Source organism: Somniosus microcephalus, chromosome 7 (genome assembly GCF_052327205.1).
Source record: "Somniosus microcephalus isolate GS21.2 chromosome 7, FLI_Smic_1.0, whole genome shotgun sequence".
In the NCBI taxonomy this organism is placed as follows: domain Eukaryota; kingdom Metazoa; phylum Chordata; class Chondrichthyes; order Squaliformes; family Somniosidae; genus Somniosus; species Somniosus microcephalus.
Window position 1 is genome coordinate 24597319 of NC_140993.1, and position 144179 is coordinate 24741497.

Consider the following 144179-nt stretch of genomic DNA (forward strand, 5'->3'; position numbering starts at 1 on the left):
GGTGACCAAAACTGCACACAATACTCAAGATGTGGTCTCACCAAGGCTCTGTACAACTGCAGCAAGACATCCTTGTTCCTGTACTCAAACCCTCTCGCTACGAAGGCCAATGTACCATTTGCCTTCTTAACCGCCTGCTGCACCTGCATGCTTACCTTCAGCGACTGGTGCACAAGGGCACCCAGGTCTCGTTGCACTTCCCCTTCTCCCAATCTATTGCCATTTAGATAATAATCTGCCTTCTTGTTTTTGCCACCAAAGTGGATAACCTCACATTTATACACGTTATATTGCATCTGCCATGTTTCTGCCCAATCACCCAACATGTCCAAATCATCCTGGTTTGGACTCATTTAAGGTTAAGTTGCGACGACGGAGAATGTCAAAAAATTTCTGGAGGTTGGCATCATGCTCCTTTTGGTCATGACCAGCAATGGTGATATTATCCAGATATGGAAAAGTGTCCGTTAAGTTCTCCTGTTTGACTAGGCTATCCATTGCCCGTTGAAAGACAGCCAACCCATTGGTGACCCCAAATGGAAGGCGACAAAACTGGTAAAGCCGACCATTGGCCTCAAAGGCCATATACTTTTTGTCAGAGTTCTTTAACGGTACTTGATTATATGCGCTCTTTTAATCAAAAGTTGAAAATACCTTGTAGTTGGTAAGGTTATTGACCATGTCATTGATGCGTGGTAGTGGATAGGCATCCAGGTCGGTATACTGGTTAATAGTTTGCGAGTAATCGATGCAAAGACATTTCTTGTGTTGCTTCAGAGGATTTTTTATCAACGACGACTTGAGCCCACCAGGAAGATGAACATGGCTCAATGATACCATCAGCTAGAAGGCGAGAGATTTCTGCCTCGATAAAGGATCGATCATCATGGCTGAAACGTCGTGATTTATAGGCTATGGGCTTACACCGGGGGGGAAAGATTGGCAAACAAGGAGGGCTCGTCGAGTGAAGCTGCCGAAAGCGCACAAAACGGTACTTTGGAAATAGTCAGCTCCGGCTTTGACCCTCCAAACTCGAAAGTGAGTCTTTTGTGTTGTTTGTGGAGCACATCACTGCATAGGTTTTTGAGCACCCCGAGCCGGGTGGAGAAAAAAGTGCGGCCATTGAGAATAAGGTCGACAAGACAAAAGCCAGAAGAATTGGTGGTCAGTGTCATTAGAGCCATTGCAATTTCCCTGTTCGAGGGATAAATACGCAGTTTTAACTTACTGACAGCCCGCTCACTAATGAAGCTGTCAGTGCTGCATGAGTCAATTAGTGCACTCAGAATGTGTCCATTTACCGAAACCTTCGTGACTGCATGGGACAGACGTTGGGGAAAAGCAGCTGTGATGGGAGGAGGGGCAATTTTACCCTTGACAGCTGTAACCTTAGTAGTGGTTCTTGGGGGAAGAGCAGTTTCATAGATAGCAGCTGTAAAACTAACAGGAGCTCTCGACCGGTATATCTTAGAAAAGTGGCCTTTCTTACTAACAGAGGCTCTTGCCTCGCATACCTTAGAAAAGTGGCCTTTCTTGCTGCAATGATTGCAGGTTGCGTTACGAGCAGGACAAAATTTCCTATAATGGAATGCACCTCCACAGAAGAAACACTTCCTTCCAGATTGTCAAGATGCCACTAGGGCAGGGTTGCCATCAGTGAAGGCTTCTAGGGTAGGGTTATCATCAGCCAGGTTGTAGTCATCATCCGTGAGGGCTTCTGCCCGAGGCCTATCGAAGGAGTCACTAAAAGTGATAGCGGCAGCCCGTTCACGTGGTGAAAGATAGGTATCTGCATTCCTCTTTGCTAAGTCCAGAGAACATGCCTGGTCATAGGCAGCCTGTACCTTGAGGGTTTTATTCTCCAACAGACGCTGACGTATGAAGGGAGATGCAATCCCACTAATAAAGGAATCACGAATGAACTCCTCCTGGTACTGCTCAGCTGTAACAGTTTTAAGATTACAATCCTTGCTGAGCCTGCGAAGTTTCTGAAGGAATTCATCAAGTGATTCCCCGAGTTGTTGTCGAGTTGTGGCCAGTAGATGCCGAGCAAAAATTTCATTTGGGGACTTGACATATAGTTGCTGTAGTATTTGGATAGCGGCATCGTAATCTACACAGTCTTCGATATAATCAAACACATGAAGGGATACATAATTAGCAAGCATTCGTAACTTATGAGGAACATTCTCCCCACACTCCTCAAGGAAGTTGCTAAAGGTACGATACCAGTGTTTCCATACCTTAGCAGCTGTAAGTGAATTTGGGTCCAGGTCGAGACGGGCGGGTCTGAGTAGTTTCTCCATGATGGATCGATTACTTGTCTGAGTTCCCTTCTATGGTCCGAGTCATAGCTGGCTGTTCCCGAAATCACCCAGAACGTGGAGTCGAAAACAAGTTGATTAAATTGATGTAATAAAACTCACTACGCATTTGGTTTGAGTATAAAGCAAGGCTTTAATCAACTTGTTTCAAAACATGGAGGTCTAGTTATCTTTCACTAGTTCCTGTTTACACAATGTCCTGGGGAAGCTGGACCCACACCCGAGTATTTATACTCCTTGGACGGCGCCACCAGCTGGCCATCCAGTGTTATTTCATGAGTCTTTCTTCATGGATCATAAGATTCATAACACTCTCCACTTGCCTGGATGAGTGCAGCTCCAACAACACACAAGAAGCTCGACAGCATACAAGACAAAGTAGCCCATTTGATTGGCTCCCCATCCACCACCTTAAACATTCACTCCCTCCACCACCGGCATACCGTGGCTGCAGTGTGTACCATCTACAAGATGCACTGCAGTAACTTGCCAAGGCTTCTTCGACAGCACCTCCCAAACCCGCGACCTCTACCACCTAGAAGGACAAGGGCAGCAGGCGCATGGGAACACCACCACCTCCAAGTTCCTCGCCAAGTCACACACCATCCTGACTTGGAAATATATCGCCGATCCTTCATCGTCACTGGGTCAAAATCCTGGAACTCCCTCCCCAACAGCTCTGTGGGAGTATCTTCATCACACGGACTGCAGCTGTTCAAGAAGGCGGCTCACCACCACCTTCTCAAGGGCAACTAGGGATGGGCAACAAATGCTGGCCTTGCCAACGACGCCCACCTCCCAGGAACGAATTTAAATTCCACGAACCGCCTATAAATCTGCCTTTGATTTACCTGATTATACTGAGAACTCAAAAATAATGTTTATTCATATAAATAGATGGAAGGACTGTACTGGGAGGTTCTGAATAAAAGTCTCAAATTTAAAGGCTAGAATTTTCTGCTGCTAGCTTTCCATTTATGCCATTAGTAGAAATAGGCATGGGTTTATGTGCAATCACTACTGAGAACCGAACACAGACTGAACTGCCATGTACAGTACATCAGGCTGGTGCCCCACTGCACAGCTTCAAGAGAAAAATCATCCTTTTATTTATTGCGTTTGGCTACTATAAAAAGAAATGCACTCCACAGATAAGAACAAAGAAATAGGAGCAGGAGTAGGCCATTCGGCCCCTCGAGCCTGCTCCGCCATTCAATAAGATCATGGCTGATCTTCTACCTCAACTCCACCTTCCCGCACTATCCGCATATCCCTTGATTCCCTTAATAACCAAAAATCTATCGACCTCAGCCTTGAAAATACTCAACGACTGAGCCTCCATAGCCCTCTGGGGTAGAGAATTCCAAAAGTTCACCACCCTCTGAGTGAAGAAAGTTTTCCTCATCTCAGTCCTAAATGGCCGACCCCTTATCCTGAGATTGTGACCCCTGTTTATAGACTCCTCAGTAGGGGAAGCATCCTCCCAGCATCTCTAACTTTTTCCAGTTCTGACGAAGGGTCATCGACCTGAAACGTTAACTCTGTTTCTCTCTCCACTGATGCTGCCTGATCTGCTGAGTATTTCCAGCATTTTCTGTTTTTATATTTAATAGATTTTTCTTAGGCAAGGACATCAAGGGTTACCGAACCAAGGTAGGCAGATGAAGTTAAGATTCAGATTAACCATGATCTAATTGAATGGCGGAACAGGCTCGAGGAGCTGAATGGCCTCCTCCTGTTCCTATGTTCATAACTCGATGTGCTCTACATTCCTGGCAAAGAAAACATCCACTTTTCAAGTCAGTCAATAGACACAAAATAAATACAAACTGCCTAATCCAACACGCATTGAATTGACTTCTTCTCCACATTGAACTTGTCATCAGGTTATTTACCGCACTTTGACTTTCAGTAGTGGGACTGTGCACAGAGAGGAATCTGGAGGATCGGCGCGTTCTACCTAAAATAGCACTTACAGACAAGCTGGGGGGCTGACTGCTCCGATTAACAGCTTGATTCTGTAAAAGCACAATCCTTGTCTCAGGTGTCGGATTGTCTTTTCTTCTGCAAACTCAACTCAAGCATTTTTCTCCCCTGAAACTAAATAGTGAAGGCTTCATCAAGCATTGAACTTTACTTGCCTTTTCATAATTTGCAGAATTTTATATTGGTGGATTTTATTTGAACATATGTTGCGCTTAATTTTTTTTCCCCAGATGCCAAAAACACATGTTTCCGTGTCAGCCGTGGCTCAGTGGGGAGCACTCACTCTCACCTCGGAGTCAGAAGGTCGTGGGTTCAAGTCCCACTCCAGAGACTTGAGCACAAAAATCTAGGCTGACACTCCAGTGCAGTGCTGAGGGAGCGCTGCACTGTCGGAGGTGCCGTCTTTCGGATGAGACGTTAAACCGAGGCCCCGTCTGCCCACTCAGGTGGATGTAAAAGATCCCATGGCACTATTTTGAAGAAGAGCAGGGCAGTTATCCCCAGTGTCCTGGCCAATATTTATCCCTCAATCAACATAACAAAAAAAGGTTATCTGGTCATTATCACATTGCTGTTTGTGGGAGCTTGTTGTGCACAAATTGGCTGCTGCGTTTCCTACATTGCAACAGTGACTACACTTTAAAAAGTATTTCAATGGCCGCAAAGCGCTTTGGGACGTCCTGAGGTCGTGAAAGGCGCTATAGAGATGCGTGTTTTCTCTGGGCAATTATTGAAATGAAAGATGACAATGTCAAACACAGGAATGATTTCTTCCTTTAAACCAAGTCGCAGGTTTCAAGTGCTTATTATGACAGGGGTGAGATAGAGTTTGCTAAATTACTGCAGAACGGGCCTAAAACTGGCTTCAGAGCAGTTATATTCCACTCTCCATGAACACAGATAACCACCCCATGATCTCACTCTTGCTCTCGTCCAATGGTGTTTCTGTTTGAGTAAGTATTTAAACAGTGTAACCTTTCAAATATAGGCTTGTCGTACTCAGCCATTGCCACAGAGAAAGAAAGACTTGCATTTCTATAGCGCCTTTCACGACCTCAGGACATCCCAAAGTGCTTTACAGCCAATGAAGTGCATTTTGAAGTGTAGTCACTGTTGTAATGTCGGAAACGCGGCAGCCAATTTGCGCACAGCAAGCTCCCACAAACAGCAATGTGATAATGACCAGATGACCTGTTTTAGTGATGTTGATTGAGGGATAAATGTTGGCCAGGACACCAGGATGAACTCCCCTGCTCTTCTTCGAAATAGTGCCATGGGATGTTTCACGTCTGGCTGAGAGAGCAGACGGGGCCTCGGTTTAATGTCTCATCCGAAAGACTGCACGAATCAGACGGGGAGGCAGCTGGGATGTTACAGCCTTAGTGTCCCCGGAGCTCGGGAGGAAGATGGAACCAGACGAGCTTCCCACTGCCAATTGCTAGTCAGTAACCCCCCTGGGAGCAGAGGGGGGGTGGGGGGCGGGGGGAGGAAGTATGTTGTTTGTGGATGTTGAGCGAGGGCAGCATTAGACTTGGCTATGATGTCCTCCATGAATCAGTAGCCTCCCAACATTCACTGATTAGGTTCCCACGTGAAGATTGACAACCAGGACCAAAGAGCTGCCAAGTACCCGTGCAATCATGCTCCAGCCTGGACCAGTGCCTTCAGGACAGGAGGGAAGAAAATGCTTGAAGAAAATTAGAGATGGGCCATTCAGGGGTGATGTCAGGAAGCACTTCTTCACACAAAGGGTGGTGGAAATCTGGAACACTCTCCCCCAAAAAGCTATTGAGGCTGGGGGGTCAATTGGAAATTTCAAAACTGAGATTGATAGATTTTTGTTAGAAATTTTGTTATGAGATAAATAGGACCCCAGTTGCCATTTTAGAAACATAGAAACATAGAAAAATAGGAGCAGGAGTAGGCCATTCGGCCCTTCAAAAAATCAAATCAACTTTTATTGTCATTGTTAGTGCACAAGTGCAGTACAACGAAATGTAGGCTTGCGGCTCCCGAGAGTGTATATTTAGATTAAGGCATTTAAACATTCAACATACATTTGGCTTGTAATACATTAACATAAACATAACCATAATAAAGTGCATTGGCAGATGTGCAGGCTTTAGAGTTTATTTGTGGAGTTCAGTAGGATGACAGCCCTGGGAAAGAAGCTGTTCCTAAATCTGGTCGTTCGGGTGCGAATGCATCTGTAGCGTCTCCCAGATGGCAGGAGGGTGAACAGACTGTGGCTGGGGTGAGTAGGGTCTTTGATGATGGACCGTGACCTCCGTAGACAGCGTTTCTGGTATATGTGCTCTATGGTCGGAGCCTGCTCCGCCATTCAATATGATTATGGCTGATCCTCTATCTCAATACCATATTCCCGCTCTCTCCCCATACCCTTGATGCCTTTTGTGTCTAGAAATCTATCTTCTTAAATATATTCAGTGACTTGGCCTCCACAGCCTTCTGTGGTAGAGAATTCCACAGGTTCACCACCCTCTGAGTGAAGAAATTTCTCCTCATCTCAGTCCTAAACCTCCTACCCCGTATCCTGAGACTGTGAACCCTGGTTCTAGACTCCTCAGCCAGGGGAAGCTTCCTCCCAGCATCTACCCTGTCAAGCCCTGTAAGAATTTTATATGTTTCAATGTGATTACCTCTCATTCTTCTAAACTCTAGAGAATATAGGCTGAGTCTACTCAATCTCTCCTCATAGGACAATCCCCCTCATCGCATGAATCTGTCTTCATTGCACTCCCTCTTAGGCAAGTATATCCTTCCTTCGGTAAGGAGACCAGAATTATACACAGTAAGTGCCACTCCCCTATATTACATGCAGAGATTTAGTTATGCAACTGTAGTAATTATTTATCTACCTGCAGTGTGTACAAAAAAATTCCATGGGACCAAATTTCTGATGGCACCTATCCTGCTGGTGGAAGTGTGGTGGAGTAAGTCCTAAGTGTGCTAATTCCAAGGACACCAATTTTGTGGGGTCAGGGATCATGAGCTTGTTTGAGGCGGGTGCATCATGTTTGTAAGGGCACCTCAGCAACAGCTGCTCCAGCGGAGGCCTGGAATGTCAGAGCAGTGCCAAGCTACTCCGATGGAGCAGAGACAGCCCAGAAAAGGACCTAACAGGTAAAGTCTTCAGCTCTCAAAGGGAGATATCGGACCATCTCTGCAAGGTAACCCAGGATCAATGAACCTTTCCCTCAGGCGTTGTGGGGCCTTCGGAAGGCGCATAAAGAAACTCTTGCAGGAGGAAGATCCACCTACTCCTCCCCACCAGAATTTTTCCTGCCTTCTCTTCATGGGGCGGAACCTCAGTGGAACCAAGTTCCATCCCATTTTTCAGCCTACCCTCAGCCCTTATGCTAGAGATGTGCCCAGGGCAGAGTGGAATTTATATATATTACTCCAACTAATGGAAAAGAAAACATTTACTTCCCTGTTCCTGGGGAGAACTCTTAACAAGCTTCTTTCTAAAGTATTTTATTGTTGGTTATTCCATCCAACAGTGTAATCTCTGATCTTCTGCGAGCAATGCCGTGGGAGATCTGCAAGTATTTTCTGTCTACAGCAACAAAAACCTCTTCAAAAAGGCTAGCTTTAGACCTGTGTCAGCCTCATTCTAATCAATGTTTTTTTTTGCTTTCAATATGATGTGTCACGACTGATGAAGAACATAGAAAACATAGAAACATAGAAGATAGGAGCAGGAGTAGGCCATTCAGCCCCTTGAGCCTGCTCCGCCATTCAATGCGATCATGGCTGATCATCCAAATTCAGTACCCTGTTCCTGCCTTCTCTCCATATCCCTTGATCCCACTAGCCTTAAGAAATATATCCAACTCCTTCTTGAATATATTTAATGAATTGGCCTCTACTGCCTTCATTGGTAGAGAAATCCACATATTCACCACCCTCTGGGTGAAGAAATTCCTCCTCATCTCTGTCCTAAATGGCTTACCCCTTATCCTTAGACTGTGACCCCTGGTTCTGGACTCCCCAACCATCGGGAACATCGTTCCAGCACCTAGTCTGTCTAGTCCTGTTAGAATTTTATAAGTTTCGATGAGATCCCCTCTCATTCTTCTAAACTCCAGCGTGTACAAGCCCAATCGACCCAATCTCTCCTCATATGTCATTTTTGCCATCCCAGGTATCAGCCTGTTGAATCTTCGCTGCACTCCTTCCATGGCAAGAACATCCTTCCTCAGATAAGGCGACCAAAACTGCACACAATACTCAAGATGTGGTCTCACCAAGGCCTTGTACAACTGCAGCAAGACATCCTTGCTCCTGTACTCAAACCCTCTCGCTACGAAGGCTAACATACCATTTGCCTTCTTAACCGTCTGCTGCACCTGCATGCTTACTTTCAGCGACTGGTGCACAAGGACGCCCAGGTCTCGTTGCACTTCCCCTTCTCCCAATCTATTGCCATTCAGATAATAATCTGCCTTCCTGTTTTTGACACCAAAGTGGATAACCTCGCATTTATCCACGTTATATTGCATCTGCCATGCTTCTGCCCAATCACCCAACCTGTCAAAATCATACTGGAGTTTCTCGGTATCCTCCTCACAGCACACACGCCCACCCAACTTTGTGTCGTCTGCAAACTTGGAGATATTACATCTAGTTCCCTCATCCAGATCATTAATATATATTGCGAATAGCTGGGTCCAAAGATCGATTCCTGCGGTACCCCACTAGTCACTGCCTGCCACTCGGAAAAAGAGCCGTTTATTCCAACTCTTTGCTTTCTGTCTGCCAACCAGTTCTCTATCCAAGTCAATACCTTGCCCCCAATCCCATGTGCCTTAATTTTACATGCTAATCTCTTATGCGGGACCTTATCAAAAGCCTTTTGAAAATCCAAATACACCACATGCACTGGTTCTCCCTTATCTATTTTACCAGTTACATCCTCAAAAAATTCCAGAGCGATAGATGTAACTCTACCATATCTGAAGATCATTAAATGTGAACTCGTGGACTTGTAACAAGATTGCTGGTGGGACCATTGAAAGAGACAATGAGACAAAAATGGGATTTTCTCTGAAGGGTGGGGATATATTCCGGGCAACAAGTAGTGCCGCTGTGAAAAGGCAAAATCAATGCTTTATTCTACGTAGGCTGAATCAAACAGCCTTAAAGACATTGACTAAGAACACAAGCCAGATTTTTAATAATGATGCATCTGCAGAGGTTTCAATCCACGATCACTCAAGTCAACTTTCAAAATGATCAGTGGCATCAATAACTCTTAAAAGGGAACGGCCTTCATGAAAAATATTTGGCAAGCTTTCCTCATTTCTTTACAACAGCAATAACTTCTTTTTCTATAGTGCCTTTAACATAGTAAAACATCTCAAGGAGCATCACAGGAGCGTTATTGGGCAAAAATTTGACACCGAGCCAAAGAAGGAAATATTAGGACACAAGTGACCAAAAGCTTGGTCAAAGAGGTAGGTTTTAAGGAGCTCCTTACAGGACAAAAGAGAGGTAGAGAGACGGAGAGGTTTAGGGCGGGAATTCCAGAGCTTAGGGCATCGGCAGCTGAAGTCACAGTCGGCAATGGTGGAGCGATGAAAATCGGGGATACGCTAGAGGCCAGAATTGGAGGAGTGCAGAGATCTCGGAGGGTTGTGGGGCTGGAGGAGGAGGTGACAGAGATAGGGACGGGGTGAGGCCGTGAAGGGATTCAAAAAAAAGGATGAGAATTTTTTTAATCGAGGCATTGTCGAACAGGAGCTAATGTAGGTCAGCGAGCACAGGGGTGATGGGAGAGCGGAGCTCGGTGCAAGTTAGGGCACGGACAGCAGAGTTTTGGATGAGCCCAAGTTTACGGCGGGTGCAAGGCGGGAGGTCGCCCAGGAGAGCATTGGAAAATTCAAGGCTATTGCATTTCCATGAGATAATCGTAACACAAATGTTGCAAGCCTTCTCCTTTTCTTCTCCCTTCCAAGCCAGAAATGTTTGGCAAACAGATTGAATGAACAGGATGCCCCTTTGAAGCAACTCTCCAGACTAAGCAATATATTTTACTCTGGATAAAAGGAAGGATGGAAAAGTAGACTTGAGTAAACATGTGAGTAAGACCAGCAGTGTGCAAAATATGCTGGAAAGTCAGTTTTCCAATGCTACGCCCATACATTGCTTCCACCATAAAAAGATTGAAAAACAACTTAAGTTAAAAAATATGACATTAAATCCTTGGTAAGAACTTGTTAAGGAGTGGAAATGCCCTGTTAAAGGACAATATAGAGAGAAACCCAGGATTAGAATTGTAAAATGAGCCCTGAACTCCCATAGGAACACAGGAGCAGGATGAGGCCATTCAGCCCCTGGAGCCTGTTCCACCATTCAATTAGATCATGGCTGATCTGTATCTTAAACTGCCTTGGTTCCATAACCCTTGCCTAACAAAAACCTATCAATCCTAGTTTTGACCTTTTCAATTGACCCCACCCAGCCTCAGCAGCCTTTTGGGGGAGAGAATTCCTGATCTCCACCACCCTTTGTGTGAAGAAGTGCTTCCGGACATCACCCCGGAACGACCTAGCTCTAATGTTACGGTTATGCCCCCTTGTTCTGGGCTCCTTCACCAGACAAAATAGTTGCTCTCTATCTACCCTGTCAACTCCTTCAATCGTCTTAAACACTCGGTGCAACCAAAGAGGAAGAAGGGCAAACATAGAAACATAGAAGATAGGAGCAGGAGTAGGCCATTCGGCCCCTCGAGCCTGCTCCGCCATTTAATGAGATCATGGCCGATCATCCAAATTCAGTATCCTGTCCCTGCTTTCTCCCCATATCCCTTGATCCCTTTAGCCTCAAGAAATATATCCAACTCCTTCTTGAATATATTTAATAAATTGGCCTCAACTGCCCGGTGTGGCAGAGAATTCCATAGGTTCACCACTCTCTGGGTGAAGAAATTCCTCCTCATCTCAGTCCTAAATGGCTTACCCCTTATTCTTAGACTGTGACCCCTGGTTCTGGACTCTCCCACCATCAGGAACATCCTTCCTGCATCTAGTCTGTCTAGTCCTGTTAGAATTTTATAAGTTTCAATGAGATCCCCTCTCATTCTTCTAAAGTCTAGTGAATATAAGCCTAATCGACCCAATTTCTCCTCATACATCATTCCTGCCATTCCAGGTATCAGCCTGGTGAATCTTTGCTGCACTCTCTCCATGGCAAGAACATCCTTCCTCAGATAAGGTGACCAAAACTGCACACAATACTCAAAGTGTGGTCTCACCAAGGCCCTGTACAACTGCAGCAAGACATCCTTGCTCCTGCACTCAAACCCTCTCGTTATGAAGGCCAGCATACCATTTGCCTTCTTAACCACCTGCTGCACCTGCATGCTTACCTTCAGCGACTGGTGCACAAGGACACCCAGGTCTCGTTGCACTTCCCCTTTTCCCAATCTATTGCCATTCAGATAATAATCTGCCTTCCTGTTTTTGCCACCAAAGTGGATAACCTCGCATTTATCCACATTACACTGCATCTGCCCAATCACCCAACCTGTCCAAATCATGCTGGAGTTTCTCTGCATCCTCCTCACAGCACACACGCCCACCCAGCTTTGTGTCGTCTGCAAACTTGGAGATATTACATCTAGTTCCCTCATCTAGATCATTTATATATATATTGTGAATAGCTGGGGTCCTAACACCGATCCCTGCGGTACCCCACTAGTCACTGCCTGCCACTCGGAAAAAGACCCATTTATTGTAATTGTCCCCGTTGCAACGATGGATATAATTAGCACAGCAGGGTTTTCACCCACAGGGTGTGGGAGCAGTGAGCAGCGCAGGTTATTACATAGTGCAGCGGCAGATGGATGATAAAGGGGTAACCAGGTAACTGTAGACCAGCCAACCCAAAGTTATTTATGGCTGAGCTTCGACAGGATATAATTAATACTCACTTATAAAAACATGGGTTAATTAAGGTCAGCCGCACGGACTTCTAAAATGCAAGTCATGCCTTGACAAATGCGATCGAGTACTTTGAGGAAACAAGGTGCGGTATCGATACAGGAAGAGCAGTGGATGCTGTGGGTCTGCATTTTCAAAAGGCATTGGATGTGTGGGTCTCTATGAGGTCTTGAACTCCCTCCAGCATGATGGCCTGCAACCAGTTTCTAAGAGAGTCAGAGATGGCCATGAGCGCATCTTGGTTTTGTGACCCCTGCCCCAAGGCGACATTGTGAGCCTTCATGATCAATGGACCTCAGGACAGGTCCATGCTCTGTATTACTGCTGTATCACTGCAGTTGCTGTTGGTGTTGGTCCCTGCTTAATGACAGGATGCAGTGCAGGAAACTGCTCCTCTATTCCTTGCTCCATCACTGGGTATAAAGCTCACTGAGTGCTCAATATGATCCATGTGTTCTAGCGTTCTCTATATAAGTGACATAGACATGTTAAGTGAGTGGGCAAGAATCCTAGAATGGTTACAGCACAGAAGGAGGCCCTTTGGCCTGTCGAGCCCGTGCCGGCTCTCTGCAAGAGCACTTCAGCTGGTCCCTTTCCCCGTAGCCCCGCAAATTTTTTTCCTTCAGGTACTTATCCAATTCCCTTTTGAAAGCCATGATTAAGTCTGCCTCCACCACCCTCTCAAGCAGTGCATTCCAGGTCTTAACCACTCGCTGCGTAAAAAAGTTTTTCCTCATGTCACCTTTGGTTCTTCTGCCAATCACCTTAAATCTGTGTCCTCTGGTTCTCGACCCTTCTGCCAATGGGAACAGTTTCTCCCTATCTACTCTGTCGAGACCTCTCATGATTTTTAACACTTCTATCAAATCTCCTCTCAAACTTCTCTGCTCCAAGGAGAAAAACCCCAGCTTCTCCAGTCTATCCACGTAACTAAAGTCCCTCATCCCTAGATCCATTCTTGTAAATATTTTCTACACCCTCTCTAAGGCCTTCACATCCTTCCTAAAGTGCGGTGCCCAAAATTGGATACAATACTCCAGTTGAGGCCGAACCAGTGTTTTATAAAGGTTCATCATAACTTCCTTGCTTTTGTACTCTATGCCTCTATTTATGAAGCCCAGGACACCGTGTGCTTTTTTAGCCGATTTCTCAACCTGCCCTGTCAACTTCAAGGATTTGTGTACATATACTCCCAGGTCTCTCTGTTCATGCACCCCACTTTAGGATTGTACCCTTTAGTTTATATTGCCTCTCCTCGTTCTTCCTACCAAAATGTATCACTTCGCACTTTTCTGCATTAAATTTCATCTGCCACGTGTCTGCCCATTCCCCCAGTCTGTCTATGTCCTCTTGAAGTCTATCACTATCTGCCTCACTGTTCACTATACTTCCAAGTTTTGTGTCATCTTAAACTAAAGAAGGTGGCAGATGGAATATAATTTGGGGAAGTGTGAAATTATCCACTTTGTTCGGAAGAATGGAAAAGCAGAATATTTTTTAGAAAGTGAGAGACTAGTAAATGTTGCTATTCAGAGGTATTTGGGTGTCTTGTACACGAATCACAGAAAGTTAACATGCAGGTACAGCAAGCAATTAGGAAAGCAAATGGTATATTCACCTTTATTGCAAGAAAATTGGAGTATAAGGGTAAGGACGTCTTGTTGCAATTATACAGGGCTTTGGTGAGACCACACCTGGAGTATCGTACAGAGTTTTGGTCTCCTTACCTAAGGAAGGATATACTTGCCTTAGAAGGAGTGCAACGAAGGTTCACCAAACTGATTCCTGGGATGGGGCGATTGTCCTATGAGGAGAGATTGAGTAGAATGAAGTTTATTAGAATGAGAGGTGATCTCATTGAAATGTATAACATCGTACGCCCTGTCTTAACCTCATACAGCTGAACACAGCATTAAACGGCATGAAGGGCCCCTGCCCCCCACCAGTGCTACATAAAAGAATCATGAATTACTTACAGGTTAGTTGCTGGATTAATTATTCTGGCAGCTGGTGCAATTCTATGCATTTTTGGTGCTTTCCTACACTTGTCTGAAGTTTCAATAGTCTACAGGGAGTGGTCTGGCTGGTGCTGAAGTACTTTTTTGGTGGTTTAAAAGCTTGTGTTGAAACAAGTTGCTTCCAGATATGGGTGGCCTGGTAGGGCTTCCTCTTGAAATTGAGCATGACTGGGAGAATGAAGAGAGGCCACGCAGAGCAGGACAAGCTGCTGGTCGAGGGAGGAGGAGAAGGGAGAGAAGGGCTCTCAGCAGGAGGCCATATCCGCCCACGGTCTTTAGGGACCAATTCTCTTACCTCAACTTCAGCGAGGACCAATGCTTGAGACATCTTCGCTTCACTAAAGAGGTCGTGACTGAAATCTACCACCTGCTGCAGTCACAACAACTACCTCAGAGCAGGGCAAGGACCGCGCTGCCAGTGGCTGTCAAGGCGACCGTGGCTCTTAACTTTAATGCGTCTGGCTCCTTCCAGGCTGGTGCTGGAGATATTAGCAACATCTCGCAGTTTGCAGTGCCCTGCTGCATAAGGGAGGTCACTGAGGCTCTCTATACACAGAGAGACAGCTTCACCTCATTCCCTCTTGCCAGAAGCTAGCAGGTGGAGCGAACACAAGGGTTTGCACGGATTGCAGGCTTCCCCATGGTCAGGGTGCCATTGACTACATGCCTCATGTGAACTCTGCCATTTTTCCTGATCTGAAAGGGATTCCGCTCCTTCAATGTGCAGCTGATGTGTGACCACAGGCAGCGCATCATGCAGGTGAATGCCCATTATATATACTGACATGAATCAGTCATTCATGAAAGAAAGACTTATGAAATAATACTGAGCGGCCTGCGGGTGGCGCTGTCCAGGGAGAGTATAAATACTCGGGCACGGGCCCAGCTTGCGCAGGACATTTTTAACAGGAACTAGTGAAGGACACAACTAGACCTCCATGTTGTAAAACAGTTGATTAAAGCTTTGTTTAATGCTTAGACCAAGTGCCTAGTAGTTTTCTTATGTCATACACACCTGGAGTACTGCATACAGTTTTGGTCTCCTTACTTAAGGAGGGATATACAGGAAACTTCGCGATATCCGGCACCAACGGGACCGAGCTGCTGCCAATCTATCAAAACTTCCGGATAGACCAGCGCTAACGTTGAAGGATACGGAGGTTTTCATCTCCGTATCTGACAACAAACACTGTTGCTTAGCAACAGCTTGTAAACACTCGGCCCGTACCTTGGAAGCGTCTCTGAAGCTGTTGCTAAGCTACAGAGATGCTTTCCAGAGCCTGACTGTTAAAAAAATGCCAGGAGAAGAAAAAAAACCTAACCAAAACGGCTGCTGATTTCTGCCGTTAGATCGAGGTTTCCGGACATACAACCTCCGGATAAACCAAAGTTTCCTGTACTTGCATTGGAGGTAGTTCAGAGAAGGTTCACTAGGTTGATTCCTGGGAGGAAGGGGTTGACGTATGATGAAAGGTTGAGCAGGTTGGGCCTATACTCATTGGAGTTTAGAAGAATGAAAGTTGATCTTATTGAAACATATAAGATTCTGAGAGGACTGGACAGGGTGGATGCTGAGAGGATGTTTCCCCTCGTGGGGGAATCTAGAACTAGGGGGGCATAGTTTCAGAATAAGGGGTCGATCATTTAAAACGGAGATGAGGAGGAATTTCTTCTCTCAGAGGGTTGTGAATCTTTGGAATTCTCTTCCCCAGAGAGCTGTGGAGGCGGAGTCATTGAATATATTCAAGGCGGAGATAGACAGATATTTGAAAAACAGGGGAGTCGAGGGTTATAGGGAGAGAGCGGGAAAGTGGAGTTAAGTCCAAGATCAGATCAGCCATGATCTTATTGAATGGCGGAGCAGGCTCGAGGAGCCGGATGGCCTACTCCTGCTCCTATTTCGTATGTTCTTATGTTCTTAACCTGGCAGTAGTCATGATTCCTTCATTCTGCAGCAGTCCTCTGTGCCAGCTGCATGCGGCCCACCACAGCAAGTCATTGGCTGGCTACTGAGCGACAAGGGTTATCCACTCATAACTCCTGTCTGGAACCCACGCTCACGTGCACAGCAGGAAACAATGAGAGCCATGCTGCCAGAAGGAGAATTAAAGACCACACCATCGGCATCCACAAACAACACCTGGACCACTCTGGAGGAGCCCGGCAGTACTCAGCTGAGCCGGTATCAGGATTTGTGGTAGTGGGCTGCATGCTGCGCAACCTGGCGATTATGAGGGAACAGCCCTTGCCACCAGCTAACAGGCGAGAAGCTGAGGAGCAGGAGCACGAGGAAGAGGAGGAGGAGGAGGAAGTGGAGGAGGAGGAAGTGCAACAGGAAGTGGAGAAACAGGAATAGGAGGCTACAACATAGACAGCCCTTTTCAGCCCGGGCTCTACATGATCAAATAATTCATGAGCAACACCAGTAACCTCAACCACGTCTCCCCATTCACCAACAGTCCCACACTCCTTACCTTTCCTCTATCACTGACCATCACATCATCCTCTTTCCGAAAATACGAAAATAAAAGCCAACAGAAGATGCACATTCCAATCCAAATTTATAAATTAAACCATGACATAATGAATACAAAAATAAACTAATCACCCTTATGAATTCCCTTGGTGCCTCTTCCGTGTGCATTTGCCTATCCTAGTGCTCCTACGAGGTGCTTCCCCAGTGGTTGCAGCATGGGTGGTGGAAGACTGCTGATCTTCAATTGAGGAGACTGCAGATGGCCTTTGTAACCAGTTTCTGCGGTGGCCAATTTCCTATAGGCCCTGCCGCAATCGCCAATTATTGTAAGTGGTTTCGCCCCACCCGTCGCGAGCACGCAAACCCCCTTACTACAAGTTCTGGATGATAGGGATTACTGAGGACAGATTGGAACATGGATAACGTTTTCAGGCTCACCCGTAGTGTTTATTAAGGTTGACAAAAACCACTCCACTCGCATACAGTTCGAGCGGTGTGAACACAACAGTACAGTTTAAAACAGTACAACCCTGACTTGTCCAACAAGCCCCTGCCATGCTGACTTACCACGGCCTAAAAACACCCTCCCATGAATTAAACTATCACAGGACCCTTCCAGTACTAAACCCCCTCTGGTTTGGTACGAACATACAGCTAAGTGATCTTGTGGGTGAGCAGGCTTGGCAATGCTCACCTAGAGTGCCCTTGATCTTGCTTGTAGCTTCCTCCCGTATGTCTCGGCTACCTGGTTCCATACCGGCCTTGTGGCATGCGAGTCCCAGTCTGAGTCGAAGTCCGTCTCGGTTGGAAGAGCAAGGCTCAGCTCCTCTTTACGTTCTGTTGTGGGGAGGGCAGAGAGAGAGAGAGAGCTATCCAAAACAGCTCTCTGATATACCCCTCCAATACACAGACCACTGTCTGTGGTTTTAATGGATACATGGCCTCAGGGAAATGGTTTCCAGGCCTCTTCCCAGGTTTGGATGGTTTAGATCTCATTTCAATCTCCCAGCCGATTTAACTTAACGAGCTCATCTTCTTCAGAAACAATGGGGGGGAAACTCAGTTGTTTGTGCCTCCCGTTAGCGCCTTAAGAGGGCGCTAATGGGGCGCAAAGCAACTAGCGCCCGGGTGCGGCGATGTTTGCGCCGCTCGCAAAATTAACTCGACATTTTGCGGTGGCGCTAAACACTACCGCCACGATCTCCTGCGTCGGCAGATCGTGACGTCAGTCAAGTGCGCAATGCCCCGGTAATGCCCCGGACCGGATAATCAGTGGTGCCCCCTGCCTTACCGCCTGCCTCTCGCAACGACAGGTTGAGGGGAACGTTTTGCAGTCAGGAAGGGACTGGGGGAGCGCTATTTAAAGGTGACCGCTTCCTGCCTTTTTTTGTTGGTGACATTTTTGCACCACGCATTCTGAGAGCGAGAGAGAGAGACTTCTGGAGAGATTCAACGCTGTGTGAAGGAGTTTTGGGTACTGAGCAGCACTTTGCAGGTTCATTTTGATTTGCCCTTCCTTGTATCGATTTAGAAGAGACTGTGGGGCCTTCACTCTGAGCTCTTTCCCTGGGCCTCTCCATTGCTCTTTCCAGCAGATTTGATGTACAGGTCTCTCCAGGCCAAGATTCAGGCCAAGATTCAAGGCTGCAATGAGCAGGATGTGGATGGAGTGCAAAATCAACCCTCCCCTTTAAGAAAAAAATAGAAAATTGCTGGAGAAACTCAGCAGGTCAAGCAGCATCTGTGAAGAGAGAAACAGAGTTAACGTTTCAGGTCGATGACCTTTCGTCAGAACTCCCCTTTAAGAACTGGCCGGAGCCAGTGTGTCTGTGTTCCATTGCTGACTGACATCACATGAGCTTCACCAGCGCTCTAAGGTAGCGCCTCGCTCCTCGGCCTTTGCGCCTTAAGACAGGCGTGAAGCGTCTGATTTAGCGCTCCAATCACCTCCAGGGGCGATAAAAGCCAAGTTTGCCGCCGGAGGCGATAATTAGCGGCAGGCGCTAAACTTTGCGCCCGGCCGCTAATGGTGCCCCAAACGGGGCGATACCGAATTTTTCCCCCAATGAGTCGCCAGCCTCGTTATTCATGACTTGGGAGTGGGCCTCTCAGGCCGTTGTTCCCAAGGACAGTCCGTTCCCATACGAATGCAACCTGGTTACGTCAGCCACCTACAGCTTGAGTGTTTTTCCACAGCTTCCCCCCCAAACAGCCTGTCCAGTTTTTAATTAATGTTCATAATCTATAAATCCATGGAGTCTGCGCCGACTGCTATACCTTGCAGGACAACCTGGAGAAGCTCTGGAAGGCCCTGCTATGGACTGCACCATCTCATCCTGGGCTGCAGCAGTCTGGGCTGGTTGGCTAACCGGCAACAGCAAGGGCAATGGCGGAGTGGCAGAGATGGGAGCATGAAAGCTGTCATCCTGAGAGAGGACAGCAAGTTTGTACTCCACGGAGCCACTGCCACTCTCCTGGGGCGACGCCTCAGCAATCCTAGTAATCTGTTGGAGCACAGGTTGATAGGCTGCTGTGATGCCCTGGAAGCCTCTTTGAACGCTGGTATCTAGAGCCATGATGGCAGCAGTCTGAACTTCCACGGCAGCACTCAGACCTTTGGTAGGAGCTGCTTGTGCTACAATGGAAGTTGAGATATCGGCCATCAGACATTAGGGTTGAGTCCTGATTGATAGAGATTGTTGGTAGGTGAGTGATGTGGGTGTAGTGAATTGAGCAGTGGATGAGGCTAGTGGTGAAGTTGGTCGGATATCCCACTTGAAGATGAATTCACTCACCTTGACAACTCATGTGAGATCATTAAACATCTTCCTGCACTGCCTCCATGTTCGAGGAGTAACATTCCTGGCATTGACATCCAGCGCTATTTCTTCCCACTGCCTTCGGAGCATGTGTCTGGAGGGCCTCCTGCCTCCCCCTATGGATACAAGACATCTCTCCTCCATTCCACCTGTTCCACCAAGGCCTCCAGCACATTATCGGAAAACCTTGGTGCATGCTCTCGACCATGTTCAGCCATTCTTCAGTCTTTGACAGCACAAATTCAATGCACCTCTCCCTTAAGGCTGCCTTTAAGTAACGCCAGGCACTCGCGATATTGGGCTCCCTGCTGATGCGTACAGCCAGTGGACAGCGCGGTTAGCGCAGGCGACACACAGCAATCATTTGAAACAGCAGGCAGCACGAATTTAACATGCTGCGTGCATCGGGTGTTAGCCAATTTCTCCCTCAATAGAATCTTACAGCACAGAAGGAGGCCATTCGGCCCATCGTACCTGTGCCGGCTCTTTCAAAGAGCTGTCCAATTAATCCCGCTGCCCTGCTCTTTCCCCACAGCCCTGCAAATTTTTCACCCCTTCAAATCTATATCCAATTCCCTTTTGAAAGTTACTGTAGAATCTGCTTCCACTGCCCTTTCAGGCAGCGCGTTCCAAATCACAACAACTCGCTGCTTAAAAACAATTCTCCTCCTCTGGCCTCTGGCTGTGGCATTCTTGCTTCACCTCAATGACTCTTCTTCAAGTCGTGGAACTTTTTGCAGCTCTCCTTCAGGGAGTAGTCGATGCAGAGTTGATTAGTCATTCATGTGTTGCTGTGCTGTATGCCCTCTGGTAATACCTGTGGACCTGTCAGCTGTCAGCTGTGGCTCAGTTGGTAGACACACTTGCCTCTGACGGTTGTGGGTTCAAGTCCCACTCCAGAGATTTAAGCACAAAAATCTAGGCTGACACTCCAGTGCACTGCTGAGGGAGTGCTGCACTGTCAGAGGTGCCATCTTTCAGATAAGATGTTAAACCGAGGCCCCGTCTGCCCCCTCAGGTGGACGTAAAGGATCCCGTCGCCCTATTTTGAAGAAGAGTAGGGGAGTTCTCCCCGGTGTCCTGGGCCAATATTTATCTGCCATTCAATTAGATCGGGACTGATCTGTATTTTAACTCCATTTACCTGCCTTGGTTCCATAATGCTTAATACCCTTGCCTAACAAAAATCTATCAATCCCAGTTTTGAAATTTTCAATTGACCTCCCCACCCCAGGCTCAACAGCCTTTTGGGGGAGAGCGTTTGAGATTTCCACTACCCTTTGTGTGACGAAGTGCTTCCTGACATCACTCCTAAATGGCCTCGCTCTAAGGTTATGCCCCAAAATAGCACTCGTCAGAATCAGTCAAATTTTTAGTTACACAGATAGAATTTTGCCACATGACTTTTTACTTACTGGCAATCACAGAATCACAGAATCACAGAATCCCCACAGTGCAGATAGAGGCCATTTCGGCCCATCGAGCCTGCACCGACACATATCCCACCCGATCCCCGTAACCCCACGTATTCAATCCCCTAACACTAAGGGTCAATTTATCATAGCCAAATCAACCTAACCCGCACATCTTTGGATTGTGGGAGGAAACCGGAGCACCCGGAGGAAACCCACGCAGACACAGGGAGAATGTGCAAACTCCACACAGACAGTCGCCCGAGGCCGGATTTGAACCCGGGTCCCTGGCGCTGTGAGGCAACAGTGCTAACCACTATTTATTTACTTCGGATCATTTTCTATAATGCAACATTATGATCCTTAGGTTGAATTAGAATCATACAATCTTACTGCACAGAAGGAGGCCATTCGGCCTGTTTTTGAAGGAGCCGCCCAATTTAGTCCCACACCCCAGCTTTCCCCACAACCCTGCAAATTAGGCCCCTTTGAGTACATGTCCACTGGCCCTTTCAAAAGTTCCTGTGGAATCTGATTCCACCACCCTTTCAGGTGGCACGTTCCAGACCATAACAACCCTCAGTGCAAAATAATTTCCCCTCATTTCCCTCTATTCTTTTGCCAATTATATTAAACCCAAGGCCTGTGGTTACCGACCCACTTGCCATCATCCCAAAGAGCTTCACAGCCAATGAAGTACTTCTTGAAGTGTAGTCACTGTGGTGATGTGGGAAACGCGGCAGCCAGTTTGCGCACAGCAAGCTCCCAGAAACAGCAAATGACCAGATCGTTTGTTTTTCGTGATGTCGATAGAGGGATAAATATTGGCCAGGGCACCAGGGAAATCTCCCGACGACATCAATCTTTTTTCTCAGTTTAATTTCCCATACATCTTGACTTCATCAAGATTGAGAGCACTTGTTCCGTAATCCCTTCAGGGAGTGATCATCTTCCCTGCTCCCGTGCGAGGCTCCTAACACCCAGCCAGGCAGCTCTTGTCTAAAGCCTGGGCGAGGCGAGAAAGATGTTTATTTGACGTTTAGATCTCGACATAACAAAGTGCTCCCAGCTGCATACGACAGTGCCTCTGTACCTGTTGCGTGTTATTATTCTAACGGAATTATTTCACTTCTGCTCATGTGCATTTGTCACTGTCACCACTTCCCCCACAGTGTAATCCATAATCCAATTTAGTTAGGTAGAAAAAAAAAATGAAGAATATGCTAAATAGCGGGACGGTGCATTTATTTACGATAAACACATATACACATCATCCAGCTGGGAAAAAAATGACATTGAAAGTAAATTCTGAATTCTGTGGGTTGGCTATTCTTTGCAAATAGCAAAGGAACGCAGATAAGGCAAGTTTTAAATGTAGTCAAACAGACAGCTCCATCCACTTAAATGAATGTCTGAGAAGTGAGTATTTCTGTCAAGTGAACACATCATTGAAAATGTCAACTATTTGCTGCCTTCATCTTATTGCATTCAGACCTGTCAGCTTAATGATGTGAGCTGTTTACTCCTGTTGGGCAAATATTTTGCCTTTATCTTTCTTTCAAGTTAAATTCAATCTGTTGCCGTAATTGTCTCTGGCAATGATCTCGGCCGCCTGCTGCAAGAGTTCCCATTATTGCAGCAATCGATCAATTGACAGCAAGTTCAAAATTACAGCGCAGGTGTGATGTCCACTTGTGTCCAACAGTACCAGCTTGGTCTTAGATTCACAGAATGGTTACAGCACAGAAGAAGGCCATTCGGCCCGTCGAGCCCGTGCCGACTCTCAGCTGGTCCCACTCCCCCAGCTGGTCCCACTCTCAGCTGGTCCCACTCCCCCCGTAGCCCTGCAAAAAAATTTTCTCCCTTCTGGTACTTATCCTTTTGAATAGAGAAGATTGAGCCTGCCTCCACCTGTATCTGAAACATATAAGATACTGAGGGGGCTCGACAAGGTACATGCATAGAAGTTGTTTCCCCCTCATGGGGGTATCTAGAATAAGGGGGCATTGTTTCAGAATAAGGGGTCGCCAATTTAAAACTGAGGTGAGGAGGAATTTCTTCTCTCAGAGGGTCGTAAATCTGTGAAATTCTCTGCCCCAGAGAGCTGCGGAGGCTGGGTCATTGAATATATTTAAGGTGGAGATAGACAGATTTTTGAACAATAAGGGAGTGAAGGGTGTCTTGTTTTGCACACTTTGTACAAAAATAATAAATTGCAGGACAACGGAGTATTACAGTTTAAACTCTTTTAATGAAGCATCAGGTCTGTGATTTTAACATAGCAGCACAATCCAGACAAGATGGAGTCAGGACCCCCTGGGGCTTCTAAACAATAGCAGTCCTTACAGATGCCTGCAGGCCAATGACAACTCAGCATGTGAACACGTGAATATAATAGGTATTCCTTACAGATGCCTGTGGGCCAATGATAAATCAATATGCAAATGTTACATCCCCTTTCTTTTAAAAGAAAAATGTTATGCATTACTTTCAAACCTTTCTTCTACATAATGTTCTCAGTAGCATAAACATATAAGTAAACTCAACATTTAACTAGCACTGAAAACATCTCAATGTTTCAATAACAATGTACAGTTTTTTTTTAGGGCAACGATCCGCCTACACCCTTTGACAGTTCACAAGTCAAGGGTAGCTCTAGGCTTGACCTCTCGTCGGAATGACGGTGTTGTTCTTTGGTGTTCAGGAGGTGCGTGTGATTGCGGCGGTACACCTGTCCTTCTGGGGTGCGGACGTGATACGATCGCTCAGTGTCAGCTGGCTGGATGATGACTGCTGGCTTCCAGTAGTCATGCTCCTGGATTCTGATGGATTCTCCATTGTGCAGCGGCGGCAGTAGTCTAGCTGACCTGTCATAGTGTCTCTTTTGGTGTTGCTGTCTCTGTACACGTTTTGCATGCACTTGCTTGCAGCCGACGACCTGCCAGGGCCTGTCTGGGATACGGTGATGTATCATGGGCTCTTTGACATTTGATGGGCGGTGTTCAAGACAAATGGAACATTTTCCAACAATGTCCTCAATGTTTGCACATTCTGGGCTCTTTGTTTGCATTTTTCCATGCCCATATGTCCAGCATGAATTTTTGTCAACATCTCTTCTCTGAAACTGGTAGGAATTATGATTTTCTCCCCTTTGAAGATGATTCTGTTGATTTGTGACAGTTCGTCTCTGTGGTTCCAGAATTCAGATATGCTCTGAGGGCATTTCTTCCTTTCCTCAGGCCATCCTTCATGTATGACTTTGCTCAGCAGTGTGAGTTGTGCATCTTTCTCTGTTCCTGCTTGGATCTCCTTCAGTTTTGAGTCACTCACAGGTAAGCTGTTGTACACCATGTGCACCTGCACATCCATGCCTTCACTGAGGCTGCTGTCCTGGTAGCTAAGAGACTTTCTGGAGAGCGTGTCTGCGACAGGAATGTCTTTGCCTGGACGGTGAATGATTGTGAAGTCGTACTTCTGTAGCTGAAGGATCATTCTCTGTAGCCTTGGTGGGGATGTGGCTAGTGGTTTCCTCATGATTAACTCGAGGGACTTGTGGTCAGATTCCACAAAGACTTGTCGGCCATAGACGTATTGGTGGAAACGCTTACATCCAAACAGAATTGCATATAGCTCTTTATCGATTTGAGCACAGTTGGTTTCACTGTCTGAGAGAGATCTGGAAGCGTAGCCGATGAGCTTTCCTTCTTGCAGTAATACTGCGCCTAGTCCGTACTTTGACGCGTCCACTTGTAGTCTGAGCTCTTTGTTGGGGTCGAAGTAGGCAAGAACTGGTCCTGGTTCTCTGGTGATTAGATCTTTCATTTTCTGAAATGCTGTGTCATGTTGTTTGTCCCACAGGAACTCATTGGATTGTTTGAGCAACTGACGCATGGGTGTGTTGATTTCGGAGAGGCTCGGGGCAAACTTGGCTAAGTAGTTAACCATGCCTAGTACTGTCTCTAGCTCTGCGCGGTTCTTCGGCGGCTCCATCTTCTTGATGGCGGAAATTTTCTCTGGATCTGGTTTAATGCCATCAGTTGAGAGGCGATGCCTGAAATAATTGATCTCAGTGAATCCGATTATGCTTTTCTCGGGGTTGAGCCGGATACCTTTCTCCCGTGATCTTTGTAGCATCGCACGGAGGTTCCTGTCATGTTCCTCTCTATTCCTGCCATAGATGAGGATGTCGTCTACGATTGTGACTACTCCGTCGAGGCCTTTATAGGTTTCGTCGATCTTCCGCTGGAATTCATCCTGAGCTGAGATAAGACCAAATGGTAAATGCAGAAATCGGTAACGTCCAAATGGTGTGCTGAACGTTGTTAGCTTAGATGACTCTTCCGTGAGCTTGATAGTCCAGTATCCTGATCGTGCATCCATTACACTGAAGTAACGTGCGCCCACTAGCTTGGGTGTGATGTCATCTAGTGTTGGTAGAGGGTAGTGAGGGCGTTTGATAGCCTTGTTCAAATCTCTGGGGTCGAGACAGACTCTGAGCTTGCCTGTACGTGGTTTCTCAACCACTACTAACGCGTTGACCCACTCTGTCGGCTCTGTTTCCCGGACGATGATTTCTGTATTCTCCATGCTCTGCAGCTCCTCCTTCAGGCGACTATGTAGAGCAAGGGATATCCTTCTTGGTGGGCAAACCACAGGGATTGCTGCTGGGTCAAGGTGAATAGTGCATTCACCTGGGAATAGTCCGATTCCTTTGAAAACGTCAGCAAACTCCTCCATGACTGTCTGCTTCTCAACTGGTGCTGTCAATGATAGCACTAGCTTGATGAAGTCCATGTCTAAACATGCCTTTAGACCTAGCACTGGAGGTGCTTGAGTGTCAATAATGTAAAAGTTCACCATCATGTTGCTTTCTTTGTACTTGCATTTCATCATGCATGTGCCTTTTACAATGAGCTGCTCACCCCCATAGCCGGTCAGTCTGCATGAGGTGGGCTGTAGCTCACACTCATCCTTCAAGCTGTGATACTCACTCAGAGGAATTACATTAACCTGAGCTCCAGTGTCTAGTTTAAACCTAAGCTCTGTGCCCTGTTTTCCTATCTCAATATCGGCAAAGGCTTGCTCAGTCTCTAAAATCTGTTTTTTCTGTGACACAGAATCAATAAACAGTTCCTCTGTATTTGGCTCTCTGGCATTTGGCTGTCACTCACTGTGTGTACTGCTTTCTGAAAACAGTCCTGCAAACTTTAGCAAAGTGGTTCCATTTACCACATTTAGCACATTGCCTTCCTTTGGCAGGGCAGTACTCCTTATCTCCATGCCAGTTGTTTCCACAATATCCACAGTTTGTGAAGCGTTTTATGTCTGTGTCGTCCATTTTTAGAACTCTCTCTGTTCTTTCTGTTCTGAAACATGCTCTCTGGGTGGTGTTCTTTGGTGTGTGTCTATTAACTGCGTGCACTGTCTGTTCACGCAAACTGCTCGTGGCGCCGGTTATGGTTTTCAACTGTGCTTGGGCTATCTCGTGCGATCTAGCTATGTCCATAGCTTTGTCCAGCGTTAGCCCGGACCCAACATTCAAAAGTTTCTCTCTCACTTTAGCTGAATGTATTCCAAACACAATGCGGCCTCTGACCATCTCATCTTTATCTTCTGCATATTCACAGTCTTTTACCAGCAGTTTTAACTCAGTCGAACTGTTCAAATGACTCACTAGCTCCTTGTACTTTCTCCTGAAACTTGTACCTAGCGAATATCGTATTTGTCTTGGGCATCACATATGATTCAAAACGGTCAAAATAACTTTTCAGTACCTTTGCTTCATCCGCGGTGAGAGACCATGGGCTAGAAATTCAGTTTGGGCCCACCAGCTCGCTTGCGCCCAGAAGTTACCGCTGCGCGCGGAGCCACTTGCGCCCGCCGGAAATTCAGTTTGCGCGCCCCAAGTCGAAGGCGGCCGCTATTCAAGGGTGTGGCCGCCCCCGCTTGGGGCGCTGAAACTGAATTTCGGCACGCTAGGTGCCGCAGCGCCACCCGCTGCGGAGCGGCAGGCTGCAGTACTGCAGGCCTTCCTCCCTCTCTTAAGGGGGAGGTGCCTGCAACAGCGAGATCGCCGCTCGCTAGTGCCGGCAAATGAGCCCGGCACCACGGAGAAGTGCCGGGCTCCCGGAAAACAGCCGGCAATGCCGCGGGGGGGGGGGCGGTGGAGGAGGCCGGGGAAGGAGGTGCGGGCAGGCGGCCGCCGAAAAAGCGGCCGGCCGCACCTCCACCTTAACTCGCCCCACTAACGCTACAGTACGGCCCCGTTCTCTGAATGTTGTTTGCGGCCGCTGCGGAAGAGGCGGCCGCTACTCAATATGGCGGTCGGGCTGGTATCGGGGCGATAGCCGGGCACTGCGCACGCCGATGACATCATCGGTGGTGGCGCAGCGCTACTGGCTAACGCCGCCATTACCGTAGCGCTGAATATCGGCGAAATCTCAGCAACTGGCACAAAAGCCCTCTTTGGGCGAAAAGTGGGCGCAAAGCCTACTGAATTTCTAGCCCCATGTGTTAAAAATGTCTCTCCCTTTTTCTTCGATCCACAAGAGTAGGTAGCTGCATCTTTCTTCCTCCCCTTTGCTTTTCAGTGGACCCGAGAACATCAATTCCACGTGTTGCTTGAACTTGCACCATTCTCTATGTAAGTTCAAAGATTCCCAATTCATTCAGGGTAAGGGAGCTCCAACGATGTCCATTTCAAATCCCTGTTCTGACACCATGTCTTGTTTTGCACACTTTGTACAAAAATAATAAATTGCAGGACAACGGAGTGTTACATTTTAAACTCTTTTAATGAAGCATCAGGTCTGTGATTTTAAACATAGCAGCACAGTCCAGACAAGATGGAGTCAGGACCCCCTGGGGCTTCGAAACAATAGCAGTCCTTACAGATGCCTGCAGGCCAATGACAACTCAGCATGTGAACACATGTGAATATAATAGGTATTCCTTACAGATGCCTGCGGGCCAGTGATAAATCAATATGCAAATGTTACAAAGGGTTATGGGGAGCGGGCAGGGAAATGGAGCTGAGCCCAAGATCAGATCAGCCATGATCTCATTGAATGGCGGAGCAGGCTCAAGGGGCCCAATGGCCTACACCTACTATGATAGCAAAATACTGCGGATGCTGGAAATCCAAAATAACAACAGAAAATGCTGGAAAAATTCAGCAGGCCAGGCAACATTCGTGGAGAGAGAAACAGAGTCATCGTTTCAGGTCGAAACCCTTCTACAGAGCTGAGAAAAAAAAGCAGGAAATGAAACAGATTAAAAGGCAGTTTGGGGGCTGGGAAATGGGGGAGGGGATGAAAGTAGGCCTACTCCTACTCCTGCTTCTATTTCTTATGTTCTTATGTTCACCAGCCTTTCAGGCAGTGCATTCCAGATCCTAACCACTCGCTGTGTAAAATAAATTTTTCTTACGTCACCTTTGGTTCTTCTGCAATCACCTTAAATCTGTGTCCTCTGGTTCTCGATCCTTCTGCTAATGGGAACAGTTTCTCTCTATCTACTCTATCTAGACCCCTCATGATTTTGAAAACCTCTATCAAATCTCCTCTCAACCTTCTCTGCTCTAAGGAGAACAACCCCAGCTCCTCCAGTCTATCCATGTAACTGAAGTCCCTCATCCCTGGAATTATTTTCTTCCAAGTTTTGTGTCATCTGCAAATTTTGAAATAGTGTCCTGTACACCCACATCCAAGTCATTAGTATATATCAAGAAAAGCAGTGGTCCTAGAACCGACCCCTGGGGAACACCACTGTATACCTTCCTCCAGTCCGAAAAACAACCGTTCACCACTACTCTCTGTTCCCTGTCACTTAGCCAATTTTGTATCCATGCTGCACTGTCCCTTTTTATTCCATGGGCTTCAACTTTGCTGGCAAGCCTATTATGTGGCACTTTGTCAAATGCCTTTTGGAAATCCATGTTTCCTTTAACAAATCCATACTGGCTTTCCTTAATTAATCCACACTTGTCCAAGTGACTGTTAATTTTGTCCCTGATTATAAGAACATAAGAACATAAGAAATAGGAGCAGCAGTAGGCCAATCGGCCCCTCGAGCCTGCTCCGCCATTTAATAAGATCATGGCTGATCTGATCCTAACCGCCAATCTAAACTGCCATGTTTCTAAAAGCTTCCCCAATATTGAGGTTAAACTGACCGGCCTGTAGTTGCTGGGTTTATCTTTACACATCTTTTTTGAACAAGGGTGTAACATTTACAATTCTCCAGTCCTCTGGCACCACCCCTGTTTCTAAGGAGGATTGGAATATTATGGCCAGTATCTCCATGATTTCTTCCTTCACTTCCCTCAGCATCCTAGGATGCATCCCATCTGCTCCTGGTGACTTATCTACTTTAAGTACAGCCAGCCTTTCTAGAACCTGCTCTTTATCAATTTTTATCCCATCCAGTATCTCCACTACCTCCCCCTTCACTATGTCTATGGCAGCATCTTCTTCCTTGGTGAAGACAGATGCAAAGTACTCATTTAGTACCTCAGCCATACCCTCAGCCTCCATGCGTAGGTCTCATTTTTGGTCCCTAATCGGCCCCACCCCTCCTCTTACTACCCGTTTACTATTTATATCCCTATAAGACCTTTGAATTCCATTTTATGTTGGCTGCCATTCTATTCTCATACCCTCTCTTTGCCCCTCTTATTTTCTTTTTCACTTCTCCTCTGAACTTTCTATATTTAGCCTGATTCTCAGATGTATTTGTGTAGTGTATGTGCCTTTAAGAGCCCCATGTGTACTGTAATGCCGGTAATGGCCACTCGGGCTATATAAGCCTGTATATTGTGTTGTATCAGTTAGTTCCCCTCCAGACTTTGTTTAGTAAACATCTATGAAACCAACTCCTGTCTTCAGTGTCTCTATCAACACACAGACACAACAGTGGCGACGAATTGGAAATGGACTTACCTGCAATTCGGCAGCACCTCAAGGACATCGATTCCGCTGGCGTCCAAAGTTGAAGAAAAATCAAGAAAAGAAAAAGCTGCGGTTTCACCAGCTAGCCAAGCTGGTGGCAGGTACTGCAATAATCCTTCCTGGGCATTGGGCTGGGGCTCCAGCGGCTGTCGCTACAGCTGGGCCAAGCAGCGAAATCGGAGGCAAGCAGTAACAGACGGGGAGGGAGCACTCGGGAGACGGCCGGCGCTGCAAGCAGGTCGGCGTTCAGACCTAGAGAGAGAGTCCGGCAGGAACGAGTCTCCAACTGTAAATAAATAAATAAAAAGAACAGAAACCGCGGGAAACAGCGTTGTCATCGGCAGCAGCGGCGGGGAAGCGCGGGAAGCGCCATATCTTTTCTGCAGAAAAGAAAGAAAAGCGCGGGAAGCGCCATTTTATTTCTAGGATGCCTAAGTCTGGCAATATTGATGCTTTTGATAACGAGATAGAGGATTGGACCACATATGTGGAAAGAGTGGAGGTATATTGCACCGCAAATGGAATAGGAGATGAAAATAAAGCTTCAGTACTGCTAAATCTAATGGGCGCAAAGACATACGGGCTGTTATGAAATTTAATCACTCCAGCCAAACCAAAGGACAAGAATTTGAAAGAAATTGTTGATACCCTACAGGAGCACTTAAACCCAACACCGCTGCTGAATACGGAACGATTCAAATTCTTCAAGAGAAATCAACACAAGAATGAAAGTAATGCTGATTACCTCACCGAATTAAGAAAGCTATCAAAACACTGCCAATTCGGGGCAGGACTAACAGATTATCTTCGAGACAAATTTGTCTGCGGTCTCTTAAGTGAAGGAACACAGAAAAGGCTGCTATCTGAAAAAGATTTTCACTGGATAAAAGATAACACTGGACAAGGCTTTCAGTATCGCTGTATCGTACGAAGCAGCCACAAGAGGAGCTGCAGAGATACAACAAAAGACACAGGACTTCGGCACCCATGAAATGACACAGGGTTTCGAGAGATGTTATCGCTGTGGCAGATCCACCCATGACCAGAGGGACTGCTGATTCAAGGACAAAGCATGCAGGCAATGCGGAAAGATTGGACACATTGCACGGGTATGCCGATCTGGACAAAAAAAACCCACAGGCAGGAAAAAAAAAATCAATAAAGAAAATTGCAGAAAGGTACAAATGATGACGGACAGTAGCTCCGAAGACCAGAAGAGCGATAGCGACTCCGAAAACAAGAGACTAAGCTGTCTCAAATTACATAATGTAATTGCCAAAGATGATTACCAGGCCATTTGGGTTACCCTCACGATAGCAGGGTCCCCAGTTAAAATGGAGCTAGATACAGGATCAGCTCCGACCATCATAAATCGACGGGATTACGAGCGGCTATTTCCGCATATACCTTTAAAAGACACATCCATTATCTTGAAAACATATACGGGGCAGAAAGTATACCCCAAAGGAAAAATAAGGGTGCCTGTTGTATACAACGGCAAGGAAATACAAAAGTTGTATTTATACATTCTACAAGATGGTGGTCCACCGCTGTTGGGACGTGAATGGATCAGGAAAATACGTTTAGACTGGCACTCCATTCAGGCACTGACGGTGACCAGTAAGAAAAAAACCGATGATGACGTCATACCTGAACGATTAAAAGGCATCTTAGCCAACGCCAAAGAAGTGTTTCAAGAGAAACTAGGAACCTTGAAAGGCATCACCGCCTCAATAAAAGTGGAAGATGCAGCAATTCCCAAGTTTTTTAAGGCAAGACCGGTGCCATACGCAATTCGTCCAGCAGTCGAGGCAGAGCTGGAGAATTTGGAAAAGGCAGGCGTATTATCCAAAATAGATTGGAGCGAGTGGGCAACACCCATCGTTCCAGTCATGAAGAAAGCATTGAATAATGATAAATCTGAAGAACAGAGAAAAATTCGCATCTGTGGAGACTTCAAGGTGACTGTAAACCCGGTCCTTCACACGATACAGTATCCTCTTCTGAGGATAGAAGATATTTTCGCCTCACTATCCGGAGGGAAACGTTTCACCAAAATTGACTTGGCACAGGCATATCTACAGATGGAGGTTGAAGAGGCCTCTAAAAAATATCTCACGATAAATACACACAAAGGTCTGTACCAGTACAATCGACTGGTTTTCGGAGTAGCATCCGCTCCAGCTATCTGGCAAAGAGCTATGGAGCAAGTCCTCCAAGGGGTTCCGGGGACTCAATGCTACCTAGACGACATCCTTGTAACAGGAGAAAACGACAACGAGCACCTTGCCAATTTGGAGCAGGTGCTCACTAGGCTAAGAGAACGGGGCCTACGAGCAAATCGCCCCAAGTGCAAATTTATCCAAAATCAAATATCATATTGTGGCCACATAATTAATAAGGAAGGGTTGCATAAGTCACCTGAAAAAATTGAAGCGGTCATAAAAGCCCCAGCACCTGAAAATGTTTCACAATTAAAGTCGTTCCTGGGATTAATAAATTACTATCATAAATTTTTACCGAACTTATCAACTCTTCTACACCCTCTTAATGAACTGCTACAAACAGGAGTAATTTGGAAATGGAGCGAAGACTGTAAATGTGCCTTCCATAAATGCAAAGACTTAATCACGTCCAAAGAAGTTTTGGCTCATTACAACCCATCACTGCCAATCAGACTGGCGTGCGATGCATCCCCTTACGGCGTAGGAGCAGTATTATCGCATAAATTCCCTGATGGCTCGGAACGGCCGATAGCTTTTGCGTCACGCTCATTGAACTCAGCTGAGCGTAACTATGCCCAAATCGACAGGGAAGCACTCAGCCTGGTATGGGGAGTGAAGAAATTCAACCATTACCTACACGGACAAAAATTTACCTTGTTGACTGACCATCAACCCCTCATCTCCATATTCAACCCTAAAAAGGGTGTTCCCATTAGGACAGCGCAAAGGCCACAGAGGTGGTCCCTTTTTCTAGGGGCACACCAATACAACATAGAATACAAAGGATCAAAACAGCATGGGAATGCTGACGGGTTATCGCGCCTACCATTGCCAACGGTAGAAGAAGCACCTACCGTAGACCCAATGGAGATTTTCCACTCTACCATAGTCGAATGTCTACCAGTAACAAATTCTGCCATTGAAAGGGAAACTAGAAATGACCCGACTCTCTCACGAGTCTACGATTTAACAGTGAAGGGATGGCCAGCACATGGCGAACCACTGTTGCCAGCATTCTCGCAAAGAAGAGAACAGCTGTCAGTGTGCCGAGGAACCTTGATGTGTGGATCCAGAGTGGTGATTCCACCCAAACTCCAAGATAAAGTTCTAAAGGAGCTTCACGAGGGGCATCTGGGTGGAGTGAAAATGAAGAACCTAGCCAGGGCGTTTGTATGGTGGCCAGGTATCGATGGAGACATCGAAGAAATGACCAAGAGCTGCCTAGGATGCCAGAAGGTCCAAAACGCTCCACCCCAATCCCCTCTACATCCATGGGAGTGGCCCTCATCTCCCTGGCAAAGGGTACACATCGACTTTGCTGGTCCATTTATGGACTCAATGTTCTTAATCACGGTTGATGCACATTCCAAGTGGCCGGAGGTAATAAAGATGTCCTCCACCACCACGGAAAAAACCATCACAGTATTAAGGACCATATTTGCCAGGAATGGGCTGCCGGAACAGATCTGTTCTGATAATGGACCGCAATTTGTGTCCGAAGAATTCAGGAAGTTCTTAAAAAACAATGGGGTTAAGCACTACACGTCCGCCCCATACCATCCCGCCACCAATTGATTGGCTGAAAGGTTTGTCCAGACCTTCAAGAAGGCCATAAAGGCCATGGGTAATGAAGACATAAAACTTCAGCACAAGGTGGATAACTTCTTGTTCGCATACAGGAATGCAACACATATGGTTACAAACCAAACTCCCGCCATGATGTTCTTCAATAGAAGCCTAAGATGCCGGCTGGATTTGATCAAGCCCAACATCAGAAGGGACGTGGAGAACTGGCAATTTCAAGGCATGAATGAAAGGCCAACTAGAACCTTCCAGATAGGTCAACAAGATTTCGCCCGGGACTACCGTACCGAGAAATGGCAGCCTGGAACTATCTGCACACGACTAGGACCGCTGATGTATACCGTGGACATCGGAGAAAGCATAATAAGGCGCCATGCTGACCAAATCATAGAGTCATCCGAAAAGGGACAACCTACACCACAACTCTATATGCCTAACGATGAAGTAGAGATACCCATATCTACCTCTGATCTGGTGATACTGGAACCCGATGAACCCGACACTGGCATTCAAGCTGAATCAGCCTTGCCAAAAGAACCTGCTACACCACCAGAATCTACTACACCACCGAGGCGTTATCTGGACTGAGTCAGGAAGCCTCCAGAGAGACTGACTTATAATTAATTAACTGCAGCAATGTGTAGATTATTTTTCTTGTAACATGTAATTAATAATTATTTAAAATATTATGTACTGGTTGGCTAAAAGGGGAGGAATTGTAGTGTATGTGCCTTTAAGAGCCCCATGTGTACTGTAATGCCGGTAATGGCCACTCGGGCTATATAAGCCTGTATATTGTGTTGTATCAGTTGGTTCCCCTCCAGACTTTGTTTAGTAAACACCTATGAAACCAACTCCTGTCTTCAGTGACTCTATCAACACACAGACACAACAATTTGCAAACTAACATCTGTCATACATACCCTTTTTATGCTTCATCTTACTCTCTATCTCTTCCATTACAGTTTTACCTGCCAATCTTTGATTCCAATTTACCTGGGCCAGATTCGTTCTCATCCCATTGAAATTGGCCTTCCTCCAATTATGTATTTTTACTCTAGATTGCTCCCCGTCCTTTTCCATAGCTAATCTAAACCTTATGAAACTATGATCACTGTTTCCTAAATGTTCACCTACTGACACTTGCTCCACTTGATCTACCTTATTCCCCAGAACCAGATCCAGCAATGCCTCCTTCCTCGTTGGGCTGGAAACATACTGATCAAGAAAGTTTTCCTGCACACACTTCTGAAATTCTTCCCCCTCTCTCCTCTTTACACTATTACTTCTGTTGCCTTCTGTTGCCTGGGGCCTAAGCTCTGGAATTCCCTGCCTAAACCTCTCCACCTCGCTACCTCTCTTTCCTCCTTTAAGATGCTCCTTAAAACCTACCTCTTTGACCAAGCTTTTGGTTACCTGCCCTAATTTCTCCTTCTGTGGATTGGTGTCAATTTTATTGTCTCATAGTACTCCTGTGAAGCACCTTGAGACGTTTTACTACATTAAAGGTGCTATATAAATACAAGTTGTTGTTGTTACTATCTCAGTCTATGTTAGGATAGTTAAGATAGTTGAAGGCAGCACGGTGGCATTGTGGTTAGCACTGTTGCCTCACAGCACCAGAGACCCGGGTTCGAATCCGGCCTCGGGCAACTGTCTGTGTGGAGTTTGCACATTCTCCCCGTGTTTGCGTGGGTTTTCTCCGGGTGCTCCGGTTTCCTCCCACAGTCCAAAGATGTGCGGGTTAGGTTGATTGGCTATGATAAATTGACCCTTAGTGTTAGGGGGATTAAATACGTGGGGTTACAGGGATAGGGTGGGATATGTGTTGGTGTAGGGGTTACGGGGATCGGGTGGGATATGTGTCGGTGCAGGCTCGATGGGCCGAAATGGCCTCTATCTGCACTGTGGGGTTTCTGTGATTCTGTGATTATCACTACTCTATAATTCTTGCTCCTCTCTGTAATTTCTCTGCAAATTTGCTCCTCCATATTTTTCCCACTATTTGATGGTCTATAGAATACACCTAGTAGTGTAATGGCACCTCTATTATTTCTTAACTCTAGCCATATAGATTCTGTCCTTGACCCCTCCAGGACATCCTCTCTCTCCAGCACTGTAACCTTCTCCTTGACCAATACTGCCACTCCACCTCCTACCTTTCCTTCCCTATCTTTCCTGAACACCTTATATCCAGGAATATTTAATATCCAATCCTGCCCTTTTTTGAGCCAGGTCTCCGTTATTGCCATGACATCATATTCCCATGTGATTATTTGCGCCTGCAACTCACCAACCTTGTTTACCACGCTTCGTTCGTTCACATATGTAATGTATACAACATTGAAGGGACTACTTTGTTTTGCGGATGTACATCCTTAGTTGCGAGCGTATATAACAGACACACATCTGCCCCGTACCATCCAGCTACAAATGGCTTGACAGAAAGATTCGTACAGACTTTTAAGAAGGCCATGAAAGCAATGTACAGCGAGAATCTACCACTGCAACACAAGATAGACTATTTCCTCTTTGCTTATTGGAATGCAGTACACGCAGCCACTAATCAGACTCCAGTGATGATGTTTCTGAACAGGAACCTGAGGTCTCGCATGGACCTTCTTAAACCGAATGTATGTCATGATGTAGAGAACAAACAGTTCAAACATTTGAATGCTAAGTCAACAAGAAGCTTCAGTGTGGGACAGTCAGTTCTTGCTCGTGATTTCCGGATGGAAAAGTGGCAACCAGCGACAATGTCCACAAGAGAGGGACCACTGATGTATACTGTGGATATGGGAGAGAACGTTTTGAGACATCATGTGGACCAAATTCTGGATGTTCAGGTGGAAAACACCCCTATACCTCGCCCAGACTCACCTGACATGGAAACAGACACTCCTGATTCATCAGCATCAGCACCAGCCTCATCCACAGCTGAGAGCTCTACCTGTGCTGATAGCTCACCTGATGCATCTGTACCTGTACAGTCTCATTCCCCAAAGCAAAAGAGTCTGGAGAGACGTTACCCAGAGAGGCAGAGGAGGCCTCCCCAGAGACTTGACTTGTAAAAGGGCTGTTGACAAAATAAAATGTTATGTTGGAATTTGAATTTTGTTACTTTTAAGAAAACAAAAAGTTTACTGTAAAGACAGGCTCTGTATGTTAATTGTAGAAATTTTGCCTTAATACACTATTAAACTAAAGGGGGAGGAAGTGTAATGTATACAACATTGAAGGGACTACTTTGTTTTGCGGATGTACATCCTTAGTTGCGAGCGTATATAACAGACACGTATCGATTTGTATAGTCAGTGCCGAAGTTCCAGTTACCCAGTAAAGATCACTTGAAGTTACTCTCAGTCTCTGCTGCTTTATTATTTTATGTAGTTGTGTATAGCGGTACAAACACAACAACATACATGCACTGTAAACCTATGTTAGACCATCCTGTGTTCTCTCTTAGTCTGACCCCACCTAATACCTTACCAGTTCTTACTCTTGTGCTCTCTGTCTCTCACCATCCTTTGTGCCCTTTGTTTCTCCTTTCTAATGCTAATCCTGGTGCCCATCCCTCTGCCAACTTAGTTTAAACTCTCCCCAACAGCACGAGCAAACCTCCCCGCGAGGATATTGGTACCGACTCTGTTGAGGTGCAACCCATCCGGCCTGTACAGGTCCCATCTCCACCGGAACCGGCCCCAATGCCCCAGGAATCTGAAGCCCTTCCTCCTGCACCATCTCTCCAGCCACACATTCATCTGCTCTATCCTCCTATTTCTATACTTCACTCACGCATGGCACTGGGAGTAATCCAGATATTGCTACCTTTGAGGTCCTGCTTTTTAATCTCTTTCCTAGCTCACTGAAATCTGCCTGCAGGACCTCATCCCTCTTTCTACCTATGTCGTTGGTACCGATATGGACCACGACCTCTGACTGTTCACTCTCCCACCTCAGAATGTTCTGCAGCCACTCAGTTACATCCTTAACCCTCGCACCAAGGAGGCAACATATCATCCTGGAATCATGACTACGGCCACAGAAATGCCTGTCTGTTCTCCTAACTATCGAATCCCCTACCACCTATTGCTTTCCCTATCTTCCCCCCCACCCCCTGTACAGCTGAGCCACCCGTGGTGCCATGGACTTGTCTCTGGCTGTACTCCCCAGAGGAACCATCGCCCTCATCAGTACTCAGAACAGAATACCGGTTGAAGAGCGAGATGCACTCAGGGGATTCCTGCACTACCTGCCTGGTCCTCCACTTCTGTCTGACGGTCACCCATACCTTCTCTGCCTGCGCACTCCTTAGCTGCAGGGTGACCACTGTAAGATTCGAAAATTTTCATCAAAAATCACGCAAGAAAACTGGATAAAATAAGACTGTTTATTGACCAAAGTAAGCTTGCACAGAAAAACCTTTGATAAAAGGGCATACAAAATGGCCGCCAGGCCCCGTGATCAGTTTCTGAACCAGTTTATTTCTGTTACTGCAAGCTAGACAGGCTTGTGGATTGAAGACAGTAAACCCGCGAAAGCCAGTATCTGGGAACCGAAACTCAGAGCAACAGCATACATATTCAATGGATTATAAGTACAGGATGGGGCCCATCAAGATATGGGCGGACAATGTAAAAACACTTATACCCATTTATTGTACAAAGGAAAAACCGTTTAGCAGCCATCAAGGAAAATGTCCGGACCGATCAATATGCGAACCGAGCCGCGGTGACAATGCAAAGGACATTAACAGACATTATCGGCCAGGAAGGCCAGGAAGGCCAGTTCAAGTTATCACCGGCTCCGTTACAAGACAAAGCGCCCCTGCAGAGATCTCTGCCCGCCAAAATTAATACAAAGACAGGACTATGATTTGGCAGGAGATAAGACTGTCCCAAAAGAGTATAACTATGGATTGAAAGTCCATCTAAGTTACTTCTTCACTGCTACGGCTTCTTGTTGGGCGACTTCAGGCTTCCATTTCTTCAAGAACTTTCTTCTACGAGGAACGAACGAAGGGCGGACGGTGCCCGGATCGGCGCCTCTTCCACTTCAGCAGATCGATGAAAACGTTTTCGTCTTTTTAAAGACGGACGGTTTCGGAAAAAGGACAACGTGGCCGGTGTTCAGCCAAACAAGGCTCGGCCACGACGAGAAGACGACGAGGGTGGCCCGGGTACTGGGGTCGGGAGATCATCGACGACCCAGGCCGACGGAGAAGAAACCCTCTGGAGAACCGGCGATCGATGCCACAAGATTCTCCCATGTGCATAACCTGCATCTAGGTCTACTCCACGAACAAAAATCCACGACAGGCCTAGTGGATCTCAACCTTGACGAGCGCTCATCGAGGCTGGGTCTACCCCACCGCCTCGAGGGAGGAGAGAATATCGACTGCGCCAGAAGCTTCCAATCCACGTGACGACGGGAAGCGGTGTCAAAAAGGCTGCGAACCCCTTTTCGCGATTTCGAGAGTGGTGAGCATGATCCCAAGTTCCCCAGGTCGAAACTTAGTTTAGGTATAGGGGAGGGAGTTAAGGGAAATCGTAATGTGTTTCCCCTTTTACGATGTGCCGTGTGTTCCCCATTTCCATAGAGTCAAGTTCATAAATTTGTGCATGGTTGTAGTTACTTTAATCTGTGCCTATGACATGTATTTTGTAATGCTTCAAACTGTTCAAAAATAAAAGCATCCATTTCGTGCTATTCAGCCTGGTCTATTGAGTCCTCTTCTCTGCACTACTGTTCTCTGCATCTAAGTCCAAGGTCTAGAACCGTAGGGGGGGTGGGTCGAACCACTCAAGGGTAATTCTTGCACGAAGCCTGGCAGGGGGCCAGAACGGGCAAGAGAGCAGGAAAAAAACCCCTACACCACCTCCTGAAACGTGCTATCCACGTAGCTCTCAGCCTTGCGGATGCACCGCAGTGACGCCAGCTGCTGCTCAAGCTCCGAAACCCAGAGCTCAAGCTCCTCCAGCTGATGATACTTCCTGCACATGTGGTTGTCCAGGACAGGGGAAGTGTCCTGTATTTCCCACATGGCACAGGATGTGCATTCCGCAGGACTGAGCTGCCCTGCCATGCCTTTATTTATTGAACTATTAACTAACTTTACAGAAACTTAAGACTAAGATGTATTGAATTCAAGTTATTAATATATAATATATTAACAGTTAGTAATTTAATGTAGTATTAACTGTTACAAATTTAATGTAGCTTTAACAGTTGCTAAGCTCCAAGCTCCTGCTTTATCCCGAACCAGCTCTGTAACCCCGGCCTCGCTCCGACTACGATCTTTAGAAGAACTTAGCAGAAAAAAACTTAAAACTTGAAAGGGGAAAAATTCGGTTGGTTAGCGCCTTCCATTTGCGCCTCCGGAGGGCGCTAACGAGGCACGAGGAACTTAGCGCCCGAACGCGGTGATTTTAGCGCCACTCGCAAAATTGACAAGTCATTTTACGCTGGCGCTAAGCACTACTGCCATGATCTCCTGCGCCCGCAGATTGTGACGTCAGTCAAGCGTGCAACGCCCCAGTAGCGCCCCAGACCGGATATTGAGTTGCGTCCCCTGCCTTAGCACCTGCCGTTAGGAACGACAGGTAGAGGGGAACATTTTCAAGTCGGGAATGGGCTGGTGGAGCACTATTTAAAGGCGGGCGCTTCCAGCCTTTTCTTGTCGGCAAAATTTTTGGTACACGCAAGTTGAGAGGGAGAGAGACGTCTGGAGAAATTTAATGCTGTCCTAAGGAGTTTTGACCCTCAGCACCACTTTTGAGGTTCCTAAGTGCCGAGCTCTTTCCCTGGGCCTATCCATTAGTGCTTCCAACACAATTGTTTTCGAGGTCTCTCCAGGCCGAGATTCAAGGCTGCAATGAGCAGGGAGTGGCTGGCCAGCAAGATGGCCCCTCCCCTTTAAGAACTGGATGGCGCCAGTCTGTCTGGCTTCCATGGTAACTGACATCACCTGAGCTTCGATAGCGCTCTGAGGTAGCGCCTCGCTCCCCGACGTTAGCGCCTTAAGAGAGGTGTGTAGCGCCTGATTTAGCGCTCAAATCAACTCCAGGGGCGATAGAGGTGAATTTTGCAGTCGGAGGTGATAATTAGTGGCGGGCACTAAACTTTGCACCCAGCCGATATTAGTGCCCCAAAATGGGCGATACACAATTTTTCCCCCAAAGAGTTAAAAAGTTAAAAACTTAAAGCTTGTGGGGTAAGTGTGGGCGGCAATGGCAGTGAGAATAGGAGGTGCAGGGTGTGTGAGCAGGAGGAGAAGGAGGTGGGGTGAAGTGATTGCAGGAGAGTGAAGGGAAGCAAAGGCGGGGAGTAGCGAGGCCTCAAGGGGAGCAAACGCAAGGACAGCGTATTTGAGGTGAGAGGTTGGAATCTTACCTTGACAACTCTGGTGCGGCCAATTGAACTGTTTGCTGCATTGCAGCCTTGTCCTGGGAGCTAGGCTCCGAGCATTGATCTCCTGAACAGTGTCTTCCTACTGGTGATGGAGGCGTTGCCTGGAGGGGCTTCCTGCCCCTTGGAGGGGGTGGGGAGAGGTTACAGGGTCTCGCTCTTCCTGTCGACAGTCTGTACATCATGTAACATTCATAAGACACTGACATCAGCATGGCCCTCAATTCTTATGCATTGGTTATCTTTCACGCTACCACTAGGGACATCTGCAGCATCAGCCACAAATGAATCACAGGGTCACAGATGTATTATTCAGCAGGCCCATTAACTTCATCACTTTCACTATTGACCAACAGTAGGGTCGTGAGGGCGCTGTGTAATTCTTCAGAACTGGTGAGCTTTCCCAGGATCCTGAGGGTCACTGACTTTATTTTTATTCATTTATGGGATGTGGGCGTCACCGGCAGGGCCAGCATTTATTGCCCATCCCTAGTTGCCCTTGAGAAGGTGGTGGTGAGCCGCCTTCTTGAAACGCTGCAGTCCGTGTGGTGAAGGTACTCCCACAGTGCTGTTAGGGAGGGAGTTCCAGGATTTTGAACCCAGCGACGATGAAGGATCGGCGATATACTTCCAACTCAGGATGGTGTGTGATGTGGAGGGGAACTTGGTGATGGTGGGGTTTCTATGTGCCTGCTGCCCTTGTCCTTCTAGGTGGTAGAGGTCGTGGGTTTGGGAGGTGCTGCCGAAGAAGCCTTGGCGAGTGGCTACAGTGCATCTTGTAGATGGTCCACACTGCAGCCACGGTACGCCGGTGGTGGAGGGAGTGAATGTTTAAGGTGGTGGCTGGGTTGTCAATCAAGTGGGCTGCTTTGTCCTGGATGGTGTCGAGCTTCTTGAGTGTTGTTGGAGCTGTACTCATCCGGCAAGTGGAAAGTATTCCATCACTCTCCTGACTTGTGCCTTGTAAGTGGTGGAAAGGCTTTGGGGAGTCAGGAGTCAGGAGGTGAGACACTCGCTGCAGAATACCCAGCCTCTGGCCTGCTCTTGTAGCCACAGTATTTACGTGGCTGGACCAGTTAAGTTCTGACTGCAATGATGTTGTTAATCAGACCCCTGTGTACGAGATGTGTGCTCTATGCGTTAAAGGGTTGTGGCATTATGACCACTAACACAGAATCATCAAGGACAACCTCTGCTTTCCCAGAAACTCTCAATATTTTCATTTTAAGGTATTCATTGGTATCACCCATATTTGAAGGGAGTAATATTACATGGAATGACATCGGATGTCCAGCACAGAATCAGGCTGTTCGACCTTACAGATCCATGCCGCTGTTTATGCTCCACACGAGTCTCCTCCCACCCCTCTTCAGCTAACCCTATCAGCATAACCTTCCCTTTCCTTTCTCCCTCGTGCTTATCCAGCTTCCCCTTAAATGCGTCTAGACTATTCTCTTCAACTGCTCCTTGTGGTAGCAAATTCCACATCGCTGTCTGGGTAAAGAAGTTTCTCCTGAATTACCTACTGGATTTATCAGTGACTATATTATATTTATGACCCCCTAGCTATGGATTCCCCCACAAGTGGAAACACCTTCCCTACGTCCACCCTATTCAGTTTTGTGCGTCAGCTGTGGCTCAGTGGGCAGCACTCTCTAGGTGGGAGGGGCTAGGAGTGAGCCAGGTGTGACTGGTTGCCGAATTGCAGCTGGGTGTTGGAGGAAGTTTTGTAAAAAGTTGGTGGAGGGTTTTTAGGTGTTGTTTTCAGGTTTTAGGGCCTTTTTGGCCCACAAAAAACAGCCAGATGGCTGCTGAGGGGTTCGGAGTGCCGGGCCCCTCAGAGGACAATATTCCCGAGAGGAATTTTATTAGGGAAGAAACTGTGGTGGGAAGGGGAAAAAAAGGCCCAACGATTTGGGCCGGGACCTCAGGAGGTTTGGTAAAGAAAATACGGTGGTGGTGCAATGTGAAGATAAGAAGATTCGAGCCTGGGATATAATCCAGGCGGTTCATGAGGACTGTGGTGAGGGAAGCTGTTTTGCCTGCCGACCAAAACCAAATGTGGGATTTGAGGTGACGGTCAGTGGCCGTGAGGAGGTGAAAAACTGCTGCTCAGTCTGAAAGTTGGGGAGAAATTTTTGGAGGTGACTCTGCTATATTCAGAGGAGGTGGTGGTTTCATTTTTGAACTTGCCTGTATATCGAGGACGAAGTGCTGAGCAAAAAGTTGGAGTCGTGGGACATTAAAATCTGTTCCGAAATAAAGAGGAGGTACTATCCGGGAACACGGGTAGCAGACGGAACCCGGTATGTAAAGGTGCGGTTCCCAGAGGGGGTGAGGTCTTTGCCGTACAGCATGAAGTTCGAGACACTGGAAGGAGTGCAGTACTTTCGGGTGCTGCACGACAACCAAGTAAAGGTGTGTTACTATTGTCTGGGACATGCCCATCTCGTGAGAAACTGTCCTGATTTGTATTGTTACAATTGCGGTGAGTCGGGACATATCACGTGGAGCTGCAAGGCGGAGAGCTGTGGGGTGTGTCGTAAAGGCCCCGCCCGCTGTGAGTGTGTGGCAGAAGGGAGCGAAATGAGTGATGAGATGGGAGAAGGAGCAGGAGAGGAGTGTGGAACGGCCGGAGGTGCGGTGCAGTCGGAGGACACAGCCGGTAAAATGAAGGAAAAAGGAGCACAGGAAGAGGCAGAGGTTGGCGGAGCGGAGATCGAGATGGAGATGGCGGAAAACACGGTGAGTGCTATGGAGGGGAATGAAGACAGCAGCGGGCAGCAAGGGTCGAGTGCAGACTCGAGCCTTAGTGCAGTTCGGCTCCCCCTGGGGAGTCTGGTGTCTGCGGGGGGAGAGGAGGCGGGAGCGGGGTGTGTGGTGGAAGTGAGTGCTCCGGGGAGAGGCGGGGAGTCGGATATTTTGGTGAGCGGGAGGGGGCAGGGCGGGGAGAGGGTGCAAGAGGCCTTAAAGGGACAGCAGAATGGGATCGGCGAGATAGAGACGTCAGAAGGGAACAATTTAGATGCGCCATTGTCCCATGGAGTGAGGGAACAAGGTGCAAAGGTCAGAGGTAGAGATGTGGTCGAAGGGGGCGGCACAGTGGGAGAAACTGCGATAGCAGGAAGACTCTCTATAGGAGATGATGTATCTGACGGGGAGCAGGATTATGTATCTGATGGGGAGCAGGCACAGGGGGTTGCAGAAGAGCTTGAGTGTGAGGAATTAGAGGGGGACAGAGACATGGAAGTCGGGGATGGGGTGGCATCTTGTGGAAAGGGAAAGGTTAGTGAGGGAGAAAGGGCAGCTCCTGGGTCCAAAGTTAAGGCAAGGAAGAGGCTGAAACAGCAGGGAGGGGTCAAACAGGAGGGGAAAAAGAGCCGGAGGCTGCAGGAAAAAGCAACAGCTGGCCGAAAAGTTGAGAAGGAGCATGAGAGGAGGGAAGAGCCAGAGATTAAATGATGGGGAGGTTATTGGGCATACTTCCCTTCTTTGGAGCCATGATTACATTGGTCTCGATCAATGTGAACGGACTGAGGGGTGAGAAGAAATTGCAGCAGTTGTTGCAGGGTTTTAAAGGCACAGACTTGTTGTGTCTGCAAGAAACCTTTTGGGATGAGGATATTCTAGAAAGAGTTCAGAAGGTTTGGAAGGGAGAGGTGTTTGCAAGTTGTGCAAACAATAACTGTAGAGGGGTGGCTGTTTTGGTGAGTCCGTCCTTAGAAGAGAATGTTGCCTTGGTGGACAAGGACACTGAGGGGAGATTTTTACGGCTAAGGGTAAAATTGGAGGGATTTAATTGTGATCTTTTTAATATCTATGCATCGAATGACCATTGCAAGCGTCGCGAGTTTTTTCGGGGGTTATTCACTGAAGCGGCAGAGGTGGAAAATCCTTGTATAGTGGGGGATTTTAATGTATTTTTATCTCAGATGGACATTTCAGCCCAGATGACCTTTAAAGAGGATCGGCCTAGAAATTGGGTTTTGGCGCAGCAACGGCTTTAGCGCCGGAAGTTAGTGCCGGAGCTAAGTCGCGCTGGTCGGGCCAAAAATTCACTACTTCTGCGCCCAAACGGCTGCCGGCGCTGCTGAAAGCTGTTAGCGCCTGAAAACTGGCGCTATGCGCTGAATTTCGGCGCTATTCCGGCGCTGCGGCGCCCGCTGTGGTGCGGCAGGTTCGGGAAGTGCAGGCCTCCTCCTTCCCTTAAGGAGGACCTGCCTGCACCCGGCCGCGGCCCGCGATAATCTTATTAAAAATGAGCCCGGCACCTCGGACAAGTGCCGGGCTTGCTTCTGTTCCCGGGGGGGGGGGGGGGAAGTCCGGGGAGGGAGCTGCGGCCAGGCGGCCGGCGGGAAAGCGGCTGGCCGCCGCGGGGCCTTTAATGCGCCGGCGCAAACTTGTGCAAGGCACCTCTGCCAGAACGTTGCTTGCGGCTGCCACGGGCGAGGCGGCCGCAAGTCAATTTCCCAGTTCGGGCGGGTTACCATGGCAACCGGGACGCTGCGCACACCGATGACGTCATCGGTGCCGGCGCAGCGCTACCGGTCTACCGCGGCGGAAGGGCCCCAGGCAATTTAGGCGCCGGCGCCAATTGCAGCGCTAGGCCCTCTAGCGCCGCAAAATCGGCGCTAAGGGCACTGAATTTCTAGGCCGATAACTCCAGAGGGATGATTATAAAAATGATGGCAAATTTAAATTTGAGAGACTTATGGAGGGACCGGAACCCCATAAAAAGGGAGTTCTCCAGAGCAGGTTGGGTGGGTGATGTTTTAAAACAGAGCCGAATAGATTTTGTGTTAATGCAGGAAGGGTTAAGTTCGGAGGTGATGGAGATTTTTTATAAAAAAGTATTTTTTAGTGATCACTCGGCTTTGGTTCTTAGAATTAGGAACAGCAGAGTTAAGATCGGTTCAGGGGTGTGGATTTTAAACAATCAATACCTGAAGGAAAGTGCTTATAAAGAAGGGATTATAAATATAATAAAGAGTGCTCGGAAGGAACCTTTGTTCTTGAAAGAAAGAAGAGTTTGGTGGGACAATTTCAAATATGAGGTAAAAGTTTTTTCGGTACGTTATGGGAAAAAGAGGGCGGCAGCTAACCGGCATCGAGAAGAGAATATAAACAAAAGGTTTATGGATGTCTGTAAAGCAGTTGACGGAGGGGATAAGGGAGCTGAGACTAAGTTCCGGGTGCTAAAGGAAGAGTGGGAATTATTGCAAGCTGAAAAATGCAAGGGGGCCATTCTCCGTGCAAAGGCTAGAGATGCATTGGAGGGCGAAAGATGCACTAGATATTTTCTAGAGCAAGAGAAGCTGCGACAGAGATTATCGTTAATTGAGGAGTTGAAGGTTGGGGAGAAGATCATTCATGAAAGTGAGGAGATTTTGGAGGCAGCTAGCAGCTTTTATCAAGAGCTATATACAAAAGAAGACATTTCCAATTTGGAGATGGAGAAGGTTACTGCTTTTATTGAAAAGGGTTTAAAGGAGGATGAGAGAAGCATGTGTGATAAAGAAGTAGGATTAGCGGAAATAAAAATAGCAATAAGTGCTATAAGTCCGATGGACTAAGTGCAGAATTTTATAAGGAATTTTTCGAGATTTTAAGTCCATTGCTCTTAGAAGTTTTTAAGGAAATTAAAATTGAGGGAAGCCTGGCCCCATCTATGAGGAGAGGTATCATAAGCTTAGCTTATAAAAATAAAGGGTATAGATGGGATCTGAAGAATTGGAGGCCCATCACACTATTAAATGTGGATTATAAGATCTTGGCGAGGGTTATGGCAAATCGTTTGAAGGAGGTGTTACCGGAGATAGTTTGGCCCTCTCAGTCCTATGGAGTCATAGGCCGGGACATCGCAGACTCTGTGGTCTCAATCCGAGATGCGATAGAACTCATGGAAGAGAGTGGGAGGGAGGCTTATGTATTAAAGATAGATCAAGAGAAAGCCTTTGATAGGGTCTCTCATGAGTTTTTATTGAAGGATTTGGAAGCATTTGGTTTCAAGGAAAATTTCATTCAGTGGATAAGGATTTTTTATTCAAACATATTTAGCTGTGTTAAATGTAATGGTTTTTTATCTAAGTATTTTCCGATACAGAGATCAGTGAGACAGGGTTGTCCCCTGTCCCCACTGCTGTACACATTGGTAGCAGAACCATTAGGTTACATGATGCGAAAGAAACAAGGCGTAGTTGGGATTGTGGTACCCAGTTCTGGGCTGGTTTCGGTGATACACCAATATGCAGATGACACAACCTTAACATTGAGAAATGGGGAGTCAGTGAGGAAAGCTATGGAGGTAGTGGAGGAATATTGTAGAGCTTCAGGAGCCAGAGTGAATTATAGTAAGTCCCAATGCCTGGTTGCAGGGAGGGGTAGAAGGGAATGGTTGGGGGAATGTCCCTTTAAGGTGGTGGAGGTTTTGGAAGTTCAGGGGGTGCATATGGGGTGCAAGAAAGACAGGGAAGAAGTGGATCGATTTAAATTGGGAACCGAAGGTTATGAAAATTAAAAAGATTTTGGGAAGATGGGAAAGAAGGTGGTTGAAAGTGCAAGGAAGAGTGACAGTGGTGTCTGCTCTCCTGCTATCTAAGCTATGGTACTTATTGACGGTGGAGGATATTCCTGAGTGGGCGGAAAAGTCCATCCGAGAGGCTTGTGTGAGGTTTTTATGGGAAGGGGAACCAGCCTTGGTGGCTTACAATACCATCATTGGACGGAGAAATCAGGGAGGACTCAACTTCCCAGATATTGATTTGAAGAAAAAATCCTTTAGAATCAAATGGGTGAAGAGATTTCTTCAGAAGTCAAATTCAAGTTTTTGGAAGAGTTGTTTTGAGCATTTTTTAAAACAAAGTGGGATAGGAGGGCAGGGGATATTGTATATGGAATACAATAATATGTTTTTGAAATCAATTAAGCTTCTCCCTAGGTTTTATAAGGGGGTTGTAGAGACTTGGGCTCAATTTTTAAAAAGTGTGCAGTTTATGCCCAAGGGGGCTGAGGAATTTTTAGAACAGCCCTTATTTTTGAACAGGTGGGTCAACATCGAAGGAGAGGTTTTATTTAATCAAGCTTTTATAAAAGCTGGGATTATATCGTTGAAAGATGTATTATACGAGGTGATTCCAGGTTGGTTGCCGGAAGCGATAGTGAGGGACATGGTGTGGGAGGAGGATCAGGAGGTAGAAGGAAAAGCAATAGGAATCATGTATGAGAAGATTGTGAGGGCATTGCCACAGGATTGGATGGAAGAAATAAATGCGGAAATCTCCAAAGGAAGTAAAATGCGTCCTGCTTTTCCAAGCTTTGTACTGGAGAAAGGGGGAGAGTTAGTCCAATTTGACAACTGTAATACTCGAGATTTCTATGAGGTGTTCAGAGAATGGAGATTCAAGACACCTGCTGGTCAGGAGTTTTGGCAAAGTATATACCCACAGCTGGACTTCAACAGGATTTGGAAGGGAGTGTGGGCGAATTTTAAATGCCCAGAATGGATTGAACTGGATTTCAAATTGGCTCATAACCGGATTTTTACCATGACGGTCTTGTGCAAGATTGGGCGAGTGGAGGCGGCAACTTGCCCAATGTGTGGGACACAGGATGAGACTCTGTCCCATTTACTGGTGTTATGTCCGCAGTTAAATGACTTTAAGAACTATGTTCGACAGTTGTGTGAAGCTTTTTTGCTGGGTGGGGACCGAACAGTGAGAATGGGAATCCCGTGGGACTCAATTTTGAGATGGGGATTGCAGGAGAGTCTGCCCGAGTCTAGCGGAGCGGCAATTAATTTAATGTTCAGTTTGGCTAGATTCGTGATTGTGCAAAGAAGGAATGCTCTGTTTTTTAAGGGGAGGAGAATCAATCTAAAAGAGTATTTTAAATATAAGCTAAAAGATCATTATAAGGCTCTGTGGATGTTTTATTCAGAAAGGAATTTAAGGACAGTATTTTGCAACCAATTTTTAAAGTACAATCGATTATTATATGTTACAGGTGACAAATTAAACTTCAGGTTTTGATGTTAAAATGTGGTGGCGGAATGGCTGTACAGGGCGGTGGAATTGATTTGTATCATACAATGTAATGATCACGATGTTGTAAATGTTCTTAATGTTCAATAAAGTATAAGAAAAAAAAGAAAAAAAAAGTGGGCAGCACACTTGCTTCTAAGTTAGAAGGTTGTGGGTTCAAGTCCAACTCCAGGGACTTGATACATGTAAATCTAGGCTGACGCTCCAGTGCAGTGCTGAGGGAGTGCTGCACTGTCGGAGGTGCTGTGTTTCAGCTGAAGCATTAAACAGAGGATCCATCTGCTTTCTCAGGTGGATGTAAAAGGTCCCATGCCACTATTTTGCAGAAGAGCAGGGGAGTTATCCCTGGAGTCAATATTTATCCCTAAAACAGATTATCTGGTCATTATCACATTGCTGTTTGTGGGAGCTTGCTGTGTGCAAATTGGCTGCTGCGTTTCCCACATTACAACAGTGACTACACTCCTAAAGTACTTCATTGGCTGTAAAGTGCTTTGAGATGTCCAGTGGTTGTGAAAGGCGCTATATAAATGTAAGCCTGCCTTTTTTGCCTAATCTTAAATACATCTATCGGTCTTCTCCTTTCTAAAGAAAATAGCCCCAGCCTGTTCAGTCTTTCTTGATTGGTATAATCTCTCAGTTCTGGTGTCATCCTGGTAAATCTTTTTGCACCTTATCTAGTGCCTCTATGTCCTTGTCATAATACGGAGAGCAGAACTCTCCAGGGTACTCTGAGTGCGGCCTAACACATTCTGTGGAGGAATGACACCAGTAAAACCAAGACTAATCTATCCGCTCATGTCTTTTGCAACAACCATTTACAGAAGCAGAGCGCAGGTACAAAAATAAATAATATCAAGCACATCATTAGTATCTTGAAGCAGTGCTTCACATGTCTGAGCCAATCAGGAGTAACCCTACAGTACCACACTGCTCCCCACAGGTTGTTCAGAATAAATTGTCTTCTGCTGCATGCTCCATATCCTTGCCCGGCATAGGGGCCTCTGCAGGCATCTCAATGATAAGGATAACAAAGCCTAGGTTGGATAGAAGGTGAAGGTGATAATGAAGAATTGGCACCAATACCAACAATGAGGCAAGGAAGACTGTCAATCCCTACTCAACATTGAGTTCAACAATTTCAGACCACAACCTCTGCCCCCATTATTTCTGACGGCAGCTGTTGATGTTTCTGCTATTCCCATTTACACCTCTTCTATACCCAGCTTTTGTTTCTTTACTTGCCCCATTACCATCTCCTTTTGCCTTGCACCATCATCCCTTTTGTCATTTAATCTCTCCTGCCTTCCACCCTATCACAGGCCTTCCCTTTTGTCCTTCCCTCCCCTCCCCCACCGTTCCCTGCCACTGCACTTCCTGCTACATCTCCAACTTTTTCCAGTTCTGACAGAAGGCCATCGACCTGGAACGTTAACTGTTTCTCTCTCTCTCCACAGATGCTGCCTGACTTGCTGAGCATTCGCCGCAGTTTCTGTTTTTATTGTCAATCCTGAACTCATTCCACATGCCTCCCGAGGAGATGCACAGTCTCACCATTCCGTAAAGAGACACGTCACATCTGTCAAATAACTGAGCCCAAAGCAGCTCGTTCTACACTTTCATACTCGATTCTCAAAAATAACTTCTATTGCTACTTTTTATTAGTAATATTAAAGGTTATGGTCAGTGAGAAGGAGATTGGGATTAGATGTGGAGAAAAACAATGGCAAATAGGGATACACAAAATGACCTGTAACAATCTCGTTAACATTCAGTGATTGTGATTATCGGCTCCTGCTACACTGTAAGCACTGACAAATAAATATTCAGGCTAGTAAATTATGTAGCAGTAGAAAGGAGAAACAAAGTGCACGAAGGATTGGGAGAGACAGAGAGCACTCAAGTAAGAAATAGTGAGGTTATTAGGTGGGGTCAGACTAAGAGAACACAAGAAGGTCTAAGACAGGTTTACAGTGCATGTGTGTAAACACACAAAGCGTGGTAAATAAGGTTGGTGAGCTGCAGGTGCAAATAGGCACATGGGAATATGATGTTGTGATAATGGAGACCTGGCTCAAAAAAGGCAGGATTGGGTTTTAAATATTCCTAGGTATAAGGTGTTCAGGAAAGATAGGGTAGGAAAGAGAGGAGGTGGAGTGGCAGTATTGATTAAGGAGAATGTTACAGTGCTGGAGAGAGAGGATGTCCTGGAGTTAAGAAACAATAGAGGTGCCATTACACTACTGGGTGTATTTAATAGGCCACCAACTAGTGGGAAAGATATAGAGGAGCAAATTTGCAGGGAAATTACAGAGAGGTGGAAGAACTATAGAGTAGTGATAATTAGGACTTCAATTATCCTAATATAGACTGGGATAGTAATAGCGTAAAGGGGAGAGAGGGCGAAGAATTTCTGAAGTGAGTTCAGGAGAACTTTCTTGATCAGTAAATTTCTGGCCCAATGAGGAAGGAGGCATTGCTGGATCTTGTTCTGGGGAATGAGGTGGGTCAAGTGGAGCAAGTGTCAGCAGGGGAACATTTAGGGAACAGGGATCATAGTATCTTAAGGTTTAGATTAGCTATGGAAAAGGACAGGGAGCAATCTAGAGTAAAAAAATACTTAATTGGAGGAAGGCCAATTTCAATGGGTTGAGAATGGATCTGGCCCGGATAAATTGGAATCAAAGATTGGCAGGCAAAACTGTAATCGAACAATGCCTTTAAAGGAGATGGTTTGGGTACAGTCGAGGTACTTTCCCACGAGGGGGAAATGTAGGGCAAACAATGTCAGAGCTCAGATGATGAAAGAGATAGAGAGTAAGATGAAGCTGAAAAAGAGCGAGTATGACAGATGTCAGGGTGAGAATACAAGTGAGAATCAGGCTGAATATAGAAAGTTCAGAGGGAAGTGAAAAAGAAAGTAAGAGGGGCAAAGAGAATATGAGAATAGATTGGCAGCTAACATAAAAGGGAATTCAAAAGTCTTCTACAGGCATATAAATAGTAAACGGGTAGTAAGAGGAGGGGTGGGGCCGATTAGGGACCTAAAAGGAGATCTACGCACGGAGGCAGAAAGCATGGCTGAGGTACTAAATGAGTACTTTGCATCTGTCTTCACCAAGGAAGAGGATGCTGCCAAAGTCATAGTGAAACAGGAGGTAGTTGAGATACTGGATGAGATAAAAATTGATAAGGAGTAGGTACTAGAAAGGCTGTTTAAACTTAAAGTTGATAAGTCACCAGGACCAGATGGGATGCATCCTAGGATACTGAGGGAGGTTAAGGAGGAAATCGTGGAGGTACTGGCCATAATCTTTCGATCATCCTTAGATACAGGGGTGGTGGCAGAGGACTGGAGAATTACAAATGTTACACCCTTGTTCAAAAAAGAGTGTAAGGATAAACCCAGCAACTATGGGCCAGTCAGTTTAACCTCGGTAGTGGGCAAGCTTTTAGAAACGATAATCAGGGACAAAGTTAACAGTCACTTGGACAAGTGTGGATTAATTAAGGAAAGCCAGCACGGATTTGTTAAAGGCAAATCATGTTTAACTAACTTGATCGATTTTTTTGATGAGGTACCAGAGAGGGTTGATGAGGGTAATGTGGTTGACATGGTATATTTGGACTTCCAAAAGGTGTTTGATAAAGTGCCACATAATAGGCTTGCCAGCAAATTTGAAGCCCATGGAATAAAAGGGACAGTGGCAGCATGGATACAAATTTGGCTAAGTGATTATGGAAGGGCACAGTGTTCAACCTTCGAGTGCAAGAGTTTCAGGTGAATTTGTGACACTTAAACTGAATTTTTGCGATGTTTTACTGTTAATGCTGACGCAGAATTGCCTGTGCTTCGCCTTTGCGTGTATATATACACAGCAACAGCGCCGCTGATTCTCACAGGTACACAGGGAGCGGCTTAGTCACAAATTTGCTCGAATTCTTTGAGGATGTAACATATAGGGTGGATAAAGGGGAACCAGTGGATGTAGTGTATTTGGACTTCCAAAAGGCATTTGACAAGGTTCCACACAAAAGATTACTGATCAAGATAAGAAATCACGGAATTGGGGGTAATATACTGGCATGGGTGGAAGGTTGGCTATCTAACAGAAAACAAAGAGTTGGGATAAATGGTTCATTCTCGGGCTGGCAATCAGTAACTAGTGGGGTTCCGCAGGGGTCAGTGCTGGGACCCCAACTCTTTACAATCTATATTAACGATTTGGAGGAAGGGACCGAGTGCAACATATCCAAGTTTGCTGACGATACAAAGATGGGAGGGAAAGCACTGAGTGAGGAGGACATAAAAAACCTGCAAAAGGACATAGACAGGCTAAGTGAGTGTGCAGAGATTTGGCAGATGCAATATAATGTTGGAAAGTGTGAGGTTATGCACTTTGGCAGAAAAAATCAAAGAGCAAATTATTATCTAAATGGAGAGAAACTGCAAAGTGCTACAGTACAAAGGGATCTGGGGGTCCTGGTGCATGAAACACAAAAAGTTAGTATGCAGGTGCAGCAGGTGATCAGGAAGGCCAATGGAATCTTGGCTTTTATTGCGAGGGGGATGGAGTATAAAAACAGGGAAGTCTTGCTGCAGTTATACAGGGTATTGGTGAGGCCACACCTGGAATACTGCGTGCAGTTTTGGTTTCCATATTTAAGAAAAGATATACTTGCTCTCGAGGCGGCTCAGAGAAGGTTCACTTGGTTGATTCTGGAGATGAGGGGATTGACGTATGAGGAAAGGTTGAGTAGGTTGGGACTCTACTCATTGGAGTTCAGAAGAATGAGAGGCGATCTTATCGAAACATATAAGATTGTGAGGGGGCTTGATCGGGTGGATGCGGTGAGGATGTTTCCACTGATGGGTGAGACTAGAACTAGCGGGCATAATCTAAGAATAAGGGGCTGCCCTTTCAAAACTGAGATGAGGAGAAACTTCTTCACTCAGAGGGTAGTAAATCTATGGAATTTGCTACCCCAGAGAGCTGCGGAAGCTGCAACATTAAATAAATTTAAAATGGAGATAGACAGTTTCCTAGCAGATAAGGGAATTAGGGGTTACGGGGAGAGGGCAGGGAAGTGGACGTGAGTCTAGATTCGGATCAGCCATAATCCTATTGAATGGCGGAGCAGGCCCGAGGGGCCGTATGGCCTACTCCTGCTCCTACTTCTTATGTTCTTATGTTCGACGGGACCGGGATAATCATGGCTATGCCTACGGGATTCATCGGAAGTCTCGGCATGTATGACCGAGCTCGCGAACCATTCAGTTTTTACATTGAGCGGATGGAGATGTTTTTAAGGCCAATAACATTATTGAGACCGAAGGTGCAGATGAGAAAGTTCAAGCTCAAAATAAAGTAATTTGTGAACGGAAAATCGTAAAAGGGGTAACACATTACAACTACCCTTAACCTCCTCCCCTAGACCTAACTAAGTTTCGATTTGAGGAACTCGGGATCATGCTCACCACTTTAAGAATCGCGAAACAGGGGTTTTGCAGCCTTTTGACACAGCTTTCCGTCGTCACGTGGGTTTGAGAAGTTCTGGCGCAGCTTGTTTTCCTCTTGGTTCTCCTGCGATGTAGGCAGCTGGTACAGCCTTGGTGAGCGCTCGCCACGGATGAATCCGTTACCTACGTGACTTTAAGAACTGGATGCACATGGGTGAATCCATTACCGATATGATGTTGAGACACTGGAGTGCCGGGCCCTGAGTGTCCTCTTATACAGTCATAATGATTGTCCTTCTGAGGGTGTCTTCTTCTTCGGCCTGGGTCGTCGATGATCTCCCGACCAAAGTACCCGGGCCACCCTCGTCGTCTTCTCGTCGTTGCCGGGCCTTGCCTGCCCGAACACCGAACACGGTCCGAACCGAAATGCTGCTTGGTTCCGATGGAGTCTGTCCCGAAGCGTTTTTGAAGCGTCCAAGAAGTGAAGCCGAAGTGAAGCTTGAAGTGAAATGTAGTGAATCGTGAAGTGAAGCGTCAAGTGAAGCGTACTGATGGACTTTTTCAATCCACAGTTATACCTTTTTGGAACATTCTTATCTCCCGCCAAATCATAGTCCTGCCTTTGTAATAATTTTGGTGGGCAGAACTCTCTGCAGGGGTGTTTTGTCTTCATAACGGGAGTTGCTGATAGCTGAACTGGCCTTCCTGGGCCGATAATGTCTTTGCTTTGTCACCGTAACTCGGCTTGTATATTGATCGGTCTGGAGATGGCCCTTGATGGCTGTTAAACGGCTTTTCCTTTGTACAGTAAATGGGTTAAAGTGTTCATTCAATTGTCCGCCCATTTCTTGATGGGCCTCATCCTGCTACCCAAATCTGTCCTGTACTTATAATCTAATCAATATGTATACTCAGTTCCATGAGTTTCGGTTTCCTGAAACTGGTTTTCGCGGGCTTTAATGTCCTTAATCCACAAGCCTGTCTGGCTTGCAGTAACAGAAATTCAAATGTTCCCAGAAGCTGGCCACGAGGTCTGGCGGCCATTTTGTGTGCCCTTTTATCAAAGGTTTCTCTGTACAAGCTTCTTTTTGGTCAATAAAGCTGTCTTATTAACCCTAACTTCTTGCGTGATTACTCATGAAAATTTCACGAATTCTACAGTCCCTCCTGTGATACTGATAGCTTGCTTAAAGTATCAATAACCCTTGGTGAGCAAATTTTTCCTGATTCCCCACATCCAAACATTCCTGGTAATTAACTACCTATAACCCCCACGACACATGCAGTTCCCATTTCAGAAAATTACATTGTGTACAGTTGGACAACCATAGGCAGTACTACCTTAAACTATAATACATTCTTCTTTCAGATGTGAAAGGGGCCGATACCCTTTCCACCACCTGCATACACATTTTGTTAATCAAAAATTAGAAAACCAATCAACGGTTACATCACAACAGTATCCATACACTTAAATCATATAGTAACCAAAACCAAGAGTGGAGGGATGCTTTATCCTTTAATACATAGCAGTCTAAGCGGGGGTCCCTTCACCCACTCGTACATAGCGTTCTCTCCATTCCCCTGTGTTCTCGTGCCTCTGGAGGCGTTTGCCTCTCTTGCAAAGCACGAACAGTAAATATATTACAATCAAAACCTGACACACTACTAGGATGTGGGATGCTATTCTAAACCAGGGCGGGATCTCTATATTAGTGAACAGGTCCCACCATGGTGGGGTGACTATGTCCAATATGTCTTTCCCTATCTCCAATGTCTTCTGCTCTAGTGTGTAAAAATGCTTCTGTGAAACTATTACGGCTTTTAAAATCTTGGTGAGGTGTTCGGGAAGAGGGGGAATGACATAACCAAAGTGCGCGACGAATCGCTACAAATCCGTAAAATTCTCTTTTACAGTGAGGTGAACATTGGAAGGTACAGGAATGGGGACAATTCGCTGTTGTGCCACTTGAACTTCAGCCCTGGGTTTGAAACAGAAACTGCTGTCACTGACCGGACACCACCCGTGCTGTCCGTGTTGGTAGTGAGGCGCTGCAGTGGTAACACAGTATGTCCCACCTCCGATGAATGCCACCTGCGGGGGCACATGGTCTTTTGCCATTGCCTCCATGGTGCACTTTACCGGCTTCGCGCTAGCAGCTCTGAACCCGCACTGTGGTTTTAAAAAGGCATTCAAGTGCTGGGGACACAGGATGATGTGTGCTCCCCGGCTTCGACACCCCGAGAGGTCAGTGCCTGTCATCGTACGCTCCCATCTGATGACATAAGGCGGGACCACTGTGTAATGAATGTGCGCACCCCCCTGAATGACTCCAATGCTCTCCACCCTGTATACCGGGGCGGGCTTTGCTGTGGGACCCAACACCGGCATCCTCACCACTATTCCCATGATAGTGTGATTTGAGCATCCACAGTCCACTGGGACTGGGTACGCCTCTGCAGCTAGTCTGAGCTGGCACGGACTTAATGTGTTCTCAAAAGGGTGGAGCGCTTGCAAGTGCTTATTGCTGATCCAGGATGGGACCAAACCTTGTTTTAAATCCTCCAGATTACTGCGGCCCTCGTCCAGTAACCACGCCCCGTATAGCACACAAGCCTCGCTCTGTGCTGCCTGATCGGACGCATTCCGATCCTCTCTAATGAGTGCATTTACCATTCTAGCGTGCTTCTCCAGCTCAGCGATAATCTCTTTTAATGTAGTGTCATGGCTTGGTCCTCATGTAGCCCAGAGCCCACTACCTTATTTTCATTTGTCAGTATGTTCTTTAACTGGGCCTTTAGACCATTAACCTGTGCCTGCAGCTCCATGTTGTCTAGAGCGTTGACAACAGATGTCCCGGTACTAAAAGCAGTGAAAATGTCATTTACAGTACCCCTTCTTTGCCTTCCTACCCGATCCAAAACTTCCTGTGGTGTGGTGTACAATTTGGCTTTGTCGATGTCAGCAAAGTCAAATTCCTAAAATTGTCTGAACATCCTGGTTAACAGAACCTGGTACAATTGCTCCATTTCCTTGGGACACCACTCCGGCAATCGTACCTCAGTGAGGTTTAAAATCACTGAGGCCACCGCGTAGTGTACCCCTTGGTACAGCATCTGACCGGTGGGTACCAATACTAAACCGTTCCCGGGTCCCTTTGTGGTGGTGGGGCACCCTTCCTTCTGGGCTAGTGCTACCGGAATCGTGGGCAGGGGCTTGCATGTGCAGGTGATGAATTCAGTGGTGTTTACCGGAATCGGGGAGAATGGGGCTCCGCACGCCCGGGTGCTGACGTCCCACCTCATCCCTTTCCCTTCATCTTGCCACTGCCTCTGGAAAAAGATGGATATGCCTTTGGGGCAAGCGCACTTCGAACCCCACATGCAGACATATATCCCTTCATCTGGTTCCCACCATTTGTCCCAACACACACGTAATTGTCCGTGAGTCCCTGTAATTATCCGATGGGTATTATTACCCAGTCGCTCCCACTCGATTGTAGAGTCCTTCATATTCTTTCCCAGCTTTCGGAGCCACCACCATCAACTTAGTGGTACGTTTCCATTACATACCAAACAGATCCTCTTTCCCACGGTAACGCTGACTCTGGGTGCAATGATCCTCACTTGAGGGCACATTAATGAAGTCTCTTGGTAGGCAAACCCGGACTTGCTGGAGTATTCTGTAGAATTCGACCCCAGCCATCCTGGCCATCTCCCTTGGTGGAAGTAGGTAGCGGTTTCCTCAACCTCTCGCTTCCCCGTCCCATCCGTCGCGATGGGGGCTGTGTCCCCGGAGCACCCGAACACGATGACGTCCTTGGTGTGGCCTCGGTAGGCCAACCCGCACCCGATCGCCGCGAGCACCACGAGAATCCTCTCCATTGTATTCCTGGTTTCTGTAACCGATAAGATGATGTAGCCAGGCTCCCAATAGGTGCTGGCCTAATTAAACGGATGCCTGGGTCCCCTGACCCTGCTTCCAAACACACACACATACTGGGCAGACTTCGAGAACTACCTTCTAGAACATCCCATCATCTTAAACTTTACATTCCTTAAATCAACATTAAAAATTACTTAGCTTAACTTATCATTACCTAAACTTATGTACAGCGCCGCCCTCCTTCGGGTGGCCTACCTAATTCCTGTGAGCGCTGCAGTGTTCCGCCCCCTGTGGCGGGGCTGCACTGACCTTCGGCTTTGATCCCCCGCAGCCTGTCGCTGCTGCTGAACGGGAATCGTGTCTTTCCTGGGCTTTCTGAAGTCGGCGTCTACTGGGAGTGGGTGACTCGGGCCAAGACTTTACAGGCTGGGGCGTTCGGGTCGACCTACGAGGGAGCGCCTTGGGCGAGGCTCCCAGGGCTAATGGACCGGGGATCGGGACCTTCACCGTCGCAGCCTGTGGTCCCACCACAGCTGCCGGCTCCGGCTCCCCTCCCTCAGGCTATGCCCCCCCCGGGGCCGGGATCTGTGGCATCCGACTCACCTCCACCTGTCCCCACAGGTGGTGAGTCTCCGCCTCCAATCCCTACCTCCCCTAAGCTCGAGTCGGGGTCGGGACCTTCGGCCTCCGACTCCTCCTCCTCCTCCGTGATTGGGTCCGGGGCGGGGTCAGCTGTTCGGGCTCTTACTCGTCCGAATCCCAGATCAACGGGGCGACCTCCCACTCCAATGGGATGACTTCTCCCCTCACGCAAGCTACGGTTCCAGCCTGTGTGGTCTGTGACCCTGTCTCAGGCTGAGGATTTTTGTCCTCAGACCTGGCCCCGGTTGTTGGCCCTTGTGCACCCGGCTTAAACAGTTTACACTGGTTAATGTGAAACCATTTAGTACGTCGGGGCACCTTCACTGCGTAGACCATGGGGCTGGCCTTGTCTACAATGCTGTAGGGCCCCATGTACAGTGGTTCTAGACTCCCTACTCGGGCATAGTTCCTAACCATGACCTGGTCTCCGACTTCCCACTCTTGCTTCTTACGGGGTTCCAGCAACAGTCGATTGCCCTGATGCTGTCTCCCCATGTTCCCAGCCGCTTGCTCATAAACCTGTTTCAGGCGCTCCAAAAGGGTTTGGACGAACTTGTCCAGATTCACCTCTTGGAGCTGGCCCTCAGTGAGCACCGGGGCTAGTACATGGGTGGGTGTTCGCATGATCCTCCCAGTCATTAACTCGTGCGGGGAGTACCCTGTACTTTTGGACTGGCTGGCCCGGATCCCCATGAGGACGAGAGGCAGGATCTCCGCCCATTTCTTGGGCGAGCCCATTGCCTCTTTCCTCAGCTTTTCCTTGAGGGTCCGGTTCATGCGTTCAACAATCCCGGATGACTGGGGATTGTGCGCTACGTGCCACTTCCCTTCAATGCCCAAGAGCATGAAGGTGTTCTGCATCACTTGGCCGGTGAAATGACTCCCTTGGTCGGACTCCACAAACCGGGCGAGCCCCCACCGTGAGAACACTTCCCGGACCAAGATCTTGGCAGTACCCAGCGCCGTAGCTGTTCTACACGGGAAGGCTTCTACCCACTTGGTAAACACATCCACCAGGACAAGGCAGTATTATAGCCTCCCTGGGCGGTGGGCAGTGGCCCTATGTAGTCGACCTGGATCGACTGCCATGGTCCCGCTACCCTCCTGATGTGCCCCATGGGCACCTTCCTTTTCTGGGGGTCTGGGTTGTTTGCAGCGCACACAAGACAGCTTGCACAGAACTCGCGGACATCGTCCCGAAGTCCCGGCCACCATCCCGCCTGCTCTACCCATTGCCAGGTAACCTCAGGCCCGGGGTGTCCTGCCCCTGGACCCTCATGGGCCAGTTGAAGGAATTCCCTCCAGTGCTGCTGCGGCACAACCCACTGTTCCTCTCGGAACAACATGCCTTCCTTGACTGAGAGGGCTGCTGTACTGTATGGACCCTCTACCTGCTTGCCCTCAGTGATAGCATTGAGGACTGTTTTCAGGGCGGGATCCCGGGTTTGGACGGTCTTTAGGTCTAGGGGCGGTGTCACCCCTGTGTTCCCTGGAGTCCCCTCCCTGCCTCGGATCGCTGCCACGGGTCCGGGTCCATAGGGGTCCCAGAAAATGCCGTTGCGGGCACCCTCCCTGGCTAGCGCATCCGCCTGCTGGTTGCCCTGACTGCGGGGTTCTGTGGTGGAATGAGCCTTCAACTTGTGGATGAACACTTCCCCTTCCTCCCCCACTGCTGCCAGGATCTTTTCCAGCAAGGGCTTAACTGTTAAAGGTCGCCCGTCCGCGGAGATGTATCCGCGACGAGACCAAATGGCCAGGTATTCCGTACACGAATTGCATGTGAACATGCTGTCCGAGCAAATCGTGTATGGGGTTGGGAAGATCTCGGGGTGGGTAACCACGTACGCCACCGCGGACAGTTCAGCCTGCTGTGCGCTCATAGTGCTGGGGAGCTTAATCGCCAGGGCAATGTTTGCCGCAGGGTCATAAACTCCACACCCTGTGAGTCGTTCGCCAGCAGATACCGTGCTGGAACCGTCTACGTAGATCTCGCGGCCTGTGGGGTGTATCCCGGCCCGTAAACCTATGTTGACCTCCCATGCCCCTTCGACGGAACACCGATGGGCTGTTCTGGAATATACCAGATTGGCCGCGAGCTTCGGCTCGCAAAGACCTTTAACTTTGAGATCCATCTGAGAAAGGAGGAGGGTCCAGCGCGCAATCCGAGCGCTGCTTACAGTCCCATCCTTAATCCTTCCATCCAGAAGCATCTTTGTGGGTGTGTGGTGGGTGAGGAGAGTGATGGGAGAGGTTCCTGTGAAGATCGCTGATCTGTTCACAGCCCAATGCGTGGCCAGGAGATGCCGTTCGCAATTGGAAAAACTCCTCTCCACATCCGTAAGCACCCTGGAGGAGTAGACCACCGGTCTCAGCTTGCCGTGTCGCTCCTGGAGCAGCACAGCACTCAGGCTGTCTCCACTAGCGGCTACTTCCAGGAAAAACTCCTCCCCCCCATCTATGGCACCTAGGGCTGGCGCGGTCTGCAGGTCCCCCTTCAACTTCTCGAATGCTGACTGACAACCCTCGTCCCAAGACCACTCGACTCCCTTGTGTAAGAGTCGGAGTAGCGGGGCTGCTGTGGCTGCATAGTCCTCGATGAAGTCTCTGCAGTATCCTGTGTTAGGAATTGGCAAATCTTGCACCAATTCCCGTCTAGCCTTGTCTATGGCTCTTTCCCCAGCGCGGATGGCCAGACCCAGGAATTTCACCTCCTGCTGGCCGATCTGTGCTTTCTTTGGGTTTACTTTAAAACCCTTCCTTTCCAGTAGCTCCAATAATTCGGCTAATAGTGGGCCGTGCTCCTCCCTTGAATCCGTGAACAGGAGCAAGTCGTCCACATACTGCACTATCTGATTGGGCTGGCTAAATTCCTTTAAACTTCCTGCCATGCACTGATGGAAAATGCTGGGGCTGTTGTGGAAACCCTGTGGCAAGCAGTTCCAAGTGTACTGTTGCCCTTTAAAAGTAAAGGCAAACTTGTACTGATCCTCCCGCCGCAACGGAATGGACCAAAAACCGTTCGAGATATCCAGCACCGTGAACGTGGTCGCGGATGCTAGAATACTCCCTATTAAGTTGGCAACTGCTGCTACCGTGGGCGCTGTAAGATTCGAAATTTTCCGTAATTTAATCACGCAACAAAACAGGGTTAATAAGACAGTTTATTGACCAAGAGAAAGCTTGTACAGAAAAACCTTTGATAAAAAGGGGCATACAAAATGGCCGCCGGACCTCGTGATCAGTTTCTGGGACCATTTGATTTCTGTTACTGCAAGCCAGACAGGCTTGTGGATTGAGGACAGTAAGCCCGCGAGAGCCAGTATCGGGAAATCGAAACTCAGGGAACTGAGCATACATATTAATTGGATTCTAAGTACAAGACAGTTTCGGGTAACAGGATGGGGCCCATCAAGAAATGGGCGCACAATTGAATGAACACTTAAACCCATTTACTGTACAAAGGAAAGACCGTTTAACAGCCATCAAGGGCAATCTCCAGACCGATCAATATGCGAACCGAGTTACGGTGACAAAGTAAAAGACATTATCGGCCAGGAAGGCCAGTTAAGCTATCACCGGCTCCCGTTACAAGACAAAGCGCCCCTGCAGAGATTTCTGCCCGCCAAAAATATTACAAAGACTGGACTATGATTTGGCGGGAGATAAGACTGTCCCAAAAAGGTATAACTATGGATTGAAAAGTCCATCAGTAGCTTAACGCTTCAGAACTTCGCCAGGAGCTTCGGAACTCAAACGGTTCTTCTACGGTACGCTTCTTCTGGAATTCAAGCTTCACCTCGGGTTTTCATTTCTTCAACGCACCGGGACAGACTTTCCGGTTAAGACAGCACTTCGGTTTCGGGACGTGGTCGATGTTCGGCCAGGCAAGGCTCGGCCACGACGAGAAGACGACAAGGGTGGCCTGGATACTTTTGTAGGGAGATCATCGACGACCCAGGCCGAAGAAGAAGACACCCTCAGGAAAACCGACGATCCAGGCCGGAGAAAAAGGACACTCCGGGCCTAGCACTCCCGTGCCTCAACATCCCATTCTCAGCTTTCCAGGAATGGACTTTCCCAAGTGTATCCAGTTCTTCAACAACTTTTAACGGATTCAGTCACGACGAGCGCTCATCGAGGCTGTGTCCGCTGCCTCATCGCCTGAGAGAGAAAAACAAGCTGCGCCAGAAGTCTCCAAATCCACGTGACGACGGAAAGCTGTGCCAAAAGGGCTGCGAACCCCCTCTTTTGCGAATCTGAAAGTGGTGAGCATGATTCCGAGTTCCTCAAGTTGAAACTTAGTCTAGGTCTAGGGGAGGGGGTAAGGGTAATCGTAATGTGTTTCCCCTTTTACGATCTGCCGTGTGTTCCCCATTTCCATAGAGTTAAGTTTATAGATATGTGCATGCTTGTAGTTACATTAATCTGTGCTTATGACATGTATTTTTTAATGCTGCAAACTGTTTAATAAATAAAAGCATCCATTTCGTGCTATTCAACCTGGTCTATTGAGTCTTTCTCTGCACTACAGTTCCCTGCACCTAAGTCCAAGGTCTAGAACCGTAGGGAAGAGTGGGTCGAACCACTCAAGGGTAATTATTGCACGAAGCCTGGTAGGAGGCCAGAACGAGCAAGAGAAACCCCCTACAGAGATGGCGACTGCGGCAGGACCTTGGCAGCAGGAATGTAGCGTGTTAGATCAAGGTTTGAATAAGCAAAATGTGATGGATGAGAGAATAGCGGATTATGTTTTTGGGAAGGTAAACCTTACAAAACAGTGGATATCTGACCTATTGAGAGATAGGCGCCCGCTAGACGCAGCCATCAAGTGGACAGAAAGTAAAGAGCATAAGAAATCGGTAGAAAAGGTGGTCTGGCTGATGTGTTACAAGAAGCAAGTCCAGCTTTTGGACCAGGTCGTTGTGGCACAGAAAGCCCAGATCAAAGGGCTGCTTACAGAAGTAGAGGAAAAGGTTGCGGGAGGTCAGAAACTGATTCAATCGCTTAACGCGCTGAATCAGGAACGCCAATCCGCAACTCACCGCCATGAGACCCGGATAGAGTATTTGGAATGTCAGGTTATTGAGGCCAAGGCCAGTGAAGGTAGAATGAAAGAGAGGTGTTTCCGCCTAGCTAAGCAGATAGCGACACAGGAGGAAAGAATTTTGGGGGCTAGGGCAGCTTATAAGATGGCCATGGAGGATAGGTCTGAGAACACCGATCATAGCGCTTGCCACAGGGAGCTAGAGGACCTGAGAACGGCCCTAGCAAAGGCAACCGGCTTGGTGTGTCTCATAAACCCGCCAGCGAGCCAGTTACTGTTAGCCAAGGAATCAAAAAGACTAATTCCACAGGAGGCAGTTAGGGTACCAACCCCCGAGCCCTCAGCACCTCCCACCTATACCGAGTCTTGGACTCAAGGGGAGGAAACGGAGAAGTCAGACACAGGGGTTCTTGAGGTAGAGCAACACCAGGTAGTAGGGTCGGGACCGGCGCCGATGTGTCCAACTCGACACCGGAGGCTCGGTCCGAACGAAGACAATGGCGATGATGGACCCCTCGTGAATCAGATCGTAATGCCCCACAGCGCACAACAGCTAAGGGCAATGATAAGTCACATCCCAAAACTCTCCGAGTCAGGAGATCCCTCCGTCCATTTTAGGGACGTGGAGCAAACCGCAGCAGTTAATGACTGCGACGGGGCCGAACAGTCCAAAATGCTGCTGTTCTCCCTGGACAGCTCGCTCCTCCAGTGTCTCCCTGACGAGAGCAAGAGAGGGCACAAGGCGTATGAGGAGTTACGGGACGAGATCCTGGAGATTACAGGGGAGGGTGACGGAACTCCGTTCCTCCGATTGGAAAGGACGGTACAGCTAGAGGGAGAACCCCCATGGGTTTTCGCCGGAAGGTTGTGGCCAGTGTACCGGCGCAGCTGCCCGGGAGGACCGGACCGGAACGCGCTAAATGATGACCAAAGGGCTCATTGGCTCTGGTGTCTGGTCGCCAATTGCTTGCCGCCGGTGAGAGAGCAGGCCAAAGCTTGGTTTGACCCCACTAACCCCCGCTCCACGGAGGACGTAATACTTGATCAGCTCACGATAAGTTACAGGAACAACAAGAGTAGGGATGTGCCTTCCTCAAAAGGAAAGGTGCATGAGGCGAGGCCTGCAGCTCCTGCTAAAAAGGAATGGCATCAGGAGGGGAATCGCACCCCCCAAGCCAAGAGCAGTTGTTACGGGTGTGGAAAGGAGGGTCATTGGCGCCGAGACTGTAAAAATCCCTGGAAGGATTTAAAGGGAAAACTTCCCCAGCCCCAGCCCAAGCGCCCGTCCGGGAGAGGGGAGCCGATGTGTCGATCCATCCCGATACGATCGAGTCGGTTTTAGAGGCAATGCGGTCTCTAATGACCTCGCAGGGGAAAGTGGCAGTCGTCAACAGTCCTGTTGCTTCCCCAACCCCAACCGAAGCGCCCAAATGACTGAAGCCCGCGCAGCCCGTCTACCTGTGTCCGCTCCGCTATGACGCGTGGAGAAGACCCGTTGTGGAGATGGAGGTGGAGAAGGAAAAGGGTAGTTACCTGTTGGATACGGGAGCATCATGCACCGTGATCCACACAGCTAAGCCTTTTACCTCACCTCTATCTACCCAGGCTCCATTCTCAGTAGCGGGTTTCACAGGCAGAGAACAGGCTGGCGCGTACTCCATCCCGCTCTCCATTCATTTGGGAGTACTCCACACCACATGGACGTGCATCCTATTGAAGTGGAATGAGGGGGGTGGGAAAGGCATCCTCGGGGCTGATTTCTTGGTGGAACACGGGATCCTCGTGGACCTTAGAAATCACTGTCTCTGGGGAGCCGAGAATGGGTTGGGCAAGGTAGTTGTAATCCCAGGAAGAGGAGAAAAGGGGACCCTGTGCACCGTGAAGCCGTCAGGGGGTTACGACCTCGAGCTTCTGGTTGCGGACGTCCCAACAGACTTGCAAGCGTGTGTGTCGGAAAACCTGACCGCGTTTGCCACCCACAAGCACGACTGTGGGAGGGTCACCGGGTTTGAGGTCAGCGTAGACGGGGACCCCATGATCCGACCCCAAAAACAGTATAACTTCCCCAAGGAGGCAGAACCCGACATGGAGACAGCAATATCTTCCTTGGTGCAGCAGGGCATGTTGAGACCAATAGCCAGTCACGTGAACTCCCCATTATGGCCGGTAAAGAAGCCAGACAATTCGTGGAGGGCCACGGTGGACTATAGAGTCCTCAACAGTAACATCCCAGCCTGCGCGCCCACGGTAGCAGCAGTTGCCGACCTGATAGGGAGTATTCCAGCCTCCGCGACCACGTTCACAGTGCTGGATATCTCGAACGGTTTCTGGTCCATTTCACTGCGGCGGGAGGATCAGTACAAGTTTGCCTTTACTTTTAAAGGACAACAGTACACCTGGAACTGCTTGCCACAGGGTTTTCACAACAGCCCCAGCATTTTCCATCAATGCATGGCGGGAAGTTTAAAAGAATTTAGCCAGCCCAATCAGATAGTGCAGTATGTGGACGACTTACTCCTGTTCACGGATTCAAGGGAAGAGCAAGGCCCACTATTAGCCGAATTATTGGAGCTACTGGAAAGGAAGGGTTTTAAAGTAAACCCAAAGAAAGCACAGATCGGCCAGCAGGAGGTGAAATTCCTGGGTCTGGCCATCCGCGCTGGAGAAAGAGCCATAGATAAGGCTAGACGGGAATCGGTGCAAGATCTACCGATCCCTAACACAGTAACGGGTGTAAGGTCCTTTTTGGGGTTGACCGGGTACTGCAGGGATTTCATCGAGGACTATGCAGCCACAGCAGCCCCGCTACTCCGATTCTTACACAAGGGAGTCGAGTGGTCTTGGGATGAGGGGTGTCAGGCAGCATTCGAGAAGTCGAAAAGGGATCTGCAGGCCGCGCCAGCCCTAGGGGCCATAGATGGGGGGGAGGAGTTTTTCCTGGAGGTAGCCGCTAGTGGGGACAGCCTGAGTGCCGTGCTACTCCAGGAGCGACACGGCAAGCTGAGACCAGTAGTCTATTCCTCCAGAGTACTCACGGATGTGGAGAGGAGTTTTTCCAATTGCGAACGGCACCTCCTGGCCACACATTGGGCTGTGAACAGATCAGTGATCTTCACAGGAACCTCTCCCATCACTCTCCTCACCCATCACACCCCCACAAAGATGCTTCTGGATGGAAGGATTAAGGATGGGACCGTAAGCAGCGCTCGGATTGCGCGCTGGACCCTCCTCCTTTCCCAGATGGATCTCAAGGTTAAAGGTCTCTGCGAGCCAAAGCTCGCAGCCAACATGGTATATCCCGGAACAGCCCATCGGTGTTCCGTCGAAGGGGTATGGGAGGTTAACATAGGTTTACGATCTGGGATACACCCCACAGGCCGCGAGATCTATGTAGACGGTTCCAGCACGGTATCTGCTGGCGAACGACTCACAGGATGTGGAGTTTATGACCCTACGGCAAACATTGCCTTGGCAATTAAGCTCCCCAGCACTATGAGCGCACAGCAAGCTGAACTGTCTGTGGTGGCGTACGTGGTTACCCACCCCGAGATCTTCCCAACCCCATACACGATTTGCTCGGACAGCATGTTCACGTGTAATTCGCGTACGGAATACCTCGCCATCTGGTCCCGCCGCGGATATACCTCCGCGGACGGACGGCCTTTAACAGTTAAGCCCTTGCTGGAAAAGATCCTGGCAGCTGTGGGGAAGGAAGGGGAGGTGTTCATCCACAAGGTGAAGGCTCATTCCACCACAGAACCCCGCAGTCAGGGCAACCAGCAGGCGGATGCGCTAGCCAGAGAGGGTGCCCGCAACGGCATTTTCTGGGACCCCTATGGACCCGGACCCGTGGCGGCGATCCAGGGTGGGGAGGGGACTCCAGGGAACACAGGGGTGACACTACCCCTAGAACTAAAAACCGTCCAGACCCTGGATCCCGCCCTAAAAACAGTCCTCAAAGCCATTGCTGAGGGCAAGCAGGTAGAGGGTCCGTACAGTACGGCAGCCCTCTCAGTAAAGGAAGGCATGCTGTTCCGAGAGGAACAGTGGGTTGTGCCGCAGCAGCACCGGAGGGAATTCCTTCAACTGGCCCATGAGGGTCCAGGGGCAGGACACCCCGGGCCTGAGGTTACCTGGCAACGGGTAGAGCAGGCGGGATGGTGGCCGGGACTTAGAGACGATGTCCGCTAGTTCTGTGCAAGCTGTCTTGTGTGCGCTGCAAACAACCCAGACCCCCAGAAAAGGAAGGTGCCCATGGGGCACATCAGGAGGGTAGAGGGACCATGGCAGTCGATTCAGGTCAACTACATCGGGCCCCTGCCCGTCGCCCAAGGCGGCTATAAGTATTGCCTTGTCCTGGTGGATGTGTTCACCAAATGGGTAGAAGTTTTCCCATGCAGAACAGCTACGGCGCTGGGTACTGCCAAGATCTTGATCCGGGAAGTGTTCTCACGGTGGGGGCTCCCCCATTTTGTTGAGTCCGACCAAGGGAGTCAGTTCACCGGTCAAGTGATGCAGAACACCCTCATGCTCTTGGGCATTGAAGGAAAGTGGCACGTAGTGTACAATCCCCAGTCATCCGGGATTGTTGAACGCATGAACCGGACCCTCAAGGAAAAGCTGAGGAAAGAGACAATGGGCACGCCCCAGAAATGGGCGGAGGTCCTGCCTTTAGTTCTCATGGGGATCCGGGCCAGCCAGTCCAAAAGTACGGGATACTCCCCGCACGAATTAATGACTGGGAGGATCATGTGAACACCCACCCATGTACTAGCCCCGGTGCTCACTGAGGGCCAGCTCCAAGAGGTGAAGCGAGACAAGTTCGTCCAAACCCTTTTGGAGCGCCTGAAACAGATTTATGGGCAGGCGGCTGGGAACATGGGGAGACAGCATCAGGGAAATTGACTGTTGCTGGAACCTCGTAAGCAACAAGAGTGGGAAGTCAGAAACCAGGTCATGGTTAGGAACTATGCCCGGGTGGGGAGTTTTGAACCACTGTACATGGGGCCTTACAGCATTGTAGACAAGGCCAGCCCCATGGTTTATGCAGTGAAGGTGCCCCGACGTACTAAATGGTTTCACATTAACCAGTGTAAACTGTTTAAGTCGGGTGCACAAGGGCCAACAACAGTGGCCAGGTCTGAGGACAAAAATCCTCAGCCTGCGACAGAGTCACAGACCACACAGGCTGGAACAGTGGCCTGCGTGAAGGGAGGAGTCATCCCATTGGAGTGGGAGGTCTCCCCTCTGATTTGGGATTCGGACGAGGAGGAGCCCGAACGGCTCGGCCCCGCCCTTGACCCGATCACGGAGGAGGATGTGTCAGTGGACGAAGATCCCGCCCTTGACTCAAGCTTAGGGGAGGTAGGGATTGGGGGCAGAGACTCACTACCTGTAGGGACAGGTGAGGTGGAGTCGGACGCCACAGATTCCGGCCCCGGGGGCCAGAGGGAGGGGAGCCGGAGCCGGCAACTGTGGTGGAACCACAGGCTGTGACCGTGAAGGTCCCGGTCCCCGGTCCGTCAGCCCTGGGAGCCTCGCCCAAGGCAGCCCCTCGTAGGTCGACTCGAACGCCTCAGCCCAGAAAGCAGTGGCCAAGTTCTCCCTATCTTCCCCAACCTCGGTACAGAGCAGCCCGAGAAAGGCACGGTTCCCGTTCAGCAGCGACAGGCTGCGGGGGATCAAAGCCGAAGGTCAGTGCAGCCCAGCCACAGGGAGCGGCACGCTGCAGCCCTCACAGGAATTAGGTAGGCCGCCCGAAGGAGGGCGGCGCTGTACATAGGTTTAGGTAATGATGAGTTAAGTTAGGTAATTGTAAAGATAGTTTAAGGTGTGTAAAGTTTAAGATGATGGGGATGTTTAAAAGGTAGTTTTCGGAGTCTGCCCAGAATGTGTGGTTGTTTGGAAGCGGGGTCAGGGGACCCCAGCGTCCGTTTAATTAAGCCAGCACCTATTGGGAGCCTGGCTACATCATCTTATCGATTACAGAAACCAGAGATATGATGGAGAGGATTCTCGTGATACTCGCGGCGATCGGGTGCGGGCTGGCCTACCGGGGCCGCACCAAGGACGTCATCGTGTTCGGATGTTCCGGGGACACAGCCCCCATCGCGACGGATGGGACGGGGAAGCGAGAGGTTGAGGAAACCGCCACATACTTCCACCAAGGGAGATGGCCAGGTTGGCTGGGAACGAATTCTACGGAATACTCCAGCAATTTCGGTTTCGCCTACCAAGAGACTTCGTTAATGTGCCCTCGGGTGAGGATCCTTGCACCCAGAGTCAGCGTTACCGTGGGAAAGAGGATCTGTTTGGTGTGTAATGGGAATGTACCGTTAAGTAGATGGTGGTGGTTACGAAAGCTGGGGAAGGACATGAAGAACTCTACCATCAAGTGGGAACGACTGGGTAACAATACCCATCGGACAATTACGGGGACTCACGGACAATTACGTGTGTGTTGGGACAAATGGTGGGAACCAGATGAAGGGATATATGTCTGTATGTGGGGTTCAAAATGCGTTTGCCCCAAGGGCGTATCCATCTTTTTCCAGAGGCAGTGGCAAGATGAAGGAAAGGGGATGAGATGGGATGTCAGCACTCGGGCGTGCGGAGCCCCATACTCCCCGATTCCAGTAAACGCCACTGAACTCATCACCCGCCCACGCAAGCCCCTGCCCACGATTCTGGTAGCACTAGCCCAGAAGGAAGGGTGCCCCACCACCACAAAGGGACCCGGGAACGGTCCAGTATTGGTACCCACCGGTCAGGTGCTGTACCAAGGGGTACACTACGCGGTGGCCTCAGTGATTTTAAACCTCACTGAGGTACAATTGCCGGAGTGGTGTCCCAGGGAAACGGAACTATTGTACCAGGTCCTGTTAACCCGAATGTTCAGACAATTTTACGAGTTTGATTTTGCCGACGTCAACAAGTCCGAATTGTACACCACACCACAGGAAGTCTTGGATCGGGTAGGAAGGCAAAGAAGTGGTACTGTAAATGACATTTTCACTGCTTTTAACACCGGAACATCTGTTGTCAACGCTCTAGACAACGTGGAGCTGCAGACACAGATCAATGGTTTAAAGGCCCAGTTAAGGAACATACTGACAAGTGAGAATAAGGTAGTGGGTTCTGAGCTACATGAGGACCAAGCCATGACACTACACTTAAAGGAAATAATTGCTGAGCTGGAGAAACACGCTAGAACGGTAAATGCGCTCATTAAGGAGAATCGGAATGCGTCCGATCAGGCTGCGCAGAACAAGGCCTGTGTGCTATACGGGGCGTGGTTACTGGGCAAGGGCCGCAGTAATCTGGAGGATTTAAAACAAGGTTTGGTCCCGTCCTGGATCAGCAACAAGCACTTGCAAGCGCTCCACCCTTTTGAGAACGCATTAAGCCCATGCCAGCTCAGACTAGCTGCAGAGGCATACCCAGTCCCAGTGGACTGCGGACACTCAAACCACACTATCATGGGAATAGTGGTAAGGATGCCGGTGTTGGGTCCCGCAGCAAAGCCCGCCCCGGTATACAGGGTGGAGAACATTGGAGTCATTCAGGGGGGTGCGCACATTCGTTACGCAGTGGTCCCGCCTTATGTCATCAGATGGGAGCGTACGATGACAGGCACCAACCTCTCGGGGTGTCATAGCCAGGGAGCACACATCATCCTGTGTCCCCAGCACATGAACGCCTTTTTGAAACCACAGTGCGGGTTCAGAGCCGCTAGCGCGAAGCCGATAAATTGCACCATGGAGGCAATGGCAAAAGACCATGTGCCCCCGCAGGTGGCATATATCGGAGGTGGGACATACTGTGTCACCACTGCAGCGCCTCACTACCGCCACGGACAGCACGAGTGGTGTCCGGTCAGTGACAGCAGTTTCTGTTTCAAACCCAGGGCTGAAGTTCAAGTGGCACAACAACGGATTGTCCCCACTCCTGCACCCTCCACCGTTCACCTCACTGTAAAGGAGAATTTCACGGACTTTTAGCGATTCGTCGCGCATTTTGGTTATGTCATTCCCCCTCTCCCCGAGCACCTCACCAAGATTTTAAAAGCCGTTATAGTTTCACAGAAGCATTTCTACATACTGGAGCAGACGACATTTGAGATAGGGAAAGACATATTGGACATAGTCACCCCACCATGGTGGGACCTGTTCACCAATACAGAGATCCCGGCCTGGATTAGAATAGCATCCCACATCCTAGTAGTGTGTCAGGTTTTAATTGTAATATTTTTATTGTTCGTGCATTGCAAGAGAGGCAAACGCCTCCAGAGGCACGAGAACACAGGAGAATGGAGAGAACGCTATGTACGAGTGGGGGAAGAGGACACCCAGGTTTAAGCTGCTAGGTATTAAAAGTTAAAGCAGCCCTCCACTCTTGATATTAGCCACTGCATGATTTAAGGGTGTGAATACTGTTATGTTATAGCTGTTGGCGAAGTTTTGTTTTGTTTGATTAATAAAAGGTGTATGCAGGTGGTGCAAGGGGCATTGGCCCCTTCACATCTGAAAAATGAATGTGTTATAGTATAAGATAATACTGCCTATGATTGTCCAACTGTACACAAGGTAATTTTTCTGAAATGGGAACTGCATGTGTCGTGAGGGTCATAGGTAGTTAATTACCAGGAATGTTTGGACGTGAGGAATCAGGGAAAATTTGATCACCAAGGGTTATTGATACTTTAAGCAAGCTATCAGTATCACAGGAAGGACTGTAAGATTCGAAACTTTCCGTAATTTAATCACGCAACAAAACAGGGTTAATAAGACAGTTTATTGACCAAGAGAAAGCTTGTACAGAAAAACCTTTGATAAAAAGGGGCATACAAAATGGCCGCCGGACCTCGTGATCAGTTTCTGGGACCATTTGATTTCTGTTACTGCAAGCCAGACAGGCTTGTGGATTGAAGACAGTAAGCCCGCGAAAGCCAGTATCGGGAAACCGAAACTCAGGGAACTGAGCATACATATTAATTGGATTCTAAGTACAAGACAGTTTCAGGTAACAGGATGGGGCCCATCAAGAAATGGGCGGACAATTGAATGAACACTTAAACCCATTTACTGTACAAAGGAAAGACCGTTTAACAGCCATCAAGGGCAATCTCCAGACCGATCAATATGCGAACCGAGTTACGGTGACAAAGTAAAAGACATTATCGGCCAGGAAGGCCAGTTAAGCTATCACCGGCTCCGTTACAAGACAAAGCGCCCCTGCAGAGATTTCTGCCCGCCAAAAATATTACAAAGACTGGACTATGATTTGGCGGGAGATAAGACTGTCCCAAAAAGGTATAACTATGGATTGAAAAGTCCATCAGTAGCTTAACGCTTCAGAACTTCGTCAGGAGCTTCGGAACTCAAACGGTTCTTCTACGGTACGCTTCTTCTGGAATTCAAGCTTCACCTCGGGTTTTCATTTCTTCAACGCACCGGGACAGACTTTCCGGTTAAGACAGCACTTCGGTTTCGGGACGTGGTCGATGTTCGGCCAGGCAAGGCTCGGCCACGACGAGAAGACGACAAGGGTGGCCCGGGTACTTTTGTCGGGAGATCATCGACGACCCAGGCCGAAGAAGAAGACACCCTCAGGAAAACGGACGATCCAGGCCGGAGAAAAAGGACACTCCGGGCCTAGCACTCCCGTGCCTCAACATACCATTCTCAGCTTTCCAGGAATGGACTTTCCCATGTGTATCCAGTTCTTCAACAACTTTTAACGGATTCAGTCACGACGAGCGCTCATCGAGGCTGTGTCCGCTGCCTCATCGCCTGAGAGAGAAAAACAAGCTGCGCCAGAAGTTTCCAAATCCACGTGACGACGGAAAGCTGTGCCAAAAGGGCTGCGAACCCCCTCTTTTGCGAATCTGAAAGTGGTGAGCATGATTCCGAGTTCCTCAAGTTGAAACTTAGTCTAGGTCTAGGGGAGGGGGTAAGGGTAATCGTAATGTGTTTCCCCTTTTACGATCTGCCGTGTGTTCCCCATTTCCATAGAGTTAAGTTTATAGATATGTGTATGCTTGTAGTTACATTAATCTGTGCTTATGACATGTATTTTATAATGCTGCAAACTGTTTAATAAATAAAAGCATCCATTTCGTGCTATTCAACCTGGTCTATTGAGTCTTTCTCTGCACTACAGTTCCCTGCACCTAAGTCCAAGGTCTAGAACCGTAGGGGAGAGTGGGTCGAACCACTCAAGGGTAATTATTGCACGAAGCCTGGTAGGAGACCAGAACGAGCAAGAGAAACCCCCTACAGCGCGCAGGCTGGGATGTTACTGTTGAGGACGCTGTAGTCCACCGTGGCCCTCCATGAATTTTCCGGCTTCTTTACCGGCCATAAAGGGGAGTTCACGTGAGTGGCTATCGGCCTCAACACGCCCTGCTGCACCAATGAAGATATTGCTGTCGCCATGTCGGGTTCTGCTTCCTTGGGGAAGTTATACTGCTTTTGGGGTCGGATCATGGGGTCCCCGTCTACGCTGACCTCAAACCCGGTGACCCTCCCACAGTCGTGCTTGTGGGTGGCAAACGCGGTCAGATTGTCCGACACACACGCTTGCAAGTCCGTTGGGACGTCCGCGACCATAAGCTCGAGGTCGTAACCCCCTGGCGGCTTCATGGTGCACAGGGCCCCTTTTTCTCCCTTCCCTGGGATCACGACTACCTTGCCTAACCCATTCTCGGCTCCCCAGAGACAGTGATTTCTAAGGTCCACGAGGATCCCGTGTTCCACCAAGAAATCAGACCCGAGGATGCCTTTTCCCCCCCCTCGCTCCACTTCAGCAGGATACATGTCCATGTGGTTTGGAGTGCTCCCAAATGAATGGAGAGCGGGATGGAGAACGAGCCAGCCTGTTCTTTGCCTGTGAAACCCGCTACTGAGAACAGAGCCTGGGTAGACAGAGGTGAGGCAAAATGTTTAGCTGTTTGGATCACGGTACATGATGCCCCCGTATCCAACAGGTAACTACCCTTCTCCTTCTCTACCTCCATCTCCACAAGGGGTCTTCTCCAAGCGTCATAACGGAGCAGACACAGGTAGACGGGCTGCGCTTGCTTTAGTCATTTGGGCTCTGCGGTTTGGGCTGGGGGAGCAACAGGGCCGTTGGCGACTGCCACCTTCCCCTGCGAGGTCATTAGAGACCGCATTGCCTCTAAAACTGACTCGATCGCATCGGGATGGATCGACACATCGGCTCCCTTCTCCCGGACGGGCGTTTGGGCTGGGGCTGAGGGAGCTTTTCCCTTTGAATCCTTCCAAGGATTTTTACAGTCCCGGCACCAGTGACCTTCCTTCCCACACCCGTAACAACTACTTTTGGCTTTGGGAGGGCGATTCCCCTCCTGATGCCATTCCTTTTTAACAGGAGCTGCAGGCCTCGCTTCATGCACCTTTCCCTTCTGGGGAGGCACTTCCTTACTCCTGCTGTTCCTGTAACCTATCGTGAACTGATCTAGTACTAACTCTTCCGTGGAGCGGGGGTTATTGGGGTCAAACCATGTTTTGGCCTGCTCCCTCACCTGGGGCAAGCAATTGGTGACCAGGCACCGGAGCCAATGAGCCCTTTGGCCATCGTCCAGCCCGTTCCGGGCCGGCCCGCCCGGGCAGCTGCGCCGATACACTGACCACAACCTTCCGGCGAAAACCCGTGGGGGCTCTCTCTGTAACTGTACCGTCCTACCCAATCGGAGGAACGGATTTCCGTCATCTTCCCCCATAACCTGCAGGACCTCGTCCTGTAAGTCCTCATACACCCCGTGTCCTCTCTTGCTCTCGTCAGAGAGACACTGGAGTACTGAGCTGTCCAGGGAGAACAGCAGCATTTTACACTGTTCTCTCCCGTCGCAGTCATTAACTGCTGCGGTCTGCTCCACGTCCCTAAAATGGACGAAGGGATCTCCTGACTCGGAGAGTTTTGGGATGTGGCTTATCATTGCCCTTAGCTGTTGTGCGCTGTGGGGCATTATGATCTGATTGACGAGGGGTCCGTCCTCGCCATTGTCGTTGTCCGGACCGAGCCTCCGGTGTTGAACGGGACACAGCGGTACCAGCTTCGACTCTACTACCTGGGGTTGCTCTACCTCCGGAATCTCTTCGACTAACTTCACCGTTTCCTTCCCCTCATCCCAAGACTCACTATAGCTGGGAGGTGCCGATGGCATGGTGGTTGGTACCACAACTGCCTCTTGCGGAATCGATCTTTTGGATTCCTTGGCTAACAGTAGCTGGCTCGCTGGTGGGTTTATGAGACACACCAAGCCATTTGCCTTCGCTAGGGCCGTTCTTAGGTCCTCTAGCTCCCTCTGGCAAGCGCTATGGTCGGCGTTCTCAGACCTATCCTCGATGGCCATCTTGTACGCTGCTCTAGCTCCCAGAATACTTTCCTCCTGTGCCTCTACCTGCTGAGCTAGGCGGAAACACCTGTCCCTTAATCTACCTTCACTGGCCTTGGCCTCAATGACCTGACACTCCAAGTAATCTATCTTGGTCTCATGGCGATGGGTTACGGATTGGCGTTCCTGATTCAGCACGTTGAGCGACTCAATCAGTTTCTTTCCTCCCGCAACCTTTTCCTCTACTTCTGCTAGTAACCCTTTTATCTGGGCCGTCTGCGCTACAACGACTTGGTCCAAAAGCTGGACTTGCTTCTTGTAGCACATTAGCCAGACCGCTTTTTCTACAGATCTTTTGTGCTCTTTGCTTTCTGTCCACTTGATGGCTGCGTCTAGCGGGCGCCTATCTCTTAATAGGTCAGATATCCACTGTTTTGTAAGGTTTACCTTCCCAAAAACATAATCCGCTATTCTCTCATCCATCACATTTCGTTTATTCAGACCTTGATCTAACACACTATATTCCTGCTGCCAAGGTCCTGCCGCGGTCGCCATCTCTGTAGGGGGTTTCTCTTGCTTGCTCTGGTCTCCTGCCAGGCTTCTTGCAATAATTACCCGTGAGTGGTTCGACCCACTCGCCCCTACGGTTCTCAACCTTGGACTTAGGTGCAGGGAGCTGTAGTGCAGAAAAACTCAATAGACCAGGTCGAATAGCACAAAATGGATGCCTTTATTGAACAGTTTGCAACATTATAAAATACATGTCATATGCACAGATTAAAGAAACTACAAGCATGCACACATCTATGAACTTAACTCTATGGAAATGGGGAACACACGGCACATCGTAAAAGGGGTAACACATTACAACTACCCTTAACCCCCTCCCCTAGACCTAACTAAGTTTCAATTTGAGGAACTCGGGATCATGCTCACCACTTTAAGAATCGCGAAACAGGGGTTTTGCAGCCTTTTGACACAGCTTTCCGTCGTCACGTGGGTTTGGGAAGTTCTGGCGCAGCTTGTTTTCCTCTTGGTTCTCCTGCAATGTAGGCAGCCGGTACAGCCTTGGTGAGCGCTCGCCACGGATGAATCCATTACTGACGTGACTTTAAGAACTGGATGCACATGGGTGAATCCATTACCGATGTGATGTTGAGACACTGGAGTGCCGGGCCCTGAGCGTCCTCTTATACAGTCATTATGATTGTCCTTCTGAGGGTGTCTTCTTCTTCGGCCTGGGTCGTCGATGATCTCCCGACCAACGTACCCGGGCCACCCTCGTCGTCTTCTCGTCGTTGCCGGGCCTTGCCTGCCCGAACTCCGAACACGGTCCGAACCGAAATGCTGCTTGGTTCCGATGGAGTCTGTCCCGAAGCGCTTTTGAAGCGTCCAAGAAGTGAAGCCGAAGTGAAGCTCGAAGTGAAACGTAGTGAATCGTGAAGTGAAGCGTCAAGTGAAGCGTACTGATGGACTTTTTCAATCCACAGTTATACCTTTTTGGAACATTCTTATCCCCCGCCAAATCATAGTCCTGTCTTTGTAATAATTTTGGCGGGCAGAACTCTCTGCAGGGGTGTTTTGTCTTCATAACGGGAGTTGCTGATAGCTGAACTGGCCTTCCTGGGCCGATAATGTCTTTGCTTTGTCACCGTAACTCAGTTTGTATATTGATCGGTCTGGAGATGGCCCTTGATGGCTGTTAAACGGCTTTTCCTTTGTACAGTAAATGGGTTAAAGTGTTCATTCAATTGTCCGCCCATTTCTTGATGGGCCTCATCCTGCTACCCAAATCTGTCCTGTACTTATAATCTAATCAATATGTATACTCAGTTCCATGAGTTTCGGTTTCCTGAAACTGGTTTTCGCGGGCTTTAATGTCCTTAATCCACAAGCCTGTCTGGCTTGCAGTAACAGAAATTCAAATGTTCCCAGAAGCTGGTCACAAGGTCTGGTGGCCATTTTGTGTGCCCTTTTATCAAAGGTTTCTCTGTACAAGCTTCTTTTTGGTCAATAAAGCTGTTTTATTAACCCTAACTTCTTGCGTGATTACTCATGAAAATTTCGCAAATTCTACATTACAGTGAGCACCTCCCTTACCCCTTCACACGTCAGTGGGTGGCACTCTCGCCTCTGAGTCAGAAGATTGTGGGTTCAAGTCCCACTCCAGGGACTTGAGCACAAATTCTAAGCTGACACTCCAGTGCAGTGCTGAGGGAGTGCTGCACTGTCGGAGGTGCCGTCTTTCGGATGAGACGTTAAACTGAGGCCCCATCTGCTCTCTCAGGCGGACGTAAAGAATCCCAGGGCACTATTTCGAAGAAGAGCAGGGGAGTTATCCCCGGTGTCCTGGCCATTATTTATCCCTCAATCAACATCACAAAAACAGATTGTCCAGTCATTATTGCATTGCTGTTTGTGGTAGCTTGCTGTGCTCAAATTGGCTGCCGCGTATCCCACATTACAACCGTAACAATGCATCAAACGTACCTCATTTGCTGTAAAGCGCTTTGGGACATCCTGACATTTTGAAAGGCTATAGAAATGCAAGCTTTTCTTTTTTTTTCTCATATAGCAGCACAAACAGTAAAATCTAGACCAATACCTTCCCACTCATTTTCTTCCCCAGCCCTCTTCTCCCGAGTGTTGCCGGGGTGCAGTCCCCCCAGATATCAGGAACCGTCAGGCATTTCAGGCCTCCGCTGTTTTCTTCACCGGTGTCTCCTACGCTGCAATTCATCATTCATTCTCACTGTACGAGTGCCTGTTCGATACACCGCGACTACACACAGTGACGGAACAGATGTTTTCATTGCAGAAGTTTCCACTGGTAATGATGTAGCCTGGCCCTTCTTCACACGGAAGAAGCTGACTTCATTTTTTTTTATAAACTGCACTGAAGTGGCATGATTAATTTACTGCAAATATCTCCTGACAGAAATCTTTGAAAATTAATATTGCCTTTTAAGCTAATTTTCAGCAAAATAACCGCTGCTAAATCCTCCTGCGCTGTAATCGTCTGAGATGTGCAAACAGACATGTAGGCTCATGACACCCAGGGTACATTCTGTTCAAAGAAAGAACTTGCATTTGTATGGCGCCTTTCACGTCCTGAGGATGTCCCAAAGCGCTTTACAGCCAACGAAGTACTTTTGGAAGTGTAGTCACTGTTGTGATGTAGGAAACGCGGCAGCCAATTTGCGCATAGCAAGGTCCCACCAACACCAATGTGGATAATGACCGTTTTAGTGATGTTGGTTGAGGGATAAATATTGGCCCGGACACTGGGGAGAACTCCCCCCCTGCTCTTTTTCAAAATAATGCCTTGAGGATCTATTCACACCCACATGAGAGGTCATCTGACAGTGCAGCATTCCCTCGGCACTGCACCGGGAGTGTCAGCCTAGATTTTGTGCTCAAGTCTCTGGAGCGGGACTTGATCCCACAACCATCTGAGGCTGAGAGTGCTACCAACTGAGACACACCTGACACACATCCAGGACAAAGCAGCCTGCTTGATTGGCACCCCATCCACCACCTTAAACATTCACTCCCTCCACCACCGGCGTACCGTGGCTGCAGTGTGCACCATCTACAAGATGCACTGCAGCAACTCGCCAAGGCTTCTTCAGCAGCACCTCCCAAACCCGCGACCTCTTCCACCTAGAAGGACAAGGGCAGCAGGCGCATGGGAATACCATCACCTCCAAGTTCCCCTCCAAATCACACACCATCCTGATTAGAAGTATATCGCCGATCCTTCATCGTCGCTGGGTCAAAATCCTGGAACTCCCTCCCTAACAGCACTGTGGGAGTACATTCACCACACGGACTACAGCGGTTCAAGAAGGCGGCTCACCACCACCTTCTCGAGGGCAACTAGGGATGGGCAATAAATGCTGGGCCTTGCCAGCAACACCCACATCCCATAAACGAACAAAAAAAACTCACAGATGCTGAAACAAATCTGGAATCAGCATGGCAGCTCAGGGGGAGATCTTGAGTTAATATAAAGCTTTGATGTCTTTTCCAGCGACGCCCACATCCCAGGAACGAATAAAAAATATATAATACTTGGTATATATAATAATTCAAGAATTAATGACGCACACTAAACTTTGCTTCAGTTTTGTCACAGATGCTAGAATTTTTCCTGCTTAAATTTGATGGAAGCAGGCTTGTGGAAAGCCGACAAAAATAAATTGCAGAACTTTTAAAAATGGGATTTTTTAAAATTTATTTTGCAGATTGGCGAATGTTTTGAGAATAATGATCAAACTACAACAACAGCTTGCATTTGTACGGCGCCTTTAACGTAGTACAACATCCCGAGGAGCGTTACCGAAACAGAATTTTGACACCGAGCCACTGAAGGAGATATCGGGGCGGGTGACCAAAAGCTTGGTCAAAGAGGGAGGTTTTAAGCAGCGTCTGAAAGGAGGAGAGGGAGAGGCGGAGAGGGAATTAAGTTTTAGGGAGGGAATTCCAGAGCTTAGGACCCTTGGAAGCAGAAGGCCCGGTCACAGGTAAAATCAACTGGGGCTAACCCTTTCCGAATTCCAGTGGATTCTGGAGCCCACAACTGAGGAAGAAGGTGGGATCTGCTCAGGCAAAAAACAATGCTTGAGATTCGTTTCGGCCATATCAGCATTCTACCTAATTTGGCTTGTCATGGTGCAGAGTAACTCTGCAACCCACACTGTTCAATGCGTCGCTCATTTAATACAATATCGCTGTGCGGCCAGAAAGGTCATGATTACCATATCCAAGAAAGAATGTGAGGACCGGGTGGTGCAATGTGCTGCAATGTCTTTTCACCCTTGAGAACATAATATGATTAGACAGATGGGATAAAGATCTGTTTCTTCTTTGATGGCTATTAAGGGTCACGGGTAAAATCAATCGGGGCAAACCCTTTCCAATACCCAGTGGATTCTGGAGCCAGGAGGCCAGATCATCCCCATTGGCCACAACTGGCAGTAAAAAGAAAGCCAGTAAGCTGAAATTATATCAATCCATAGAGAGGTCTGCCTCGCCAAGGCTGATTTATTCTTTCTCGACCTCTGTTCCTCTCTAAATTAGAAAAGTAGCTTTGTGCTTTGCTTTAAAGATGTTTTTGGAAGAGGCAGATAGGGTGGTCAACTTTGACCTTACAGGCCCCCGCTCACCGTTATTTTGAAGCTAAGTTGTGGGGAGGGTGTGTTGAGGGGGGAGCGGGATGCGGTCACGAGCGCGGTTTGGATGGGGGTCCCGAGGCGGCAGACTCCCAGATTAACAACAGAAAATGCTGGAAAAACTCAGCAGGCCAGGCAACATCCGTGGAGAGAAATTAGAGTCGACGTTTCGGGTCAAACCCTTTTTCAAAACTGGAAAGGAAATGAAATAGATCGAAAGGAAGGGCTGGGGAGGGAACAAAAGAAGTGAATAGACATTAAGAGGTATTAACAAGGTTGAAGACTCCCAGATTATATTTGTGGGTCCCGGAGGTTCATTCCTGCTCCTCCAACGCCCACGAAGTAAACTCAAGACTCACCTCTGCGGCGCCTCTTCTCTTCCACCGCCCGTGAAAATGGTCAGGGACCGCTCTGCGCCGGCTTCGACCAGTCCCGACCTAATCTCATTGAAACGTATAAAATTCTGACAGGGCTAGACAGACTGGATGCAGAGAGGATATTTCCCCTGACTGGGGGGGTCTAGAACGAGGGGTCACAGTCTCGGGATACGGGGTAGGACATTTAGGACTGAGATGAGAAGAAATTTCTTCACTCAGAGGGTGGTGAACCTGTGGAATTCTCTACCACAGAAGTCTGTGGAGGCAGTCACTGAATATATTTAAGAAGGAGATAGATTTCTAGACACAAAAAGCATCAAGGGGTATGGGGAGAGAGCCAGAATATGGTATTGAGATAGAGGATCAGCCATGATCATATTGAATACCGGAGCAGGCTCGAAGGGCAGAATGGTCTACTCCTGCTCCTATTTTTCTATGTTTCTATGTTTCTAAAATGGCAACTGGGGTCCTATTTATCTCATAAGACCCCGATTGCCATATTAAATGGGGCCTATCGCCTGCAACAGGCGGGCGCTCTGGGCACCTGGTGGTAGGCCCCTTTCAAAAAGGCGGCGGCCGCATCACCAGTGATAATGGAGCGGTAAGGCTAGCGGACCCCATTTTGAGGCACCCAACTCAGTGTAAAATTGATAGACTGCCACTGAGCTGACTGTCTGAAAGTGGGATCTTAGAACAGGTGCATAAATGAAAGCACCATACCTTCCTTCTTCTGTTTATTTTCCTTTCTGTTTTTCTTTACAGTGCATCATAAACAGACTGGCAAATGGCTACCTGTGTTTGATTGACACGACTAAGTAATTGGCTGAGGAAGAAAGGAACAGGAGGAGACCATTCAGCTCCTCGGGCCTGCTCCACCATTCAATTAGATCGCAGCTGAACTGCACCTCAACTCCATTTTCCCGCCTTTGCTTCATATCCCTTGATTTGTATTTGTAGGGAAATGCTGTTCGGGAAATTGACGGGATTGAAGGTCGATAAATCCCCAGGGCCTGATAATCTACATCCGAGGGTACTTAAGGAAGTGGCCCTAGAAATAGTAGATGCATTGCTGGTCATCTTCCAAAATTCTATAGACTCTGGAACAGTTCCCATGGATTGGAGGGAAGCGAATGTTACCCCACTGTTCAAAAAAGGTGGTAGAGAGAAAATGGGGAATTACAGACCAGTAAGCCTGACCTCGGTAGTGGGGAAAATGCTAGGGTACATTATAAAAGATGTAATGGCAGAGCACTTGGAAAACAGTGACAGTATCGGACAAAGTTAACATGGATTTACAAAAGGTAAATCGTGCTTGACTAATCTACTGGAATTTTTTGAGGATCCAACTGGTAAAATAGATAAGGGAGAACCAGTGGATGTGGTGTATTTGGACTTTCAGAAGGCGCTATATAAATGCAAGTCTTTCTTTCCCTGTGGCAATGGCTGAGTACCACTAGCCTATATTTGAAAGGTTACACTGTTTAAATACTTACTCAAACAGAAACACCATTGGACGAGAGCAAGAGTGAGATCATGGGGTGGTTATCTGTGTTCATGGAGAGTGGAATATAACTGCCCTGAAGCCAGTTTTAACACACTCTATCTCACCCCTGTCATAATAAGCACTTGAAACCTGTGACTTGGTTTAAAGGAAGAAATCATTCCAGTGTTTGACAATGTGGAGGGAGGCAGTGCAGCAAGTCTCGGGCAGCACTGTGGCCCCCAGGACCCACACACAGCGCTGGAGAATAGAGTGCTGCAGATTATTGGGCGCCAGGTGGTGGGCGCCGTGGCCACCGGCGACGTGACCCCCTTGGGGACAATACTGGTATGTTCATCCCTACTCCTTCTCCTCATTTCCCACTTCCCGCTCACCCCACAAGCATTTTGCACTTTCCAGCAAATCGTGCTGTATGCATGTGTTTCTCCCTTCCTGCCCCCTCCCCTCACCTTAACCCGACTCTTGTGCCTTTATGCTTTCAGATAATGAGCAAACACCTGAGCAGCCTGTCCCTGAGGGTACCGTAGAGAGCGAGGTGGGAGAAGAGGAGGAGGAAGAACACACCGCATCACTGCATGTCTCACCCGCAGGCACCAGCTCAGATACTGGCACTACGCATTCTTTAGAGGCTAGTATAGTAGCAGAATCTGAGACACTAGGGCTGAGTGGGCTGCAGCAAGGCCAGTGGGGGGGAGAGTAGCTTGGGAGCCAGCTCCCCGGAGGGCGAGTTTGTGCGCGAGTTCTGCTGCACAGGACTCAGATGAGGACCTTGATGGGGAGGCATTTAGAAGAAGGGTGATGGCCATGCACATGGAGATGATTGGTGCAATGGCAAGGGTGCCCAAGAGCCTCTCGGCAATGGTAAGGAGTGTGCAGGAGTCCGCCTCTAACATTGCACAGATATCCTGCGCACACTATGGAGCCCATTATTTACAGTCTGCAAAGGATGGTGGACTCCTAGAGAGACCATGGCGACCCAGACCTGATGCCGCGTGTGATGGGCGATGTTGCAGCTTCCATTGCAGCACAGGCGGAAGCGACACAACATCTGTGATGTGATAAAACTCACTACGCACTTGGTTTGAGTATAAAGCAAGGCTTTAATCAACTTGTTTCAAAACATGGAGGTCTAGTTATCTTTCACTAGTTCCTGTTTACAAAATGTCCTGGGCAAGCTGGGCCCATGCCCGAATATTTATACTCCTTGGACGGCGCCACCAGCTGGCCGCCCAGTGTTATTTTATGACTCTTTCTTCATGGATCATAAGATTCATAACAGTCTGACTGCAGTAATGCAGTCTATGCTTGGTGCCATCCAATCTCAGACTGCTCTGATGCGGTCTCAGTTTGATGCCACGCAAGCTCTGACTGCTGCCATCGTGGCTGGGTCTACCACCGTCGACCGGGGCTTTCACGGTGTCACAGGAGGCCAGCAATCTGTGCTCCAGCAGATTTCTAGGGTTGCTGAGGCAATGCCCTGGGGGAGTGGCAGTGGGTCAGTGGAGCAGGAACTTGCTGTCCTCTCTCAGGATGACAGCATTCCTGCCCCCATCACTGCCACTCCACCATTGCACTTGTCGCTGCCTGTCATCCAGCCACCCATCCTGAGGTGGTGCAGTCTACAGCCGGGCCTTCCAGGCCCAGAGCTGGTCAAGGGCATCCTGCAAGGCCATCTGTAGTCTCTGGCACCAACACTCAGCAGCCTTCCACCAGCCCTGCTGCAGCCACTGTGGGCCAATACTTCATAGGAGCACTAGAGTGGGCAAAGGCACGGTAACAAGAGGCACTAAGGAATTGCACAAGGGTGAGTAGTTAATAGTTTTGTTGTATATATGTGTTCACTGATTTTTGATAAATTTATTAATTCACTTACCATTCTTTTGTGGTGTCCGTTATTTCAGCTTTGCGGTGTGAAATGGCCTGCGACAGGAATGGAATGATGGGGATGTGGTGAGCAAAGGGGATGTGGGCTTTAAGTCATCCTGGTGTGAGGCTGGTGGTCTGTTTGAAGGATGTGGCAGAGTTCTGTGATCACCTCCTTGGTGTGGCAGAGCCATCAAATACACTGCTCCTCGCTTCACTGAAGGTAGGAGAAGTGATCTTGGAATACCTTCAGAGGGTAAAGCCTCCTGGTGAGAGCCCTGATGTCCCTCCTCATCCTACTGCGCACATACTCCTGTATTTCTGGCTGCGTATGCTCCCTCTGCTGTAGATCTTGGAGGGTGAGGTCGACTGCCAGTACAGCACCCATTAATGTTACCAAGTGTAGCAGTTTGAATTTTTGGAGAATAAATGTAGCTACTTTTTAGTTGCCACAACACTCCTGATACAAAAGAACCTTGAAATTACTGAATGAAACTGTTGGAATATGTGAAAATGACAAGAAACCACTGAAACTGCACTAACCTGACAGATCCCATAAATAACATCCCTGGAGCCGGCTTCCTGGTGCTTCACACCAGCTCTCCTTGTCACTGTTTACTCCAGGTGCTAAGGTAGGTAGCAACAATCAATTTTGAAGATCGGGTGTTCAGTGAGCGTTGCACACTCACTGACATCACCATCCACCTGGCGTTGATGTTCCTGGCGATGCTACGGGAGGGGCGGGGTTTGGTGTGTGCCATCGGATTCGCCTCGCCCCGGCGATATTGCTCTAGTGTCCCATTAGCGCCATCTGCTAGCGCTAACGGGAGGCGCTAAGGGGGTGAATTTTTCCCCCTGTGTCGTTTTGTTCTTGATTACCCCACCAGAGGAAATAGGTTCTCCATATCTACCCTATCAAATCATTATAACTTTTTAAACGCCCATCACCCCTCAATCTTTTATACTCAAGGGAACACAAGCCAAGTTTATGCAACCTGTCCTCATAATTTAACCTACTAAATCATTCTGGTGAATCAGCGCTGCACTCCCTCAAAGACCAATATATCCTTCCTGAGGTGCAGTGTCTGGAAGTGAATGCAGATGGGGTCTGACCAGGGCTCGATACAACTGAAACATGATTTCCTCTCCTTTGTAATCCAGCCCTCTTGAGATAAAGGCCAACACTCCATTGGCCTTTTTGATTGATTTGCGCACTAGTCCCAAATCTATTTGCTCCTCTACAGCTCTTAGTTTCACACCATTTACAATCTTTCTTGGTTCCAAAGTGCATGACCTCACACTTGCCCACGTTGAATTTCATCTGCCCCAAAAGTTTGCTGAAAAACGTACCTCAGTCCAAGTTAAATGAAAAATAAAATATTGGCGCTAATTTTTATGAGTATCCATAATTTCTAGCGTTGTTAGTGAAGCTTAAAGCAACAATTTTCAAACAGTTCTATGTGGGCGACTATCCTGTAAATATTAATTACCCCCCCCTCCCGCGGAGTAGCATTCTTGTTTTGACCTTCTTTCCGTGTTCTTTGTAACCCAAGGTTGGTGAAAGGAAGGTTTCAGCCTCTCATAAACTCCACCTGGAGCTGTCCTGCTCAAACCAATTGCTGTTGGTATGTTACCTGGCGCTGACTGCTCAAGGGAAATTAAGAAGGCAAATGGTATGTTGGCCTTCGTAGCGAGAGGATTCGAGTACAGGAGCAAGGATGTCTTGCTGCAGTTGTACAGGGCCTTGGTGAGACCATACCTTGAGTATTGTGTGCAGTTTTGGTTGTCTTATCTGAGGAAGGATGTTCTTGCCAGTGAAGATTCACCAGACTGATACCTGGAATGGCAGGAATGACGTATGAGGAGAGATTGGGTCGATTGGGCTTGTATTCACTAGAGTTTAGAAGAATGAGAGGGGATCTCATTGAAACTTATAAAATTCTAACAGGACTAGACAGACTAGATGCAAGAAGGATGTTCCTGATGGCGGGGGAGTCCAGAACCAGGGGTCACAGTCTAAGAATAAGGGGTAAGCCATTTAGGACTGAGATGAGGAGGAATTCCTTCACCCAGAGAGTGGTAAACCTGTGGAATTCTCTACCACAGAAGGCCGTTGAGGCCAATTCATTAAATATATTCAAGAAGGAGTTAGATATATTTCTTAAGGCTAAAGGGATCAAGGGATATGGGGAGAAAGCAGGGACAGGGTACTGAAATTGAATGACCAGCCATGATCTCATTAAATGGCGGAGCAGGCTCGAGGGGCCAAATGGCCTACCCCTGCTCCTATCATCTATGTTTCTATATTTCTATGGAACATATCGAATTCGGAGTCAGACTGATAGAAAACAAGAGCACTCACTGAAGTGAAGGGACTCATACAAATGCTCAAACTGTATCATAGCACCACGAGCCTCCAGAAAATATCAATATGCTCGCAGGCAGCCACTCCCCCGAACTTCTAAACAACAAGTGCTAGCTGCTAAAAGGAACTCAGTGCTAACATTTCAGAAAAGTTTTTTTTTATTGGTATGAAGAACAAATACTGAAGTCAATAAAAACAGAAAAACACCCGTCTGATGACAGACGGATAAATGTAAGAAATCACACAACACCAGGTTATAGTCCAACAGCTTTATTTGAAATCACAAGCTTTCAGAGCGCTGCTCCTTCATCAGGTGAAGTGGAGAGATGCATAAAAACACAGCTTATATAGTCAGAGAATAATGTCAGATGTTTACAGGAAATCTTTCTAACTGCCATTTATCACACCTCGGCAGAGAGATAATCACAGCAATCAAAGGTGTAAATGGTGTCCAAACAGGTCAGTCAGGAAAACATTACATCAAAGAACAATGAGGTGGGGTCACAAGGGGTCAAATGTTGCAGATGCTGGGGTCTGTATGAAAAACAAAAAAACAGACAAAAAACATTTTTTTTGCTGGAAATCACAGCAGGTCCGGCCGCATCTGTGTAGAGAGAACAAGCCAATGACGACTCGAGTCTGGATGACCCTACGTCAGGTGGGGTTACATGTAGCGTGACATGAACCCAAGATCCCGGTTGAGGCCATCCTCATGGGTGCGGAACTTGGCTATCAGTTTCTGCTCGACAATTTTGCGTTGTCGTGTGTCTCGAAGGCCGCCTTGGAGAATGCTTACCCGAAGATTAACAGGCAGTTAACAGGATTATCCACATTTTTCCAGCAGAGGTGCGGGCTTCCCGATGTCGTGAAACCCCGCCAGGGTCAGCGAGGCGAGCAGTGGGCCTGCAGAGGCGAGAGGGGTCCAAAAGTGCGCTGTGGAGGTGAGTGATGGGTGCAAGTGTGGAGAGGTAAGAATGTGAGGTGAGTGAAAAGTGTTAGAAAACGTTTCCTTCCCTTTTGTTTCTTCCTGCAGGCTTCAATCGTTGGGGATCCGGAGGCTCCGGCCTCTCCACGGCAGAGATGACAGAATGGGGCTGCTGCATTCTCCGATGCAACAGCCATCTGCTTTCTGCTCAGAAAATAGGTTTGCTGAGTCTTGAGTATAAGAACTCACCAAACAACAGAGAATGTCAGTGTTTGGCAGCTTCTCAAAGCTGTCAAACGACGACAATTCATCTGTCAAAAATGTTTGACGGATGAAACGTCATACGCTGACGTTCCCTGTCACCGGCTTTCCCTGGGTGGGCTTAACAAGGTCAATCAAGGGAAAATAGCGTGGGTTGGCCTCAAGTCGATGGAGGTGGGACTAAAACCCGACGAGCAGCAGTCCCGCCTCCAACGTGGCCCCCATTGGCAAAATCACCCCCTACAACACAGAAACAGGCCATTCGGCCCAACTGGTCAATGCTGGTGTTTATGCACCCCACGGGCCTTCTCTCGCCCCCCTCTTCATCTAAACCTATCAGCATAACCTTTCTCCCTCATCCTTCTATTCCTTTCTCCCTCAAGACAAAGACAACATGAACATCTGCTCCATTATCTTTCCTCTGCAGCTCTGCTACTACATGAATCTCACAAATATTTACATTTACATCATCATTTCTGCCGGGTAATATTAATGAACTGCTGCTATAAGTTGTAGAAAGAGGAATTTGCATTTTTTAAGGTGTTGGCAGCCCTGAGACGGAGCAATGTCCATAAATTACGTTGGGAAAAACAGGAAGATGTATCTCCACAGTTAATATTTGCATGTTAACATTTTCAGGGCAAAATAATAAAAGCCCTCTGCAATTTAAAATAATTGATAGCCTTTATGATCCCTGTGACAGCAGTCTTCGAAGCATCTATTCCAGGATCTGTTGGTGCAATGAATCTTTCTGTGCGCTTGCAAAGCTTGCTAGATCATCGCAGAACATCTGCAGCTCTGGGAAACCTGAATGCAGCTCCGTCAAATTAATACTGTTAATGCAAACAACAAAAAAATAGCCCTAATGCGATTAAACATGTTGGTTTCGACCCAGTTCCTTGTGCAACCTATCTTAACATGTCCCACAACGCATATCTTTCTGGCATAGATACTTCACACAGCAATGCAACTGAAATTCACCAGCGATGTGGATACAATCTTTCGGTGAAGGTGTTGACGATGGTTTGGAGTTCGACCTCCGAGTGAGCGCAGATGCAAGCGTCGTCTGCATACTGTAATTCGACGACAGAGGATGGGACGACCTTGGATCTGGACTGGAGGCAACGGAGGTTGAAAAGTTTCCCATTTGTTCTGTAAATTTGTTGCACTCCAGTGGGGAGCTTACTGAGGGTGAGATGGAACATTGCAGCAAGGAAGATCAAGAAGAGCGTTGGTGCGATGACACAGCCCTGCTTGACCCCGGTCTGTACGTGAATTGGGTCTGTGGTGGAACCGTTGGTCGGGATCAAAGCCTCCTTGAAAAAGTGCAACATCCCCACCGACACCTGGGAATCCCTGGCCCAAGACCGCACAAAGTGGAGGAGAAGCATCCAGGAAGGCGCCGAACACCTCGAGTCTCTTCGCCGGGAGCAAGCGGAAGCCAAGTGCAAGGAGCGCACGTCAACCCAAGCACCCCACCCGCCCGCCCCTTCAACCACCGTCTACCCCACCTGTGACAGAGACTGTAGGTCCCGCATTGGACTCATCAGTCGCCTGAGAACTCATTTTTAATGTGGAAGCAAGTCATCCTCAGTTCCGGGGGACTGCCTAAGAAGAAAGGATACAATCTATATAGAACCATAGAATGATACAGCACAGAAGGAGGCCATTCGGCCCATCATGCCTGTGCCGGCTCTTTGGTAGAGCTGCCCAATTAGTGCCACGCATTCCCCTGCTCTTTCCCCATAGCCCTGCAATTATTTTCTCTTCGAGTATTTATCCAATTCCCTTTTGAAAGTTACTATTGAATCCGGTGCTGTTACTGAAGATCTGCCGACCTCAGAACTCACAGCCAATGTTCACTTTAATTTTCTTTTTTGAGTGCGGGCGGCCCCTTTAAGGCCCATTCAAAATACCGCACATGTGCGGCCGCGTGGCTTAAAGGGAACATCACTCACAGCTCCCTTTTTAGGAATAGAGCTTAAGCCTAATGAAAGGACACAGATTTAAGGCAATTGGCAAAAGAACCAGAGGCGTCATAAACATTTTTTCTTAACGCAGCGAGTTGTTGTGATCTGGAATGCGCTGCCTGAAAGGGCGGTGGAAGCAGATTCAAGAGTAACTTTCAAAAGGGAATTGGAAAAAGCCTTGGGGCGGGGTGGGGGGAGAAAATGGGTATCGTCCCATTAACGTTTGCGGGAGCACAAACGTATCGCTGGGCGCTACCCAATTCTAACGGACGCCAACTTCCGGTTTAGCGTTCCAGAAGGGAAGTGGAATGCTAAATCAAATGCTGGCATTTCCCCTGGAGCGCTAAACCAGGCAAGAGGGGCAGTAGCGGCACAATGTCCAGTGCAGCGCTGCCGAGATCAGAGGCTCATTCCTTCCCTTAAAGGGAAGGGCTACTGCTGCAGGCTCCGCAAGAAATCCAATCCCCTGATCGCCGACGGCACCTCCGATCGGCGCTGGTCAGCCCCAAGCTTTCTAATGGGCTGCAGGGCTGATCAATCACGGCACCCGAGAAATAGAATAAAATGCACAGAGTCCTGATGAAACATTTTTCACCTAGCTTACTGGCCATCCCTTTAACTGCCGCTCCCCCAAGCGGCCATCTGCGGTGACGACGCTGCCTGCAGCTGCCGGTGTTGACGCCCGGCGATGCTGCAAGGGGAGCGGAAGCCAAGCTCGCAACCGGGGCGGTACCAGTGCGCTGCGCACCGGGTGACGTCATGATCTCCGTGGCGTAGGAAATGGCGGCGTTAGGGTCTACCGCCGGTGCTAACCTGCAGGGGAATTTCGCGAGTGTCGGTGCTCTCGCCGCACCCCGGTCGCAAAGCCGGTAGTGCCCCGTTATTGCCCCCCCCACCCCCCCGGCGGAGCTAATGGGTGGCGCAAACCAGGGGAATTTCTAGCCCTCAGAGCGAAAAGAATTGCAGGGCTATGGGGAAAGGGTGGGGGAGTGGGATTCATTGGATAGCTCTACCCAAGAGCTGGCACAGGCACGATGGGCCGAATGGCCTCCTTCTGTGCTGTATCATTCGATGGTTCTATGATTCTATACAGATTGTACATAAAAAGGATGGGGGTTCCATCTCCAACGGGCCAAGAAAAGACATCAGAATGACGGACAAAGCACATTGCCTGCTTTAGAGCGACTGGGACTGCTAAGGAAATGTTGTGGCCATTAGAATCATAGTGATTGTATATAAAAAGACATTGATTCACCTCTCAGCTACAAATGATCTCAGTAGCAGAATCTGAGCTGGGAATAGATGGAAATTTGCACGTGTGATAAGGATAGTGGGAAAAATAAATGAAAAATCCCACTGTATAAAGATAATTAACAAGTCTGACTATCTGCTTGCTCCACACATATGGCAGTAACAGTTCTTGTTTAATTCTACCAGCATTAGCATTTTTAGTAAATTATATATATATAAACATATATGTGTGTATCTGTGTGTGTGTGTGTGTATGTGTGTGTGTGTGTGTTTATGTATGAGACCGTGCGTGTACACACAGAGACATTGGCCAGATTATCCGGTGGTAATGATGCTGAAACTGTCAGCGAAACCCCTCTGAAATTGACGGCAACTTCAGGATTTAATGCAGGCGCAGATAAACGCGGAAATCCAGACGCTGCGGTCAGTCATTTTCTGCTCCTCCACAGGTTGCGCTGTGGAACTCCCTAGCTCCGGCAATCAATTCATATCACCACAAGGACAACAACATCCCCGATTACGTTGGAATATCACCATTAACCCCGCCCACCACCCCCGCCCTGGAAAAATTAAACCTTGTTGAAAGAGGTGTAACTGGGGTTTTAACAGCGTATTGACTGCTGAACAATGATTCTGGCCCTGAAAAACTCATTTTGTATTTGTGGAATGTCAAATCTTTCCATTAATATGATTAAGAATTACATGATTTTTATCATAATAAATGTTTGTTTGTGATATTTCGGCTTCTACCTTAGCCCTATGTGTATGTCCCAATCTTTATTTCACTCGCTGTAAAATTTATTTAAAAGTAAAATAGAATCTGTGCATTTTGCTTCCTGGTTTGCTGTCTGTGAGAATTCTTCAATGTGATTGGCTGCTCAGCCTGCTTGATGACATCACTGTTTCTGGATGCTGGAGATTCGCTGGATTTGGCGCCGGATTCAAACAAAGGTCGGGAGAGCTGAAATCGACGCCACAGAGATCCCTAGATTTTTGTGGGCAGCTTTCTTCGAGATCAGCGACGAGCGTCGCCACTTCGCCGCTGACCGCAAATTCCGGGCCAATGTAAAAAAAAAAATAACTTAAAAGTTGATCATGATATTGAAAAGTACGAGTCTCTTCCTTTTTAATATAATGTAACATTCTCAATGCAATGAATACAGGATTAGGTCGGTCGTCATTGGGCACTCTGAGGATTTCTTGACTAAGTGGTTCAATTATACCATGCAGGATGAATGTGAACATGGAACAAGAGATAAGAGCAGAGCGAGTTACAACCCAGACTGATCCAATTTTCTATATTCACCACATTTTGAGGATTAAATGTTCTTCTACTGGGAGGGATTGTTACCTTCTGAAAACCAGGATTTGTAGCATTCTTTATTTTTCGTTGTCATTCTGGGCATCTTCATGTCCCTTGGCTAAGCCTTTAGATGGTTGGGTTGATTTGCATATGAATCGAAACAATAACAAGAGAAACCATAATTCTTAGAACAATTCAACGTCAGTAAATTTAATTTTGAAAGAACAAATTATGAAAGCACTGTGGGATTGCGTAACTGTCAAATAATATGGAATCTAAATATTCAATTTTTAAGTTTGCACAAGAGAGCTATATTCACAACAGCCTAATTAATCAGGACTGATTCTAAATTCTAAAAAGAAACAGAAAGACTTGCATTTCTATAGCACCTTTCACAACCTCTGGACGTCCCAAAGCGCTTTACAGCCAATGAAGTACTTTTTGAAGCGTTGTAACGTTTGTAATGTCGTGACGATTCTAAATCCATATCGTTCCACCTATCAGATGTTTTCCGTTAAATCTTATTCTGCACGTAGTTTTATTAACACTTAATTCAAGGTTATCAATGGCGCTCGTTTTTGAATGCAAGGTTTGAATGAAGTAAACTACGAATTCAGATGAAATCAGAAATTCCTCACAGTTCATAACTGGTTAATCAGCAATTAAACAGAAAGAGGAGCTAACATTCAGGGTCCCACTTAAGTAGAATCAATCTAACATTCTCTTTCATAACACACACAAATATATATATGAATATAAACAAAATGTTTAGACATATAAGCATAGACATTTATATTTTTGTATAAAAAAGACACAAATGCTGGTACTATTAACCAAGAACGGTTACTGCCATATGGCTGCAGGAAGCAGGTAGTCAGGCCAGTTAATCGTCTTTCTACAGTGGGATTTTTCCTTTATTTTTCCCACCTACACATTTCCATCTATTCCCAGCTCATATTCTGCTACTGAGATCATTTCTGGCTGAGAGGGCAATCAATGTCTTCTTATATACAATCATGATGATTGGCATTAACATTTCCTTACCAGTCCAAAGGGGAAAAATTCTGTTGGTTAGCGCCTCCCATTAGCGCCTCCGGGGGTGCTAACGGGACACTATGGCCTAGAAATTGAGTTTTGGCGCAGCCAGGGCTTTAGCGCCGGAAGTTAGTGCCGGAGCTAAGTCGCGCTGGTCGGGCCCAAAATTCAATAGTTCTGCGCCCAAACGGCTGCCGGCGCTGCTGAGAGGTGTTTGCGCCTGAAAACTGGCGCTACGTGCTGAATATCAGCGCTATTCCGGCGCTGCGGCGCCCGCTGCGGTGCGGCAGGTTCGGGAAGTGCAGGCCTCCTCCTTCCCTTAAGGAGGAGCTGCCTGCACCCGGCCGCGGCCCGCGAAAATCGTTCTAAAAATGAGCCCGGCACCTCGGACAAGTGCCGGGCTTGCTTCTGTTCCGGGGGGGGGGGGGGGGAAGTCCGGGGAGGGAGCTGCGGCCAGGCGGCCGGCGGGAAAGCGGCCGGCCGCCGCGGGGCCTTTAATGCGCCGGCGCAAAGTCAGGTAAGACTCTGTTGCCAGAGTCTTAGTTGCGGCTGCCACGGGCGAGGCGGCCGCTACTGAATTTCGGCGCTGGGGCCCGTCGCCATGGCAACCGAGACGCTGCGCACACCGATGACGTCATCGGTGCCGGCGCAGCGCTACCGGTCTAGCGCGGCGGAAGGGCCCCAGGCAATTTCGGCGCCGGCGCCAATTGCAGCGCTAGGCCCTCTAGCGCCGCAAAAGCGGCGCTAAGGCAACTCAATTTCTAGGCCTAGGAGCCTAGAGCCCAAGCACGGCGATTTTAGCGCTGCTCGTGAAATTGACCAGTCGTTTTGCGGCGGCGCTAAATACTACCTCCACGATCTACTGTGCCCGCAGATCGTGACGTCAGTTGAGCGTGCAACATCCCGGTAGCGCCCTGGACCGGATATTGAGTCGCGCCTGACACTAGGAACGACAGGTAGAGGGGAACGTTTTCAAGTCGGGAAGGGGCTGAGGGAGCACTATTTAAAGGCGGGCGCTTCCTGCCTTTTCTTGTCGGCAAAATTTTTGTCGGTTTTAACGCTGTCCTAAGGAGTTTTGGTCCTCAGCACCACCTTTGAGGTTCCTAAGCGCCGAGCTCTTTCCCTGCGCCTATCCATTAGTGCTTCCAACACAATTGCTTTCGAGGTCTCTCCAGGCCGAGATTCAAGGCTGCAATGAGCAGGGTGTGGCAGGCCAGCAAGATGGCCCCTCCCCTTTAAGAACTGGACGGTGCTCGTCTGTCTGGCTTCCATGGTAACTGACATCACCTGGGCTTTGGTAGCATCCTGAGGTAGCGCCTCGCTCCCTGATGTTTGCGCCTTAAGAGAGGTGTGTAGCGCCTGATTTAGCGCTCAAATCACCTCCAGGGGGCGATAGAGGCGAATTTTGCAGTCTGAGGCGATAGTTAACGCCGGGCGCTAAACTTTGCGGGCCGGCCGATATTAGCGGCCCAAAATGGGTGATACCGAAATTTTCCCCCTTGAGCGCCTTGGGATGTTTTACTACGTCAAAGGCACTCTATCATGGCAAGTTGTTGTTCTTCTTCTTCATTTCCCGCAGTATGTGCACTTTCTGATTTTATTTCAAAGTCCTTTTATGTTGGTGTTAATGCGATGACTGTGACATTCATGCCTGAAGCATGAATGGATGGTCTTATTCAACAAACTGTAACCCCAGCTGTCAGATTGTCCTGATGAAGGGTCTCGACCTGAAACGTTGACTCTATTTTTCTCTCCACGGATATTGCCTGGCCTGCTGAGTTTTTCCAGCATTTTCTGTTGTTATGTCAGATTTTTCCAGATTTTACCTCCTAAATTGGCCTGAATTTGAATTAATTTTTTTTCCTCTCCCAGGAGATTACACAGCTCCGTCCGTGTGGGGTGGGGTGGGGAATGTATGTACCGTGACAACACAAGGCATCACCACAGTATGGGACAGGCTGGATAGACCAGTAGGTCCTGTCTACCAATTGTATGTTTGTTATAGAGGTTTACAGCATAGTGGGGTGCCATTCGGCCCATCGTGTCGGAGCATGCTCTTTGCTGGAGTAATCCAAAACTAAAACAAACAAAAAACTGATGCTGGAAATCTGAAATAATAACAGAAAATGCAGGGAATGCTCGGCAGGTCGGGCAGCATCTGTGGAGAGAGAGACAGAGTTAACGTTTCAGGCCGATGACTTTTTGTCAGGACTGTGATGAAGGGTCATCGACCTGAAACTTTGACTCTGTTCCTCTCTCCACAGATGCCGCCTGACCTGCCGAGTGTTCCCAGCATTTTCTGCTGTTCAATCCAAAACGGACCCCACTGCCCGCTCTCCATAGCCCGTTGCTGCCTTCTTCTGCTTCGGAATATTCAGCTACCTGGGGCTCTAGGGGGGGAGGAACTAAATACGATTAAAATCACTAAGGAAGTGGTACTTGGTAAAATAATGGGACTCAAGGCGGATAAATCCCCTGGACCTGATGGCTTGCATCCTAGGGTCTTGAGGGAAGTAGCGGTAGGGATTGTGGATGCATTGGTAATAATTTTCCAAAACTCACTGGACTCAGCAAAGGTCCCGGCAGATTGGAAAACTGCTAATGTAACACCCTTATTTAAAAAGGGTAGTAGGCAGAAGGCTGGAAACTATAGACCTGTTAGCCTAACATCTGTGGTTGGTAAAATGTTAGAGTCCATTATTAAGGAGACAGTAACGGGACATTTGGATAAACATAATTTAATAGGACAAACTCAGCATGGTTTCATGAAGGGGAAGTCATGTTTGACAAATTTGCTTGAGTTTTTTGAGGAAGTAACATACAGGGTGGATAAAGGGGAACCAGTGGACGTAGTGTATTTAGACTTCCAAAAGGCATTTGACAAGGTGCCACACAAAAGATTATTGCTCAAGATAAAAAATCACGGGATTGGGGGTAATATTCTGGCGTGAGTGGAGGATTGGCTCTCTAACAGAAAGCAGAGAGTTGGGATAAATGGTTCGTTCTCAGATTGGCAACCAGTAACTAGTGGTGTTCCGCAGGGGTCAGTGCTGGGTCCCCAACTCTTTACAATCTATATTAACGATTTGGAGGAGGGGACCGAGTGTAACATATCAAAGTTTGCAGATGATACAAAGATGGGACGGAAAGTAGTGAGTGAAGAGGACATAAAAAACCTGCAAAGGGACATAGACAGGCTAAGTAAGTGGGCAGAGATTTGGCAGATGGAATACAATACTGGAAAGTGTGAGGTTATGCACTTTGGCAGGAAAAATCATAGAGCAAGTTATTATCTTAATGGCAAGAAACTGGAAAGTACTGTAGTACAAAGGGATCTGGGGGCCCTGGTGCACGAAACTCAAAAAGTTAGTATGCAGGTGCAGCAAGTGATTAAGAAGGCCAATGGAATGTTGGCTTTTATTGCTAGGGGGATGGAATATAAAAACAGGGAGGTATTGCTGCAGTTGTACAAGGTATTGGTGAGACCGCACCTGGAATACTGCATACAGTTTTGGTGTCCATACTTAAGAAAAGACATACTTGCTCTCGAGTCAGTACAAAGAAGGTTCACTCGGTTAATCCCGGGGATGAGGGGGTGGTCATATGAGGAGAGGTTGAGTAGATTGGGACTCTACTCATTGGAGTTCAGAAGAATGAGAGGCGATCTTATTGAAACATATAAGATTGTGAAGGGGCTTGATCGGGTGGATGCGGTGAGGATGTTCCCAATGATGGGTGAAACTAGAACTAGGGGGCATAATCTTAAAATAAGGGGCTGCTCATTCAAAACTGAGATGAGGAGAAACTTCTTCACTCAGAGGGTGGTAGGTTTGTGGAATTTGCTGCCCCAGAAAGCTGTGGAAGCTACATCATTAAATCAATTTAAAACAGAAATAGATAGTTTCCTAGAAGTAAAGGGAATTAAGGGTTACGGGGAGCGGGCAGGAAATTGGACATGAGTCTAGGTTCGGAATGGTCATGGCCCTGTGGGTAGTGGAGTGGGCCCAGGGGCCGTGTAGCCTTGTTCTGCTCCTACTGTGTTCTAATTCTGTGTTAGATTTCAGGAGATGGTTTTATTCCTGTTCTTGGCTGGGGTGGAGATCGCCTTTACAGAAGGTAAGTACTGTAGAAAATATAGGGACAGAGTGATCTCCTGGAAGAATTTCGATCGCCTAGATGGGTCGGAGAGGAATTTCCCAGATTTTTTTTCTCCCAAATTGGCCATTGGGTCTTTATCTGGTTTTTCGCCTCTCCCGGGAGATCACATGGGTTCGGGTGGATGCAGAGTGATAGAAGATTTGAGGTTAGGATCAGATCAGCCATGATGATGATATTGAATGGTGGAGCAGGCTCGAGGGGCCGATTGGCCTACTCCTGCTCCTATTTCTTATGTTCTTATGGATGACCCATTTTGCATCTGGTAACCAGATTTGAGTGAATCCGGCAATTTTATGTTGAGGTTGCCAGCGGTTAAATCACCTGTGCTTTGCTAACCTGCGGTGCGAAGATCCCCACTGACAGCAATCTCACTGCTGATCTCCAGCCTTCACAATTCTCTTCTGACCTCTGAAAATGTAAGTAGGCTGAGCCAATGTGCCGAGGTCAGGAGCTGCCATTTCTAACAATCCTGGTGTTGTGAAGCAACAACAACAGCAACTTGTATTTATATAGCGCCTTTAACTTAGTAAAATGCCCCCTGGCTCTTCACAGGAGCGTTATCTAACAAAAGTTGGCACCGAGCCACATAAGGAGATATCAAGACAGGTGACCAAACGCTTGGTCAAAGAGGTCGGTTTTAAGGAGCGTCTCAAAGGAGGAGAGAGAGGCGGAGAGGTTCAGGGAGGGAATTCCAGAGTTCAGGGCCTAGGCAACAGAAGGCACGCGCACCGATGGTGGAACGATTAAAGTCAGGGATGCTCAAGAGGCTAGAATTGGAGGAGCACAGAGATCTCGGGGGGTTGTGGGGCTGGAGGAGGTTACAGAGATAGGGGGGGGGGGGTTGCAAGGAGGCCATGGAAGGATTTGGAAACAAGGATGAGAATTTTAAAATCGAGGCGACTCTTAAGTGCAACCAAAAAATGATTTCAGACATTCACAGATCGAAGAGTTCACAATGTTAATATTCGTTTTAACAGTTTCAGCAGTGGGGTTATTATAGAGCTGCGCATTTATATTGACAGACCTGCCAATCACAGCTTTTGCTGTAAATACCATGGCAGGAATACTCAGTGATCTTCCACCTGCCACACTGAGGGTGCAAACATTTTAGCAAAGTTAGAAGAGAGTGAAACCTTGGAACACAGGAACTTGAGTGTGAGCTGGACTCAAATCCAGCTTAAGTGGAAGAGATGCATATCTCCCTTTCCCTCCAAACCCTGCATAGAAACATAGGACCAGGAGGAGGCCATTCAGCCCCTTGAGCATGTTCCACCATTCCATTAGATCATGGCTGATCTGTATCTCAACTCCACCTTCCCGTCTTGGTCCCGTGACCCTTAATACTCTTGCCTAACCTGGAGCACTGTGTGCAGTTTTTGTCTCCTTACCTAAGAAAGGATATACTTGCCATAGAGGGAGTGCAGCAAAGGTTCACCAGACTGATTCCTGGGATGGCAGGACTGTCATATGAGGAAAGATTGGGTCGACTAGGCCTGTATTCACTAGAGTTTCGAAGAAGGAAGAGGGGATCTCATTGAAAAGTATAAAATTCTGACAGGGCTAGACAGACTGGATGCAGTGAGGATGTTTCCTCTGGCTGGGGGGTCTAGAACAAGGGGTCACAGTCTCAGGATAAGGGGTAGGACATTTAGGACTGAGAGGAGGAGAAATTTCTTCACTCAGAGGGTGGTGAACCTGTGGAATTCTCTACCACAGAAGGCTGTGGAGGCCAAGTCACTGAATATATTTAAGAAGATAGATTTCTAGACACAAAAGGCATCAAGGGGTATGGGGAATGAGCGAGAATATGGTATTGAGATAGAGGATCAGCCATGATCATATTGAATGGTGGAGCAGGCTCGAAGGGCCGAATGGCCTACTCCTGCTTCTGTTTTTCTATGTTTCTATGTTTCTAAAATGGCAACTGGGGTCCTATTTATCTCATAACAAAATTTCTAACAAAAATCTATCAATCTCAGTTTTGAAATTTCCAATTGGCCCCCCAGCCTCAATAGCTTTTTGGGGGAGAGAGTTCCTGATTTCCACCACCCTTTGTGTGAAGAAGTGCTTCCTGACATCACCCCTGAACAGCCCATCTCTAAATTTCTTCAAGCATTTTCTTCCCTCCTGTTCTGAAGGCGCTGGTCCAGGCTGGAGCATGATTGCACGGGTACTTGGCAGCTCTTTGGTCCCGGTTGTCAATCTTCACGTGGGAACCTAATCAGTGAATGTTGGGAGGCTACTGATTCATGGAGGACATCATAGCCAAGTCTAATGCTGCCCTGGCTCAACATCCACAAATGACATACTTCCTCCACACCCCCCCCCCACCCCGCCCCCCGGCCCCCCACCCCCCCTCTGCTCCCAGGGGGGTTACTGACTAGCAATTGGCAGTGGGAAGCTCGTCTGGTTCCATCTTCCTCCCGAGCTCCGGGGACACTAAGGCTGTAACATCCCAGCTGCCTCCCCATCTGATTCGTGCAGTCTTTCGGATGAGACATTAAACCGAGGCCCCGTCTGCTCTCTCAGCCAGACGTGAAACATCCCATGGCACTATTTCGAAGAAGAGCAGGGGAGTTCATCCTGGTGTCCTGGCCAACATTTATCCCTCAATCAACATCACTAAAACAGGTCATCTGGTCATTATCACATTGCTGTTTGTGGGAGCTTGCTGTGCGCAAATTGGCTGCTGCGTTTCCGACATTACAACAGTGACTACACTTCAAAATGCACTTCATTGGCTGTAAAGCGCTTTGGGATGTCCTGAGGTCGTGAAAGGTGCTATAGAAATGCAAGTCTTTCTTTCTCTGTGGCAATGGCTGAGTACTGCAAGCCTATATTTGAAAGGTTACACTGTTTAAATACTTACTCAAACAGAAACACCATTGGACGAGAGCAAGAGTGAGATCGTGGGGTGGTTATCTGTGTTCATGGAGAGTGGAATATAACTGCTCTGAAGCCAGTTTTAGCAAACTCTATCTCACCCCTGTCATAATAAGCACTTGAAACCTGTGACTTGGGTTAAAGGAAGAAATCATTCCTGTGTTTGACATTGTCATCTTTCATTTCAATAATTGCCCAGAGAAAACACACAAAAAAAGAAAGACTTGCATTTCTATAGCGCCTTTCACGACCTCAGGACGTCCCAAAGCGCTTTGCAGCCAATGAAATACTTTTTGAAGTGTAGTCACTGTTGTAATGTAGGAAACGCAGCAGCCAATTTGCGCACAACAAGCTCCCACAAACAGCAATGTGATAATGACCAGATAATCTGTTTTTGTTATGTTGATTGAGGGATAAATATTGGCCGGGACACCGGGGATAACTCCCCTGCTCTTCTTCAAAATAGTGCCATGGGATCTTTTACATCCACCTGAGAGGGCAGACGGGGCCTCGGTTTAACGTCTCATCCGAAAGACGGCACCTCCGACAGTGCAGCGCTCCCTCAGCACTGCACTGGAGTGTCAGCCTAGATTTTTGTGCTCAAGTCTCTGGAGTGGGACTTGAACCCACAACCTTCTGACTCCGAGGTGAGAGTGAGTGCTCCCCACTGAGCCACGGCAGACACGGAAACATGTGTTTTTGGCATCTGGGGAAAAAAAATTAAGCGCAACATATGTTCAAATAAAATCCACCAATATAAAATTCTGCAAATTATGAAAAGGCAAGTAAAGTTCAATGCTTGATGAAGCCTTCACTATTTAGTTTCAGGGGAGAAAAATGCTTGAGTTGAGTTTGCAGAAGAAAAGACAATCCGACACCTGAGACAAGGATTGTGCTTTTACAGAATCAAGCTGTTAATCGGAGCAGTCAGCCCCCCAGCTTGTCTGTAAGTGCTATTTTAGGTAGAACGCGCCGATCCTCCAGATTCCACAGTCCCACTACTGAAAGTCAAAGCGCGGTAAATAACCTGATGACAGGTTCAACGTGGAGAAGAAGTCAATTCAATGTGTGTTGGATTAGGCAGTTTGTATTTATTTTGTGTCTGCTGACTGACTTGAAAAGTGGATGTTTTCTTTGCGAGGAGTGTAGAGCACATCGAGTTATGAACATAGGAACAGGAGGAGGCCATTCAAATCAATCAAATCAAATCAACTTTTATTGTCATTGTTAGTGCACAAGTGCAGTACAACGAAATGTAGGCTTGCGGCTCCCGAGAATGTACATTTAGATTAAGACATTTAAACATTCAACATACATTTGGCTTGTAATACATTAACATAAACATAACCATGATAAAGTGCATTGGCAGATGTGCAGGCTTTAGAGTTTATTTGTGGAGTTCAGTAGGATGACAGCCCTGGGAAAGAAGCTGTTCCTAAATCTGGTCGTACGGGTGTGAATGCATCTGTAGCGTCTCCCAGATGGCAGGAGGGCAAACAGACTGTGGCTGGGGTGGGTTGGGTCTTTGATGATGGACCGTGACCTCCGTAAACAGCGTTTCTGGTATATGTGCTCTATGGTCGGTAGCCGGGTGCCAGTAATGCGTTGGGCAGTTTTGACTACCCGCTGCAGTGCTTTCCGGTCATAGTAGCTACAGCTGCCATACCATACTGTGATACAGTTTGTCAGGATGCTCCTCGAGCCTGTTCCACCATTCAATTAGATCATGGTTAATCTGAATCTTAACTTCATCTACCAACCTTGGTTCGGTAACCCTTGATGTCCTTGCCTAACAAAAATCTATCAAATATAAAAACAGAAAATGCTGGGAACACTCAGCAGGTCAGGCAGCATCTGTGGAGAGAGAAACAGAGTTAACATTTCAGGTCGATGACCCTTCGTCAGAACTAGAAAAAGTTAGAGATGTAACAGCAAGTGTAGAGGCAGGGAAAGCGGGGAGGGGAGGAAAGAACAAAAGGGAAGGTCTGTGATAGGGTGGAAGGCAGGAGAGATTAACTGACAAAAGGGATGGTGGTGCAAAGCAAAAGGAGATGGTAATGGGACAAGTTAAGAAACAAAAGATGACTCGAGATGAGGTGTACATGGCAATGGCAGGATGATTGACATCTGCCATGTGAGAGAGAGAAAAAAAAATGAAAAAAATGATAGGGGCAGAGGTTATAGTCTGAAATTGTTGAACTCGATGTTGAGTCCAGAAGGCTGTAAAGTGCCTAATCGAAAGATGAGGTGCTGTTCCTTGAGCTTACGTTGAGCTTCATTGGAACAGTGTAAGAGGCCGAGGTATACTAAATTGCAAAAAGTACAAGTAAATCGCTGTTTTACCTGGAAGGAGTGTTTGGGGCATGTGGGCAGTGTTAAGGGAGGAGGTAAAAGGGCATGTGTTGCATCTCCTGCGCTTGCACATGAAGGTGCCAGGAGAAGGGGAAAGGGTTTTGGGGGTGATAGAGGAGTGGACTAGGGTGTTGTGGAGGGAGCGGTCCCATCGGAATGCTGAAAGGGAGGTGAGGGGAAGATGTGTTTGGTGGTGAGATCACGCTGGAGGTGGCAGAAATGGCGGAGGATGATTCGTTGAATGTGGAGGCTGGTGGGGTGAAAGGTGAGGACAAGGGGAACCCTATCGTGGTTCCGGAAGGGAGGGGAAGGGGTGAGAGCAGAAGTGCAGGAAATAGAACGGGCCCGGTCAAGGACTGTCAACCACAGTAGAGGGGAATCCTCAGTTGAGGAAAAAGGAAGACATGTCAGAACCATTAGTATGGAAGGTGGCATCATCAGACCAGATGCGGCGGAGACGGAGAAACTGGGAGAATGGAATAGAGTCCTTACAGAAAGCGGGCTGGGAGGAAGTGTAGTCCAGGTAGTTGTGGGAGTCAGTGAATATTTGTCAATAGCCTATCACCAGAGATGGAGACAGAGAAGTCGAGGAAGGGGAGGGAAGAGTCGGAGATAGGTGAGGGAAGGTTGGAAATTGGAAGCAAAGTGAACAAAATTTTCTAGTTCAGGGCGAGAGCAGGAAATGGCACCAATACAGTCATCTGTGTACCAGGAAAAAGAGGTGAAGGAGGGGACATGAGTAGGACTGGAAGAAAGAATGTTCCACATATCCCACAAAAGGGCAGGCATATCTAGGACCCATGCGGGTTTCCATAGCAACACCTCAATTTCTACGCCAATGGATCCTTCCAGTCTGCAGCAGGAGACACATCTAACATTTTGCAGGTCGTCATCCATTGCTGCATCCGGGAGGTCACAGAGGCTCTCTACAGAAGGAGAAGGGACTACATTTCCTTCCCCATCACCAGAGAGAAGCAGGTCGAGCGTGCATGTGGTTTTGCCAGGATAGCGGGCTTCCCCATGGTGCAGTGCGCCATTGGCTGCACCCACGTCAATTTGCGGGCACCGCATAACAATCCTGACATCTTCTGTAACCACAAAGGCTACCACTCACTTAATGTCCAGCTGGTGTGCAACTACAGACAGCGAATCTTCAATGTGAATGCCCACTATCCTGGCAGCAGCCACGATGTCATCATCCTGCGCCAGACCGGTGTGCCAGCCACCACATCAAGCTCACGGCTGGCTGGTCAGAGACAAGGGCTATCTGCTCTCCACCTGGCTCATGACTCCCCTCCGCAACCCCAACACTCCTACCCAGCACTCATATAATGAGAGCCATGCCACTACCAGGAACATCATTGAGCAGACCATCGGAGTGCTCAAGCAACGGTTCCGCTGCCTTGACCGCTCGAGAGGAGCCCTCCAGTACTCGGCTGAGTGGGTGTCTCATTTCATCGTCATCTGCTGCATGCTCCACAAGGGCAATGACAGAGTGCCAGTGGTGGGAGCAGGAATGCTGTCATCCTGAGAAAGGACAGGAGGTTCCTGCTCCACTGACCCACTGACACTCCCCTGGGGCAGCACCTCAGCATCCCTAGAAATCTGTTGCAGCACAGATTGCTGGCCTGCTGCGACACCATGAAAGCCCCGGTCGATGGTGGTAGACCCAGCCACGATGGCAGCAGTCAGAGCTTGCATGGCGTCAAGCTGAGACTGCATGAGAGCAGTCTGAGATTGGATGCCACCAAGCATAGACTGCATTACAGCACTAAGACATTGCATGGCTTCCGCCTATGCTGCAATGGAAGCTGCCAGATCGCCCATCATACGCGGCATCAGGTCTGGGTCGCCAGTCTCTCTGGGAGTCCACCATCCTTTGCAGACTGGAAATGATGGGCTCCAAGGTGTGTGCAGAGCCTTGTGCAATGTTGGAGGTAAACTCCTCCACACTTCTTACCATTGCCGAGAGGCTCTCGGGCACCCTTGCCATTGCACCTATCATCTCGATGTGCATGGCCAGCACCCTTCTTCTAAACGCCTCCCCATTGAGGTCCTCATCTGAGTCTTGTGCAGCAGAACTCGTGCGCGAACTCGCCCTCCGGGGAGTTGGCCCCCGAGCTACCCTTTCCCCCTAGCGTTGCTGCAGCCCGCTCACCCTCGGTGCCACAACCTGTGCAGATCCCGCTACTATACTAGCCTCTAAAGAATGCGTAGTACCAGTATCTGAGCTGGGGCCTGCGGGTGAGACATGCAGTGATGCAGTGTGTTCTTCCTTGTCCTCTTCTCCCGCTCGCTCTCAACGGGGCTCTCAGGGACAGGCTGCTCAGCTGCTGGCTCATTATCTGAAAGCATAAAGGCACAAGAGTCGGGTTAAGGTGAGGGGAGGGGGGCAGGGAGGGAGAAATGCATGCAGACAGCATGATTAGCTGGAAAGTGCGAAAAGCTTGTGGGGTGAGGGGGAAGTGAGATGTGAGAAGAGGGAGTAGGGATGAACATACCGTTGATGTCCCCAAGGGAGTCATGTCGCCGGTGACCACGGCGCCCACCACCTGGCGCCCAATAATCTGCAGCACTCTATTTTCCAGCGCAGACAATGGTTTGGTGTCGGTTTGTCCCCCGCCTGTGCGCTCCAGCTCCCTCCTGTTGTGAGCCACCTTGACTTGCAAGAGAAAGGAAAGTGTGTGAGTGAGTGTGGAGCAATGTGTTTGGGTGATGTGCCTGCCATGGTTGAATAGCTGCCACTGTGTGCCAGGTGTGAGCTGTGGGTGTGAGTGTGGTAGATACAGATTGTTGGTGGGTGAGTGCTGGGGGTGTGGTGCTTTGGGCAGTGTGTGAAGACTATGGTTCAGGTGGTGGTATGTAGCATTTGTTGAAGCATTCACTTACCCTGACCACCCGTGAGATCATTAAATTTCTTCCTGCACTGTGTGCAGGTCCTGGGGACCACAGTGCTGCCCGAGACCTACTGGGCAACCTCCCTCCAAATGGTGCAGAAGACTTGTGGTGAGGGCCTCCTGCCACTTGTCGGGTAGGGCACCACCCTCCGTTTCCCCACAGCGAAAACCAACGCCACCAATGCTTGGTCGCAGAATCTGCGGGCTCTCTCCCTGGGCCGTGAATCTGCCATCATGACACCTGCTTGAGTCGTCTGGCTCCTTGGGCTTGGCCTGCTCCTGCTTGCTGACATAGGTTCACAGCCAGCAATGCTGAGAATGAGGTTCTGCAGCATCAATGAACCTTCCCTTTAAGAACTGGAAAGAGCCTATAGCAATCATGACTTGAGATTAGACTGCACCTGATATTGGTTAGTGCTTTGAGTGTAGCACCACTGAGCTAGGCCATTAGCGCTTGATTTAGCACTTCAATCATTTCTTTGAGCGATGAGACTCAATTTTGCGTGCCGCATGATTCATTAGTGCCTGGCGCTGATTCTCAAACTTTTCATAGAACATAGACATAGAAAACATAGAAAAATGGGAGCAGGCGTAGACCATTCAGCCCTTCGAGCCTGCTCCACCATTCAGTATGATCATGGCTAATCCTCTATCTCAATGCCATATTCCCGCTCTCTCCCCATACCCCTTGATGCCTTTTGTGTCTAGAAATCTATCTATCTCCTTAAATATATTCAGTGACTTGGTCACCACAGCCTCTGTGGTAGAGAATTCCACAGGTCCACCACCCTCTGAGTGAAGAAATTTCTCCTCATCTCAGTCTTAAATGTCCTACCCCGTATCCTGAGACTGTGACCCCTTGTTCTAGACCCCCAGCCAGGGGAAACATCCTCCCTGCATCCAGTCTGTCTAGCCCTGTCAAAATGTTATACATTTCAATGAGATCCCCACTCATTCTTTTAAACTCTAGTGAATACAGGCCTAGTCGACCCAATCTCTCCTCATATGACAGTCCTGCCATCCTAGGAATCAGTCAGGTGAACCTTCGCTGCACTCCCTTGTAGGGGGTGGCGTGTGGCCAGTCAGTTATGCCCCTGACTGCCTGTGAGCGGTTCGAATTGTTCCCACACCCCTGGGTTCTCGACACCGGACTTAGGTGCAGACGGCGATACAGAAAAACGGGTAGACAATTGGTTTGGTACAAGAAAAACTGTGAACTTTATTAAAACGATGATAAAAAAAATTACAAATACTGAGAAATCACGATGTAGTCACAGGCTTATCAAAAGAATACACTTAAATGGGAATGGGGAACACACGGCACATCGAGGGAAAACAGCTACATTAACAATCCCCTTATCCTTATCCCACCCCTATATCTAACTAGACTAAGCTAAGAGGGGCCAGGAATTCATGCTCACCGAGTCAATATCGGCTGAGTTAAAACGGCTGTGGGGTTTGGGGTTCGCTCTTTGTGCTCTCTGGGGCCTGCCGTCGTCATGTGGTCTCAGGGCGCTGCAAGGGCATCGTCCAGGTAAAGTACCCCAAGAATAAAGTCTTTGCTTGGATACTTTATTCAACCAGTTTTGGCCCGGGCCTACCGCACCGAGAAATGGCAGCCAGGAACGATTTGTACACGGCAAGGACCTCTCATGTATACCGTGGACGTTGGAAAGAGCATTGTAAGACGCCATGCTGACCAGATTCTAGAGTCACTGGAAAACGTCAACTCCACACCACGATCTGATACACCTGGCAATGAAATCGACGTACCAATTGCAGCTACCGCAGAATCGGTGATATTGGAAGCAGATGAACCAAACAACGACATTGATCTCGACTCAACATTGCCAGAAGAACCTGATACCCCAAAGAGGCGTTATCCAGACAGAATCAGGAAGCCTCCTCAAAGACTGAACTTATAATTGCTTGAACTTAACCAATGTATCTAGCAACCGTAATTGTGATTGTAATTAGTTATCATTTAGTTGTTCAATGAATGTTATGTACTGTTTATCTAAAAGGGGAGGAATTGTTGTGTATGTACCTTTAAGAGAATAACTGGTCTCAGACTGCAGTACCGGCAGTGACCACCCCTGTATAAAAGGTGCTAGAGAGCCTCTGTTTGTTAGTTTCGCTATTGACTTCCACCAGTAAAGACTTGTTTGTTTTCACTCCTGCTGGTCCGTGTCTCAATCATTCACGGACTTAACAGGGACAACCTGACACCCAACCACTGTCTGCGCTGGAGAATCGAGTGCTGCAGATTATTGGGCGCCAGGTGGTGGGCGCCGTGGTCACCAGTGACGTTGACCCCCTGTAGGATTCGCAAGAAGAAGAAGACTAAGCCGCCATCAAGAAGGTCGTTCGAGCCGGCGTCCCGCCCCGGGGTAAAACATCGGGAGATCATCGACCAACCCCGGGCCGTTGACGAAACGAGAGGCCATCGACCCGCTCCGGCCCGGGAGAAGAGACAAAAATAAACGACAGAAGAAGCCGAGGTCGAGCAGCCGTCCCCGACCCCCACCTCAAGAGAGAGGTGTGGCGCAGCTCGCTGGGACTCCACGATCCACGAGGAGACAGGACGCCTGAAGGGACCAAAACGCAGACCTGTTTCAAAACCTTGCACTTCCTAGTTGGATTGGTGAGCATGTTTCTGGCCCTCCATAATCAGATCTAGATAGGTTTAAGGGGGTGGATATTTAAGGGTATAATTAACATGAGTTGTTGTCCCTCGATGTTCCGTGTGTTTCCCTATTTCATGATGATCTTTGTAGAGTATAATATGCCTGTATTTGCCTTAGTTAGTATTGTGTCGTTATGATTTGTTTGTGTTTTTCCCTCCCATGTACTCTCTTATTTGCTTGCATTTGATTTGTGTTACCATATGCAATAAAATTTCATTTCGTTTCATCAAACTTGGTCTATAAGAGTTTTCTCTACATTGTAGATCCTGCCCCAAAGTCCAGAGTGCAGAATCTAAGGGGCGAGTGGGTCGAACCACTCAAGGTTTTACTGTGCAAGAGAGAGAGGCCTCTAGAGAGAGAAACCTCTGCGATCTAAAACCCCTTACAGAAAATGGCGACCAAGTTTGAATGGTCGAAATGCAATGGATGAGAGGATAGCGGATTATGTCTTTGGCAAAGTAAATCTCACTAAGCAGCGGATTTCCGATCTCTTACTGGATGGGCGTCCGGTGGATGCAGCCATCAGGTGGACAGAGAGCAAAGAGCATAAGAAGTCAGTGGAGAAGGCAGTGTGGCTGATGTGTTACAAGAAGCAGGTCCAGATCTTGGACCGAGTCGTTGCAGCACAGGCAGCCAGGATCACAACCCAGGCAGCAGAGATAGAGGAAAAGGCCATGGGTGGGGAAAAACTCATCACAGCGCTTCAAGCGCTGAATCAGGAATGCCAAGTGGTAGCTAGTCAACATCAGGCTAGGATAGAGTACCTGGAGTGCCAGGTTACTGAGGCAAAGATCAATGAAACGAGGATACGGGAGAAAAACGCCCGCCTCGCACAACAGCTAAGAGCGCAGGAGGATAGAGTAGTGGAGGTTAAGGCAGCTTACAGGCTAACCCTCGAGCACGGGTTTGAGAGCACAGACCACGGCCCCTGCCAAAAGACCATAGAGGACCTAAGAACGGCCCTGGTTAAGGCAAAAGGCATGGTGTGTCTCGTCAGCCCGAAAGCCAGTCACATGGACTTTTTAAAGGAATCAAAACAGCCGATTCCAGCTGAAGTAGTTGTGATACCAGCCACCGAGCTATAGTGAGACTTGGCCGGAAAAACAGGGGGTGGTAAAAGAGGAGGTAGCCGAGGTGGAATGTGAGGAAGAACAGACACTGGTAGCAAAGCCAGGACCGGCACCAATGTGTCCCGCTCGGCACCAGAGGTTCGGTCCCAATGCCGCCAGTGGCGATGTCGGACCCCACCAGAACCAGCTCGTGGTGCCCTACGCTGCCCCGCAATTAAGGTCCATGGTGAGCCACCTCGCACGACTCACAGTAAAGGGAGATCCCTCGATTCATTTCAGGGAGATAGAGGAAACAGCAGCCATTAATGACTGTGATGAACAGGAACAGGTGAAACTGTTGCTTTTCTCCCTGGATTACACAATCCTTCAGTGCCTCTCAGATGAGAGTAAGAGGGGACGGAAAGGGTATGCGGATCTCAGGTAGGAAGTTTTAGAAATAATGGGAGTGGACGACGGTAGTCCGTTCGACTGTGTGGAAGGGACCGTGCAGCTATCTGGAGAACCCCCACGGGTTTTCGCAGAAAGGCTATGGCCAGTGTATCGACGCAGCTGTCCGGGCATGCCTGAACGGGTTGCAATGAACGACGAACAGCGGGTTCATTGGCTCCTTTGCTTGGTTACCAACAGCTTGCCAGAGATACGGGCCCTAGCCAGGTCATGGTTTGATTCCCAAGGTCCCGGTGTCACAGAGGAAACGGTGCTCCGCCAGCTCAACGTTGCGTATAAGAATTGTAGAGGTCAGGAAACACCTCCCCAGAAGGGAAAGGTGCATGAGCAAAACCCGCAGCCCCAAACAAGAAGGAGTGGCGTCAGGAGGGGAATCGCCCTGCCCAAGCCAAGCTCAATTGCTACGGGTGTGGGAAGGATGGACATTGGCGCAAGGACTGTAGAAATCCGTAGAAGGATAATAAGGGAAAATTTCCTGCAGCCCAAGCCCAAGCCCAGACCGCCGCCCCAGCACCCGCCCAAACCCAAGCCGTAGCTCCTGCCCCAGCACAAGGAGCTGGTGCAGTTATGGATCCCGCTGCGATTGAATCAATCATAGAGACAATGCGGTCTCTGATGATTTCGCAGGGGAAGATAGCCGTGACCACTGGTCTTGTCGTTCCCGAAACCCCAACCGCTGTGCCCACATAACTAGAGCCGGCGCAGCCCGTCTACTTGTGTGCGCTGCGATATGATGTATGGAGACGACCCCTCGTGGAGATGGAGGTGGAGGAGGTAAACGGGACCTATCTGTTGGATACGGGGGCATCGTGCACCGTGATCCATGCAGATAACCCCACCGCCTCGCCTCTGTCCACCGGGGTTCCATATATTCTGTCGGGTTTCACAGGCAAGGAACAGGCTGGCGCATTTTCCATTCCCCTCTCCGTTCATTTATGACCGCTCCGCACCAAGTGGGAGTGTATACTGATGAAGTGGGAGGTGGAGAATGGGAAAGGGATCCTCGGGTCCGATTTCTTGGTATAACACGGGATCCTCATGGATCTAAGAAATGATTGTCTTTGGGGAGCGGGTAAGGGTAAGCCGGGCAAGGTAGTCGTCATCCCAGGGAAAGGAGAAAGAGGGACCCTGTGCACCGTGAAGCCGAAAGAGGGCTACGACCTCGAGCTCATGGTCGCAGGCACCCCACAAAATCTGCAGGCATTCGTGTCAGACCACCTGACGACGTTTGCCACTCACAAGCACGATTGCGGGAAGGTCACCGGGTTTGAGGTCAGAGTAGACGGAGACCCCATGGCCCGACCCCAAAAACAGTACAACTTCCCCCGGGAAGCGGAGCCCGACATGGAGACAGCAATATCCTCACTGGTGCAGCAGGGCGTGTTGAGACCAATAGTCACCCATGTAAACTCTCCGTTATGGCCGGTGAGGAAGCCGGACGATTCCTGGAGAGCCACGGTGGACTACAGAGTCCTCAATAGCAACATCCCAGCCTGCGCGCCAACAGTAGCAGCAGTCGCCGACCTGATAGGAAGTATTCCAGCCTCCGTGACCACGTTCACGGTGCTGGATATTTCGAATGGGCTTTGGTCCATCCCTTTACGGAGGGAGGATCAGTACAAGTTTGCCTTTACTTTTAAAGGGCAACAGTACACCTGGAACTGCTTGCCACAGGGTTTCCACAACAGCCCCAGCATTTTCTATCAATGCATGGCAGGGAGTTTAAAAGAGTTCAGCCAGCCCAATCAGCTACTGCAGTATGTGGACGACCTGCTCCTGTTCACAGACTCAAGAGAGGAGCATGGCCCACTATTGGCCGAGTTATTGGAGCTGTTAGGCAGAAAGGGTTTCAAAGTAAACCCAAAGAAGGCACGGATCGGCCAGCAGGAAGTGAAATTCCTGGGTCTGACCATCCGCGCCGGTGAGAGAGCCATAGATAAGGCCAGGCGGGAATCGGTGCAAAATCTACCAATCCCCACCACCGTAACGGGTGTGAGGTCCTTTCTGGGACTGACCGGGTACTGCAGAGACTTTATTGAGGACTATGCAGCCACAGCAGCCCCGCTGCTCCGACTCCTACACAAGGGAGTGGAGTGGTCCTGGGATGAGGGTTGCCAGGCAGCATTTGAGAAACTCAAGAGAGACTTGCAGACCGCGCCAGCCCTGGGGGCCATAGATGGGGGAGAGGAGTTTTTCCTGGAGGTAGCGGCTAGCGGGGATAGCTTGAGCGCTGTACTGCTTCAAGAGCGACATGGCAAGCTGAGGCCAGTGGTCTATTCCTCCAGGGTGCTCACTGATGTGGAAAGGAGTTTTTCCAATTGCGAGCGGCATCTTCTGGCCACGCATTGGGCTGTGAAACGGTCTCTGATCTTCACAGGCACCTCTCCCATCACTCTCCTCACTCATCACACACCCACCCGAATGCTTCTAGATGGAAGGATTAAGGATGGGACAGTAAGCAGTGCACGCACTGCGCACTGGACCCTCCTCCTTTCACAGATGGAGCTGAAGGTGAAGGGTCTCTGCGAGCCCAAGCTCGCGGCCAACATGGTATATCCCGGAACAGCCCATCGGTGTTCCGTAGAAGGGGTATGGGAGGTGGACGTAGGTTTACGGGCCGGGATACATCCCACGGGCCGCGAGATCTACGTAGACGGTTCCAGCATGGTATCCGCTGGCGAACGACTCACAGAGTGTGGAGTTTATGACCCCGCGGCAGACATTGCCCTGGCGATTAAGCTCCCCAGCACCATGAGCGCCCAGCAGGCTGAACTGGCCGTGGTAGTGTACGTCGTTACACACCCCGAGATCTTCCCCACCCCCTACACGATTTGCTCAGACAGCATGTTCACATGCAACTCGTGTACGGAGTACCTAGCCATCTGGTCCCGCCGCGGATATACCTCTGCGGACGGGCGACCCTTAACCGTAAAGCCCCTGTTAGAAAAGATCTTAGCTGCGGTGGGAGAGAAAGGGGAAGTCTTTATCCACAAGGTAAAGGCCCATTCCTCCACGGAACCCCGCGGCGAGGGTAATCAGCAAGCGGATATGCTAGCCAGGGAAGGTGCCCGCACCGGCATTTTCTGGGATCCCTATGGGTCCAAACCCGTGGCAGTAATCCGAGGCAGGGATGCGACTCAGGGTACCACAGGGGTAACACTGCCCCCAGACCTCAAGACCGTCCAAACCCTAGATCCCGCCCTAAAAACAGCCCTCAAGGCCATCACTGAGGTCAAGGAAGTAGAGGGTCCATACGGTACAGCAGCCCTCTCCATCAAGGAAGGCATGCTGCTCCGAGAGGAACAGTGGGTTGTGCCACAGCAGCACCGGAGGGAATTCCTTCAACTGGCCCACGAGGGTCCAGGAGCAGGACACCCCGGGCCTGAGGTCACCTGGCAACGGGTGGAACAGGCGGGGTGGTGGCCAGGACTTTGGGACGATGTCCGCGAGTTCTGCGCCAATTGCCTAGTGTGCGCTGCAAACAACCCAGACCCCCAGAAAAGGAAGGTGCCCATGGGGCACCTCAGGAGAGTAGAGGGACCATGGCAGTCGATACAGGTCAACTACATCGGGCCCCTGCCCACCGCCCAGGGAGGCTATAAGTACTGCCTTGTCCTGGTGGATGTGTTCACCAAGTGGGTGGAAGCCTTCCCATGCCGAACAGCCACGGCACTTAGTACTGCCAGGATCTTGGTCCGGGAGGTGTTCTCGCGGTGGGGACTGTTAAGTCTGTGTGTTCCAGTTGTATTTAAGATTAATTACTGACACAGACTACAAGAATAACGTTTCAACAGGTCTTTACTAGTTGGAGGTCAGGGCTATACTAATAGCAATGTCACTACACAGTACTTATATACCGGTGGTCACCACCGGTATTACGTATACAGCAGCCAGAGAAAGTAGTACATCTCTTAAGGTGGAACAGGCTTAAGTTCTCTTAAGGTGGAACAGGTTACATACACCACAATCCTCCCTTTTTAGCTTAACAATCATATCCCCATTTAACATAACATAATAACATATATATGTGAGGGTGCCAGTCAGTTCCTTTTTGTAACCTCTAGATGGCACCTTCACTGTCCTCTTTTTTTTTTTTTTTTAAACCCAAAAAAAGACCCTTAAACAAATAAACCCTTTAAATAAACCCGATAAATCAAATTAAAATTTGGCCCCTTAAATCGATTACGCACTCCAGACCCCGCGGCGCCCACCGGTCACGAAAGAGCTCGAGCTCGCCGGCGGACACTGCGTGCTCCATCTCCAGGGCCACCCGGCCGCGAACATGGCCGCGGAAGAGAGGGAGGCAATCCGGCCGGACGACCCCGGCACCTTCACTGTGTGTTCCTTTGTTAATTGTTCCTCGTTCTCTGGTGTTAATTGTTCCTAACCCTCTCTTTTCATTCGACCAAAAACAAGTTCACAAATAAACTGACAAAAACCCAATGACCCTTTTAACCAGCCCTCCACCAATCAAATTAAAATTTGGTTGTCCAGATTAATTATGCACTCCAGTCCCCGCGGCGCCCACCGGTCACGAAAAAGCTCGAGCGTGCCGGCGGACACCGCGTGCTCCATCTCTAGGGCCACCCGGGCGCGAACATGGCCGCGGAAGAGAGGGAGGCAATCCGGCCGGACGACCCCGGCACCTTCACTGTGTGTTCCTTTGTTAATTGTTCCTCGTTCTCTGGTGTTAATTGTTCCTAACCCTGTGTTAGTTTTTAAACAGCCTGTTAGCTGTTTATGGGTGGCACCTGGTTTTCTTGGTATATAAGTTTTCTGGTTGTTTCATTCTTTGCTCAGTCCTCACTAGGGTGAACCAGGGAGTTAGTCGTGACAATGGTCCTTGTCTTGACTAGGTGCTCTGTGTGACTAGCCTTTCCTCTATGGCAGCTTGCCTTCACAAGCTGGCTGCCATAGTTCTCTTGAGCTATGTATCTAAGTCTGTGTTCTAGTTCTCTCGAGCTATGTATCTAAGTCTGTGTTCTAGTTCTCTCGAGCTATGTACCTAAGTTTGTGTTCTAGTTCTCTCGAGCTATGTACCTAAGTCTGTGTTCTTGTCTCTGGATATAAGATGTATTTAAGTCTGTTGTTCTGTTAAGTTGCTTGTCTTGGTAAGGTGCTGTTTGGACTAGCGTGTTGCTATGTGGGAGCCGTTGGGATCTTGTCTTGAGCTTTGCATTGGTAAGCCGATTACCCTTGGGGTAGCTTGTCTGGAGTTTAACCTCAGCAAGCCGGTTGCCCCTTGTGGTAGCTTGTCGCAAGCTCAGTATAGACAAGTGGGCTTCCTCATGGAAGCTGTCCTGAGTTCCTATCTTGACTAGCTGTCTTGTAACTTGTCTCTAGTTCTTATGTATGCTTATGTTTCTGTCTCGAGTTCTCTTGTCTCTAGTTCTTATGTATATTGCTGTGTTAATCTAGTTATGTGTGAATCTAGTAAAGTTCAAACAAAGTACTGTATATTTGTCTCTTGTTTGGTTTCTGCACTTGGGTCCAGAACCTACCTCGCCCGGAGAGCACGGCCTCGTATTTATACGGCCCCGTGGCTCCCCACACCCTGACAATATACATATATAACTTCAGGTATAAACAGTTCAAAGGTTCAGTCTCTCAGGAGGCCTTCTGATTCGGGTTGGATAACACCTTTCAGTGGTCTCTGATTCTTGTTGCTGAGGTGACTCCTCTAGTTGGTTTCCTATGTATTGGACGTCATCATCAGGTACATTCCCTGCCGAGGTAGATGCTTCAGGTTTATTAACGTCTTCCACAGTTGTCTCTGTCGCAACCATGGGTTCGACCCTTGCTCTCGATTCTACCAGTTGATCCGCATGACGCCTTATCACATTGTTACCAATATCTACTGTGTACATCAGAGGTCCTTGTCTGGCCCGAATTGTTCCGGACTGCCATTTTTCGTTTCCATAGTCCCTTGCCAACACTGGTTGTCCTACATTGAAACTTCGAGTGGTCTTGTTATTAATATGCCGGAACTGTTTGTTTTCCACTTCCCTCCGCACATTTGGTTTTAACAAGTCCAACCTGGACCGCAACCTCCTGTTATAAAACATCATGGCAGGACTTTGGTTAGTTACTGCATGAGCGGCGTTTTGATATGCCATTAGGAAATTGTCCACCTTGTGTTGTAGCGGAATCTGATCATCGTTCATGGCCTTTATTGCCTTTTTGAATGTTTGGACAAATCTCTCGGCCAACCCATTTGTCGCCGGATGATATGGGGCAGAGGTATAATGTTTCACCCCATTCTTCTTTAAGAATTTTTGGAATTCTTCCGACACGAACTGTGGTCCGTTGTCCGAACATATCTGTTCTGGCAATCCGTTCCTTGCAAATATTGTTCTTAACACCGCAATTGTCTTTTCTGAAGTAGTGGTATTCATCTTGATCACTTCTGGCCATTTGGAATGTGCGTCCACCGCAATTAGGAACATGGAGTCCATGAATGGACCAGCAAAGTCAAAATGTACGCGTTGCCATGGGGCTGAAGGCCATTCCCATGGGTGTAGCGGTGCGATCGGAGGTGCATTTTGCACTTTTTGGCACCCAGCGCAGCTTTTCATCAACTCCTCTATCTGTTGGTCAATACCCGGCCACCATACATAAGCCCTAGCAAGACTTTTCATCTTAACTCCTCCCAGATGATCTTCATGCAGTTCCTTTAGAACTCTTTCCCTTAACTTGGGAGGAATAATCACTCTTGTCCCGTACATCAAAGTACCATGGCAGACGGACAGCTGGTCTCGCCTTGCCGAGAATGCCGGTAACAGAGGATCACCATGTGTTGGCCATCCCTTCACTGTCACCTCGTAGACTCGGGACAGTGTCGGGTCGTTCCTGGTTTCTCTTTCAATACTTGCATTGGTGACTGGTAAACACTCGATGATGGTCGAATGAAATAACTCAACAGGGTCAACTTTCGTCGTCTCTTCTTCTTCAGGTAGTGGCAGGCGCGACAGCCCATCAGCATTGCCATGCTGCTTTGTACCTTTGAATTCTATTTGATATTGATGTGCCCCTAGGAAAAGGGACCATCTCTGGAGTCTCTGTGCTGTCATCACCGAAACACCCTCCTTAGGGTTAAAAATGGATACCAACGGCTGATGGTCTGTCAGAAGTGTGAATTTTTGGCCCTGCAGGTAATGATTAAACTTCTTCACTCCCCATACAAGGCTGAGAGCCTCCCTATCAATCTGCGCATAGTTGCGCTCAGCGGAGGTCAATGATCTGGATGTAAACGCGACTGGCCTTTCCGTGCCATTTGGCAACTTGTGTGAGAGTACTGACCCAATACCATATGGAGAAGCATCACAAGCCAACCGAATAGGCAGTGTCGGGTTGAAGTGAGCCAACACTTCCTCTGAGGTGATCAATTCTTTGCTTTTGCGAAATGCCTTCTTACAGTTTTCGCTCCATTCCCATGGTACCCCCTTCTGTAAAAGAGCGTTCAGCGGGTGCATTACCGTGGATAGATTCGGTAGAAACTTATGGTAATAGTTAATCAATCCTAGAAACGACCTCAACTGAGAGACATTATCCGGAGCGGGAGCCTTTACAACTGCCTCTATCTTGTCAGGAGACTTATGAAGCCCCTCCCGGTCAATGACATGACCACAGTATGAGATCCGCTTCTGAAAGAACTCACATTTCTGCCGATTAACTCGAAGTCCATACTCTTTCAGTCTGTTGAGCACCAGTTCCAAGTTTGCGAGGTGTTCTTCATCACCATCTCCTGTAATCAGAATATCGTCCAGGTAACATTGTGTGCCTGGAATTCCCTGTAATACCTGCTCCATGGCCCTCTGCCAAATTGCTGGAGCCGATGCCACTCCAAAAACCAGCCTATTATACCGGTACAAACCTCTATGCGTGTTGATCGTGAGGTACTGGCGTGACTCTTCTTCAACCTCCATCTGCAAGTACACCTGCGCCAGGTCTATCTTGGTGAAGTGTTTCCCGCCAAACAACGAAGCAAAAATATCCTCAATCTGCGGAAGCGGATACTGCACCGTGTGAAGCACCGGATTAACGGTGATCTTGAAGTCTCCACAGATGCGAACCTTCCCTGGTTCTCCTGGCTTGTTGCTCGAAGGACGTTTCATAACGGGAACAATGGGCGTAGCCCACTCACTCCAATCCACCTTAGACAGTACACCTGAACGTTCTAGCGCTTCCAGTTCCGCTTCGACAGCAGGTCGTATTGCATAGGGTACCGGTCTGGCTTTGAAAAATTTTGGGTGTGCATGTTCATCAATCTTGATGTTTGCCGTAATTCCTCTGTGTTCCCAGTCCCTGCTGGAACACCTCTTTAGCATCATCCAATATTTTGGACAATCGTTTAGGTTTGACATCTGTTTCCCCGGAATCTACCGTTCGTGCCTTTAAGGAGTGCCAGTCCATATTCATTTTCCTAATCCACTCCCGTCCCAGTAGTGGTGGACCTCCTTCAGGTAGCACATATAAGTCCATTACTTGGCTTTCTTTGCCCTTGTGGACCACTTTAACCTCTATCTTTCCGATGGGGTACACTCTTTGCCCCGTGTATGTTTTCAATATAATCTCCGTATCCCGTAGGGGAATATGTTGGAATAACCTTTTGTAATCTTTCTTATTCATGACCGTCAATGCCGATCCAGTGTCCAATTCCATCTTTACTTGGATTCCTGCTATCTGAAGAGTGACCCAAATTGTCTGGAGATCTGCATCCTTACCAACGTTGTGTACTCTTAAGCTACCCAGTTCATTACTGCTGGCGTCTGAATCTGACTTCTGTTCGGTCGAACTGTTCTTTGTCACCTTGTGTACCTTTATGTATTTTCCTTGCGGTGACTTTTTGTTGCTGGTCTTCTTTCCTGACCGGCATACTTTAGCTGTGTGGCCAAGCCTGCCACACGTTCTGCATTCTTGGTTTTTAAACCAACATTGGTTCTGATCGTGTGTTGTCTTTCCACAATGATAACATTTTACAGTACTCAAAACCAATTGATTTGTACTGAGTTCCGGTGACCGTAGCTGCATTACTGCCGTGCCTCTCGCTGCGGCTTCGTGTGATGCTGCCATAGTGACTGCTTTCTCAAGCGTCAGCTCATTCTCCTCGAGCAGTCGCTTTTGTGTATCTTCTTTTAATAATCCACACACAAATTTATCTCTTAGCGCATCTGTTAGTCCCGTTCCAAACTGACAGTACTTTGCTAGCTTACGCAATTCCATTAAATATTCAGCATTGCTTTCATCTTTCAGCTGCTTTCTGCTGTAAAATTTAAATCGTTCCGCTAGCATCAGCGGCGTGGGGTTTAGATGATTTCTCAGGACAGTAACAATCTCCTCGAACGTCTTCTCCGCCGGTTCATCTGGTGATAAAAGGTGTTTCAATTGCCCGTATGTCTTCGCACCCATTAAGTTTAATAAAGTTAGTGCTTTCTCATCATCTGGGATTTTATTTGCTTTACAATAATTTTGTATGCGTTCTACATATGTGGCCCAATCTTCGATGTCGCTATCAAAGGTATTAATGTTCCCATGTTTAGGCATCGTTGCAATTTTTTTAGTGATTTCCCTTTTCCCAAGATGGCGGCTTCCCGCACTTGTCTTCGTCCTCCACCTACAAAATGGCGGTTTCCCGCGCTTGGCGGTCTTTCCTGCACTCGCCTTCTTCACCCGCTGGCTGCAATGGCGTTTGGCGTGCCGCTGCTGCTCCCCTTTCCCAGCGGTTAGTAACTCCTCCGACGCTGTCTCCGCTTCACCGCGGCTCCCTCGGGCATTCGCGCTTCCCCGATGTCACGCCTCGCAGCCCTTCTTGCAGCCCGGTTATTAGCACCGGCTGCGTTCGCCTTCACCGCGGCTCTCGCACCTTCAGTCGCCCCAGACGCTGCGCCTTTTTGGCCTGAATGTGGCCCGGCCCTTATCACCAGCCGCGATCGATGTCCCCGCGCTGCGCCTTTTGGCCCGAATGCGGCCCGGCCCTTATCTCCGGTCGCGATCGATCTCACCGCCCTTATTCCTCCGTCTTCCCTCCCCGTCTGTACAGCCAACGCGGCCGACTTTCTGCTCGCGTCGCTGACCGGCTTACCCACCACCGAGGTAGAAGGAACATAGCTGACTGCCGCTGATGGAGGCTTCGAGTTCAGGATATCTTCTGCACTCCGGATTCTCGATGCCTGCCGTGCGACGTGTCTTCCAGCAGGGTGATGAGGGTGGATGCCTCTCTTCGACGCCCGTTCTGTGGACGAAGCCGCCATGGATATAAACTGCCGCAGGGTAAGAATCGGACTCGTCACCACTGTTAAGTCTGTGTGTTCTAGTTGTATTTAAGATTAATTACTGACACAGACTACAAGAATAACGTTTCAACAGGTCTTTACTAGTTGGAGGTCAGGGCTATACTAACAGCAATATCACTACACAGTACTTATATACTGGTGGTCACCACCGGTATTACGTATACAGCAGCCAGAGAAAGTAGTACATCTCTTAAGGTGGAACAGGCTTAAGTTCTCTTAAGGTGGAACAGGTTACATACACCACAGGGACTACCACGATTTGTGGAGTCTGACCGAGGGGCTCATTTCACTGGCCAAGTGATGCAGGACACCCTCATGCTCTTAGGCATTGAAGGGAAGTGGCACGTGGCCCACAATCCACAGTCATCTGGGATTGTGGAACGCATGAACCGCACCTTAAAAGAAAAGCTGAGGAAGGAGATGAGGGACTCGCCCTAGAAATGGGTGGAGGCCTTGCCCCCAGTCCTCATGTGGATCCGGGCTAGCCAGTCTAAAAGTACGAGGTACTCCCCGCATGAATTAATGACTGGAAGAGCCATGCGAACCCCCACCCATGTACTAGCCCCGGTGATCACTGAGGGGCAGCTCCGAGAGGTAAATCGGGACAAGTTTGCCCGGAACCTTTTTGAGCGCCTGAAACAGATCTATGGGCAAGCAGCTGGGAACATGGGAAGGCAGCATCAGGGCAACCGATTGCTGCTTGAACCCCGAAAGACAATCGAGTGGGAAGTCAGAGATCAGGTCATGGTGAGAAACTATGCCCGAGTAGGGAGTTTAGAACCACTGTACATGGGGCCCTACAGCATTGTAGACAAGGCCAGCCCCATGGTATACGCAGTGAAGCTGCCCCGGCGCACTAAATGGTTTCACATCAATCAGTGCAAACTGTTTAAACCGAGGGCTAGAGTATCAGCAACCGAAGCCAGGTCTGAGGGTAAAGATCCTCAGCCTGAGGCGTGCGATGAGCCACAGACCACACAAGCTGGCGTTGTAGCCTGCTTGGAAGGAGAAGCTGCCCCGCCCACCTGGGGGGAGGCTTCCCCTATGGCCTGGGACTCAGACGAGGAGGAGCCCGAGCAGCAAGGCCCCGCCCTCGACACGATTCTGGAGGAGGTGGAGTCGGAGGACGGAGGTCCCGCCCTCGACTCAAGCGTGGGGGAGGTAGATATTGGGGGGCGGAGATTCTCCACCTGTAGGGACAGGTGAGGAGGAGTCGTCTGCCACAGACCCAAATCCCAAAGGGGCGGAGCCTGAGGGGAGGGAGCCGAAGCCCACAGTCGTGGAAGAGCCACGGGCTGTGAGAGCTAAAGTCCCACCCGAAGGTCCACTCGCCAAGGGAGCCGACCCAAATCCCAAAGGGGCGGAGCCTGAGGGAAGGGAGCCGAAGCCCACAGTCGTGGAAGAGCAACGGCTGTGAGAGCTAAAGTCCCACCCGAAGGTCCGTTCGCTAAGGGAGCCACGCCCAAAGCACCTTTTCGCAGGTCGACTCGAACGCCTCAGCCAGTAAAACCTTGGCCCGATTCCCCCGTTCTCAGTAAACGCCGACTTGAGAAATCCCTGACAAAACGCAGTCCCTGATTGACAGCAAAAGGCAGTGGGGAACCCAAGCCACAGGTCACTGCAGCCCCACCGCAGGGAGCGGCGAGCTGCAGTCCAATCAGGGATTAGGCAAGCCGCCCGGGGACGGGCGGCGCTGTACATAAGTTAAGTTTAAGTTTTAAGTTTAAGGTGTGTAAATATTAAAATGATAAGAGTTATAAGTAGTTTTAAATCTGCTCAGTATGTGTGCTATTTTGGATCGAGGTCGAAAGACCCGATCATGCCTTCACCTAAGCCAGAATCTCTCGGGAGCCTGGCGGCATTGTTTAATTTGTTGCAGGAACCAGGAGAAAGATGAGAGGGATCCTTGTCGCGTTCATGATGATCGGATGGAGCTGGGCCTATCGGGGCCGCACTAAGGACTCCACCATTTATGGGTGCTCTGGCAGCAGAGGCCCCGTTGCGACTGATGGAACCGGCCCACGGGACGCTGAAGAGACTGCCGTATACTTCCATGAAGGGAGATGGCCAGGCTGGCTGGGGTCGAACTCTACTGAATACTCCAGCCAGACGGGGTTTGCATACAGAGAAACGTCTCTGATGTGCCCCAGGGTGAGGGTCATCGCACCCAGAATCAGCGTCACTGCTGGGAAGAAGATTTGCCTTGTTTGCAACAGACAGGTACTTTTGAATCGCTGGTGGTGGCTGCGCAAGTTGAGCAGCACCATGAAGAACTCCACAATTGAGTGGGAAAGACTGGGTAACAACACCCATCGGACTATTACGGGAACTCATGGGGGGTTGAGTGTCTGTTGGGACAAATGGTGGGAACCAGATGAGGGGATCTACATCTGTATGTAGGGTTCAGAACGCGTCTGCCCCACAGGCATCTCCATCTTTTTCCAAAGGCAGTGGCAGGATGCTGGACAAGGAATGAGGTGGGACGTCAGCACACGGGCGTACGGAGTCCCATACTCTCAGATCCCAGTAAACGCCACTGAGCTCATCACCCAACCCCGCAAGCCCCTGCCCACAATTCCGGTAGGTAAAGCCCTCAAGGAAGGGTGCCCCACCACAACAAAGGGACCCGGGAATGGATTGGTATTGGTACCCACAGGCCAGGTGCTGTACCAAGGGGTGCACTACGCGGTGGCTTCGGTGATTTTAAACCACACCGAGGTGCGCTTGCCTGAGTGGTGCCCCAGGGAAACGGAGCAATTATACCAGGTCCTGTTAACAAACATGTTTAAACAGTTTTACGAATTCGACTTTGCCGATGTCAACAGAGCCGAATTGTACACCATACCACATGAGGTCTTGGACAGGATAGGGAGGCAAAGAAGGGGTGCAGTAAATGATGTTTTCACAGCTTTTAATACAGGAACTTCCATCATCAACACTTTGGATGATGTGGAGCTGCAAACCCAAATCAATGGTTTGAAAACACAGTTAAGAAAGATACTGACTGACGAGAATAAGGTAGTGGGTTCTGAGTTACATGAGGACCAGGCCATGACACTACACTTAAAAGAGATAATAGCTGAGCTGGAGAAGCACGCCAAAACAGTAAATGCTCTCATCAGGGAGGATCGGAATGCGTCCGATCAGGCTGCGCAGAACGAAGCTTGTGTGCTGTACGGGGCGTGGTTACTGGGTGAGGGCCGCAGCAACCTGCAGGATTTGAAGCAAGGTTTAGTCCCCTCCTGGATCAGCAACAAGCACCTCGCAGCCCTCCACCCTTTTGAGAATGCATTGAGTCTGTGCCAGCTCAGACTAGCTTCAGAAGCCTACCCAGTCCCAGTGGACTGTGGATGGTCTAATCACACCATTATGGGTATAGTGGTAAGAATGCCGGTGATGGGAAAGACAGCTAAACCCCCCCCGGTATACAGGGTGGAGAACATTGGAGTCATTCAGGCGGGTGCGCACATTCGCTACACAGGGGTCCCACCTTACGTCATTCGATGGGAGCATGCAATGACGGGTACCAACCTCTCGGGGTGCCGGAGCCGGGGAGCACACATCATCCTGTGTCCCCAGCACTTGAATGCCCGTTCAAAACCACAGTGCGGGTTCAGAACTGCTGACGCGGAGACTATAAATTACACCATGGAGGCAATGGCACAAGGCCATGTGCCCCCGCAGGTGGCATATATAGGAGGTGGGACATACTGTGTCACCACTGCAGCGCCCCACTGCCAACATGGACAGCACGGTTGGTGTCCGGTTAGTGACAGCAGCTTTTGTTTCAAGCCCAGGGCAGAAGTTCAAGTGACCCAAGAGCGAATAGTCCCCATTCCTGAACCTTCCACTGTTCACATCACTGTTAAAGGAAATTTCACCAATCTGCAGCGATTCGTTGCACATTTTGGATATATCATTCCCCCTCTCCCTGAACACCTCACCAAGATATTAAAAGCCATTGTTGTTTCACAGAAACATTTCTATACACTGGAGTAGAAGACTTTAGAGATAGGGGAAAACATATTGGATATAGTGACCCTACCATGATGGGACCTGTTCACTAATATAGAAGTCCCTTCTTGGATTAGAATAGCCTCCCACATTCTTGTAGTGTGCCAGGTTATCATTGTAGTTTATTTACTGTTTGTACACTGTAAAAAGGTCAAACATTCACAAAAGTACGAGAATAGAGGGGAATGGAGGGAGCATTATGTGCGGGTAGAAGAAGAGACACCCGTTTAGATTTTTGCTGCTTTGTATAAAGTTAAAGATTTCCCTCCCTCCTCTGTATTATTTTGATATGTATTCATGTGCATTTTAATTTTCGTGTGTATACTTTATTTTTAATTATTGAAGTTTATTAGATGTGTTATTATTAAAAGATAGTGTGTATGCACCAGGTGATATAGGGGTATAAGGCCCCCCTCCACGCCTGGAAGTAAGTTGTCAGATTTTAACTCCAAGGTATTGCCATCTATAGAGCTTAATGTGCACTAGGTTTTTCTGAAATGGGAAATGCATGTGTCGTGGGGTCATAGACAGGTAAATACTGGGGATGGTTAGATTATGGAAAGTCAGAAAATTTTGCTCACTCAGAATTATGATTCTTCAAGCAAGTTACAGTATCATCAGGGGGGAGTGTAGGGTTCGCAAAATTGAACTTTATATTATAAAGGGTCGAATGGCAGAAGAGGCCATGATTTTAAAGACTATTTAAAAAGAAGCCCAGAAAAAGGGGCATACAAAATGGCCACCAGACCCCGTGATCAACTTATTGGGACACTTTAAAATGGTTCCTGCAAATCCTCAGACAGCTTTGTGGATTCAGCCCAAAGTAAGTTCTGGAAGCCGTTTCTGAGAGAACGAAACCAGACACCCACATATACATATAGATTGGATGCAGATCCAGTCAAGATCGGCCTGTAGATAAAGGCCATCTAAATGTTGACCCAGACAAAAGGGAACAGTTTCATATTCATGAGAAGAGCATCAAGGGCCCGTTAAAGACATCACCAGGACATTAAAAACAATGAAGGTCATTCCAGACCAGAGATGGCCCTTTACCGGCTATCTCAAGTATTTTAAAATATAATAACTACCCCGTTGTGCAACAAGCCCGCCAAAAGTTAAAACAAAAGACTAACCTGATTTGGCGCGAGATAAGGGCTTCTGATGAGAAGTATATCTGGGAACCCAGAGGTAGAAAGGGGTCATTGAGGGAAGCATCGTGGAAAATGGGAGGAAGCCATAAACGGAGCGGCCATCGTCGGAGAGGAAGAAGAAGAAGACTAAGCCGCCATCAAGAAGGTCGTTCGAGCCGGCGTCCCACCCCGGGGTAAAACATCGGGAGATCATCGACCAACCCCGGGCCGTTGACGAAACGAGAGGCCATCGACCCGCTCCGGCTCGGCTGAAGAGACAAAAATAAACGACAGAAGTAGCCGAGGTCGAGCAGCCGTCCCCAACCCCCACCTCAAGAGAGAGGTGTGGCGCAGCTCGCTGGAGCTCCACGATCCACGAGGGGACAGGACGCCTGAAGGGACCAAAACGCAGACCTGTTTCAAAACCTTGCACTTCCTAGTTGGATTGGTGAGCACGTTTCTGGCCCTCCATAATCAGATCTAGACAGGTTTAAGGGGGTGGATATTTAAGGGTACAATTAACATGAGTTGTTGTTCCTCGATGTTCCGTGTGTTTCCCTATTTCATGACAATCTTTGTAGAGTATAATATGCCTGTATTTGCCTTAGTTAGTATTGTGTCGTTATGATTTGTTTGTGTTTTTCCCTCCCATGTACTCTCTTATTTGCTTGCATTTGATTTGTTTTACCATATGCAATAAAATTTCATTTTGTTTCATCAAACTTGGTCTATAAGAGTTTTCTCTACATTGTAGTTCCTGCCTCAAAGTCCAGAGTATAGAATCTAAGGGGCGAGTGGGTCGAACCACTCAAGGTTTTACTGTGCAAGAGAGAGAGGCCTCTAGAGAGAGAAACCTCTGCGATCTAAAACCCCTTACACCCCCTTCACAGACAACAATGATAAGTTCATCCCTACTCCCTCTTCTCACATCCCACTTCCCCTTCGCCCCACAAGTGTTTCCCATTTTCCAGCTAATCATGCTGTATGCATACATTTCTCCCTTCCTGCCCCCATCCCCTCACCTTAACCCGACTCTTGTGCCTTTATGCTTTCAGATAATCAGCAAGCAACTGAGCAGCCTGTCCCTGAGGGCACCGTAGAGAGCGAGGCGGGAGAAGAGGAGGAGGAAGAGCACACCGCGTCACTGCATGTCTCATCCGCAGGCACCAGCTCAGATACTGGCACTACGCATTCTTTAGAGGCAAGTATAGTAGTAGAATCTGCACAGGGTGAGGCACCGGGGACGACTGGGCTGCAGCAAGGCTGGGGAAAGGGTAGCTTGGGGGTCAGCTCCCCAGAGGGTGAGTTCGCGCCCGAGTTCTGCTGCACAGGAATTAGATGAGGACCTTGATGGGGAGGCCTTTAGAAGAAGGGTGATGGGCATGCACACGGAGATGATAGGTGCAATGGCAAGAGTGCCAGTGAGCCTCTCGGCAATGGTAAGGAGCAAGGAGGAGTCCATCTCCAACATTGCACAGAGCTCTGCACACACCATGGAGCCCATCAATTCCACTCTGCAGAGGATGGTAGACTCCCAGAGAGACCGTGGCGACCCAGACTGATGCCGCATGTGATGGACGATCTGGCAGCTTCCATTGCAGCACAGGAGGAAGCAACGTCTTAGTGCTGTAATGCAGTCTATGCTTGGTGTAATCGATTCTCAGACTGCTCTCATGCAGTCTCAGCTTGATGCCACGCAAGCTCTGACTGCTGCCATCGTGGCTCGGTCTACCACAGTCCACCGGGGAGCTCTTGGTGTCACAGCAGGCCAGCAATCTGTGCTCCAGCAGATTTCTAGGGATGCTGAGGTGCTGCCCTGTGGGAGTGGCAGTGGGTCAGTGGAGCAGGAACCTACTGTCCTCTCTCAGGGTGACAGCATTCCTGCTCCCACCACTGCCACTCCCCCATTGCCCTTGTTGCTGCCTGTCATCCAGCCACCCATGCTGAGGTGGCACAGTCTACAGCCGGGCCTTCCAGGCCCAGAGCTGGTCGAGGGCGTCCTGCAAGACCATCTGAAGTCTCCCGCACGGACACTCAGCAGCCTTCCACCAGCCCTGCTGCAGCCACTGGGCCAACACTTCATAGGAGCACTAAAGTAGGCAAAGGCACAGCAACGAGGGGCACTAAGAGATTGCACAAGGGTGATTAGCTAATATTGTTGCTGTAAATATGTGTTCACTGATTATTGATAAATTTATTAATTAGCTTTGGATGGTTTTGTGGTGTCTCTCATTTCAGCTTTGTGCTGTGATATGGCCTGCGACAGGGATGGAATGATGGGGATGTGGTGAGCAACGGGGATCTAGGGTAGAATTTATTTCAACCGCAGTCTGACAAGGCAGTCACGGATCGCCCTACCGGAAGGCCGATTGAGTGGCTGCCTCCTCCCTCACTCCTGTTCCTCCTCCTCCTTCTCCTCATCTTCCTCTTTCTCCTCGTACTCGTCCTCCTCCTCCTCTCCCTCTTCCTCCTCCTGAGGTGGTCACGCAATCCCTGGTGGCAAGGGCTGAACCCTCATGATAGCCAAGTTGTGGAGCATCCAGCAGACCATGATGAAATGGGACACCTGCTCAGCCGAGTATTGGAGGGCTCCTCCCGAGCAGTCAAGGCAGCAGAACCGTTGCTTGAGCACCCCGATGGTCTGCTTGATGATGTTCCTGATGGCAGCATGGCTCTCATTATATGAGTGCTGGGCACGAGTGTTGGGGTTGCAGAGGGGAGTCATGAGCCAGGTGGAGAGTGGATAGCCCTTGTCTCCGAGCAGCCAGCCGCGAGCTTGATGTGGTGGCTGGAAGAGTGCTGACACACCGGTCTGGCGCAGGATGAAGGCATCGTGGCTGCTGCCAGGATAGCGGGCATTCACATTGAGGATTCGCTGTCTGTGGTCGCACAGCAACTGCACATTAAGTGAGTGGTAGCCTTTGTGGTTACGGAAGATGTCAGGATTGTTATGCAGTGCCCAGAAAACGACATGGGTGCAGTCAATGGCGCCCTGCACCATGGGGAAGCCCGCTATCGTAGCAAAGCCACATGCACGCTCGTCCTGCTTCTCTCTGGTGATGGGGAAGGAAATATAATCCCTTCTCCAATTGCAGAGAGCCTCTGTGACCTGGCGGATGCAGCGATCGATGGTGAACTGTGAGATATTCGCTATGTCCCCTGTTGCAGATGGAAGGAACTACTGGCGAAGAAATTGAGGGCGACGGTGACCTTGACTACCACTGAGAGAGCCATGGCCAGGCGCTAACGGGAGGTGCTGAGCAACTGAATTTCTCCCCTTAGGTTTTAAGGAGCATCTTAAAGGAGAAGAGAAGCGGAGTAGGGAGGGAATTCCAGAGCTTAGGGCCTTGGCAGCTGAAGGCACGGCCGCCAATGGTGGAGCAAATAAAATAGACGATGAGCAAGATAATATAATAAGCTTGATAATCTATACCATACTGTAAAGTACAATTGGCTACTGATTTGTGCCATGTTGGAGCATCAATAAACTCTCATACACCCTAAAGGAAACTCGTCGTAAATCTGCAAAAGCCGGGGACTGTTTCCCTTGGTCCTCAGCAGCGGCCCGCTGCCACCCGGCATTGTAATTGCCGTCCGCCAGCCAGCCGCCAAATCCAACCGGCATCGCGAAGGATACTGAACGGGGACCTGCCCCATATAAAGAGTTGAAGCCTCCCCTGCCGTGATCTCGCTCCCCGCTCCCCAGTTCTCCTCCTTCCCCCCCGCTATCGCCGCAGAACCCCCACGGAGCAGCCGATCCCACCGCTTACCTGCTGTCGCCGGGCAACAGCAGAATCTTCGACCGTGTCCCGCCTGCCTGCAACGGGACGGGATTGAAGGCCGATAAATCCCCAGGGCCTGATAATCTACATCCTAGGGCACTTAAGGAAGTGGCCCTAGAAATAGTAGATGCATTGTTGGTCATCTTCCAGCATTCAATAGATTCTGGAACAGTTCCCATGGATTGGAGGGTAGCTAATGTTACCACACTATTCAAAAAAGGTGGTAGAGAGAAAATGGGGAATTACAGACCGGTAAGCCTGACATCGGTTGTGGGGAAAATGCTAGAGTCCATTATAAAAGATGTAATAGCAGAGCACTTGGAAAACAGTGACCGGATCGGAAAAAGTCAACATGGATTTACAAAGGGTAAATCGTGCTTGACTAATCTACGAGAATTTTTTGAGGATGTAACTGGTAAAGTAGATAAGGGAGAACAAGTTGATGTGGTGTATTTGGACTTTCAAAAGGCGTTCGATAAGTTCCCACATAAGAGATTAGCGTGTAAAGTTAAGGCACATGGGATTGGGGGCAAGGTATTGGCTTGGATAGAGAACTGGTTGGCAGACAGAAAGCAAAGAGTTGGAATAAACGGGTCTTTTTCCGAGTGGTAGGCAGTGACTAGTGGGGTACCGCAGGGATCGGTGCTAGGACCCCAGCTATTCACAATGGCCCAGAAATTCATGTCTCCACGGGCGAGTACGCACGGGGTACTCACCCGTGGGCCCGATGGAAGTGTCGGTTTCCTGTATGCACTGCGCATGCACGGGAAACCAGCACTTCCATTCCTCTGAACGAAGAGGTGAAGAGGTTCAGAGGTTGAACGTGTGCACAGGGGAAGCTGCACGTGCGCATCAAACTTAGTTTTTTTTTATACGTTTTCACGCGAGGGTAAGCCTGCAGAATTTAGAAATGTAAAAAGCAAGCGTAAGGCCTGCTTTTTACAAGGTAAGTGGTGAATTATTTAAAATTAAAACATTTTTTCCATAGGTTTATTATTTTTAAATACTTTAAAGCAAGGTAAGTTTATTTTTAGCCCCGTTAGAATATAAAATTAGTTTTTTCAAAAATTTTAATTATTGTTTAAAATAGTTATTTAATGTAATTTATAGTTTATTTAAAAAATGTGATTTAAAAAAAAAGTCATTTGAAGGTTTAGTGCTGTTTTGGGGCCGTAGTATTTATAAGTCTTGACAGCACTTCCTGGCAAGACTTATAAATGGAGCATTCCCTGCTCCGATTGGCTGCCCATGGCCCACATAATCCCAGGGGATGCATCGAACTAACTGAGCCCCTGAGATACGCAAGCACTGCGCGCCGGCAGCTGGCCAAGGCCCCGGATCGGAATTCCACGGGGCCCTACAGCTCAACGGCCGGCGCGCTAGGTAAGTGCAGATCGGGGGCTTGCACCCGCGGGAAGCCCCCGACCCGAATTTCTGGACCAATATATATTAATGATGATCTAGACGAGGGAACTAGACGTAATATCTCCAAGTTTGCAGATGACACAAAGCTGGGTGGGCGTGTGAGCTGTGAGGAGGATGCCGAGAAACTCCAGTATGATTTGGACAGGTTGGGTGATTGGGCAGATGCATGGCAGGTGCAGAATAATGTGGATAAATGCAAGGTTATCCACTTTGGTGGCAAAAACAGGAAGGCAGATTATTATTTGAATGGCAATAGATTGGGAGAAGGGGACGTGCAATGAGACCTGGGTGTCTTTGTGCACCAGTCACTGCAGGTAAGCATGCAGGTGCAGCAGGCGGTTAAGAAGGCAAATGGTATGTTGGCCTTCGTAGCGAGAGGGTTTGAGTACAGGAACAAGGATGTCTTGCTGCAGTTTTACAGGGCCTTGGTGAGACCACATCTTGAGTATTGTGTGCAGTTTTGGTCACCTTATCTGAGGAAGGATGTTCTTGCCATGGAGGGAGTGCAGCGAAGATTCACCAGGCTGATACCTGGGATGGCAGGAATGACGTATGAGGAGAGATTGGGTCAATTGGGCTTATACTCGCTGGAGTTTAGAAGAATGAGAGGGGATCTCATTGAAACTTATAAAATTCTAACAGGACTAGACAAACTAGATGCAGGAAGGATGTTCCCGATGGTCGGGGAGTCCAGAACCAGGGGTCACAGTCTAAGGATAAGGGGTAAGCCATTTAGGACTGAGATGAGGAGGAATTTCTTCACCCAGAGAGTGGTGAACCTGTGGAATTCTCTACCACAGAAGGCAGTTGAGGCCAATTCATTAAATATATTCAAGAAGGAGTTAGATATATTTCTTAAGGCTAAAGGGATCAAGGGATATGGAGAGAAGGGAGGAACAGGGTGATGTAATAAAGACTCACTACGCACTTGGTTGTACATAAAGCAAGGCTTTAATCGACTTGTAACAAAACATGGAGGTCTAGTTAATAGTCACTAGCTTCCTGTTTCCAGATTGTCTCTGGCCAAGTTGGGCCCACGACCGAGGATTTATACTCCTCGGGCGGCGCCCTCAGCTGGCCGTTCAGTAGTACTTCCTGAGTTACTTGTAGAAGTTGCGATTTATGACACAGGGTACTGAATTTGGATGCTCAGCCATGATCTCATTGAATGGCGGAGCAGGCTCGAGGGGCCTACTCCTGCTCCTATCTTCTATGTTTCTATGTTAACAGCTCAGAGGTTGCCTGGCGGGCTTGAACCTCGGCCGTGTCATATTCCGCCGCGGGTGGGAGGGGAACGACCTTGCCGGCACAACTTATAAGAATATACGAAATAGGAGCAGGAGCAGGCCATTAGGCCCCTCGAGCCTGCTCCGCCATTTAATGAGATCATGGCTGATCTGATCTTGGCCTCAACTCCACTTTCTTGCCCGCTCCCCATAACCATTGACTCCCTGTTGCTCAGAAACCTGTCTATCTCCACCTTGAATATATTCAATGACTCAACTTCCACAGCTCTCTGGGGTAAAGAATTCCAAAGATTCACTTCCGCCGGCACTTAAAATTCAGGCCACTGTTGTGTGCATATCCTTGGTTTCCAAAGAAATCTCCTCAATTGATGGATCCACCAACACTCAAGAAGCTTGACACCAGTACAAAGCAGCTCACTTGATTGGCACCCCATCCACCACCTTAAACATTCACTCACTCCAACACTGGTGTACCGTGGCTGCAGTGTGTACCATCTACAAGATGCACTGCAGCAACTCGCCAAGGCTTCTTTGGCAGCACCTCCCAAACCCGCAACCTCTTCCACCCAAAAGGACAAGGGCAACAGGCGCATGGGACCACCACCACCAGCATGTTCCCCTCCAAGTCACACACCATCCTGACTTAGAAGTATATTGCCGATCTTTCATCGTCGCTGGTTCAAAATCCTGGAACTCCCTACCTAACAACACTGTGGGAGCACCTTCACCACACGGACTGCAGCAGTTCAAGAAGGCGGCTCACCACCGCCTTCTCAAGGGCAATTAGGGATGGGCAATAAATGCCGGCCTTGCCAGCAAAGCCCACATCCCATAAACGAATTTTAAAAAAATCTGAGTGACAGATGTGTTAGAAAGGTTGAACGTTTCTGCTGTCAATCCTCACACGGAACCATGTTGGTCCCACTGATGGCTTCTATAGTGATGAAGCACTGCGTCTAGACATGTCAGGTCTGCTATTTACTCCCTAGCTTCTGATAAAAGAAAATAAACACTTGCAGTTACATAGCACCTTTCATGAACACAGGATGCCCCAAAGCACTTTACAGCCAATGAAGTATTTTTGAAGTGTAGTCACTGTTGTAATGTAGGAAACGCGGCAGCCAATTTGCGCACAGCAAGCTCCCACAAACAGCAATGTGATAATGACCAAATAATCTGTTTTAGTGATGCTGATTGAGGGATAAATATTGGCCAGGACACCTTCCATGCTCTGCTTCGAAATAGTGCCACAGGATATTTTACATCCACCTGAGAATGCAGACAGGACCTCAGTTTAACATCTCAGCTAAAAGACGGCACGTCCGACAGTGCAGCGCTCCCTCAACACTACACTGGAGTGTCAGATTAGATTCTTGTGCTCAAGTCTCTGGCGTGGGACTATGAACCTCACAACCTTCTGACTCAGAGGCAAGTGTGCTGCCCAATGAGCCACAGCTGACACATTGGGCAATATTTGCAGAGACTGTAGTAGACCAGTATGGAAAGGGCTATCAGGGCCTTAGCTGGAGTCCTGTGGCTGGCTTGATTGATGAGGGAATCTTCTAGTTTATCACGGCTAGGCTTTGTTTTGTACAAGTGTAAAGTTTTACTTTTATTTGTCAAATATGATAAAATAATCCTCGCATTGTCTTGAACTGCATGCACTAGACAACAAAAATAATGTCTAAAAGTAACTAATCATTGTCTAATTACTGTTTTGCAGTTGTGTGTAACGAAATGGTTTAAACAGATGTCTTTTCAGCGAGTGAATGAATAAGGAAGTGGAATCTGTGGCTAGGAGATGGTAAGAGTGTTGAAATTGAAAAAACAAGTAGGGTTAAGTCTTCGCAATGAAATATTTCATTACAGGATGAGACAGGTGGACCTGGACGGTGGCAGGTTGTTAAGAATGACTAGTAATCAGACTTATAGTTAGTAGATCCATGTGGCTGAGCAACAATTGACTGCAGGGAGACTGTGATGTGTAAAAAGAAAGAAAGACTTGTATTTCTATAGCGCCGTTCATGACCTCAGGACATCCCAAAGCACTTTACAGCCAATGAAGTACTTTTTGAAGTGTAGTCACTGTTGTAATGTAGGAAACACGGCAGCCAATTTGCGCACAGCAAGCTCCCACAAACAGCAATGTGATAATGACCAGATAATTTGTTTTTAGTGATGTTGATTGAGGGATAAATATTGCAGGTTTGCTGGTTTACAAGAAGTCTATCATAAATTAAGTTTAAATTGATTTTTGAAATACGTATACAAAAGCAAAACACTGCGGATGCTGTACATCTGAAATAAAAACTGAAAATGCTGGAAATACTCAGCAGGTCAGGCAGCATCTGTGGAGAGAGAAAGAGAGTTAACGTTTCAGGTCGATGACCCTTCGTCGGAACTGGAAAAAGTTGGAGATGGAACAGGTGTTTAAGCAAGAGCAGGGGCAGGGAAAGGCGGGAGGGGAGGAAAGAACAAGGGAAGGTCTGCTATAGGGTGGAAGGCAGGAGAGATTAAATGACAAAAGGGATGATGGTGCGAGGCAAAAGGAGATGGTAATGGGACAAGTAAAGAAACAAAAGATGGGTCTAGAAGAGGTGTAAATGGGAACATCAGGATCATCAACAACAGCTGCTGTCTGAAAAAATGGAGGCCGAGCTTATGATCTGAAATTTTTGAATTCAGTTTTGAGTCCAGAAGGCTGTAAAGTGCCTAATAGAAAGATGAGTTTCTGTTACTCGAGCTTACGTTGAGCTTCATTGGAATAGTGAAGGAGGCTGAGGACAGAGAGGTCAGAGTGGGAGTGGGGCAGGGAATTAAAATGACAGGCGTATATAGGTAGTTGTATCTATATCGACAGGCCCGAGCCCAAATTATACTTTAGGCTCAGTGTATGATTGTCTAAAAATTCTTAGCTCTTTGCTCATAAAGGTTCTCACACAGGTCCAGATAAGGCAGGAAATCTTGTCCTCCTGAATGAGCCAACTCAAAGCCTCTGGTCTTGATGGCTTGTCTTCTATTCCTGCTAAAGAATATTTTCTGTGCATAAGTTTCATGGTTCAATTAACAATAGTACTTTCCTTGCTCAGTGTTCGGTCTGACTACTGGCTACAGTTTGAGGACAGATTTAACATAGAAACATAGAAACATAGAAGATAGGAGCAGGAGTAGGCCATTCGGCCCCTCGAGCCTGCTCCACCATTCAATGAGATCATGGCTGATCATCCAAATTCAGTACCCTGTCCCTGCCTTCTCCCAGGTTCACCACTCTCTGGGTGAAGAAATTCCTCCTCATCTCAGTCCTAAATGGCTTACCCCTTATCCTTAGACTGTGAGCCCTGGTTCTGGACTCCCCGGCCATCGGGAACATCCTTCCTGCATTTAGTCTGTCTAGTCCTGTTAGAATTTTATAAGTTTCAATGAGATCCCCATCGGGAACATCCATACCAGTTACATCCTCAAAAAATTCCAGCAGATTAGTCAAGCACGATTTACCTTTTGTAAATCCGTGTTGACTTTGTCCAATCCGGTCACTGTTTTCCAAGTGCTCTGCTATTACATCTTTTATAATGGACTCTAGCATTTTCCCCACTACCGATGTCAGGCTTACCGGTCTATAATTCCCCATTTTCTCTCTACCACCTTTTTTGAATAGTGGGGTAACATTAGCTACCCTCCAATCCATGGGAACTGTTCAACCCTCCTACAGTCTTCACTGCCTCCATCTGAGTGTGGCGCTCAACGGGCATCCTTCCTTTTAGTGGAAGACCCCAGGGATCTAAGTCTGCAGGCATTGGAGCCAAGGGATGACTTCTATGGAGTCTTGGCTGCCCATAGTCAAAAGAATATAAGAAATAGGAGCAGGAGTAGGCCATACGGCCCCTCGAGCCTGTTCTGCCATTCGATGAGATCATGGCTGATCTTCTACATCAACTCCACTTTATTGCACTATCCCCCATATCCCTTGATTCACTTAATATCCAAAAATTGTGAGCTATGGGGGTGGTTTGTGGTGAATGGAAGGTATGTAGCCACCAGATGGAGACAAAGTCCCCCTCTCCCCCCCCCTCTTTTTGTAAGACCAAAATAAATAGACAAATGAACTGTAACAAAAACTCTAATAAATCTTTAAATAAAACTTAACAAATCAAATTAAAATTTGGTCGTTTAAATCAATTATGCACTCCAGTCCCCGCGGTGCCCACCGCTCACAGAAGTGATCGAGTGCACCGGCGGACACCGCGTGCTCCATCTCCAGGGCCACCCGGGCGCGAACATGGCCGCGGAAGCGAGGAAGGCAATCTGGCTGGATGACCCCCTCGAGCACCCGCTGCCTGGACCAATTAATGGCTTTTTTTGCCAGGCCCAGGAGCAGACCCACGAGGAGGTCCTCCAACCTGCCCGCTCCCCTCCGCACCGGGTGACCGTAGATCAAGAGCGTGGGACTGAAGTGCAACCAAAAATCGAGGAGCAGCCCCTTCAAATAATGGAAGAGGGGCTGCAACCTCACACATTGAACATAGACGTGGAACACGGACTCCTCCAGACCGCAGAACAAACAGGCGGTCTGGGTGTCCATGAACCTATTTAACAATACATTGCACGGGACTGCTCCGTGCAACACCCTCCAGGCCAAGTCCCCAATAGAACAAGGGAGGACTCCCGCATAGAGAGCCCTCCATTGGGGACCTCCGCCTCCGCCGGAAAAAGTCCCCCTCTCACTCCAATTCAGGTGAAGGCCACACCCACCTCCAACACACCTGAGGCAAATCTACCCATTAGCTCAGGAGTTCAAAAGGCAAACTAGTGCATCCCTTCAGGGCCAGTACCTGAGGAGAAAGCCAAGACTGCTGTTGAAAATCAGCTTGCAGCTGCCACAGAGAGGTTTACTATTGAACCCGAATGGAATATTGTTTGGTTCTGAGAGCCTGATATGATCCCTGCACTGGCTGAGAAAGATCCAGTGGTAAAGTAACCCTGGCTTATTGTTTTTTGGAGGAAATTGATTTAAGGACTGCCTTCCTAACCACCCGGGGCAGGTGATGGTTTTGTTCTTCATTTTTTTTTTGAACGTCGTATGTTTTTGGATTTTGACAGACGTGAACCTTTTTCCCCGTTTTCTAAAAATAAAATGCATCAACACACCCTTCGGTCCAGATGGTGGTTGATTACATATGGTGGAGAATGTGGGCATTAGCCCTCTGGTGGCTGGGAGGACAAAGCACACATTGTTGAAACCCCTTTGGTGGAGCGATGGAAGCCATTTTGCAGCAGTTTATCAGGGCCAGTATGGCCCAACCTGAACAAATACAAAAAATTCTTGAGGAACAGTGCTGTGGCAATGAGCTGCTGAGGGAAAACCTACTGGAGCGGCTAAACGCCTCAGCTGATCAACCTCCCGCCAGCACCCGCCAACCCGATGTGCCAACCAATGCAGCTGGGCATTACATTCCCAAAATGACAGAGGAGGATAACATAGAGGCCAACCTACAGGCCTTTGAGAGGACTGCAAAGAGGGAAAAATGGCCTCCGGCGCAATGGGCCGTGCTCTTGGCGCCTTTTCTCATTGGTCCTGCCCAAAAAGCGTATCTAGACCTGGACAGCGACGCTGTGGCTAGCTATGGAAAACTGACTTCTGAAATACTTTGGCAGTATGAACTGAGTCCACCGATTCAAGCACAGAAATTCCATGAGTGGGTGTTCCAACTTAGTGAATCCCCAAGAAGTCAGATGTATGAACTGACTCGGGTTGCAGCAGGATGGCTCCAACCCGACCAATCGACTGTGACCCAAGTAATGGAACGGCTGGTCGTTGACGGGTATTTACGCGCCCTGCCCTATGAAATGAAAAGAGTGGCAAGACCGGCTAATCCCCAAACAGCTGATCAACTCGTTGGGGTGGTCAGAAACTGAATACCTCGGGTTTACAATTGGCAGAGGTCATGTTAAGCCACAAGTGAGGAAATTGGAGGCTATCTGAAATTGGCCCAGGCCTGTAAACAAGAAGCAAGTAAGAGCATTTCTGGGACTGACTGGTTATTACCAGAGATTTATTCCTAATTTTGCTTCAATAGTGTCAGGTGAGGAGCACCCTATTCTGTACCTCAGCAGAAAAATGCTCCCGAGGGAACAGCCGTATTCTGTCATGGAAAAGGAGTGCTTGGCCATAAAATGGGCTCTGGACAGCTTAAAGTATTACCTGCTCTGGAGACAAAGTCCCCCTCTCTCTCCAATTCAGGTGAAGGCCACACCCACCTCCAACACACCTGAGGCAAGTCTACCCATTAGCTCAGGAGTTCAAAAGGCAAACTAGTGCATCCCTTCAGGGCCAGTACCTGAGGAGAAAGCCAAGACTGCTGTTGAAAACCAGCTTGCAGCTGCCACAGAGAGGTCTACTATTGAACCTGGGTGGAATATTGTTTAGTTCTGAGAGCCTGATATGATCCCTACACCGGCTGAGAAAGATCCAGTGGTAAAGTAACCCTGGCTTATTGTTTTATGGAGGAAATTGATTTAAGGATTACCTTCCTAACCACCCGGGGCAGGTGATGGTTTTGTTCTTCTTCATTTTTTTTTTGAACGTCGTATGTTTTTGGACTTTGACAGACGTGAACCTTTTTTCCCCGTTTTCTAAAAATAAAACACAGCTAACTGCTGTATTTCATTTACCAATCTTGTGACTGTGCTTGTGTTCTCCACCACCACCACCCCCTGCATCAACATACCCTTCGGTCTAGGTGGTGGTTGGTTACAAAATGTACTGATCTCTGTCTTGAATATACTCAACGACTGAGCCTCCACAGCCCTCTGGGGTAGAGAATTCCAAAGATTCACCACCCTCCGAGTGAAGAAATTTCTCCTCATGTCAGTCCTAAATGGACGGCCCCTTATCCTGAGAATATGGTCCCTAATTCTAGACTCTCCAGCTAAGGGAAACAATCTTTCAACAGCTACCCTGTCAGGCCCTCTGAATATTTTATGTTTCAATGAGATCACCTCACATTCTTCTAAACTCCAGAGAGTAAAGGCCTATTCTACTCAATCTCTCCTCATAGGAAATCCCTCTCATCCTCCAGGTGTGGTCTCACCAAAGCCCTGAATAATTGCAGCAAGACTTCCTTACCCTTATTCTCCAACCCTCTTGCAATAAAGGCCAACATATCATGTGCTTTCCTAATTGCTTGATGTACCTGCATGTTAACTTTCAGTGATTCGTGTACAAGGACACCCAAATACCTCTGAATACCAACATTTACAAGTCTCACTTCCACCAAACTCCTCCAGCACCCCTGTGCGTTGTCTCTCATCCAGTGGAAAAACCCTCATTAGAACAAGTTTTCCCCTTCCTCTATAGATGGATTCCTCTGGGCTGGACAGGGTGAATGACCAAGTGAGCGAGAATGTATCTTGGTTGGACAGAGGTGTAAGACCACTTGCCTCTTCCTTCTTCATCCTCCTCATCAGCAGCTTGCGTTCCTTGTTAGCAGAAAAGTAAATTCAGAGGTGTTACCACGTTATGTGGCTGCCATAGCGGTTCCTCTGCAGCTTTCGAATGTGCCGATCGTATTTTGTTCTACCCCACCCCACCCCCCAACCCCAACCTCCATTGTACAGGCTAACTGCAGGTGGTCCAGACAAACTCTACAGTTGCCCCTGGGCCTCCTGCGTCTCTTTGCCTGGCAGGTTCCGCTACATGCCTCGCCAGCTCCTAATCCAGAGCCTTTTCTTCATGAGTGGTCAGAGGGATATTGCTACGGGGACCACCACTCTATCATGAAAGGACAGTTTGATGATTTGGGAGGCTTGCTCCTGCAGGGCACACTGTCATGGGGGTGCAGTCAGTCGTAGGTGGCACAGAATGGGTGAAGAGGTTCAGAGTGCAGACCTAGAACAGCAGGAGTATAATGAAAGAAGGACTACCACACATATAAAGTGACTGTAAGCAGGGGGGTAGCAAAGAGCTTACCTTGGCCACTCTGGTTAGGTCATTGAACTTCTTCCAAAACTGTAAAGGAGACAAAGACCTGCTACTCACTGGCACAGTCACATCCCACCACAGATTGCATAATACATTTGTAGTGGGTTCCCAGCCCCTAACTCCAAACAGCCCTTCCCTCCCGCTCCATATGTCCACTAGGAGGACATCCAGGTCTGACTCCTTGAAGATTGCTGACCGTTACTTTGATCTGGTTGCCTGCCTCCTCTCATGGTGGGCATTTCCCCATTAAGCAGCAGCAGGTTTTATATCCAAGATCTACTAAAATCTATCACTTTGCACTTTTCTGCGTTTAAATTTCATCTGCCACGTGTCCGCCTATTCCATCAGCCTGCCTATGCCCTCTTGAAGTCTATCACTATCCTCCTCATTGTTCACTGTACTTCTAAGTTTTGTTTCATTTGCAAATTTTGTACACCCACATCCAAGTCATTAATATATATCAAGAAAAGCAGTGGTCCCAGAACCGACCCCTGGGGAACGTCACTGTACCTCCCAGGCTGAAAAACAACCGTTCACCACTACTCTCTGTTTCCTGTCACTTAGCCAATTTCGTATCAATGCTGCCACTGTCCCTTTTTATTCCATGGGCTTCAACTTTGCTGGCAAGCCTATTACATGGCAATTTGTCGGACGCCTTTTGGAAATCCATGTACACCACATCAACCGCATTGCCCTCATCAACCCTCTCTGTTACCTCATCAAAAAACTCGATCAAGTTGGTTAAACACGATTTGCCTTTAGCAAATCCATGCTGGCTTTCCTTAATTAATCCACACTTGTCCAAGTGACTGATAACTTTGTCCCTGATTATTGTTTCTAAAAGCTTCCCCACTACCAAGGTTAAACTGACTGGCCTGTAGTTGCTGGGTTTATCGTTGCACCCTTTTTTGACCAAGATTGTAAAATTAGCAATTCTCCAGGCCTCTGCCACCACCCTTGTTTCTAAGGAAGATTGGAAGTTTATGGCCAGTAACTCTGCGATTTCTTCATTCACTTCCCCCAATGTCCCATCTGGTCCTGGTGACTTATCTACTTGAAGTACAGCCAGCCTTTCTAGTACCTCCTCCTTATCAATTTTTATCCCATCCAGTATCTCCTCTACCTCCTCCTCCACTATGTCTATGGCAGCACCTTCCTTGGTGAAGACAGATGCAAAGTACTCATTTAGTACCTCAGCCATGCCCTCTGCCTCCATGCATAGGTCTCCATTTTGGCCCCTCCTCTTAATTCCCGTTTACTATTTATTGAGCAGAAACTCGTAGAAGCTGAAGAAATATATTGCAGCAGTTCAGCTATTTAATGTACAGATGCATCCTTGAGAATTAAGTTCACCGCACATGCTCGGACTGCACACTCCAAACTCGGTTCACATCATCTAATGCTCTGAGTCAAAATATCAAGTTCAAGCCCAAGCTTTTAGGAAATGCCTGGAGCCTTCAAATAAAATCGTTAATGAGAGCATTAAAAGTCATAAAAGACAATTCACTGGATAAAATTAATCATGTTATAATTGCTCTCCCGTAGCATTGCCCACATTAAGTCAGAGAATACAAGGATTTACAAGACCTGAGAGGTTATCAACATCAGGAAAGACTAAGCAGGCTGGGGCTCTTTTCTCCGGAAAAGTGAAGGCTGAGGGGTGACCTGACAGAGGCCTTTAAGATTATGAAAGGGTTTGATAGGGCAGACATAGAGAAGATGTTCCCACTTGCGAGTGAGATGAGAACTAGGGGCCATAAATATAAAATAGTGACTAATAAATCCAATAGGGAATTCAGGAGAAACTTCTTTACCCAGAGAGTGGTGAGAATGTGGAACTTGCTATCACAGGGAGTAGTTGAGGCGAAGAGCACAGATGCATTTAAGGGGAAGCTGGATAAGTACATGAGGGAGAGAGGAATAGAAGGATATGCTGATGGGGTGAGATGACGAAGGGTGGGAGGAGGCTCGTGTGGAACATAAACACCATCTTAGACCAGTTGGCCCGAATGGCCTGTTTCTGTGCTGTCAACTTCGATGTAATACCATCCCTGTCTTTGTCTCTGCATTGCTGCTTTTCTCTGTGTCTCTTCTGTCTATGCCTCTCTTCCTAATTCTCCTCTTTATTTTTCACTGTGTCCTCTTCTGTTTCTTTCTCTGTCTGTTTTCTTTTCTTTCTTCTCTTTGGGCGCTTGGTGGCGTAGCATGACAGGGCAGGGAAATGAGCCGTCAACAGCTGCAAGCTGCATATAGGAGGCTGGTGCAGAGAAGGTGAGGCCTGCAGTGGTTTCCTTCACCCCCTCACTGCCATCGCATCTCCTGCTGTTCCACCTTCTCACTATCGGTGAATTCACTCGTACTCCATTGGCTATGATATTTGGGACATCCTGAGATTGTGAATGGTGTTATAGATATGCCAGTGCTTTCTTTCTTTTCTATCCCCTTCCCTTCCTACTATTCCCTCTCTCCTCTCACGAGCTTGGCTCCTCCCTTTCAAACTACCCACTCAACCCTTGCATCCTGTTCTCTCCCCCTGGCTCTGCTTTCACGTATTGCACCCTTCATACTCCATCCACTTCTCACCTGCCGACTCTGTCCTAAGGGAACGGGGTACGGTAGCATAGTGGTTATGTTACTGGACTAGTAATCCAGAGGCCTGGACCAATGATTCAGAGACGCGAATTAGAATTCCACCACGGCAGCTGGGGGAATTTAAATTCAGTTAATTAAATAAATCTGGACTAAAAAAGCTAGTGTCAGTAATGGTGACCATGAAACTATTGGATTGTCGTAAAAACCCATCTGGTTCACTAATGTCCTTTAGGGAAGGAAATCTGCCGTCCTTACCCGGTCTGGCCGGTATGTGACTCCAGATCCACAGCAATGTGGTTGACTCTTAACTGCCCTGTGAAATGGCCTAGCGAGCCACTCAGTTATACCAAGCGGCTGCGAAAAAAGACCTTCACTACATGGGACTGCAGCGGTTTAAGAAGGTAGCTCACAACCTTTTCAATGGCAGTTAGGGATGGGCAATAAATGCTGGCCTTGCCAGAGACGCCCTCACCCCCTGAATGAATAATGGGAAAAAAAACACAGGTCACCTGCCCACACTGTTTGTAGAGAATGGGGAAAGGTTATCGGCCCCCTCACCCGCAATCAGTTTACAAACTCCTGTCACCCTGCTCCCCCTCCCCTT